This window comes from Ascaphus truei, chromosome 6, assembly GCF_040206685.1.
Source record: "Ascaphus truei isolate aAscTru1 chromosome 6, aAscTru1.hap1, whole genome shotgun sequence".
NCBI lineage: Eukaryota > Metazoa > Chordata > Amphibia > Anura > Ascaphidae > Ascaphus > Ascaphus truei.
In genome coordinates this window covers 115,247,506-115,391,684 of record NC_134488.1, presented here as the reverse complement: position 1 = coordinate 115,391,684, position 144,179 = coordinate 115,247,506, and the positions used below count along the sequence as shown (strand labels likewise).

General features: G+C 46.5%; 5 protein-coding genes across 7 annotated transcripts in view; all 5 read right to left on the bottom strand.

Annotated features, from left to right (window-relative positions):
• Positions 1–4,911, bottom strand: part of TMEM82 (transmembrane protein 82) — a 36,717-nt gene extending 31,806 nt beyond the window's left edge. Inside the window, exon 1 of the mRNA XM_075605919.1 lies at positions 4,827–4,911. Coding sequence (XP_075462034.1) covers positions 4,827–4,845 — 19 coding nt within the window. The 5' untranslated portion in view covers positions 4,846–4,911. The remainder of the gene's footprint in view (positions 1–4,826) is intronic.
• SLC25A34 (solute carrier family 25 member 34) overlaps positions 1–20,037 on the bottom strand; it is a 20,957-nt gene extending 920 nt beyond the window's left edge. The window contains exons 1-4 of the mRNA XM_075605920.1: positions 19,065–20,037; positions 11,774–11,839; positions 4,827–4,979; positions 301–435 (exon numbers count right to left, since the gene is read on the bottom strand). Coding sequence (XP_075462035.1) covers positions 301–435; positions 4,827–4,979; positions 11,774–11,839; positions 19,065–19,466 — 756 coding nt within the window. The 5' untranslated portion in view covers positions 19,467–20,037. The remainder of the gene's footprint in view (positions 1–300; positions 436–4,826; positions 4,980–11,773; positions 11,840–19,064) is intronic.
• A 32,315-nt stretch (positions 20,038–52,352) lies between these two features.
• On the bottom strand, positions 52,353–93,786 carry PLEKHM2 (pleckstrin homology and RUN domain containing M2). Of its 2 annotated transcripts, XM_075605916.1 has the most exons (20): positions 93,506–93,786; positions 82,764–82,872; positions 77,635–77,744; positions 77,392–77,491; positions 77,218–77,305; positions 76,371–76,557; positions 68,099–68,158; positions 66,348–66,756; positions 64,317–64,997; positions 63,963–64,032; positions 63,734–63,824; positions 63,482–63,546; positions 63,194–63,282; positions 62,500–62,632; positions 61,779–61,969; positions 61,572–61,637; positions 61,052–61,211; positions 60,348–60,527; positions 58,470–58,586; positions 52,353–56,752 (listed from the first exon to the last, which is right to left on the bottom strand). In XM_075605916.1, exons 1-20 carry the CDS (start codon positions 93,639–93,641, stop codon positions 56,618–56,620), a joined length of 3,177 nt encoding a protein of 1,058 aa, XP_075462031.1. In that variant the 5' UTR covers positions 93,642–93,786; the 3' UTR covers positions 52,353–56,617. The 2 variants fall into 2 exon arrangements, with proteins under 2 accessions (XP_075462031.1, XP_075462032.1); XM_075605917.1 differs by lacking the exon at positions 68,099–68,158.
• Positions 93,787–100,455: 6,669 nt separating this feature from the next.
• Positions 100,456–130,922, bottom strand: DDI2 (DDI proteasomal shuttling factor 2). 2 transcript variants are annotated; one of them, XM_075605914.1, is made up of 10 exons: positions 130,592–130,920; positions 118,565–118,694; positions 116,626–116,847; positions 115,390–115,516; positions 111,305–111,432; positions 110,866–110,994; positions 109,611–109,714; positions 107,493–107,682; positions 106,878–106,939; positions 105,541–105,679 (listed from the first exon to the last, which is right to left on the bottom strand). In XM_075605914.1, the coding sequence occupies exons 1-9, from the start codon at positions 130,727–130,729 to the stop codon at positions 106,923–106,925; spliced, it is 1,185 nt and encodes a 394-aa protein (XP_075462029.1). In that variant the 5' UTR covers positions 130,730–130,920; the 3' UTR covers positions 105,541–105,679; positions 106,878–106,922. The 2 variants fall into 2 exon arrangements, with proteins under 2 accessions (XP_075462028.1, XP_075462029.1); XM_075605913.1 differs by lacking the exon at positions 106,878–106,939 and having other exon boundaries at positions 100,456–105,679; positions 130,592–130,922.
• Positions 130,923–136,131: 5,209 nt separating this feature from the next.
• The window catches only part of DDOST (dolichyl-diphosphooligosaccharide--protein glycosyltransferase non-catalytic subunit), an 8,080-nt gene continuing 32 nt past the window's right edge, over positions 136,132–144,179 (bottom strand). Inside the window, exons 1-11 of the mRNA XM_075605912.1 lie at positions 144,012–144,179; positions 142,588–142,698; positions 141,665–141,751; positions 140,899–141,002; positions 140,657–140,751; positions 140,329–140,422; positions 139,935–140,083; positions 139,646–139,793; positions 137,775–137,895; positions 137,312–137,418; positions 136,132–136,739 (exon numbers count right to left, since the gene is read on the bottom strand). The exon at positions 144,012–144,179 is cut by the window's right edge and continues 32 nt beyond it. Coding sequence (XP_075462027.1) covers positions 136,590–136,739; positions 137,312–137,418; positions 137,775–137,895; positions 139,646–139,793; positions 139,935–140,083; positions 140,329–140,422; positions 140,657–140,751; positions 140,899–141,002; positions 141,665–141,751; positions 142,588–142,698; positions 144,012–144,168 — 1,323 coding nt within the window. The 5' untranslated portion in view covers positions 144,169–144,179 and the 3' untranslated portion in view covers positions 136,132–136,589. The remainder of the gene's footprint in view (positions 136,740–137,311; positions 137,419–137,774; positions 137,896–139,645; positions 139,794–139,934; positions 140,084–140,328; positions 140,423–140,656; positions 140,752–140,898; positions 141,003–141,664; positions 141,752–142,587; positions 142,699–144,011) is intronic.

Below are 144,179 nucleotides of genomic sequence, written 5' to 3'. Positions count from 1 at the left end.
GTCCCCATATTCTGTAGAAATTCAGCAGAACCAGAATACATTATTTTTAGTAGTGCAAAGACTGGACCCAGATCTTAAGAGGACATCAGTATCAGACTGGGGCATCAAGGGCCAGACTGGGGCATCAAGGATCAGACTGGGGCATCAAGGGCCTGTAGTGTGTAACAGTTCGAGCCTGCAAGTATGCAGCCATGTTAGACCCAATGCCGGAGCACCTGACCAATGAAACCGTGTTAACACAGCATGGTGATACCCCAGCACGTTCCCCAGCAGCCACCCCAGAATATAAGGGGCACTCACCCTGCCCATGCTATCCACAGGTTGGTTATACAACCGGGTGCTGACCACATCAAATGGCATCATCGCTATGGCAACACCAACACTGCTGATCATTCCTCCAGCCAGAGCCACCAACCAGCTGTCCTCAGCGAACCACTGGAGAAGCAAGAGACAGAGACGCCATCAGCACCGCATGAGACCCTGGCACCGCTGTGCGCGTCACTGGCTGCTATCTGTGACGGTTACAGTGTCCGGGCTGAAGGGGCAGCTTAGTGGTAATGTTACCCTCTTTGAAGCAGGCGAACCTGGTTTAAATCCCAGTGTCAGCTACGCTTGTCACCCTGGGTATGTCCTGTTACCTCCCTGTGACCCTGGGTATGTCCCGTTACCTCCCTGTGATCCTGGGTATGTCCCGTTACCTCCCTGTGACCCTGGGTATGTCCCGTTACCTCCCTGTGACCCTGGGTATGTCCCGTTACCTCCCTGTGACCCTGGGTATGTCTTGTTACCTCCCCGTGACCCTGGGTATGTCTTGTTACCTCCCCGTGACCCTGGGTATGTCTTGTTACCTCCCTGTGACCCTGGGTATGTCTTATTATCTCCCTGTGACCCTGGGTATGTCTTGTTACCTCCCTGTGACCCTGGGTATGTCCCGTTACCTCCCTGTGACCCTGGGTATGTCCCGTTACCTCCCTGTGACCCTGGGTATGTCCCGTTACCTCCCTGTGACCCTGGGTATGTTCCGTTACCTCCCTGTGACCCTGGGTATGTCCCGTTATCTCCCTGTGACCCTGGGTATGTCCAGTTACCTCCCTGTGACCCTGGGTATGTCCCGTTACCTCCCTGTGACACTGGGTATGTCCCGTTACCTCCCTGTGACCCTGGGTATGTCCCGTTACCTCCCTGTGACCCTGGGTATGTCCCGTTACCTCCCTGTGACCCTGGGTATGTCCTGTTACCTCCCTGTGACCCTGGGTATGTCCCGTTACCTCCCTGTGACCCTGGGTATGTCCCGTTACCTCCCTGTGACCCTGGGTATGTTCCGTTACCTCCCTGTGACCCTGAGTATGTCCCGTTACCTCCCTGTGACCCTGGGTATGTCCCGTTACCTCCCTGTGACCCTGGGTATGTCCTGTTACCTCCATGTGACCCTGAGTATGTCCCGTTACCTCCCTGTGACCCTGGGTATGTCCCGTTACCTCCCTGTGACCCTGGGTATGTCCCGTTACCTCCCTGTGACCCTGGGTATGTCCCGTTACCTCCCTGTGACCCTGGGTATGTCCCGTTACCTCCCTGTGACCCTGGGTATGTCCCGTTACCTCCCTGTGACCCTGGGTATGTCTTGTTACCTCCCTGTGACCCTGGGTATGTCCCGTTACCTCCCTGTGACCCTGGGTATGTCTTGTTACCTCCCTGTGACCCTGGATATGTCCCGTTACCTCCCTGTGACCCTGGGTATGTCCCGTTACCTCCCTGTGACCCTGAGTATGTCCCGTTACCTCCCTGTGACCCTGGGTATGTCCCGTTACCTCCCTGTGACCCTGGGTATGTCCCGTTACCTCCCTGTGACCCTGGGTATGTCCCGTTACCTCCCTGTGACCCTGGGTATGTCCCGTTACCTCCCTGTGACCCTGGGTATGTCTTGTTACCTCCCTGTGACCCTGGGTATGTCCCGTTACCTCCCTGTGATCCTGGGTATGTCCTGTCACCTCACTGTGACCCTGGGTATGTCCCGTTACCTCTCTGTGACCCTGGGTATGTCCCGTTACCTCCCTGTGACCCTTGAATATGTCCCGTTACCTCCCCGTGACCCTGGGTATGTCCCGTTACCTCCCCGTGACCCTGGGTATGTCCCGTTACCTCCCCGTGACCCTGGGTATGTCCTGTTACCTCCCCGTGACCCTGGGTATGTCTTGTTACCTCCCCGTGACCCTGGGTATGTCCCGTTACCTCCCTGTGACCCTGGGTATGTCCTGTTACCTCCCCGTGACCCTGGTTATGTCCCGTTACCTCCCTGTGACCCTGGGTATGTCCCGTTACCTCCCTGTGACCCTGGGTATGTCCCGTTACCTCCCTGTGACCCTGGGTATGTCCCGTTACCTCCCTGTGACCCTGGGTATGTCCCGTCACCTCCCTGTGACCCTGGGTATGTCCTGTTACCTCCCTGTGACCCTGGGTATGTCCCGTCACCTCCCTGTGACCCTGGGTATGTCCTGTTACCTCCCTGTGACCCTGGGTATGTCCCGTCACCTCCCTGTGACCCTGGGTATGTCCCGTCACCTCCCTGTGACCCTGGGTATGTCCCGTCACCTCCTGTGACCCTGGGTATGTCCCGTCACCTCCCTGTGACCCTGAGTATGTCCCGTTACCTCCCTGTGACCCTGGGTATGTCCCGTTACCTCCCTGTGACCCTGGGTATGTCCCGTCACCTCCCTGTGACCCTGGGTATGTCCCGTCACCTCCCTGTGACCCTGAGTATGTCCCGTTACCTCCCTGTGACCCTGGATATGTCCTGTTACCTCCCTGTGACCCTGGGTATGTCCCGTCACCTCCCTGTGACCCCAGCACCACAATTCCTTTAGCGCTTGGAGTCCTTGTGCCTGCGGAATCCTATGAACATTATCAGGGTTATGTATAAAAAGAAATAGAACTATTATTGTTATCATATGATGTGTAGTCAGTGCTCAGTGTGTGCGTTTCACTATTTGCGCCCTCGGAAGTGTGTATCCGTCGAGTTGTGTGTGTACAACATGTAAAATGTCCTAAAACCTCTGCCCCCTGATCACACGTATCCTGTGTTATGTTGTGTAATGGGTACCCGGCACGCTACATTAATAATAAGCCCATTGCACGTCACTACAGGTGTGTGGTTACCATCATCACACAATCCCATAAATCAGGAGGTGCTCAACGTCAGTCCTCAAGACCTCCCAACAGGTCAGGTGATCAGGATATCCCCGCTTCAGCACAGGTGACTCACAGTCCCTGCTTCAGCAAATGTGGCTCAATCTTCGACTGAGCCTCCGATTGAGCCACCTGGGCTATCCTGAAAACCTGACCTTTTGGGGGGGGGGGGGTCTTGAGGACTGGAGTTGAGCCCCCCTGCCATAATAGAAAGGAATAGATGGCCAGAGAGGGATGGGGAATGATGCTGATCATGTCACAAGAAATGATCAAACACTTCGGGGCTATGCGAGTTATTCACGGTCACATACATAGCGCTATGTATCGAGGCACAGGACAGTGCGTGTGTTCAGGCACTGCAGACATGTATTTATTTTACCATGGCGCCATCGAATGGAAGGAACCCGTTATTCCAATTTTCTACATCATGTTCAAGTTCAGAGACGCAGAATGGGATATATCCCATTATAATACGAGCACCAAGAAACTCCCCCTATTAACACAGTCCAGGCTGGGGCACAGGCGGGGGGGGGGGGGGGGAAGGGGGGCAATATTGAAGTACTTTGATGTACTGACGCAAAGTGCGACGAGGTGACAATGCCTCGTGGTGTGGTCTTCATACATGGAGCCCTTTGGGTGCTTCCCGAGTGGCGTCTGTCCCAGCCCTGCAGCTCTTCACTAGAGACTGTGCGAGACCTGCAGGACGGCCGCTCACATTGTCCCCTGCACAGGCTGCAGCTAAAGAGGTGTTAACCCCCCTGTGGGATCACACCGGGCCACTCAGGCACCTGCCCAATTCTATTATTAGTACTGATCTACGTCCAAAATCAGAAGTGAGCCCAACCCGGGGAGTCAACACAGCCGTTTCCCGGGGAGTCAACACAGCCGTACCCCGGGGAGTCAACACAGCCGTATCCCGGGGAGTCAACACAGCCGTATCCCGGGGAGTCAACACAGCCGTATCCCCGGGAGTCAACACAGCCGTATCCCGGGGAGTCAACACAGCCGTATCCCGGGGAGTCAACACAGCCGTACCCCGGGGAGTCAACACAGCCGTACCCCGGGGAGTCAACACAGCCGTATCCCGGGGAGTCAACACAGCCGTATCCCGGGGAGTCAACACAGCCGTTTCCCGGGGAGTCAACACAGCCGTTTCCCGGGGAGTCAACACAGCCGTTTCCCGGGGAGTCAACACAGCCGTATCCCGGGGAGTCAACACAGCCGTATCCCGGGGAGTCAACACAGCCGTACCCCAGGGCGCTACGCGGGTTTCTTGCTTTGTGCTCCTGAATGGTTACTAGTGAATATTACCATATGTTTTTTTTGAAGGGCTCTGGTCACTCAGGAGTTGGGTTACCACAAGAGGATATTAACTCCTCAGTTTCCAGTATCAGGGAACTTTATGGTAAATATTATAAGGGTGTTTAGAATATTTAATTATAGCAGAAATGCAGAATTCCTGGATAGGGTCAGTGTCGCTCCACCCTCCCAACCCCCAGGACCCGTCGCTCCACCCTCCCAACCCCCAGGACCCGTCGCTCCACCCTCCCAACCCCCAGGACCCCTGTGCACGAGACACCCCATTTTTTTTGCATGGGAGTAAAATTGGTGAACATGTTTTTAAGAAAGGTCCCCTCTCGTACCTTCTGCTTTTTGACCCATTCCTTGGCATTGGCGAATGTTGCCAGCTGGACGGCCGACCCCACCATAACCCGGGGCACAGCTCCATTCACCCCGCGCCAGAGTCCCAGGACACCCTGCTTCTTATAGATCGTCTCGAAGGCGCTGCTCACACTCTGGGGAAAGAAGAGGGAAGTTCTTGGATGCACACACACAGGATGTCCAGTGACCTCACATGAACCCTGAACACAGGGCCATATATTCACACCTCTCCTTCCATATTCAAACCTCCCCTTCCTGTATTACAGGGTGAATATCTTCGCTTGCCGATTAATGGGGCAATATATACCTCCCTTTCATCTCTCTGAACACAGTACGTGCTTCATTCCTATGTGAACGGGCCCAACACACACACCCCATATTACAGAAACCTGTATCAATTAGTGGGCCTTGAATACTTTTCCTATATTACCTCAAGCTGTATACCCTTCCTCCCTCCCTCAGGGGTATACTCCCAGCACGGGGCAGGTGCAGCTTCTACCATATCAAGGACAGGTTCAGTCACATAGGACAACACACTGTTACCATGTAACCCGCTCCCTCCACCCCACAGAGAAACGAAGCACAAATACCTGCTCCAACCTCTCCACGGAATACGTCTGCCCATTAGAGCCATGTGATCAAATTATTCTGTGAAGCCGGGCTCTTCAACTGGCGACCTGGGGTCAAATCCAGCCCACAAAGGGCTTTGGAATGGCCCTGGCACCATCTGCTTGTGCTAATGTCATTGAATGTTGGTCTGGTAGTGCAATATTTCACACTATAATTAAAGATATATATACACACACACATACACACACACACACACTCACACACCTATCAGGATAAAACGCACTGAAACCATACTGGAGGGGGGTAGTACATTGGGATGTGTATGTTACTATGTAAATGTTACCATGATTTGTTTCAAATGGAAAAAGTGAGACCAATGTTACCGTTTGGGAGAGCAGACTGGATGTCAATAAGAAGGCAGCTTGGAGGTCACTTAGAGTAAATTTTCTATAGGGGAGAGCGTAAGAAACGCTTCTATGGCCGCAATTATATTGGCAGCGCACGTGATGTGGTGGCTGCGTCACGTGAGCGGTTCAGCCGAGTATCCGGCCGCTCCTCCTGCTCTTACCGTGCACCCCAAAACTGGAACAACCTACCGGAGACTCTCACAGCCGCCACCAGGCTAAGTTCTTTCAAAGCTAAGGCTGTCTCACATTTTAATCTGGTCTGTAACTGGTTACATACGCTCATAATATATATTATCTTTAACTGTGCATGCAATGTCTTGTATATAATGTATACCCTGATCACTTAATGTAACTATGTATTTGTAACCATGTATTATTTGTCTTAACTCTGTGCCCAGGACATACTTGAAAACGAGAGGTAACTCTCAATGTATTACTTCCGGGTAACACATTTTATAAATAAATAAATGAGGGCGAACCGCTCACGTGAGGTCACGGCCACACCTCCCTGTCGCCTCCCGATGCCTCCAGGCTGCAGTGCAGGTTTCGCACGCGCAACGTGTGAGTGATGTCACGCGGCCACGCACTGACGCCGCAAGTATAAACGAGGCCTACGGCGTAACAAAGTCATTTAAAAGGTAATAAAAAATGCACACTTACAGTTGCAGTGGCTGTTCGTATGCACACTGTATACAGGTACTGCAACCTGGTGATTTAAAGGTAAGTCAGTGTGGGGCTCATCAGCAGAGCGAGTTTTCTCCTTCCGCAGGGGGTGTTCAGCGTCGGCGAATGTCCTCCATCCGTTATCGGTGAATGATGATGTCACCTCCTCAGCCCGGCTATCGGCCGTGTCTTCACTGCGCAGGTCTGCACAGTTCTGCCAGGTCTCTGCCGAGTCTGCCTGCTTCCACACGCTCAACGCGTTTCGTGGCTGCTTCTCCCACTTCCTCAGGAGTCTTGGATGCGGATGGGAACTCCCTTCCAAAGTCTCATTTAAATAATATATCCTTAAATCATGGTAACTATGCAGCAGGTGATCAGATTAGTCACTACTAATTGTGTGAATCAAATTGAACCATTTGTTGACATCTCTGCTACAGGGATGGGGTATATACAGTGGTGGGATTCAAAAATGTTAGCAACCAGTTCTCTCTCACACCTTACCACCCTTTCATAGTGAAAAATCATCATAAGCTTCTCCCCCTCATCATCAGATCTCCCCCAGAACCCCTCATCATCCTCACATCTCCTCCAATCCCCCTCAACATCCTCAGATCTCCCCCAGATCTCCCCCTCACCTGTCCGGGCGGCGTCTCCCAGCATGCTCCAGCATCGCATGTTCCCCCTGCAAATCTGGCATGACATTGGCATTGGCATGACAACGCGACGCCATTTGACGCCGCGCCTCCATATTGAGAAGGTGTGCAGGGAAAAGATGCCGGGAGATACTGATAGACGCCGCCCAGGACGGGTGAGAGAATAAGCACCGGTTCGGCGAACTGTTGTAATTTTAGTAACAGGTTCGCACAAACTGGTGCAAACCGGCAGAATTCCCCACTGGGTATATCCTGAATACATTATACAGGGAATAATGCTCAATTAGGGTTAATAAGATTGATTTTAGCTAGATCTGAACCTGACTGTTTCCCTAATGGAAAAATAATAAAAGTAATAATAAAAACAATTACATTTGTTCCCTGTCTGATGTATTCAGGATCTCCTGTATAGCAGAGATGTCAACAAAAGGTTACATTTGATTCACACAATTAGTAGTGACTAATCTGATCACCTGCTGCATAGTTACCATGATTAAAGGATTATTTATTTAAATTAGACTTTTTGATGGGAGTTCCCATCCGCATGCAAGACTCCTGAGGAAGTGGGAGGAGCAGCCACGAAACGCGTTCGGCGTGAGAAAGCACGCAGACCCGGCAGAGACTTGGCAGACCTGCGCAGTGAAGACACGGCCGTTAGCCGGGCTGACGCGGCGACATCATCCACCGACTCCGGATACCGGCCGGAGAACACTCCCCGCGGCAGGCGAATACTCACCCTGCAGAGGAACTGACTTACCACACCGACTTACCTTTAAATCAGGTGACAGTTACAGGTTACAGTACCTGAATACTGTGTGCATGTGAACAGCCAGTGCAATTGTAAGTGTGCCTTTTTGAATTACCTTTTAACTTTCACCTAATAAATTACTTTATAGAAGCATTTTTGCATATATATTTATATACAAACACACGTATTAAATTATAATACTTCATGAACTTTTAAGCTTTTATAAGCTCTTCTACTCGATTTGTTTTTGGATGTGGCACCATTGGAAAACTAGTTGGAACCCCCTGCTCTAGCACGTAGGACCACTGATAGAACTACGTAGGACCACTGATAGAACAACGTAGGACAAGTCCCCCATAATGAATAAGATTTGTCAAGTCTCACTGCACGCCTTGATGTCATCATGATGCCCCCATCAGGTCTGCAGCTCCTGGCTACAGGGACCGTGGTGTCATTGCAGATAGGGGAGAGAAGATTAATCATATCCCTGTCGCCTGAACTGCCTGCAACTCATTGCTTAGCCACGGAGGGGTTAAACTTGGGCAGTCATGTATAACCCTTCATGGATTAGAGGTATAGTCACAGCCAGGAGTGATCAGCAGTACAAGGATTAGGCCACTCAGAGCAGAGCAGTCAGATTCCACCCACCGGAGGACTTTGGAGTTTGGGATAAACAAAGCAGAAAATAGATTTGTCATGAACACCCCCCCCCCCCCGCCTCCTCTGCCTACATCCCCCTTGCACCTCTCTGATTCCTCACTGACAAAACACTGCGGAGCTGACAATCGTATCTCTAGTATCAGAGGCAAAGGTAGATAAGGAGACTAACCGAAGGTCACATGGGGCTGGCACGGACTTTTGTACATTGGTCGCCACTTCATAGAGCAACACCTTAACGATGAGATAATAACACCCCCTTCATATCATGCCCCCAAAATGTCCTTTTACCACTATGCTCCTGACAAGCCTCTGCTGGTCATATAATGCAGCAGTGCGCAAACTGGGGGGCGTGAGAATTTCTAGGGGGGGGCGCGGCGGTTACAGAGGCACCGCGCTCTTCCCCACCGCATTTAAATTAAATGCCGTGGGGTGGCGTGAGGTCTCCGTAACTCCCTTACCTGCTCTCTGCCGGGTGTTCGGCGATGTGTCGCCATGGCAACACAGCGGCAAATGACGTGGCAGGGTCACGTGACGTCACATGACCCGCGCCATCATTTGACGCCCAGTCCTCGGAGAGAGGGGGCGCGAACGCTGCGGCTGTCGGCATGGGGGCGCAGCTCAGGAAGTTTGCGTACCCCTGATATAATGCACGGGTGTGCCATTGGAAGCACAGAGTACCACCGCATTAAAGAAGCAATCCCAGCAATATCCAACATGTGTGCCTTTTAAAATAAATCAGTTCTGTAGTTGGCTATTAGATAATACTTACAACATTTTTTTTACATTCAACTCAATGCCATTTTTTATGAGTTTTAATATCCTGAGAATCCTTTGATTTCTATAGCAGGTTTTAACACTTCCCCAGCAGTGCAAGATCTTTGTAAGGCTGAGGCCATAGAGGGGTCCAGCCGGACTCCTCCGTGCTGACGCTGAGGCTCGCCTGCTTGGTCAGGAGCGATTCCATGGACTGGCAGGCGAGCCAGCGTGCGCGATCGGGAGGCGGGGCAATGACGTCGCTGGGCCAATAGCCCGCGAAGCGTCAACAGCACGGCGTCGACGTCATGATGCTGCTTCGTGCTGATTGGGTGTTTTCAGCCGACAGCGCGCTGAGAAACAGTTTTGGCTGTCGGCTGAAAATCCCTGCGCCTCAGCACGCCTGCGGACGCTCACGGAAGCCCCCTCTATAGACATCCTCATTGAGGATAACGGGGCTCAGCGCGGCTTCCCCCTCTATGGACCCAGCCTAACAGTTTCCTGTTAATTTGTTGCCAATATTCCCAGCAGTTGGAAATGCAAACTGTAACAATAGATAATGTTACCATAGTAATTTAAGAATACCTTGTAGCTGCTGAGTTACACTGACTGAAGGATTGATTGAACCTGAAAGGCAGCCATTTAATTAATTGACCCTGGGAAGCAGGATCTTTGCTGATCGATTACGGGAAAACGAATCAAACCGGGCAGCTTAGGTAATTCGTTTTCAATAACAACAGGTAATCAAAGGCTGCAAATATTAAAGGAATAAAAATATATATTTTTAAGTGCCGCTTGGATTGTCTCTCTGAGCCCCTTCATTGCTCAACACTATATCATAATCTTTAAATTAACCTAAATAGGGCATTCTGGAATTAGCCTCTTCATTGCTCAAGAGATGCAAGTCCTGCACTTATTAGGACTATTTTTGACTGGTTTAAAGGGACTGGCCGGCAGAGAACAGAAATCCCATTGGGATTAGCCAATGGAACAATGACAAACCAGCACTTCAAATAAAAACAAAAAACTATTTTCAGTGCACGGTGTCGTAAAAATAAAGTGCACTACATAATGATGGCGAGTGAAAAAGAATCCAAAGTGGGGGATACCGAGCAGAGCACCCCGCTTGTCGCCCACTGGGAGGCGAACTCTGCCCGGATACGGGAGCGCACCAGCGCCCGGAACATGGCCACGATGTTTGTTGGGACCTCCCTCTCCAGACACTGCTTCCTGGTCTTATAAACGGCGAGCTTAGCCAATGCCAGGAGCAGGTTGATGAGGAGGTCCCTAGGCTTATTGTCCCGGGACACTGGGCACCCAAAAATAAAAAGGTGAGGGGAAAAGTGCAGCCAGAACTGCAGGAGAAGGCCTCTCAAGGTGGGTAAGAGGGCCTCCCGCTCGCCACAAAAGGGGCAGGTGGGGGGGAAGTCCGTGAAGTGGACCAAGTACTCCCCCGTGCTCAGTGCACCGTGGAGGACTCTCCATCTCAGATCTCCGATGGGGCGGGGAACCAACCCTGTTCCCTCCAACTGTTCCCCAGTTCCCTCCACGTGGACCTCCCGCCCTCATTTGCTGGTAGTACCTGCCTCCAGATGGTATCGGGGCGGGCGACAAAGGCGAGATAGCGCACTGTGTGGAGCACGAGAGAGTATATCCCTTTCCTCGGCATGCCGCGGAAACGCGTTCTATTGTCACAGTATTTAGTAGCCATAGAGCGGGTCACTCAGGGGACAGAGGGGAGAGACACCGAGCCTGGAGCACAGGGGGCAACTGGTGCTAATTCTAGAGCAGGTTATACAGGAGGCAGAGAGGGGAGTCACAGAGCAGGACATACAGGGGGCAGAGAGGAGAGTCACAGAGCAGGACATACAGGGGGCAGAGAGGGGAGTCACAGAGCAGCGCAGAGAGGGGAGTCACTGAGCAGAGCAGAGAGGGGAGTCACAGAGCAGGACATACAGGGGGCAGAGAGGAGAGTCACAGAGCAGGACATACAGGGGGCAGAGAGGAGAGTCACAGAGCAGGACATACAGGGGGCAGAGAGGGGAGTCACAGAGCAGGACATACAGGGGGCAGAGAGGGGAGTCACAGAGCAGGGCAGAGAGGGGAGTCACAGAGCAGCGCAGAGAGGGGAGTCACAGAGCAGGACATACAGGGGGCAGAGAGGGGAGTCACAGAGCAGGACATACAGGGGGCAGAGAGGAGAGTCACAGAGCAGGACATACAGGGGGCAGAGAGGAGAGTCACAGAGCAGGACATACAGGGGGCAGAGAGGAGAGTCACAGAGCAGGACATACAGGGGGCAGAGAGGGGAGTCACAGAGCAGCGCAGAGAGGGGAGTCACAGAGCAGGGCAGAGAGGGGAGTCACAGAGCAGGACATACAGGGGGCAGAGAGGAGATCCACAGGAGCAGGAGAGGGGAGTTGCAGGGCATACAGGGGGCAGCGAGCACAAGGGCAGTCCTCTTACAGCCTCACCTGATGATTGTGCTGATGTCCAACTGCTATAGCTGCTACAGTCTGTGCCTGGAGATGTGTCTTTACCTGAACAAATGAAAGACAAAGTAAGTGAACATGCCCAGGTAACCCACATCTACTGCTGCTGCCGCCTACAGTACTCTCAGCCCCATCACTGCCAGGATGACTAGGAAAGACATCACATATAACCATTTCTTGACCCAAAGATCATTGCAGATAAAGTGGCATTGTCATTCATTGCAGCTTATAAACCATTAATTGCCAGATGTGCCAGCAACATGTTCTAAGGCTTCTGAACCTATTGCCAACTACAGGGCTAACCCTTTCATTGTGCGAGAGAGTAGCAGAGGAGGCTCTGCTACTGAGACAAGGTGATTGTGTATTGTTAGCCTAGGACCTGCTCTTCATAGATTCCCTTGGTGAGGACAATATTTGTAACTAAAGAAGATCCCCTCTTTTGAATGAAGAAATATTAAAAAGTGTGTCAGCCCTCCTGTACAAACCATCTCTACCCATGGGCAGAAACTCAGCTCCCATATTATAGCAGCAAATAAGTGAGCAGCCCCCGGGAAAGGCCCACCTCCAAATATAAAGAAAAGAAATCAACAGGATTTGGTTAATTCTGCATTACAAAAATAAAGTCCCTGTACACCTTACTGACACCGTGCAAACATTCAGCCAGGTGTGGGAGCCGCGGCGGGGTAATATGATGGTGGTTTGTGCGAGACCCTCTGACCCTAGAGCTATGGGGTCCTGGGAGCAGTTCCATCACTGGTGTGCGAGCTCAGGAGAGCTGTGGAGCGGTGTTTCTGCAACGAGTGCTGGGAAGGAGGAAAGAAAAGGAGCCACCAGCGCGAAGTGTATGAAGTCTGGGTGAGCGCTTTCCACATTTGATGCCTACGGCACCTTCCCATTTCTACACACTTCACTACCTGCACAGTTGGTAGCGCTTTCTATCCTAGCTACCATTCTGGATTTTCACCTCTCAAAGGCCACTCTTGTCCGAGTCTGTCCTATCAGACAGGGGCATTAACTTGTATCCACACCACCGGGACAATTTCTCTCTGGCAGAGACTTGTGCAATTTATTTTATATATTTTTGTGTATTTATTCATGCAATTTTATGCTCATTTCATATGTGGTTTTCAACATAAAGTGGCTGCTGGGCCTGATCCTAACTCATATAGCGCTTCCCTGTTTGTTTGTTTGGTGACAGGATAGGTAGGCCGGACTGCGCTGGGCATGTACTCCTGTCTGATAAGGCAAGTGTCAAAAGGGCTGATAACTGCAGTATCTGCACAATGGTGCTCAAGAATGGAGGGGGGAAACAAAAAATCACAAAGAAACCTAGCGGAGATATTTAACCTCCATAGTTGATGTATTGTTTGATGACATCATACAATCACATTAACCCCCTCCTGCCTTTCTCCTTCTAACTCTTTCCCCCCCCCCCTTTTTTTTCTTTTCTTATTTCTGTACCCACTCACCAGCTAAATATTGTATCGCATTACATGTATGTAAAACGTTTTTTGGGGGGTTTTTGCATCCAAAATAAACAAAGTTAAAAAAAAAAGGAAGGAAATATAAAAGCGTTAATAATATTGTACTGCCGGTTATATGCAGCATGTTAAATATAATAAGAGAATGAGAAATGGTTAATTATATCTGTATTGCAGGCTTTTAAGCAGCATTCGGTATAAGACAGTTAGGGATGTACGTCAGTAAATTATTATTTTGCTCCAGATAAGGTAACAATGCCAACAGTATTCCCACAGATAGAATAAGGTCCGGCATTTCTGTGCATCGGCGGAGCTTGTGAAAGTGTCATTTTTTTTTGTTTTTTTTAAATAATAAATCAGTTCTGTACTTTGAGAAAATACTTGTAGCATTTTTTTAAAACAACTCTGAATTACATTTTTAATGTATCATAATGTAACAATCATTTTGTTTCTATAGCAACCATTTACAAAGTCACATCCCCTTCCTCTTCTGCAACAGGCTCTGGCACACCCCCTTTTGAGCCCTGCTCTCTCTAGCAGTGCACCAATTGTATCTAGTGACTGCCTGGTCACATGATCTTCCCCACAGAACTTTATATCTTGGTTACCCTTCTCCAGCACTGACAGTGATTTAGTGAACCCCCGAGCTGAATCTTTGTGGAATGACAAGTAATTAGCTAAATTGCCAGTCAGTGTGGAGATTGTATTGAACTGCTGCTGCTGCTGTTAACTTGGGAGATTTGCAGAACACACTACAGTTCACTACTAGGAGGACACACTAACAATAAGGAGGTACTACTCACTAACAGGTCCATATGGTACAGGAGGGCCCCGCTTCTCGGCGATCCACCAAAACAGCGGTACCGAGAAGGGGGCCGCCATGTTCATGCATGGGCAGAAAGGGGACGGCAGAGTTCGCGCATGCGCAGAACGGGGGAGCGGCCGAGTTCACGCATGCGTAGAACGGGGACTGCCGAGTCTGCGCATGCGCAGAAGGGTAGGAAACGCCGAAAATCGCCGGTTCCGCTTTTTGGCGGCGCCCTGTAACGGAACCCGCTGTATGAACGGGGCCCTACTGTATGTGTCACTGGCAGTGTGTGTGATATGAAAGAAGTGATTTTACATAACTTGGACAAGGGTAAGTAAGACACATGTGCTTGTGTCAGCACAAGGACGCACATTCCAAATATCTGCTTACCAATGTGATAAACAGGACTTCAGAAAGAGGAAGAGAGAGAACGTGATTGCATACGTTCCGACTGCTCACTGGTGTGACTGGGGCATGTAAATGACCTTCTTCATCATCACTTGTCCTTCCAGTAGCCATCTGGAATTCCATTACGTGATGGCACCTGGTCATGAGTTAGACCTTCATGCAGTGAGGCCCTAGGGGGACTGATGTCTGAGGCCTATCCTGCCTCTCTGCCCCAGTATGTCCATCTGCCTATCTCTGATAATTAACTTCAGGGCAGCGGAGGATTACGATCCAGGTCAGATTTTCCTTACAGCTCACTGTATTAGGCTTCGTTTATGGTGAAGGAGCGCATGGAGTCGCAAGCGTCCGTCGCTCGAGCGATCCTTGCACTCTGATGGGGAGGCGTGGCTGTGACATCACCAGGCTAGTTCGCCCTCATTGGCTGAACCGCTCACTTGACGCGGCTGTCGCGCAAAAAACACAAAACTATTTGTCGTCTCAAAATCCTGCCGCGCCGTCACTCTACCTCGCTCGCGCTATGGCCGGCCCAATAGAGCTACTGTACTTTGTTTGAGCAACGCGCACGCACTATAATCTCCGCCTTAGGCCACGCCTATAGTGCCGTCGATAGCGACGTCACCCGTCGCCACAGGCGAAAGTTATATTTTGCCGGGCGGTAGCGGCGCGGATTTCCTGACATTTGATTGGTTCAAGGGCTGTCATATGAGGCGACAGCCCTTGAGAAATCAAATTTTGCCAGCTTCCAGTTTTTGCGACGGCGACGTCACTCCGTCGCGCTTATTATAAGCGCACGCAGCAGCAATGCATTTGTTTTCGGGCGACGTTGCGTCGCCGTCACTATAAGCGCAGCCTTATACTGCATTACTAACAGACCAGCAACTAGGAATACAAAACCAGGACTGGATCATTATCACACTGTGGACCTAGAGTCATTTGGCACATATCTTCCTTTGTACCCCCCCTTCACACACTTCTTTTTAACTATTAATCAAATTGCATATTAGAAGCAACTCAGAGTAACCTGGATGCCATAATCCTAATAAATAAGGAATGATTGTAATTTTTTATCAAGGGACAATGCAGGTATTTAAATGTTTTTCTCGTATAGCGCTGCCACTGTATACAGCGCTGTACATATATATATATTTTTACAGACAGTTCCCTGCCCCATAGAGCTTACAATCTATGTTTTTGGTGCCTGAGGCACAGGGAGATAAAGTGACTTGCCCAAGGTCACGACACCGGGATTTGAACCAGGCTCCCTGCTTCAAATTCAGTGTCACTGTTTTAAGACAACTTTCCTAGTTGACAGGTCAGTTTCATTTTGCCGGGTTACGACAGATCCAATGCAGAGCATTCTTCCCCTAATTATACAGGTAAATAAGAATTTTAACTCAGAGTGTCAGGACCTGCCAACGGTCATGCCTTGAAAGTGGCAGCAGGCTTACGACGCTTTGGCCAAAGGGTTGAACTAAATTACCCTTTTTCAAGAGAATATATACTGTGTATTTTTGTCACATTGGAAGTAGCTCTGGGCATCTTTGTTTGTTTTTTGTTGCTCATTGTTTTTAGAGTCAGGGTCAAATGAAGAAATGTGGTGGTAATGGGAACACCAGGCACGCATGTTTTATACAATGTATTCCTTCGCTTCCCTTTGCTCTAATCTTTTTATCCCGTCTGCAGGGTTCGTCACTTCCTCTTATTCTGCGGTCTCAGCTTTCACTTTAACCCATTTTCTTCCACCCTATAATTCTCCCCCCATCGCCCTCTACCTGACCTTCAACCAGTCTCTCTCTTGCCCCTATCTGGTCAAACAGCATTGTCTGCCTCTCTTACTCTGAAGGGATAATGCTCTCCTCACTATTTCTGCCCTTGAAACTGACCAGTCCGGCGCCTCTCTTAATTGTCATTGATGCCCTGTGATTTTCCTGGGACTTTTCAAATAGACGTTTTTTGTTTTTTTTAGAAAATAAAACAAACAACAAAAAAAAACACGCTTTATATTTAAAGAGTTCTTTGGTTTTAATTTGGATTTTTGTTTCACCAACAACTTAAATTCAATATCCAGTAACTCTCAAACTATCTTGCACCATAAAAAAAACCAAAAAACACACGATTTAAATGTACAGGCAGTCCTCGGTTATCCGACACAATGCGTTACTCAAAATGGCGTTGTAAAGCGAAACGTTGTAAAGCGAAACACATTTTCCCATAGGAACACTGTTTAAAAGAAAGGTTCCGTTCCTGAAGCCATTTTTAATGCTAAAATACACCAAATATTTTATGCAGGCAATAAGATATGCAGCACACACAAATTATATAGTGTATATACTGTATTATATATAATATAACATAATAAATAATATATTATATAGTATAATATAATATTATATAGTATAATATTATATATATACGCTCTTACGATGCTTTGCAACGTTGTTTATATGAATGTGTGTGTATATATATATATATATATATATATATATATATATATATATATATATATATATATATATACACACACACACATACACAACGTTGCAAAGCGTCGTAAGAGCGTTGGATAAGCCATTTTGGCGTTGTAAAAATGAACGTAGGTATGCATTGCATAGCGTTGGATAAGCCTTTCGTTGTAAAGCGAAGCGTTGGAAAACGAGGACTGCCTGGACAGTATGAAATCAATGTCCCACACCAAAAAGCACGTCACACACACACACACACACACACACACACACACACAACCATTCAGCTGGCTGAGAATGAACGTCACAGACCTATGGGGATAACGTCCTTTAGTTGTGCAGTCTACACAGCTGGGGGATGGGAAACAAGAAAGAGAGTCACAGAGTCACAGCACAAGGGCGTCTTCTCCAGTCCTACAGGGAGAGGGACAGCCACACGTAACTGTGGTCTGAGATTCACAAGGAAACGTGATGAGGATGGAGATATTAAGCTCACTGTACCAATGTAATATTAATGTCATTCTCACTGTATGTTTTATTGCTATGATCTTTCACACTACTTCTGCGCTGGGGAGTATGTATGTTGAGGTCTAATATAAAACATACAATGGCAATTATATTATTTTAGTTGTGTATAAAATGGTGCTGCGCTTTTACCGACTTCATACACTTCAATGTTGTCCGACTCACGGCAATAAGGATAAATACCTTTCTGGGCCCAAATTTCACATTTGAGATCCTGGGATGTCAAGTATTAGGAAAAGCACAATCCCCCAAAGTGTTCTTGGAGGGAACTCCCAGCAAGTCACGGGGGGGGGGCACAGGTTAAAGTGCTCTAAAAATGAGCGGTACTATGCACAATACCAAAACCATCTGAAACTTGTGAAGCCCTCGGGTAAGGCGCAGAATGCGTTTACACAATGTATATGTCTCATCAAAAGCAAAAAGGGCAGCAGCCTTACACAAACACACAAAAACCTCTTATTTCTAAAAAGAGAGTGGAACGATTGTAGAGCTGGGTTACACATAAGAAAGTCGGGGTACTCGGCGGCACTCCCTATTATCCTCACGCTTCAAACACTCCGTTGCGGGAGGTGGCAGTATATTAATGAAACGTCTCAATATGAGCAAAATAAAGCACAAATCAATTATTTTTAAAGAAGCCCATTTTACATAGTTTTTTTACCTCCACATTTAAACTTATTTAAAAAAGAAATGTGTAATTTAATTCAATAAAATCCAAGGCCTGGATCTCTTTGGCACGGAGTGGAATGGGTTGATCAGCAATGCCAATACTAAGCATACCCCTCCAGCACTGAGAGGTTTGAGTGGGCGATGATTGGGCGACAGCTGATGCCTCCCATTGAAGGTTTAATCCAGCTGTTTCCTGCCCAGCAGCTGGAAGAGCGCAGCACCTTGCGTGTGTGGAAGGAGAAATTGCAGCTCTGCATACAGGCTGCCTCTGTATTAGCTGCTGACACGGCAACCTCCACATCATAACCCTACGCTTTAGAGAACAGGTTTGTTCAGGGGCTCCAGATCCTTGGTTCCTGGCCCAGTGTGTGAAGGATTAGAGAGAGTGCTAGCAGGGGGAGTGTGGAGGAACCAAGGGAGCGCAGCGCTGTGTATACATGAAGGGTTGGGCAATGACGGGAGAGGGGGGTGTGGGGGTGTGTCAGACGGTAAGTCACATTCTGTTTTCCCTTTATGAATAAATAGAGAGTTGGCAGAGAAGTGTCAAGTGGGAGCCTGCGCTGCTGCTGCCTGTGCTGTGTTTGCACTTTTATATAGTCAGGAAACCTGCCCTGCCGCTGCCTGCGATATTATCTGCTTTGCATATAGAGCTTAACAAAGCAGTGTGCGTGGAGCCTATACCTGTATAATGTATATATATATATATATACACACACACACACCGCGAGTGCTCATTTGCACGTCATTACCCAGAATCCCTGGCTGCAGAGGAAGCATTGTATGCTGGGAGATAATGGGGGAAAGCCGGGTTACAGACCTGTCTGAGACATGTGAATGTGCTCACAAATGATATTTTAATTTGCTATAATATATATATATATATATATATATATATATATATATATAGTGGATATGCTCACCAGATACGCTGGGCTCCCCACCAAAGCCCCTATGGCTCCTGCGATGGCTCCAGCAGCGACGTTGCCTCCCGGTAGCTGCGTCAGCCCCATGTCCTCTGCGTGGGAGTACAGGTAAAACCTCACCCCGTTCATCAGCCCCTGGTACAGCAGCCCGGCCGTCAGCCCTTTCTGCAGCCCTCGCAGTCCGTCCGCCTGCCCCACAGCCACCATGGCCTGCAGGACCCCTCTGTAATGCCGCGTGTACGAGCCCCGGGACCTCAGCTCCCCCTGCAGCTGCAGCCGCGTCTTCACCACCTCCAGCGGGTTGGTGAACACACACGCCATGCAGCACGCCGACGCGCCCAGCACGAAATCCACCGGCGGGGAGATGTAGATGGCCGGAGGAGACGGTGGAGTCGTCATGACGATGGGATTTAAAATATATATATATATATATAAAATAAATTCTACTGGTTAAATGATGCTCTGAAATCTGGTTACCAGGCACACAAAAAGGTTACGGTGGGTGCAAAAATGCCGAAACCCGTCCGCTATATAATGTAGCGTAAGAACGTCAGTAAGCAACGCTTCCAGTTATTCTAATTGATAAGGAATCCCCAGCAGCGTAGATTCAGCAGGCGCATGAGAAGTGAAAGCCCCCTTGCTTGGGAGAACCTCAGATCTGCCTCTGGACGTTCGGACGCGGCGTCCGTGCAGTATAACAGAGAAAGAGGGGAAGTTCCCAATGACCGGGACATGAGGATAAAGTTTCTATCCAGCCTGCGTGTGGCTGTGCTGGGCAGACGGCAGAACCCAGCTTCTCTCCGCCCTTTCCCCCCCCCCCCGGGTGTCGGATCCTGTTTCTCTCTCCCCCAGCTGGATGTCAGTGTGATGCTGGCAGCCATACACTGCCTGGCTGCTCACACATCCCTTCTCTGCCTCTGTGGGCTAAACGTCCAAGGCTCTCATTAGCCATCTCCTCCTAGTCCCTTCCTAACCAATCTCTGCGCTGGTGAGAGCTCACACCTCCACAAGTCTCTCCAGGGGAGGGACTAGCAGGCAGCCCAGCCCAATTAAATAAAGGGAAAAGGTCACTTTCCATGCAGCTCCAGGCCAAAGGGAAGTTTTTAATTTATCCTGTGCTGTTGTTTCCCTGATCCTAACCATTGTTAAAAAAAATAATAATAATTTAAAAAAAAAACTTGCTTTTCCTTTTTGTTGTTTGTATTTTTTTCTAACCCCCTCAGGACCTCTGACGCTGGGAAGGTTAGGCGATTTAAAGCACAATAAATGAATAAGTTAAATATTCTCCGGGTTATTTTAGCATTATTCAAAAAGTACCAGAGGAACCCATATATTCCAAACAGATCCAGGCTCAAACTGCACACGTCCTCCGAGGTTGCAGTGAGGTTATTATTATTTGTTTATAATGCGTCCGTATATTCTGCAGCGCTGTACAATGGAGTCGGAGGGCGGAAAACTATAAGATAACCAACATGAACGTACATAGATAGGCAAGGAGGCCCTGCTGCACTGAGCTTGCATTCTAGAAGGAAGGGTAAGTGAAAGCAAAGGGTACAGGGGGTGATAAGGTTGGTGTGTTTCGAATTGTGTACAGCAGGGGTGCTCAACTCCAGTTTATAATCCACCAACAGGTCAGGTTTTCAGAATATCTCCGCTTCAGCACAGGTGGCTCAATCAGTCCCTGCTTCAGCATATGCGACTCAATCAGACGCTCAGTCTTTGACTGAGCCACCTTTTGCTGAAGTTAGGCGATTCTGAAAACCTGACCTGTTGGGGGTCTTGAGGACTGGAGTTAAGCCCTCCTGATGTAGAGCAGCTATAAGATCAGCAAACGGCTGACACCCTTTCGGGTGAGTGGGGTGGTATCATCTCCAATGGAGTCTGGAGTAAGGAATCAGCTGCACAGACTCCGGTGCTGTGAACTCCGGGACAATGACGTTGTGTCTGTCTTTTCCTGATGAGGTTAACCCTGTCCACGCTGGCTTAGTGGACAGGTAAAGAAAGAGCATTTTCTAGCATCCTTACCTACTGCATCGGTGTGTTAACACATGGGGGGGGCTCAACTGCAGACTTCAAGCACCCCCCCAACAGGCCAGGTTTTCAGGATATCCCTGCTTCAGCTGACTGAGCCACCTGTGCTCAAGCAGGGACTGATTAAGCCATCTGTGCTGAAGCAGGGATATCCTGAACACCTGATCTGTTGGGGAGGGAGAGAGGGGGGGGTGAGGACTGGTGTTGAGTTCCCTTGTGTTAACTAGTTATGGTTTTTGTTTTTCCTTTTGTTATTTTCATATAATTATACAGGTGGCAGATAATTAGGGAAGCCTGCATCCAGCAGTGGGTGGACAAGGGCTGAAGATGATGAATATAAACAATATATGGATTGTAACTTTTTCTGTGGGGCTCAGAGACCGGTCAGAAATCACGAGAACAGCGGGTTTTACAGGAGCTGCAGTTTCTTGTTGCCATGAAAAGTTGCTGGAAAGTTGTGCACTGCCCCCGTGTGACTACACTGAGAATTACGTGCGTGCGTGCGTGCGTGTGTGTGTGTGTGTGTGTCATGCAGTGTCACTAATACAAAACGCAGTGATTTCAGGAGACTAATCCCTCGATTTGTAAGCAGACCGTTTATGCTGAAAGAGCAATGTATTATTAGTAATTAAAAGAAGTAGCATTAAAGCAGCAATAACACATTCCGCCTTTATTTTCTTATTTGTATATGTAAAGCATGTAACAATGTATAATTCTATAATCTGGCCTAAGATGGCAATCGTTTGGTGCTCCTGTTATGAATCTGTTGAAATACTGATTGTGTGACTAACTAAATGGCCGCCTTCGGACTGCAGCAGTCAGTGAAATGCTGCTGCTGCTGCTGCTGCTGCTGCTGCAATGTAACATTATATTACTAAGTGTAAAGCATTATTGTTACAGCTTTCAGAGTAATAGTCAGTCTGCTGTTTGGAACAATGCAACAGATCTGATTGTGATACTTTGTTGCCAAAGTGCAGAGCCCAAATAGGTGTGTATGAGCCTGTTCAAGAGGAAGTGGGTGTGACTAAATGGTTGCTGTAGCAACCAAAGGATGATCAGTACATTAAAAAATCATTATAAATGGCATTACGAGTTTTTTTTTTTAAATTTAATGCAGACAGTATTCTCTAATACTACGGAACTGATTTATCTTAAAAAAAAATTTTTTTAAAACACACAGGATTTTTCACGTTTTGTTGCTTTAAAACGAAAGAGAAAGAGTCCCTGATGATGCACTCTTCTCTGCCAAAAATGAAAAGAAATACATTTTATTAAATCAAAAAAGAAAAAACTACATAAGTTAAAACCTCAAAAAGCGCCTGTGTGCTCATTATGTCAACCATTGAAAAAACGCAAGAGGAGAAATACGTATGCCCCAGTGGGGTGCTATATAAGGGTAGTAATGCTGGTAGTAAGCAAAACAGTATTGTGCTCCTCAGTTGCAATACAATTGGTCATATAGATGTGCCAGTTCTATAGGCAACAGGGAACACCTGTCCCCTATAGGTGTGATGCGAGGAAGCACCAGACTCGCTATTCCCTGTATGCCCTGGTGTGACAATACAAGGTAGTATGTTTTCTCCTATGTACAAGAGCCCCGCTGTGTTGACGAGGACTGTTATTATCTATTTAATGCTAGTTTGTCTATACTGTATGTAACATGACTGACACTCAGACCAAGTGGTACTAAGCTATATATCAGTGCTAAACCTGCTTGTGTTACGCAAGAATCCAGCGTAACACAAGCAGGTTTAGCACTGATATATGAAAAAAGGGGGCTTGGAGCACTGCAGTACAAAGTATCAGGCTGGCGGCAGCGTGCAACAAAAAGACTTTAATGCGACACCAGTTTGCAGCACCCAACTAGGGGTTAATTCCCTTACCAACCTTAGCACTGATATATAGCTGCCATGGAAGTATTTGCTGCAGTGTGTGAAATGCCTGTGATATAGTGCAGTACACACTTTTTTTCACAGAGTTATTTGGCGGCTCTGACTGATCACAGCCTGATAGCGATCTGAGCCGGTAAGTAGCAGCAGCTGATAGAACAAGGGGGATAACACGTTTCTCCTGCTGCACTGTACTGATAGACGCTCCTAGCGGTCGGAACTGTAAGTCAGTTGTGAATGGTCTTGTGCTCCAAAATCAGCTCACAGTCCACAGTCTCAACGCTAGTATGTGACTGTTTTTATTGGGAGTATATGCCCACAGGAGGAGTAGATGCTGAGACCACAAGGTCTGTAAGGACTCCTGCTGATCACTGTAATGTAGCGATCGGAACATGATGGTAGACAGGCGGCAGGGCAGGGGGTGAGAGGTCTCTTCCCGCTGCCTTCAGATAGAGCGGCGCCGCTCAGGAAAGATTTGGATGACGGATCGCCTGCGGCCAAAATGCACTCGCCCCTGGCGTGCGGGCGAATGCATTTGTCGAGCTCTGTATATATATATATTTAGATTTTTTTGTCAAACTTTAATGACTGTTTTGTTGGAAACCGAGCAATGAGAATAGGAAATGCACACAGCACAAAGTAGATTGTTACCATTAGTAGGGTGACCAGATGTCCCGGTTTAGCCGAGACAGTCCCAGTTTTTTAAAGTCTGTCGTGCTTGCCAGACATTCTTTAAAATGTCCCGCTTTTCCCTGACTGTCCTGCTTTTGAACATCAGAGCGAGTGGGGGGAGGGGGGCAGCAGAGAGCAGAGGATGCCGGCAGGGAGGAGAGGAGGAGAGCAGGGAGTGGAGGATGCCGGCAAGGAGGAGAGCAGCAGAGATCGGAGGAGAGCAGGGGAGGCAGCAGAGAGCGGAGGAGAGAGGGGGGGGGGCAGCAGAGAGAGGAGGATGCCGGCAGGGAGGAGAGCAGGGGGGGGCAGCAGAGATCGGAGGAGAGCAGGGGGGGGCAGAGATCGGAGGAGGGCAGGGGGGGCAGCAGAGTGGAGGATGCCGGCAGGGAGGAGAGCAGGGGGGGGCAGCAGAGATCGGAGGAGAGCAGGGGGGGGGCAGCAGAGATCGGAGGATGCCGGCAGGGAGGAGAGCAGGGGGGGGGCAGCAGAGAGCGGAGGATGTCGGCAGGGAGGAGAGCAGGAGGAGAGCAGGAGTAGAGCAGGGGGGCAGCAGAGATCGGAGGATGCCGGCAGGGAGGAGAGCAGGGGGGGGGGCAGCAGAGAGCGGAGGATGCCGGCAGGGAGAACAGGGGGGGGCAGCAGAGAGCGGAGGATGCCGGCAGGGAGAACAGGGGGGGGCAGCAGAGATCGGAGGATGCCGGCAGGGAGAACAGGGGGGGGCAGCAGAGAGCGGAGGATGCCGGCAGGGAGGAGAGAGGGGGGGGGGGCAGCAGAGAGCGGAGGATGCCGGCAGGGAGAACAGGGGGGGGCAGCAGAGATCGGAGGATGCCGGCAGGGAGAACAGGGGGGGGCAGCAGAGAGCGGAGGATGCCGGCAGGGAGGACAGCAGGGGGGCCTGCAGAGATCGGAGGAGAGCAGGGGGGCAGCAGAGAACGGAGGATGCCGGCAGGGAGGAGAGCAAGAGGAGAGAGGGGGGGGGCAGCAGAGATCGGAGGATGCCGGCAGGGAGGAGAGCAGGGGGCAGCAGAGATTGGAGGATGCCGGCAGGGAGGAGAGCAAGAGGAGAGCAGGGGGGCAGCAGAGATCGGTGGATGCCGGCAGGGAGGAGAGCAGGGGGGGGCAGCAGAGATCGGAGGAGAGCAGGGGGGGCAGAGATCGGAGGAGGGCAGGGGGAGCAGCAGAGTGGAGGATGCCGGCAGGGAGGAGAGCAGGGGGGGGCAGCAGAGATCGGAGGAGAGCAGGGGGGGGGCAGCAGAGATCGGAGGATGCCGGCAGGGAGGAGAGCAGGGGGGGGGCAGCAGAGAGAGGAGGATGCCGGCAGGGAGGAGAGCAGGGGGGGCAGAGATCGGAGGAGGGCAGGGGGGGCAGCAGAGTGGAGGATGCCGGCAGGGAGGAGAGCAGGGGGGGGCAGCAGAGATCGGAGGAGAGCAGGGGGGGGGCAGCAGAGATCGGAGGATGCTGGCAGGGAGGAGAGCAGGGGGGGGGGCAGCAGAGAGCGGAGGATGCCGGCAGGGAGGAGAGCAGGAGGAGAGCAGGGGGGCAGCAGAGATCGGAGGATGCCGGCAGGGAGAACAGGGAGGGGCAGCAGAGAGCGGAGGATGCCGGCAGGGAGGAGAACAGGGAGGGGCAGCAGAGAGCGGAGGATGCCGGCAGGGAGGAGAGCAAGAGGAGAGCAGGGGGGGGGGCAGAGATCGGAGGAGAGCAGGGGGGGGGCAGCAGAGAGTGGAGGATGCTGGCAGGGAGGAGAGCAAGAGGAGAGCAGGGGGGCAGCAGAGATCGGTGGATGCCGGCAGGGAGGAGAGCAGGGGGGCAGCAGAGATCGGAGGATGCCGGCAGGGAGGAGAGCAGGGGGAGGCAGCAGAGATCGGAGGAGAGCAGGGGGGGGGCAGAGATCGGAGGAGAGCAGGGGGGGGCAGCAGAGAGTGGAGGATGCCGGCAGGGAGGAGAGCAGGGGGGGGCAGCAGAGATCAGAGGGGCAGCAGAGATCGGAGGAGAGCAGGGGGGGGGCAGCAGAGAGCAGAGGATGCCGGCAGGGAGGAGAGCAAGAGGAGAGCAGGGGGGCAGCAGAGATCGGAGGATGCCGGCAGGGAGAGCAGGGGGGGGGGCAGCAGAGATCGGAGGATGCCGGCAGGGAGGAGAGCAGGGGGGCAGCAGAGAGCGGAGGATGCCGGCAGGGAGGAGAACAGGGGGGCAGCAGAGAGCGGAGGATGCCGGCAGGGAGGAGAGCAGGGGGGCAGCAGAGAGCGGAGGATGCCGGCAGGGAGGAGAACAGGGGGGGCAGCAGAGATCGGAGGATGCCAGCAGGGGGGGTAGCAGAGAGCGGAGGATGCCGGCAGGGAGGAGAGATGGGGGTGCAGCAGAGATCGGAGGATGCCGGCAGGGAGGAGAGCAGAGGCCGGGTCTGACTGCAGCTGCAGAGGATGGGGGCAGGGTTAGCTTCAGCAGAGCCCCAGTAGTAAGGTTACTGCCACACTGCTGCTGAGCGCACTTATCCCGGAACCAGGGTCACGTGTGGTGTATGAATGGCTCCAGTTAGCTTATCTCAGGCCTGCACAACTTGTAAAGCGAGAAGGGCCGAACTGCTCCAAGGAAAACAGATTTGGGCCGAACGGGTAAAATCACCATCGTCATCATCATTATATCTCCCCCAGCACTACTCATCATCATCATCCTCATATCTCCTCCAGCACCCCTCATCAATCTCTCCCAGCACCCCTCATCCTCCTCATATCTGCCCCAGCACCCCATCACCCTCATATCTCCCCCAGCACCCCTCATCATCCTCATATCTCCCCCAGCACCCCTCATCCTCATATCTCCCCCAGCACCCCTCATCATCCTCATATCTCCCCCAGCACCCCTCATCCTCATATCTCCCCCTGCACCCCTCATCAACTTTTGCGAGACTCACCCTCTATCTCACACCCCCATCTCTCCCCCTCACCCATACACAATACTCCCCCTCCACATAACACACAATACCCCCCTGCAGACCACACACATCCCACCCCCTGCACCTCCCCCCTGCACCTCACCTCACTCTCACCCCTGCACCTCACATCACCCTCCTGCACCTCACCTCACCCCACTACACCTCCCCCCTGCACCTCACCTCACTCCCCTGCATCTCACCTCCCCCCCTGCACCTCACCTCACCTCCCTCCCCCCTGCACCTCACTTCACTCCCCAGCACCTCACCTCCCCCCCCTGCACCTCACCTCACTCACTCCCCTGCACCTCACCTCACTCCCCTGCACCTCACCTCCCCCCCTGCACTTCAACCTCCCCCCTGCACCTCACCCCACTACACCTCCCCCCTACACCTCACCCCCCATCACTCTCCTCCCTGCACCTCACCCCACTACACCGCACCCCCTGGATCTCACCTCCCCCCTGCACCTCACCTCACATCACCCCACCACACCTCCCCCCCCCTGCACCTCACCTCCCCCCCCCTGCACCTCACCTCCCCCCACTGCACCTCACCTCCCCCCACTACACCTCCCCCCTGCACCTCACTCCCCTGCACCTCCCCTCCCTGCACCTCACCTCCCCCCCTGCACCTCCCCCCCCCTGCACCTCACCTCACTCACTCCCCTGCACCTCACCCCCCCCCCCTTGCACCTCACCTCCCCCCCAATGGCACCTCACGGCGGCAGAGCAGGCAGGACTCGCACACTCGTGCAGTCCTGAGAGCAGGTTCGAGGAGGAGGAGGAGGAGGAGGAGGGGGGAGCGGGCTCGCGGGCCGGAGAGCGGCTCCCGGGCAGGAGAGGAGGGGGGGGGGAAGCGGCTCGCGGCAAGGAGGGGGGGGGGGGAAGCGGCTCGCGGCCAGGAGGTGGGGGAGGGCGGCTCGCGGGCGGGAGAGGAGGGGGCAAGCGGGCTCGCGGAGGGGGGTAGAGGGCAGGCTCAGGAGGGAGGACGGGGAAAGCGGCCGCGGGCCGCACAATGAGTGGAGGCGGGCCGCACAATGAGTGGAGGCGGGCCGCACAATGAGTGGAGGCGGGCCGCACAATGAGTGGAGGCGGGCCGCACAATGAGTGGAGGCGGGCCGCACAATGAGTGGAGGCGGGCCGCACAATGTGTGGAGGTGGGCCGCACAATGAGTGGAGGCGGTCCGAGGCGTGTTGTGCAGGCCTGACTTAACTCGTGTCTTCCCTCTTCCAAAGCACAACAAGTCCTTTGTCTTTCTTAACTTTATTGAAGGAAAATCATAGGAAGAAAGGTACTTGCAGATGTAGTGTGAGTAGAGAGCGCTTCTCTATATGAAGTGCTAATATCAGGGTAAGACTGTGGTAAAAACAGAAAAGCCTTGCCAAGGGTGTTAGCAGGCAGGTACTGTACTCACTCAGTGTCCTGGGCGGAAAGGAAGTATATGGCTTTCTGGGAACAGGAAAGTCTGAGGGTGAGACTATCTGTGAATACAGACAGGGGAGTAAGGGAAACTCCACTAAACCAGGGGGATTAAGGGGGTTGCCAAGACAACCTGGTTATGAGCAAACTGGAAAGCCCAAATGCAACAAATGTATCGGTTCTACAGGCACTGTGTGTTTTCAGAGCAAATATACACGCAGTTGAAATAAGGAGCTGATAGGCAGAGTGGTGACGTCACCAACTTTCCAAGCATGAGTGGAGGCTGTCCTGCATCATTTTGCAAGCATGAGTGGGGGGCGTGTCATTGGCTGGATCGGGGCTATGTCTGTGTATGTGTGTGTAGCTGTGTGCATTGACTGGTGCTGATTGGTTGCTGAAGGGTCATGTGCGCTCAAATCAATTTGCTCTGTCTTCCCAAGCGCCGGCCAATGGGGTAGGGAGAGAGAGGTGGGAGAGAGAGAAAGGTTGGGATGGGGGGAGGAGAGAATGGAGGGAGGGGGGGAGAGAGAGAATGGAAGGGGGAGAGAGAGAATGGAGGGGGGAGAAAGAAGGAAGTGAGGGGGGAGAAAGAGAAGGGAGGGAGGAGAGAGAATGGAGGATGGGGTGGGAGAGAGAGAATGGAGGGAGGGGGGAGAGAATGGAGGGAGGGGGAGAGAGAATGGAGTGAGGGGGGAGAGAGAATGGGGGGGGGAGAAAGAAGGAAGTGAGGGGGGAGAGAGAATGGAGAAAGAATGGAGTGAGGGGGAGAGAGAGAATGGAGGGGGGAGAAAGAAGGAAGTGAGGGGGGAGAGAGAATGGAGGGAGGAGAGAAAGAATGGAGGGATGGGGGGAGATAGATAATGGAGGGATGGGGGGAGAGAGAATATAGGGATGGGGGGAGAGAGAATATAGGGATGGGGGGAGAGAGAATGGAGGGATGGGAGATAGAGGATGGGGGAGAGAGAATGGAGGGATGGGGAGAGAATGGAGGGATGGGGGGAGAGAGAATATAGGGATGGGGGAGAGAGAATATAGGGATGGGGGGGAGAGAGAATGGAGGGATGGGGGGGAGATAGAGAATGGAGGGATGGGGGAGAGAGAATGGAGGGATGGGGGAGAGAATGGAGGGATGGGGGGAGAGAGAATGGAGGGATGGGGGGGGAGATAGAGAATGGAGGGATGGGGGAGAGAGAATGGAGGGATGGGGGGGGAGATAGAGAATGGAGAGATGGGGGAGAGAGAATGAGGTGATGGGGAAGACAGAGAGAATGGGGGTGTTTGTGTGAGAAGGGGGACAGAGAGGGGCGGAGAGACATAAAGGAGAAGGGGCGCCGTTGGTGATGTAATTTATTTTCTAAATATTTTTTTAATGTGTCCCGGTTTTTACTTTTGTAAATCTGGTCACCCTAACAGCTAGGTAAGATCCTTGTAACAGGTGGGTGAGAGACACACGGTATATGTCTTCTTATATATCCCTGCGGGGGGGGGGGTGAAGGAATGCATATACCCAGGGAAGAGTTCAGAGGTATGTCAGTATCATTAAAGCAGAAGTCCGTGCTGATCACCAATTTTATTTTGCATGTTATTATTTTATTGTCTTCTGGCTCTTTCGCGGTTTCTATTTTAAAAATCCGATTTGTTCAGGAGATGTAATTATTTGAAACATTAAGTGTCCGGGAGATTAAAATGAAGCTTGCCGCCGAGCACAGTGCACTGTAAGGGTTACCATGGTAACCTCAGAAGCTAGAGATGAAAGCAGCTTTCCTGGATGCATTGCTTGTTTTGTTATAGAATTGAAGCAGTGGGTCTCCAGAGCTGGACACCATTCATTTTAGCTCTGGGGACCTCCTGCTCCCAGAGATACCTCTGTACGGGGGTGGGGGGAGAGCGTGGGGGGGGGGGGGGGGGGTATCTCTGCAGCCAGGGAACTTGTGTGCCTAATGAAACGACAGCGTCACGGGGGCCAATAGCCAGTGGTGACGTCATCCCTTGCAGCTTCATGTAGGCCCGGGGTGACCTGGACATTTAAACTTCACAGAGATACCGGCACCTCATACGGATGTAAGTATCACTGGAAGCAGGGGGTCCCCGAAGCTGAAACTAATGGGACACCCCCTGCTTCAAAGAGGAAGGAACAGAGGGCACAGCGGATTTTGCAAATTCAAACTCAACAAAATGAGTGCATTTCATTTTATTGTTGACTTTCAATATTATATTTGATATATATTTTTTTTTGCGCCCCCCTTGTCCTTTCTCTTTCACCCCCTGCTTCAAACCTATAAAAAAAAAAAAAGCAAGAAATGCCCCCCCCCCCCCCCCCCGGATTGCTGCTCTAATACAGGGGTGAGCAAACTTTTTATGCTGAGCCCCCCTTTTTATCCATGAAATTTCTCGGGCCCCCCTGCCTGATGTAATCAAAATCCCATGAAAAAAAACCCTTTATTAAACGGTATACAATGTAAATACAAATATGTCTAAGGCCGCGCATATAGTGCCCGCGACGTCACCCGTCGCCGCTAGCGAAAGTTGTATTTCGCTTTGCGGCGGCGGCGTGGGCGACCAGGCCATTGATTGGTTCAGGGGCTGTCATATGAGGCGACAGCCCCTTAAAAATCAAATATTGCCAGCTTCAAAAAATCGCGTCGCCACGTCACGCTTACTATAAGCGCACGCGGCGGCGCCAATGCATTTGTTTTCGGGCGACGTTGCGTCGCCGGCACTATAAGCGCAGCCTAAATACTTACATACTTCAACAGCTCGCTCTTGCAAAATTAGGCTGCGTCCACGCTGCCGCTGAGAGCGGTGACATCACCAACTCTCCAAGCATGAGCACAGGGTGTCCTGCATAATTTTGCAAGCACGAGCGGGGAAGTGTTTACACTTTTTTTTATTATTTCTGTACATTCATAGTATGATTGATATATTGGCAGCCTACCCTCTCACATGAAGAGGATCGCAGCTAGGCAGGTTGCCAGCGGAGGAGAGCAGGACCACAGCGCTATTGTAGGCAGACACCGGAGGGAGGGGCGTTTGACATCACAGCGCTGGGACGTGCTCCTCCGCGTACCTCCGAATCACGTGGCCCCACCTGCACTATTCTATTTGGCCGCCCGCGCGCGCACATCTTTTTCGCCTGCACAACCAGGTTTTGCTGCACACGCCCCGCCTAAATAATCTTGCGCCTGGGGCGTCCCCCCCTCAGTTTGTGCAACGCTGCATTCAATCACAACACCCACAACCAACACACTCAATCACAACACACACACACAACACACACCCAAATCACAACCAACACAGCACACACTCAATCACTACACACACACAGTCACAACCAACACTCACATAATCACCACCAACAGACACAACACTCAACCACAACACACACACACACAGACAACCAACAGGCACAGCACACACACACACACACACACACAACAGTCCATATATATACACACAAACACACACACACATACATACATATACACACACACATACACACAACACCCACTCAAATCACAACCAACACAGCACACACTCAATTCTACATATACACACTCATTTCTACATATACACACACATTTCTACATATACACACACATTTCTACATATACACACACACACACATACACATATACACATATACATACAAAACACACACACACATACATATACACACACACACACACACACACACACACACACACACACACACACACACACACACACACACACACACACACACACACACACACACACACACACACACACACACACACACACGGGGAGAGAGTAACTAAACCTGCTCAGGTCCCCCCATGTGCTGCTGAAAATGGGCGGGTAACAGACAGGAGGAGGAGGGCTTGTCTGTGTGCAGGGAAGGCCCCGCAGCAAGGCCCCGCCCCCTCTGCAAGACACAGCAGAGAACTGGAAGCAGCCTCTGCACGGAGCTTCTGGCCGCCCGCCCCCAGGTTTCCCCGCACGCAGCCTGCGCCCCCCCTACATAATCTTGCGCGCCCCCCAGTTTGCGCACCGCTGCTCTAATACACGCATATCTCTTAACACTAGATTTTTATTTCTATAAATCACATGACATGTTCAGGGATACACATTATACACATTAAACTCATATATTCCTGATTCCTGCTTCAAAGCAACAGAACGTGCTGGGCGCTATTTTTTTTTTTTATAATTTTGCCCTTTTTAACCCTGTATTTATTTTTTAAATCTGATGCTCCGAGCGTTTGAAATAATATGTGGGCTGCAATTAAGGGGAATGGAGGTCTCCACAGAGCAGGTGCGAAAACTGGGTGGAAGGCACAGGATTTTCAGAGGGGATGGGGGGGCGGCGTTTACAGAGGCCCCGCGCTCTTCCCAACAACATTTAAAATTTAATGCCGTGGGAGGCGTGAGGTCTCTGTAACCCCCTCTTTCCTGCTCTCAGCTGGCTCTTTCGGCGACGCATCGCCATGACAACGCAGCGTCTCATGACGTTGTGACATCATATGACGCCACCGATGCCAGAGCTGGTAAGCAGGGGGGGGGGGTTGCAAACAGAAACGTTTGCGCACCCCTGGTCTAAAGGTTACCATGATAACATTAGGTGTTAGAGATTAAGCAAATAATATGTAGCCGGGGCCCCTCTTTCCCTCCCCCCCCCTCTTTACCTCAGATATGGGAGCAGGGAAGGCTACTACGCCTGCAGGGTCATGCAGGGAGGCTGTGGCTGCATGCGGCAGTAGAGGGAGGGAGCTCCGGAGGCTCCACCCGTCGCCCATGCGCAAGATACTGCTTACGCATGCGCAGAGCGTACTGAGGTTGCGGCGGCCATTTGGGGAAAGCTGCGCACGTGCAATGGCCAGATAGAGCGGCAGACATCTTCTATATGCTGCGCAGGGGAACTACTTATCCCAGGCTCCCCTGGGGCGGCCGAGGACGTGACGCAGAGCAGCCAATAGGGCTCCCTGGATCCTCTGAGCAGAGATTTGCTACATTTGGTGCGCTTAGAAGGCGCGTTGGCAGTTGGAGCCAGGACTCAGAAGGAATAGGTAGTGTCCGGGTGCCAGTGGCTCCCGTATTAGGCTCAGATTGCCCCTTAGGACTTAGATAGGCCCCAACTCACATTTAGCTTGTGGCTGCTTCAGGGAAAGGCCCCACACAGGGACATTTCCCCAAGTAGTCTGATAGTGATCGACATCAGCGACAGGACGCCGTGAGGCGACTCACGGCCTGTGGGACCAGACCTCCTATGTTAATAGACTCTGAAAGGTGAGACCCTCCATCAGGAGTTCACCCCATGCCGAGGCGGACGACGACAACGACGTCCCTGGATCAGCGGATCCCTGTTTATAATCCGGCAGCACCCGGGTACTGGAGTTCCCGGGCAGGTACCACACTCGTGCACTGGTTCACGGGGTAGCGCTACTCCATACACCTTTGGATGGGCCTGACATTGGAGAAGGACATCAGGGTATTGGTGCCTAGCATCCAATGTACTTTGGGGACATTCCTCTAGTACTGTATGCCGTGTTATAAGTACAATTACTGTGGGGTACAGGCTGCCGTGATATATGTTCAGTAAAACCTATTATATACCCAAGTGTGTGATTTACTGTTAGTATTGGTTCCTGCGAGGGGTTCATCCCTGGGATCCCTCGCAGGTGGAGGTGCTGCACCAAAGCGACCACCCCTGACAGACAGACAGACACACACACGTAAATAAGTTTTGGTGCTTATACCATAAAGCAATAACAGAGCATACAATACCGGTTGCAACACGACATCAAGGGACAGGTTGAGAAAGGTCCCACTGGGGGACCGAAACGTCGTTTTTTCTGTGACAAAGATGAGATATTAGGGGGTCTGGCATAACAACATAACAGCATTTAGGATGAAGCCATTTTGTGTGAATATTTCAATCCGCCATCTTGTCTTGTCTCTGTGAGTCTTAATTTCTGTGTTACATTTCTGTATAAACAAATGTGTGAAACAGGAATGGAATGTTTTCGCTCTTATTGACTCTTCCTCATCCAATCAGCTTCAAATTGAAAGTGTAAACAGGCTAAAAGTTATGAGAACCCATGAGATAAGTTTAGATTCTTGCAGTAGAATTTATTCTCATAACATATTGCTAGGCGACAGAATAGGCACATCCCATTTAACCCCAGAATGGTTTCTAGCTGACAGGTAGTTATACAATATTGTTATGTATTACAAAATGACATCAACTTTAATATTGTTATGTATTACAAAATGAGGTAATGTTTAGTGACGTGCAAGCCCCCCCATAAAGGGGTGGAGCTTTAGGATTTAGGGTATAAATATATGGCATATCGTGTTATTATTTAGAGAGCTTTTGTTTTGAAGCTATCTCCGTTGTGCACTTGACTTGAATAAATTCACGTGTTATTCTGTTTCAAAATAACCTCACACTGTGTTTTTTATTTACGCTTTCCACAGATGGCGCATTCCGAAGTAGGGACTCAATATCATCGGAATCGAGCACCCGGATGAATCACTCCTCCATCACTCAAACCTGAGCTCACATATGAATCAAGGTAAGGCTACCTACATTTTTTAGACAAACAGCCTGATTAAATTGTTTTGAGTGGTGCGTGGAGCTGATTTTTGAACGGTGTCTTATCTGATGTGACGAGTAAGAATCCCTAGCAGTTTCACGTGAATTTATTATTCTCTGTTCCTGTATTCATTTTAAAGTGTAAGAGTTGTTAAGAGTTGTTAGGGGCTAAGGTAAGAGTCCCGTTAAAGGTTTTGGTGTTTTGGTGATGAAAGTGAGTGTTTTTGTGCTTAAAGGGATTGTTTTCAGACCGTCCTGGGTTGTGATAAATATTTTTGTTGTCTGAGCAGGACGGGTCCCTGATTGTACATTTGCTCTGTTTTGTCATTTACATACCAAGTGAGTTCATGGATATCTGGTTAGAAGGTCTTATCTGTATCCATGTTATAAAAGTATAAGGTTTATCAGGACTGGGTTGGACCCGCTGAAGTGATTCAAGTTTTTCTTTGGTATAGTTATGGTGAGAAAATGTGATTGGGGAACAGTCTCGTGACAGGTCCTTATCTGCATATTTACACTATTCAGAACAATAACATGCCAAAAGAGTTGTACGTAATCAGCTTGCGTTGATTATTGTAACGCTAAATTGTACAGGTCAATTAACAGTTGATTGCTGTAGCCGATGTATTGTACAGGTCAATTAAATTTGATTTCTGTAACCGAAGAAGTATTGTACAGGTCAATTAAATTTGATTTCTGTAACAGGGGAATAATGGGAAACCAAAAATTCTCAAAGGATTGTGTGTCTGCAGACGAAAATAATAAAGAATGAATACAGAGAACGAAAAGAGACAATATAAATATATTTTGTTGGCCAGTGAATGGCACTGTTTTTGTTTGTACTATTATCAACTAATTGCGCAGATGTTTAAATGAAAGAGGGGTCTTTTTCTGTGGGATTGATAGGCTCAGGGAGCGCCGTCTCGTGTGTTTTTGAATCCCACAGGGAAACATACCTTACGTTAATATGGGTCAAAAGAATTATGTTGAGGGACAGAAGGGTCCCGCTGTATTAATTTTTACCATTGCCAGGACAGAAGTTAATATAATAACAAGTGAAAAAGAAAGTGAATAGGAAAGAAATAGCAAGTGAATTTGCCGATAGATAATTAAGGCATATGTGGTGTTGAGGAAGTAGATATTGAGGGTTATTTTTATGACAGGTTTATATGCAGAAATTGGGATACAATTAGAGACTGTGTGTATATTGTTTGGAAGGGACAGAAAGTGTTTGGAAGGGACAGAAAGTGTTATAAGTGTAAAAAGGTAGGACATGTTGCCAGTAATTGCAGAGCAGCCCTAAGAGAGAGAGTAGAAGAAAAAGAATGGAATTGAAAAGATTTGTTCGTACTGGCCACACGAATAGGTCTTTTGAACCAGAAAATATTCTTTTTCCTTCTGTTCTAATGGCAACTAGAAAGAGAATAAAAGCAGGTTATTTATATGAGAAGCTGATTCGCTGTGTAGGAGAGAAGTTTGTGTCTATGTTCTTTGGGTGTCTGTATTGTGTGTGTTCTGTATTGTGTGTAACCAGTAAAAACACATGGAATATTTTGTGTTTAAAAATATGGGTAAAAGCTCATAAGCATTGTTTGAAGTATATATTGTATTGTATGTTTTCATGTATAGAACGCCATTAATAGGCTCAGCGCTTCACAGGAGTGGTGCATGTCGTAATCATATAGTTATCAAATGGTAAAGGTAAGAGGTCATAGAATAAGTGATCCAGACATAAAAGTAAAAGTTGAGCAAAGAGAAGTCACTGCTCTGAGGAGCTTACAATCTACTTGGTAGGTAGGGAGAGCATACAGAAACAGTAGGACTTGATTAGAAGCCAGGAGAGGAATTTCAGGAGGGGAAACGCAGAATCAGAGTTTAAAGAGTAGAGTGATTCTCACAGCAGCGTTTGGGATAGATAGTAGGGAAGACAGGTGAAAGTCAGGAAGCTGGGATAGCAGGGGATTACAGTAATCAAGAGGGGAGAGAATGAGGGTCTGAATCAGAGTTTTTAATAGTTGAGCAACAGAGGAACAGGTGTATCTTTGTGATATTGTGGAGGAAAAAGCGACAGTTATAGAAATGTTTTGAATGAAAGAGGAGAATATGAGAGAGGAGTTGGGAGTGACCCCTAAGCAGCGTGCTTGAGCTACTGGATGGAAGATTCAAGAGTAATGTGGAAGGAGATAATAGGGTCAGGTTTGGGAGGAAGTATGAGGAACTCTGTTTTTGCCATGTTAAATTTAAGGCGAAAGAGGGTCTTCCAGGATGAGATAACAGAGAGACATTCAGAAACGTAGGTTTGTATGGCAGGTGTAAGGTCAGGGATTGAAAAGTAAATGGTGGTGTTGTCAGCATAGAGGTGATATTTAAACCTAAGAGATGTTATTAGGTCACCTAGAGAGAGTGTGTACAGAGAAAAGAGAAGAGTGTAGTCCACAGAGGCAAATGCTTCAGAGAGGTGGAGTAATAGGAGCAGAGTGTAATGACCTCTGTCTTGGGCAGCATATAGGTCATGAGTTATTTTAGTGAGAATTGTCTCCGTGGAGGGAGCAGTGCAGAAGTCAGATTGTAGAGGGTTAAGGAGAGAATGAGTGTGAGAAAATGGAGCAAACAGGAGAATGCAAGACAAGTTCAGTAGTTAGAAAGAGAGGTAGGGTCAAGCTTGCTATTTTTGAGTCATGGTATAACTATTACATGTTTGAAGGAGAATGGAAATGTAGCAGATTAGAGGGAGAAGACTAGATCAACAGTGATGGTGACACTCTTTTGAGACAGTGGAAAAAGAGTCAAGGAAAGCAGGTAGAGAGTTGGAAGCAAAGTAGGATAGGAGGAAGAAGAGGGAATGTTCTGGTGTATGGATTCAACCTCTTTCTTAAAAATAGTCAGCAAAAGTCCTGGGGTGAGATGAAGGAAGAATTTGTGTGGGGTAGACTTATGAGTGTTGATTAATGGAAAGAAATAGGTTTGTGTAGCTTGAGAAAGGACAGAATTGCAACAGGATAGCATAAATTTGTAGTGAATTAAATCAGTGAAACTATGAAAGTTCATACAGAAGGCATTAAAGAGAACTGAGTGGAGGGAGATAGCATGAGCGTGTGGCGTTATTTGTGTGTTAAGAAGTTATATGAACCTCAGCTATATAAAAGCCCGTTGGTTAATTTTTGAAAGGTCATATTTTTTATTTTTTTGAGAGGCCATATTTTTATTTTTGAAAGGTCATATTTTTTATTTTTGAGAGGCGATATTTTTATTTTTGAGAGGCCATACATTTTTTCGGTTTTATTGCTGTGTAGAGAGCTCCATTTTTAACTTTGAGCTGAAGTTTCAATCCAGTAATTAATATTTAGAAGACGGAGAAACTGTTTTGTTATCTGTTTTGCACTTTCAAGGTCTTTTTTGGCGAAACGCCCGGGCTGGCAAATTGCCCAAGATAAACAAGCTCTGAAATTTTTCTCTGAGTGTCTTTAAAAAAAAAAATAATGCTGACCGTGTGCTCAGCACTGTGCAAAGAGATTATATAAAGCAAGACATTAGTGTGAAGCCTTATACAAAATCATTTGTCTATTAACTGAATATGTGATATATTTTATAACTTTTAACCATTTATTTTTCCATAGGTGTACAATTTTATTATAAGCAGTAGTTATTGTTAAAATATTTGTAGAATGTTTTGCCAAAGTGGTGCATTGGGAGTCACCTCTCATTTTTGGATATGTTCTAGGTATAAAGTTAAAGGACAGGTGATACATAGTTACAAATACAATTACATAAGTGAGCAGGGTATATATTATATGCAAGGCATTTCACATTTTAGCAGAATAGTTACAATGGAGTGTTTGGGGTGGAGGCCTGACTGGAATTGGCTAGGGGTATTTGTCTTAGTATAGTAATTGTTTAATTGGGAGTGAACACATTTTTGTCCATGACTTTGGATAGTAGTGTATTGCAATGTATGACTTTATATATATAGCGTAAAAAATTTTCTCAGCACTTCATAAAGAATACAGTAGAGGGAATTATGATAGAATAGTAAGTGCAGCAAAATCAGACAATAGGAAAGGAAATCCCTGCCCTTAAGAGCTTACAATCTAAGGTTTAAGGGAAATTTACAGAGATAGCAGGTGAGGGAATAAGTGCTGTAGATGGCAGTGCTTGGCCACAATGGGTGTGGTAGGAGTGACTGTGTGTGAAATAATAGCCATGAGTGCAGGCTATTGGGATGTTTAATTTGTGGGGCAAGTTTTAAGGTTAGTTAGTATTTTATGAAAAGGTTGATACCATTTGCATCGGAAGAGATGATAGTGAGGCATGAATGAGAGCAAGTGTGTATTGGGAGAAGAGATATTGGTCTGTAGTTTGAGACAGTGTTTTTGTCCCCACTTTTGAAGATTGGGACAGCTCTGGTAGTTTTCCAGGTCTTAGGGATATGGCCTGTAGACAGGATAGAGTTGATTATGGAAGCAATTGGTTTGACAATGACTGAGGCCCAAAGCCTTAGGAACTTAGATTGTAGTACAGTAAAGTCCACATTAGCTGCTAAGTTTTAAATATGAGGAGCATTAATAGGAGATACCTCTGTCTATATGCGGATGTTAAGACAGTAGTCAGTAGTTCAAAAGAACAAATTAAGGACCATCTATTGGTAATAAAACAATTAATAAGTATTGTATGCCACTAATATATTTTTTGAGTCTCTCTAGGCATAAGGTATGATAAAAGTGCACCTACACGAGACGAAGTTAAAGGTCAAGTAGTTCCTAAACAAGCATGCTCTTCATCCCAGATGAAAGGGCCCATACTAACCACCAATACAGCAATTAAAGTGGCAGAGTTCTTTCCCTGGACCCAAAGTACAGTAAAGCTCATTCCAGCTCCACCAAAGACCAAAGTCATCTAAAGCACAGCCGCATCAAGTTAACGTTTTGACGAGACATAAACTTTGACCGTTAACCAACGAGGAAAATAAGATACCAGGCAGAGAATATGGAATTACCCAGTATACCGAGGCTGCTAACAGGTAGTGCACACACTTTATGGCAACTTGATTGAAGAGAGACCCAGCAATGATTAATGAAACAATAAGCCTCCGGCATTGAAAACAGGGAGTTGGGTAATAGTAAGCCGGATAGAGGTACAGGGGGACACCTCCCTAAGGGGCGCCCCCAAGTAAATCACAGCCCGGCACTAACCGCCTCAATAATCTCCCTGAAATACCGCGTGGAGGTTAGGAGTACTCACGAAAAAGCCGTCCCTGTTGGTGCAGGGAATTCTGCAGCGGCTTCCTCCTCTGGTGTAGCTGGCGTCAGCGTGCTCCTCCGGAAATGATGACACAGGAAGAAGGGGGTAGGATGGTCCGTGGTTCACAGCAACTTCAGCAGCCAACGCATGGATGTCTAAAAAAACTTTATTGATCGCTAGCAGCAAACATCAGGCAACCACTCTAACATGTTTCGTCCAGGCTATGGACTTTTTCAAAGAGTGCTGATAGTGTATGGCAGCCAAATAGATATAGGGAGTGGTGAGTGTATGCCACCAATAGAAACAGGGAACATATTTAAACCTCACCTGTGGTAGATTAATCATTAAAGTGGATAACTATCCCCCAACAATCCCCATAGCAATGGCTGCACAACAAGGTATTTACAACATACACATGAAAAATCTTAAAAACAAAACAGAACATATAATGGATAAATTTAAAAACACAACTACTGATGTTTTAAGTTACCAGCATCATTATTATTACTGTATATAAAGCTATATCAATTAATGGAAGTATACAGATGTATAACAAAGGATTTCATATATCTAGTACTTATAAAATCTTTTCAGTACTTATAAAGCATTTTCAGTATCAAGATTCACTTTAAAGGGATATAAACATTTTATCAATTTATTCACATAATTCATATCCATGAATACAGTGGCAACCGCATGACAGACAGTAACTTAATATGTCACCTCCCAGATCACAATGTAATTGGGTGAACACTGTGAACCCACCCCAAAACTTAGCCATTACCCCATCAGGAAGTGTTTCAGTTCCCACTCCTGATTGATGCCGGCCGGATGGAGTGTGTTCAGAGTGTACACCCAATACATTTCCTGTTTATTTAATACCCCCTCTCTATGGCCTCCTCTAGCGTTACAAGGGATATGTTCAATTGCCATATAGGAAAAGTTGGCTATTCCCCCTTTAGGGCATCTGGAGAAGTGTCTGGGAACTGGATGAGATACATCATTTTTTTTAATAAGCCTGACATGCTCGGCAATGCGGGTCTTGACTGGCCGAATGGTTCGTCCCACATACAATTTTTTGCAACCACATCTCAAAAGATAAATGGTGTAGGATGTATTACAATTCAAAAATTCTTTAATAAAATATTTTTTTCCATTGATGTCAGTTTGGACAAATTTTGTACTATGAACATATTTACACATGGAACAATTTCCACATGCATAAAAACCTTTAGGAATACTACCAATTCTTTTAAGATCAGTTTTAGTTTGAAAGTGACTTGGCGAGAGGTGTGATGCTAGTGTCTTAGCCCTACGGTTTTACCACTCCGGGAAGAAGCCCACCGACGGGTGAAACGCGTTGAGTGTTTACTGGAGACAGCCTTCATGTGATTTTCTATTTTATTCTGAGTTACCGATGCAACACTGCCAACTTTGTTATCATGGACTGATGCCTCTTGCAACTATAGTAATCTTAGTGTTTCAGATTACATTACGACAGTTTAACACAGTTACAAGCTGCGGAGGAGATACTCCTATATCTCTGGAAAAAAAGGTGATAGTGCGCAGCTAATAACTAGTGAACAACAAATATCAAGTGAACAGTGCACCGTGATTAAACAAACAATATTGTGGACCTTAGATGTGGGTCTTGCACTAATTGTGGGTCTGCAGCCTTTCTTGGGGGTGGCTCGACACCCCAGACACTAGACAAAAAACAAAAGAACAAGGCGCACAACGCACATAGTGTATTAAAGTATAAAATGTGACTTTATGGTTAAAAATAAATAGTTCTGCGTACATCAAGTAGGGAATAAACAAGCAGTTGGTATATAGGTTTACCACACCAGGAGATGACACTGTGCGACACCCTCAGATGGATCTCAGCATACACTGGGTCAGCAGTCGTCTCATCAGTCTCTTCCAGCGTCCTCTGTTAGGGGATGGTAGGTGGATGAGTCCCTTGTAGAGAGAGCCCCACAGCATACAGCTCACAGGTAAGTAAAGACGCCGTAGGATTCAGCATCCATGGAACACTGCAGCATTTGCCGCCACTCCTCGTTGGGCGCTCAGCGATGACGTCACTAGTCGCACCTCCGCTTCCGCAATGCTTCTCATGGAACGCACAGCGTGCGTGTCAGTCCAGAGTTGTAAGGCAGCGGGGAGAGATATTTCGCCAGGCAAATGACTAATAAACAGTGTCCAAACAGTGTCCAGAATCACAAAGGATGGGGGGAGAACAGCATAGACACCTCTTATCCAACGCGTTTCGTAACACTAGGTTACTTCTTCAGGGAATGTATGCATAGTGAAGGGGCATGTACATATATATATACTACACTTCACCCAATCACAAATGCGGTGTCTAATTGCCACATCATTAATTACAGGTGCAGCATAATGCTCTTGATTTGTGATACTCTGTCTCACAGAACATATTAACAAACATTGTATAAAATTCATTTAATCTAAAACAGATTTAATTCAAGTACATAATCGGCGCATGAAAAGTAGAGCTTCTGGAAAAGAAAAGCCATAATTAGATACAAAGCAATAGCAATCTATAAAAAGGAATGGATGTCATTTTAAACATACAGAAATTACAGAGACTAATAAAGTGACCAGATATCAATGTCTTCATTTAACCCCTTAGGGCTCAATGAATTCATCTTATATATCCAGAAAGTCTCTTGTTGTGAGAGACTTTTAATCCTGTCACCTCCCCTTCTTTCTTTGGGGACCACTTTAACTCCCTTAAATTGCAAACTAGAGGGATCTTTATTGTGATAAAGTGCATAGTGACGGGAAAGACTATGTTTGTCATAACCTATTTTAATATTCCTGATGTGTTCCTGGATTCTAAGTTTCAGGCATCGTTTTGTGCGGCCAATATATTGCAGGCCGCAATCACAATTTATCATGTATACCACATGTGTGGAATTGCAATTAATAAAAGTATCAATCACGAAACTCTCACCGGTGACAAATGATTTGAATGTTTTTCTCTCTGGATGGAGAAATTTGCATATGGCACATTTCCCACACTGATAGTTACCTATAGGTTTATCTCCAAGCCAAGTTAGTGGCTTGGCGTGGGTATGACCCACATCACTGGGGGCTAATGTGTTTTTGAGATTTTTGGCCCTTCTGTATATAAACTTAGGAACTTTTGTAATATGGTCATTTAAAATCGGATCAGTGCATAAAATTGCCCAGTGCCGTTGTACAATTCGTTCAATTTTTTTATTCATTGAATTGTAAGTTGTAATAAAAGGCACTTCAATTAGGTTATCCTGGGAATGACTTACTTCTTTTTTAGCTTTTGGTTTTAACATAAGTTGCCTATCCATATTTCGGACTATATTTAGGTCTCTAGTCAGATTTGCATTTGAATATCCCCTCTCAAGGAACTTATCAAAAAGTATTTTTGATTGTGTCTCAAAATCATGGTCTCCACTACAGTTTCTTTTGATGCGAATAAATTGGCCCTTGGGAATGTTCGCAATCCACGATTTTTTGTGGTTGCTGCTTGCCATTAATAGATTATTGGCATCAATTTCTTTGAAAAAGACCTTGGTGGAAACATTCCCATTGTCCAATGCAGTCAATTGTAGATCTAAAAAATTGATACTAAGTGAATTTGACACAAGTGTAAAGATTAAGTTCCTATCGTTGGAATTCAAATATGTCAGGAAGGTACAAATGTCTCTAGGTGCTGCACTTGTATACTGGTACACTTCACAATTTACTTATTTTAAGTATTGTTCTGTCAATCATCCATTATAATGGTGTGGGGTCTTTTAAATCTCAGAGATAAGCGACAAGAACAGTTTGATCGCTTATTCTCAGAGAGACCTAAAGACCATTCAGAGGAGGAGGATGATAATTTGTCATTAGAAGGGCACTTTAAAATCCTAGAAAACCTTCTGCTGAAGGATAACAAGCTTTGGTTAGAAAAAACCACTTTGCAGAAATATATTGACTGTAAAAGAATACCCAGAGGGTTACGTGTTCAAAAACCACCTACGTTTGGGAAGGAGAATGAGCATTTCATGAAAGAGTGGAACCGTATATTAGATGAGTGTTCTATAGACCTGATGCGTTTAATTATTTTTGAACGCACAAAGTCCATTTCACTCATCGAAAAAGAAATACTCAAAGAGATAAAAACCTTAGAACCAATAGTGATTGACAAGGATTGTTCTAAAATTGAAGTAGAACTTCTTGCCAAATTAGAAAGCACAGGAGAAGAGATAGTCAAAACAAAACACGAGAAATTTCTAAGAGATAAAGCTGATTATGACAATGGGAGAGAAAGAGACTGGGCCAAAGAAGGTGAAAGAGGTAGAGTGATAGATAAAATCTATATCCCTAATCACGGTGCCAGGAAGGACCAACATACATCTGGTAATAGAGGCTCCGGTAGGAGAGGCCCCCCCAGACACCGTGGTTGGTCCAATCATAGGAAACAAGATCATCATCAAAATAGATCTAGAGATAGAAAAAATGATCATAAATATGCTAACCATAACACCTATGGCAGACAAAATAACACAGAAAAATATAGGGAACAGAATCCTATACCTCTTTCCCCCAGAGACAGATCAGAACCAAAGAAACATGATAAAGTAATGACTAATAAGCCTACTAATGAGTCCCCCTCAGGTTCTCGTTTTTTAGAATTACTGAAGAGCAGATTCTCCCCGCCGAAAGAGAAAAAGAAGGAGAAGAAACAGGAACAACTAATAAGTCCAGCGAAAAAAACCAAAGTAAAAAGATCATTACCAGACGAGGAACGAGAGCAGGATCCAAGGTCAAAGAGAAGGGACTCAAGTGTAGACCTGGGATCTCCCTAGACAAAGGCATTTTCAATTTATCTACAGTAATTCTGACAAAAGATCACAAAACTGTGCTGAATAGGGGTCTTAATTTCTCCAGGTCAAGTGGTCCTAACGGTTTCCAACTATACACTGACCTACACAAATTTGTGAGAAATATGACCCTGAAACGGCATTTTATTAAAAACAAAAGCGAAACTCCACAAGTGACAAATGTAATTGAGTGTACACCAACTCCAAATGATATAGAAAATGAAAGTCTGGTTTGTAAACACACCACCTTTAAGACAAGGTCAAAATTTTACCCTGCACAATCTAAAGGGCACCACATTGACACTTTTTTCAATATGGTGCATAATGATTTTTATAGATTGGTAAAAGATTTCAATATAGGGGATCTCAGACATAACTTGAATTCTAAAGAGAACTTAGCTTTGAAATGTTTAAAAAACAACAATGATCTGATAATCAGACAGGCTGATAAGGGAGGCGGAGTGGTCCTCCAAAATCGTATTGATTACGAAAAGGAGGCCCACCGCCTCCTTTATGATTTGTCCTTTTATAAAACATTGGATAAAGATCCTACAAATGATTACATCACCCTTTTAAAGGGGTTGTTGGATGAAGCCTATAATAATACTGCTATAACTAAAGCTGAATTTGATTTTTTGTACAGAGATTCCCCCAAAATCCCAATTTTTTATCATTTGCCCAAAGTTCATAAGAACAGAACTAACCCACCAGGTCTTCCCATTATTTCGGGAATAGATTCCCTTACTGCGAATCTTTCGCAATACGTAGACTTCTTCTTGCAAACATATGTAAGCCAATTGCCATCCTATTTGAAAGATACTTCTTCCGTTCTCCTGACTTTTCAGGATTTTGAATGGAAAAGTACTTACAAATGGATTACATGTGATGTGCAAGCATTATACACTCACATTCCACATGATAAAGGTCTACAAGCAATTCAATACTATTTAGAGTCAGATAACACATTGCATCATCTCAACATAGAATTTATTTTGAAATCAATTGAGTTTATACTGACCCATAATTATTTTCTGTTTTTATCTGAATTCTTTTTACAGGTTTGCGGAACTGCAATGGGAACAAGATTCGCCCCCAGCTTCGCATACTTGTATATGGGTCAGTGGGAGGATCAGAACATCTGGAATAACAACCCCTTCAGCAGACAAGTAATCGTCTGGCGTCGCTATATTGACGATATACTATGTGTATGGGAGGGGGATGATTCTTCCATTTGTACCTTCCTGACATATTTGAATTCCAACGATAGGAACTTAATCTTTACACTTGTGTCAAATCCACTTAGTATCAATTTTTTAGATCTACAATTGACTGCATTGGACAATGGGAATGTTTCCACCAAGGTCTTTTTCAAAGAAATTGATGCCAATAATCTATTAATGGCAAGCAGCAACCACAAAAAATCGTGGATTGCGAACATTCCCAAGGGCCAATTTATTCGCATCAAAAGAAACTGTAGTGGAGACCATGATTTTGAGACACAATCAAAAATACTTTTTGATAAGTTCCTTGAGAGGGGATATTCAAATGCAAATCTGACTAGAGACCTAAATATAGTCCGAAATAAGGATAGGCAACTTATGTTAAAACCAAAAGCTAAAAAAGAAGTAAGTCATTCCCAGGATAACCTAATTGAAGTGCCTTTTATTACAACTTACAATTCAATGAATAAAAAAATTGAACGAATTGTACAACGGCACTGGGCAATTTTATGCACTGATCCGATTTTAAATGACCATATTACAAAAGTTCCTAAGTTTATATACAGAAGGGCCAAAAATCTCAAAAACACATTAGCCCCCAGTGATGTGGGTCATACCCACGCCAAGCCACTAACTTGGCTTGGAGATAAACCTATAGGTAACTATCAGTGTGGGAAATGTTCCATATGCAAATTTCTCCATCCAGAGAGAAAAACATTCAAATCATTTGTCACCGGTGAGAGTTTCGTGATTGATACTTTTATTAATTGCAATTCCACACATGTGGTATACATGATAAATTGTGATTGCGGCCTGCAATATATTGGCCGCACAAAACGATGCCTGAAACTTAGAATCCAGGAACACATCAGGAATATTAAAATAGGTTATGACAAACATAGTCTTTCCCGTCACTATGCACTTTATCACAATAAAGATCCCTCTAGTTTGCAATTTAAGGGAGTTAAAGTGGTCCCCAAAGAAAGAAGGGGAGGTGACAGGATTAAAAGTCTCTCACAACAAGAGACTTTCTGGATATATAAGATGAATTCATTGAGCCCTAAGGGGTTAAATGAAGACATTGATATCTGGTCACTTTATTAGTCTCTGTAATTTCTGTGTGTTTAAAATGACATCCATTCCTTTTTATAGATTGCTATTGCTTTGTATCTAATTATGGCTTTTCTTTTCCAGAAGCTCTACTTTTCATGCGCCGATTATGTACTTGAATTAAATCTGTTTTAGATTAAATGAATTTTATACAATGTTTGTTAATATGTTCTGTGAGACAGAGTATCACAAATCAAGAGCATTATGCTGCACCTGTAATTAATGATGTGGCAATTAGACACCGCATTTGTGATTGGGTGAAGTGTAGTATATATATATGTACATGCCCCTTCACTATGCATACATTCCCTGAAGAAGTAACCTAGTGTTACGAAACGCGTTGGATAAGAGGTGTCTATGCTGTTCTCCCCCCATCCTTTGTGATTCTGGACACTGTTTGGACACTGTTTATTAGTCATTTGCCTGGCGAAATATCTCTCCCCGCTGCCTTACAACTCTGGATTGACACGCACGCTGTGCGTTCCATGAGAAGCATTGCGGAAGCGGAGGTGCGACTAGTGACGTCATCGCTGAGCGCCCAACGAGGAGTGGCGGCAAATGCTGCAGTGTTCCATGGATGCTGAATCCTAAGGCGTCTTTACTTACCTGTGAGCTGTATGCTGTGGGGCTCTCTCTACAAGGGACTCATCCACCTACCATCCCCTAACAGAGGACGCTGGAAGAGACTGATGAGACGACTGCTGACCCAGTGTATGCTGAGATCCATCTGAGGGTGTCGCACAGTGTCATCTCCTGGTGTGGTAAACCTATATACCAACTGCTTGTTTATTCCCTACTTGATGTACGCAGAACTATTTATTTTTAACCATAAAGTCACATTTTATACTTTAATACACTATGTGCGTTGTGCGCCTTGTTCTTTTGTTTTTTACTCCTATATCTCGTTTAATGAACATGTGCCTGCTGCAGTGAATCTGATACTTGTTGACATAATACAGTGACATCAATTTAGTTTATCATCAGTTGATTATCTACATTAAATAACAGGCCTGCAATTTATTAGGATTGAGCGAGAAGTATATAAAATAGGATTGCAGCTTTAATGTATTTCGGGGAGGTAACGTGTGTCGTAGATTGTGTGAGGAACGTGTCTGACATATCTACTATAGGAATGGAATGAGCTATGAGAGCAGAGCAATGTGTCCTTGACATCACGATGGGAGAGAGAGGTGTGTGTGATATCCATGTAAGGGTTACATTTAGTGTGCAGTATGGCAACGAAGGGGTTAACATTCTTGCTAAATGTATTTTTAAACTTCTGCCCTGCATTAAGGTCTGTGCCCTGAACAGTTAAGGAGAACGTATGGGCCTGGGGAGGAAGGTAAGGAGAACGTATGGGCCTGGGGAGGAAGGTAAGGAGAACGTATGGGCCTGGGGAGGAAGGTAAGGAGAACGTATGGGCCTGGGGAGGAAGGTAAGGAGAACGTATGGGCCTGGGGAGGAAGGTAAGGAGAACGTATGGGCCTGGGGAGGAAGGTAAGGAGAAAGTATGGGCCTGGGGAGGAAGGTAAGGAGAACGTATGAGCCTGGGGAGGAAGGTAAGGAGAACGTATGGGACTGGGGAGGAAGGTAATGAGAACGCATGGGACTGGGGAGGAAGGTAAGGAGAACGTATGGGCCTGGGGAGGAAGGTAAGGAGAACGTACAGTATGGGCCTGACGTGGAAGGTAAGGAGAACGTATGGGCCTGGGGAGGAAGGTAAGGAGAACGTATGGGCCTGGGGGGGAAGGTAAGGAGAACGTATGGGCCTGGGGAGGAAGGTAAGGAGAACGTATGGGCCTGGGGAGGAAGGTAAGGTGAACGTATGGGCCTGGGGAGGAAGGTAAGGAGAACGTATGGGCCTGGGGAGGAAGGTAAGGAGAACGTATGGGCCTGGGGAGGAAGGTAAGGAGAACATATGGGCCTGGGGAGGAAGGTAAGGAGAACGTGTGGGCCTGGGGAGGAAGGCAAGAAGGAAGCATGGGACTGGGGAGGAAGGTAAGGAGAACGTATGGGCCTGGGGAAGAAGGCAAGGAGAACATATGGGACTGGGGAGGAAGGTAAGGAGAACGTATGGGCCTGGGGAGGAAGGTAAGGAGAACGTATGGGCCTGGGGAGGAAGGTAAGGAGAACGTATGGGCCTGGGGAGGAAGGTAAGGAGAACGTATGGGCCTGGGGAGGAAGGTAAGGAGAACGTATGGGCCTGGGGAGGAAGGTAAGGAGAACGTATGGGCCTGGGGAGGAAGGTAAGGAGAACGTTTGGGCCTGGGGAGGAAGGCAAGAAGAATGCATGGGACTGGGGAGGAAGGTAAGGAGAACGTATGGGCCTGGGGAGGAAGGTAAGGAGAACGTATGGGCCTGGGGAGGAAGGTAAAAAGAACGCATGGGCCTGGGGAGGAAGGTAAGGAGAACGCATGGGACTGGGGAGGAAGGTAAGGAGAACGTATGGGACTGGGGAGGATGGGGAGAGCATAACGGACTGGGGGGGAGAGGACGACGTATAGGTGTGGGGGAGAACATATAGGCCGGGGGAGGACGTATGGGCTTGTTGGAGAGGGGGGGACACAATGTATGAGTTTAGGGGTGGGGGTCAAGGGAGTCAATACCAAGTATGCGTTTGGGAGACTGTGTTGTCCGCAGCAGAGTGGGGAAGCCAGCTGGGCAACTCGGGCGGCACAGCCACTGCGTGGGCATACCTGCAGCCTCGGAGGATGCATCTCCAGTGACCCCGCTGAAGACCCTCAGCGACCTGGCAGAGGAGCAGGCGGAGGGACTTACGCAGGCCCTTGGATCGAGCGCTACATGTTAGGGTCACAAGGCCCCACCCATGCATTCAACTGGTTCTGTTTATATTAAAATGATAGCTATGGTGGGAGTTTTACACAATTGAACGCTCTTTCTGGGAGATAACTGTATACAATCTCTCACGGTATAACTGCCATAGCTGAAGAACTCTGCGACGTTCGAAAACTTGTAACTTTAATTTGTCCAATAAAAAAGGTATAATACCTATTTCCCCTTCACATTAAAAGCCTGGTAATATAAGGGCCCAATACAGGTCTAATGCTTTTGTGGGATGTAAGAATGTGTTTTTGAATCACACAGGATAAATCTAACTAAAGTGTGTGTCATCTTATACCTCCTGACTCCTTCAGGGACATACTACTAAAAAGACTCGCTGATCATTTATAGGTTTTGTTTTACTCTGTTTTATTTTGTAGCTGTTTAACCATTTGTACTTTATATAACTTTTTTTTTAACAAGCTCTGTACACCTTTAATCATATAACATTTAAAATGGGTAATTTATTTGCGCTTTAATTGAGCACATTACCTTTAAAGGGATTGCCCTTATTTTAGACACATTTTGCTATGTTGGGTTTGTATTTCATTTGTATATTTTCCTGATCGAATGATGGGCTGAGGACTACTTAGGCGTAAGCCAGGATTCAGAAATAAGTATACGGGCTACAAGCTCACCGAGTCATTTTAGAGACGTTTATGGGAGCAAAAACATGCAATATGCTCCGTTTGTTTTTGTAAAGTAAATCAGTTCTGTAGTATTAGATACTTACTGCAGTGCAAGGTATTTGGTAACAAATTATCACAAACAGGAAAGTGTTGCAGTGCTCCCAGCAGGAGCTGCAAGCTGTAATAACAGACAATGTTACAGTACCTATGTAATACAATGTTATATTGTATTTGAGGCATTCCACCGACTGAAGGATTGATTGTTGGCCATTATATGAACCCAGAGAGGATATTCGCTGATCACTCACCGAACTAATCTATCAGGAGCTTAGGTCAGGGGGGGGGGGGGGCGCGGGCAGTTGCAGAGGCCCCGCGTTCTTCCCCAAGGCATTTAAATTAAATGCCGGGGGGGGAACGCATGAAGCCCCTGCAACTTCACTTACCGGGAGTCAGAGGCTTGGTGTGATGTGTTGCCATGGCGACGCTCATAAGGGAGGCACGAGCACGTTTGGGGAGGGGGGGGGGGGGGAGAGCAGCTCAAATAGTTTGCACACCCCTGGCCTTAGGTAATTGCTTAATTAAAGGTAATCAAATGGTGTGTATGTGTAATGCTGCTTAAGGGCTCGATCACACAGGCTGCTACACGGACGCGCGTTTGCGACCCATTCTGAGCAATGTGTGAACATCCCCAGCAGACAGAATGACGCAATTGGGGGCGTGACTTTAAAAAAAAAAAAAAGGTGTGTTTGGCTGGCGGAGTACACGTGACGCGGCGGCTGGTTGAAAGCTTGGGTTGCAGCCGCGACAACGCTGCACTTTGCCGCCGGTGGTCGTTTTCTGTTTGAAAACTCCCACAGAACGCAGGGAGAGTGGCACGCGCCGCGTCGCGTTCTGTCTGAGCGAGGCCTAAGACTTGAAAATGATTATATGTCAACATTTTGGAAGCATTTGTATTGTCTGCACCCTAAATATTTACATTAGTGTAACGTACACGTGATTGTCAGTGTACAAATAGCTGCCTCAGCAACTGGCAGGAACGGAGCGGGCGCAGAGTCCAAGAGTCACATCAAGGCACCCCACCAGTTACTGAGCCCCGGAGTAAGGGCCTAAATGATTGCTGGGCGTGATAGCGTAGTTGGGGTCTAAGCGTTAGTTTATAGTGACCCATTGGGAGGGGGACAAGTTAATTGTCTGCTATTAACCCCTCTCACACGACAAAAATAAACATGCATACAATTAAGCGTGTACATGACGGTTACTGAAAACCGGTGGGATTGGGTGTCAAGCCCATGTCCCCCACGGCTGCCATTTGTTACCACCTTTCCCTTTCAGAAGCAAGGTTAAAATCTGAGCTATTACAATCTTTACTCAGTTTGATTATTGACTTTAAAATATTTGTCGTTAAATCGCACATATGCTGAAGAGACCTGGAAAGGATTATGATCTGGACACACAGGTAGACCCGCAGCTGTGATCGGGGTGCGTTCTTGGCCCTTTGGTTTCCTGTTTGAGCTGGCTGTCAGGATCATAAGATCGGGGGACAGGAGAAGTTATTCTGCAACAGAACAACATTGAAGGTTGCACCCTGGATGTGAAGGCTAAAGTTTCCAGTCAGGTTTTGTTTTAGAAGAATGGCAGATCACCGCACAGCTGCTCCGGAGTCCCCCGATACTGATGTAGCAGGTTTCTTTGATCATTCCTGGTGGGATATAGTGTAATATTCTGCAGACCCAATCATTAAATCCTAGAGAAGCGCAGCGATATTCTATGTTCTAAAAAAAATATTGTTATCTGAGGGGGAACAATAGACCTTAATACATCTGTACACACCAAGAGCAGAAAAACACCAGCAGTCAGACTCATAATAATTTTGTTTATTCGTTATTTTTATTTACATTTAGCAATGTGTGTAAATATAGTGTTTATATACAAACATCAAGGAGAAGTAAATACGGGCTGTAGGGACACACTTATTGAGGGCCAGAGTGACACAGGGACACACAAGTTCAGCTCTCTTTGGTGTGCAAGGGCGTCACACTTTGCACGGTTACCTAAAAGGTGCAGCCCTATGTTCAAGTCTTTCCATAGGTACATTGTAAAATTGTGCAGCAGTTTTTAATTTAGTTTAAAAGGTGGTGTTAAATGAGGGCTTTCAATATAACACTCACTTTCGTGAGACCCCTATATAAATCCCTTGCACCTGCCCCCCCATTTGTTCATGTGAGGTACTGGAGTGTGATTCTCATTGGTAGAGCAGTTATTGAACAAACAGCACCACATAATAAAAGCCTTATCCAGATTGGGGGACTTGTGTTTCTCTTGCTGCCTTCAGACATGCTAATATTGTTAGGAACAAAGTAGCAACAATACTAACAAAGCAACTGTGTCAGTCCTTGATCTTCGCTAAGTGGTCCACCGCATGAGTGCAATGGAAAGGGTTCAGGCTTCATACCATATATACATCAATATAAGAGAGGGTTGCCTCTAAGTCTACTTCTCTTGTGATGAACAGGGTAAGGGCCCCATAGATGCACACATTCTAGTGGTATTATTTAAAAGTTACTTTTCACTTGCTCCCCAGCTATTGACTTTCCTAGCCATTGAAAACAGTTAAATAAATCTGGTACCTTGCGTCCGATAGACTTCCCGTGCTTAAATATACATGCAGGGACCATAGTGCAAAGTGGGGCTTGAAGTAAAAGAAAGCATGGTCGGGGTTTAAAAGGACATTTGCCATTATGGTGCATTGCAGCTCTGGCACGCAGATACCCAAGATGCACGGTTTCTACCTGCAACCATGCAATTAGAATGTAAAAATCTGGGTGGTTTAGATCAAAAATCGAGGTCAATGCTCCCAGCAGCACCACTCATGGACCTTACAATGCCCCTAAAGTCTCATGCACAGAAAAAGCTTCACTGAACATACATGGCTGAATCCATCTGGCCTACACAGCTGGAATGCTCTATTCATCCACAGCTCACTTTAATTGTTCCAGGCACATTTTTTTAATTTAAAATATAAGACAGACACCCTAGCTTATAGTAGGTAATATGGTTGATGGCACTTACATCAAATGCCAATGTGGTACTTCATCCATTAAATTTTTTTTGCAAGTAGGTTCTACATCAGCCACATTGAAGTGTAGTCACCAAGCCCCCACAACTTAAAATAGAAACACAAAGCTCACGCCACACTTTCCCATTCATTTCCAAGACACCTACCCCTACAAACAAACATTCACCATGTGCTGATACACATGGATGGTTCCTCTCTCTTGGAAACGTCATAGTGCATTGGTACAACGGATGTCATGAGCAGAAACTGCTTTGCCATCTGAAAGTTCTTCACTCTTGTGAAGTCCTCGCATAGAGGGAAGAAATTAACTAGGAGGGAAAAAAGCAGCTCCTCTAGCAAAGCAGCTAAACCATAAAGCATGGGAGGAAGCCATGCGCACCCCAAGAGTATTTACACCCAACAGTCAATCTAAATCAGTCTTTCCATTCATATGTTAAACAGAAAACCCACCACTATCTGGGAATATACAGTACATGAATTTAACCATTAAATATAATTATACCAACTTAATAAACCACAATATGCAGATTACGTATTTGTTTATATGGCAGGGCCCCATTGTTTTTTTTAATGCAATAACGCACTTTAATACATTTTCCCGACTTCTGGTTTGAGCTCCCAGAACCTCATGCAGGATTAACGTCTTTAGAAAGATTGCTGGTGCACGGCCGCAGACAAAGCTTCAGTTTATAAAGCCGTCATTACTAAAGTTACTTCCATATTAACGCCACATAAAAAGACATCACCTCCAGTCACTGTTTCAGAATTGTCCCCTCCCATAAGAATGTAGTCCCTTATTACGTGTATAGGACGGTGGGGAGAGAAAGAAGAGGGGGTTGGGGGGGGGGGACATCAGATACCCAGCAGGGACCACAGCTGTTTGGCACAACAGTAAAGTCACCTTCGCTAAAAAGCCACTTAATCTATTAAATCACTTCCTCTCCCTCCCATAATATGAACATTTAACTCAGTCCTATGAACAGCACCCCAAAATATAAGCAACAAATAACTAAGACAAACCACATTAAAATTAGAATTTTGAGAACAAATGGCAAGTACATGTCCAAATTTAAACGCCTTCATTCATAGGGATTGAAAAATCTAAACTTGCACCATGACTCGTGCTTTAAAGCTCCCCATCTGAAACATCCTGGATGTTTAGCCAGTACGACCGTTGAATGGTTACTTCCACCTTCAGAAAGCGCATGGTCGTGTGGAACGGCTGCCGACTCTCCCACAGTGACTCAGTAATGATGGCTTTATAGATCAAGACCGTTTATTATACACGGCTGCCGCGCAACAGCCATATTCTTCCGAATAGCACAAATCTCCCGTTGCTCTGCCCACGGCGACCGCCTGTTACATGGCTCACTGGTCAAGTGGACGAACGTATCAACTCTCCAGTTATGAATGTTGGACTTCCTATAAGTGAGCCATTGGGTGGCTCCATTTTTAACCAGGCACTGCATGAATGGTTAGATTGGTCAGTCAACACCTATAGCAATTGAACGTAAAAAATAATAAAATACACATCTTTGAATTCTATGTATGTGAAAGCAATGTTGTGTATATCAGTCTCCCAAAATTTCTTCAACACCGTTGGCACGTGTTCCAAGTTACATTTACCATGTTATTTGCTTACAGCCACCTGGAAAGGTACGTAATGCTGTTATTACAATGCTCTGGTGCAGATTAGGCTGAGCATTGGACTTTACTATGGGGGAGTAACAGAAGGTTCTGATGACTCCCCCTGTGCTTCCATTGAAAACGCAAACTAGTGTTCATTGAACCTTAAACCCTCTGGTAACAAAGGGGCTAACTGCTCCAGGATAAAGCATGTGTTAGAACTTAAAAAGCAGCATTTATATTACAACCCCCCCCCCCCCCCCTATACCCCAAACCCTTATTCTGAAATCCGCTGCTTTAGGCGCATATTGAATAAGCCCCTCACAGCTCCCCACACGCTTTGTGCCTTTGCTCATTTAGGCCCACGTTCACAAAACTGTGTCAAGCGTGAGCGCATCTTTACATGCATTCACATGAATGGGAGTAAAAGGCGTGATTAAGCGTGGCATCCTTTTGCCGATCTGGGCCCATGCAGAGTACCTGCCTCTGCTGATTATTACCGAGAAGAACTAAGGGATCTATTAACTAAAGTGCTATAGCCACTGCACATTGGCCTCAAGTGACCAGCTTGTTTTTGATTGATGTCTATTACACAGCTAAAATAACCCTTTATAGTTTGATGATTTCTCTTGGTTGGTGCTTGTAGGGTGTTAAAGTACATGACAGGCAGCAGGGGACAGCGGATATAATTACTAGAAGGCTACAATAATACTTTAATGAACTGCTGTTCTCCAAGCAGTAGAATCCTTAGAGCAGGGTTGGCCAACTGGTCCTCAAAGGCCACCAACCAGTCAGGTTTGAAGGATATCTCTGCTTCAGCACAGGTGGCTCAGTCTTCGCCCTTGAAGACGAGTTGGCCACTCCTGCACCAGAGAATTGAAAGTGATGGTCGTGCTCAACACGGCATTGCAGCATATTCCTTTGATGGGCCCAAGTTTTGAAATTGTGTCAACTCCCGACTTTGGGGTACACCAGACAGCTGGCACAGAGCTACCCTCTTCTGAATGGCAACAATGGTATCTCTAGGTAGGACATTCCCAAAGCCCTGTTACGCCACAGACCTTCCCATTACCGTATATAAAACACACGCACATATATATATAAATAGATATACAGTTCTACATGTCTGTTAGGACATATCCAATGCAGGGCAAGCGACAAGAATGCTGCAGTTAAAGCTCCCTCCCACCGTGATCACCTGACAAACCATTCCAAGCAGAATGGAGCATTGCCCCCCTAGCACTGGTAAAAGAGGCAACATTGGATGAACTTACTGCCCTAATAGAGCTGAACCTAAGCTCTCCCTTCTCACTGTCCCTCTGGAGCGACTGTTGGACCAGTCGTTACCCGAGATGTTCGGGCAGGGTTTAGCCTCTTAGCTTTGTGCTTCTGTTTCCCATACGGTTCTCTCGTGGCCTCAGGTCAGCACCAGGGGTCCCTGGAGGAGCGACCACGGCACAGGCTATCACTGCGCTGCCAGGCGCTGTGGATGAGGGACAGAGCATCTTCACACTTCTTTAGAGCCGTTTCCTGGATTGGCTTGTGTGGGAGGTCCACCTGAAATACAAGGCGGGGTCATTAACCAATCCCACTGTCCTGCGCTTTCAGCTAAGCCTTAGATTCTAAGGGCTGGGACCCGCTGCGCCCGGCGGCGCGGGCGGCCGCACGAGCGTTCCCCACCAGCAGGGGAATCCTCCCGAGCAGGTCCCTGTCCCCCTTGGCTGCACAGCTCACTACACGCTCTGACGCGTCAGCCGCCAGGGGATTCAAGAGAATTGTAATACCAAGCGGTGACGCGTCACGTGGTGTGGTTGTGAGCCAATGAGGAGGGGAGGCTTCGGGAGGAGGGGAGGCTTCGGGGAGCGGGGAGGAGAGTGTGGGGGGAAAGCAGCATGAGTGCCTGTGTGTGTGTGTGTGTGTGTGTGTGTGTGTATGTGTGTATGTGTATGTGTGTGCCTGAGTGTGTGAGTGCCTGTCTGTGTGTGAGCGGCTGAGGAGTTGAGGGGCTAAACAGTTGAGGGGCTGAACAGTTCAGCTATTATGGAGTGGTTGTATACAACATGTACATTCATTAAATAAATGCAACATCAAACAACTTAGACAGTGTCTATCAATACATGGTTGAGGGGCTGAACGGCTGAGGGGCGGTCCCACCCCCTCACGTCATGGCCGCGCCCCCCCCACGTCATGGCCGCCCCCCGCCACGCTCGCAAAAATGGTCCCTTTGGACCGGAAAAAGCCCCAAGTCTGTCTGCAGTGCGGGCGCGTGGTCTGAGGCAGCGGGCCTTAGCCTAAGAAATGCAACATGGGCTCATCTCAAACATGACACACAGATTGGGCATGGAATCTTCCTGAGCCAAAGTGAACCTGTGAACCTCCCATTGCTGGTGAACACAAACTCTTTAAAATGTTCCCATTGGTGACAAAACAGATATCTGCTGCACACCAGAAATAATATATATAATTGGTGATGCATGGGGATTTATATATTAGTTTCATGTCAAAGACACAGTATTATTTGTATTAATAGAAATCCTGACACTTAGTAGGTAATTAATGTTACCAGCCTCGATTTGATATGCCACAAAGGGGTGTCTCCCTTGTACGTTTCTGGCGGTCAGAACATCTCCTGTCCCAAGTTGCACCTTATTACATGATGGGCAGGTACCACCACCATAAATGGAGAACATTAGAGATGGACCCATCAAAAACTGGTCTCAACATTTTCACCGGCAGCCTATAGACATCCGTCCCCTGACAGCAGGTTTAATTTTGATATCCTATCATGACACTGTTGAACAAGATCTTGAAGAAACCATATTACTGGCGGAAACCCCACAGAAGAGAATGCATTAATACATCGGTTAGCCACTTCTCTACATGACATACAAGCTACACGGTGCAAAGTAATGAGCTGCAGGCATCTTTTTAATAAACTACATTTTAAAAGCTTCTCCAATTAATTGAGGTGGTGAGCTGACAGAATAAGATGTAGTAAAACGTTATTGGATGCCAAACACATATGATGCCCCTTAAAGCAGGTGGCTCAACCAGTGGCTCAGTCTTCGACTGGGCCACCTGTGCTGAAGCTGGGATATCCTTAAAACCCGACCTGTTGGGGGGAGGGGGAAGTCTTGAGGACTGGAGTTGAACGCCCCCTGCTTTAGATGGAGTGATCAGAGTGAGGAGACCCCCTCCTATGTCATACCATCAGGTTTTCTTGTGGATGGCTCATCCTCCAACATGGGTTCCCCAGTCTCACAGACACACTCACCTGGTACATCGCTTTCCAAGCGGCTCTCAGCACAGAAGCAAAGCGCTCCAGCTCCTGCGTGCAGCTAAAATACAACACCCAGGGGGGCAGGAACTGCTTGCGATCCGGAGTGAACTCCTATGAGGGAGAGACAAGGGTCACGGTCTCAAATCAAAATGGATTTGGCCTTTCCACGTAGTATGACTCAAATGATGGCGGGAACACATGCACATCGGAGTGTAAACACTGTTTTAATGCAGCAAATCAAAGTAACTTTTTTTTTAACATAGCATTGAAGTCTCCGGAGCTGAACCCCATTAATTTCAGCCCCAGGGACCACCTGCCTCCCAAAATACTTATGGGGTGCCGGTATCTCCAGGCTGTTTCAGGTTCTCGTCACGCGGGTTAATAGGAAGCCGCAGCGGAATGACACCACAGCTTCCTATTGGCCCGAGGGAGCTTTAAACGCCGTTCCGAAAGCCCCAGCTAGCCCAGACGGAGCTGCTACCGGCAACCGAACAGCAAGTCCCGGGCCCTGGAAAAGCCATCGGCGAGCCTAGCGGTCATACCCTCCTGCTCCACCAGGGGTATCACCTCTGCACCTTTTAGCGCTACAGCCCTCGATCCCTTTCCCTCATCGCTCCCCAGCATTGGAAAATGGAAAGTTCTGCCCCTCATTCGTCACGCACCTTCACTTTCCATTTCCAAAGGTCAGCTAAAGATGTCACCTCTAAAAATCCGTGCTAATACCAGACACACCTTACCGACTGCGCTAATAAACGCACTTCTATCCCTCCTGTGTTTGCAAGTCTCTCAATAAACCACTTCTACTGTAAGCACTTCCGGGCAGGGTCTCTCACCTCCCACCCCCTTTGCCTCTTGTCATGTACTTGTTGCCTTTATCTTTATTGTTGGTACTTCATTTTCACAGTAAGGGAAAGCGTGGGGTACACTATATAACCATTATACACACACACACACACAATACATATACAGTATGCCAAAACCCGCAAGCAAAAGCTTCCCTCCTAATGTCCCCTACACCAGGGAGTGGGACTCCCAGCGGCAAGCCTGGGCACTACGTAAAGCAGCACCTTCCAGGCTCCTCCGGTAGCAAAAGGATTATATTGATGGAAAGTTGCACGTTTTGGCAAGAATGCAAGGTTTCCTTCAAATGGATTTTTTTTTAAATAAATATGCGCGTGGCAGGCGGTGTGCCCCGGCACTGCGCGTGGCAGGCGGTGTGCCCCGGCACTGCGCGTGGCAGGCGGTGTGCCCCGGCACTGCGCGTGGCAGGCGGTGTGCCCCGGCACTGCGCGTGGCAGGCGGTGTGCCCCGGCACTGCGCGTGGCAGGCGGTGTGCCCCGGCACTGCGCGTGGCAGGCGGTGTGCCCCGGCACTGCGGGTGGCAGGCGGTGTGCCCCGGCACTGCGGGTGGCAGGCGGTGTGCCCCGGCACTGCGGGTGGCAGGCGGTGTGCCCCGGCACTGCGGGTGGCAGGCGGTGTGCCCCGGCACTGCGCGTGGCAGGCGGTGTGCCCCGGCACTGCGCGTGGCAGGCGGTGTGCCCCGGCACTGCGCGTGGCAGGCGGTGTGCCCCGGCACTGCGCGTGGCAGGCGGTGTGCCCCGGCACTGCGCGTGGCAGGCGGTGTGCCCCGGCACTGCGGGTGGCAGGCGGTGTGCCCCGGCACTGCGCGTGGCAGGCGGTGTGCCCCGGCACTGCGCGTGGCAGGCGGTGTGCCCCGGCACTGCGCGTGGCAGGCGGTGTGCCCCGGCACTGCGCGTGGCAGGCGGTGTACCCGGGCACTGCGCGTGGCAGGCGGTGTAAATGGCGAGTGCTACACGGGAATAATAAAAAAGAAATGAGTGAGCCGCAGGTCCCCCTCGCTCGGACGCTCACCAGGATGCAGTACTCCTTGCTGTGCTCGGTGCTCAGGGCAGAAACGTCAGGCAGCTCTGCAATCCCCAGGGCTCGGAAGAAGCTGGTCTGGCAGTCCTGGTGACAGGTGATGACCTTGTCCTGTGTCAGCACTAGGCAGCAGGGAAGGCAGGGGGAAGGGACACCCCCCTGTGGGATGACCTACGGGGCACAGGTACACATAGTAATGAGAAGACTTAACATGCAGTGCTTACCTTCAGCCTCCAGGTGAGCAGGAATCCTATTCATTCATTCGGTGCACACAGCAGAATGTTCCGTTGCAGGTGACGTCACAAGCACGAGTTACTGCATTTTGTCGCAGCAGTAAAATAAACCAGGGCGGCTTTCTTTGCTATCCCCATGCTGTAGTGTAAATCTGGGGTATGAATACGTGGCTATGTGGGTTCCGTTAATCCCTCCCACACGATCTTGTGCACATCACACACACGCAACTGGGCAATCTCATTGTTGCTCCTTTCTGTTTTCTGATTGCAAGTATATTGCAGATTAATGGTAGACCCTATACACATTCAATATTCTTCTATGGCGACCTTTGAATCAGGGGTTCATCCTATGTTATTTGTATTTTCTTCCGCCTCTGTGCTTCCCTTGCACAGTGCAGGGCACACCGTCAGCGCTGCACAAGGCTATTACACTTAGGGTGGCAGCGCGGTCTGAGGACTCACCCCCTTGGACACAGCCTGGCACAGGTGCTGCATCCAGTCCGCCATCTCCTCCTCGTTGTCAGCACTCAGCTCCAGGGAGGGCTGGTCTGTGAGGATCACTTGGAAAGTGTGGGGTCTGTCCGTGGTGTTTGCCCGCCGGCAGCCGCCACACTGCTCCCCGCTGCAGGGAACAGGACAGTAAGGTGTGTGTACCAAGGTCACTTGGATTTCACTGGTTTAACCAGCTGTTTACCAAATGCTACAACAGCCTGCAAGGAAGTTCTATGAACCAACACACTGCTTATGGGACTACTAAACTTCGAACCATTGCTTGGAGTGCACAAATGCCACATATGACCTTATGAAACCTTACAAGTATTTTCTTCATATGGAAACATTCAAGAGTCTTGCGCGGGTGCAATAAAAGGTCAAAATGCATCTACAATTCTGTATGACCAATTTTGTACTAGAAGTGTACACTTCGAAGCCTAGGTACACGACCGGCTGCTTATTCCCCGGCCTGTATGCCGAGGACGCTTACCCCATGTTTATAGACAGCATGGGGATGACATCCGTCCTGTCTGGGTACTGGTATAAGATTCCGTTACTGTAAAAACAAACACAGGGAGAGGTTTCAGTACATCAGTGACTGATGTAGGAACAAAAGCAAGAGAGGTGCTCATCTTTCTAAAAACCTTAAAGAGCAGCTAATAAGAGGTTAGTGTTGCTCCTCTTTAAATCTGCTTACCTAAGAACCACGAAGCAGCTCTTCCAGTTCTCTTTGCCCAGGTAGGAGGTGCTGGCCTTGTAATGCAGGATCGCCTCCTTGGAGATGGACTGGTCCTTGGATGTGTAGTGAGAGCTAGCCGGCCCGAGAGCTTCATCCAGAGGGTCTTCCCAGTGAACCAGCCCATAAAACCGCATGACCACCTCCGAGGCCTGTGAGAGCAGCAAGTAAAGAGCACTTACCTCCAAGACTGCTTTTAGGATACCCAAGACCCTGTGCAAACACTACCACACACATTGATGCTGCACTTTAACCCTTTCAGTGCAGGCCCCTCTAGCACAGAATGGATTCATTTGTAGTAAAGCCACAGTATTGATTACAAGTACCCTTTCCTCCTATATACATGTGAAAGCCACGGCAGCTGCCAACTCCTAAAAAATGGCAGGTTTCCACATTACCAGTAGAATACAAAATAAACACATCATCAGATGTTACTTATATATTGACATGTTTGTTGGTATTACTGCTCAAAGCATTTTTGTGATTTCATCCATGGCTTCTATTCAATATGCGGTGTAACTACTTTCCCATAAGATTTCAGCTTGTCGAAAAAGGGCTGAAATCTTCCAGAGCACGGGAAAGACCTCTTCACATGGTACTGAACAGGGGCTTGTGATGCATCACCCAAGGACTGCATTATATCAGCTGGATGTTTTGAAGTCCCTTCTGGTAAGGGCCTCACCTCTAGCTTGGACTCCTGAGACACAAACTTCGCCAGTGACAGTCTTTCCATGGTGGCATCGGTTAGGACACCTGGGTAGGGGGGCTCACGACATCCATTGATCATAGCCGACTTCAGTGCTGCTATGAAGATCCTGAAGAGTAGAGAAAGTTCAGAATGAATCGTCGTAGAGTAAAATGGTTTGCCAAGCTCCCAGTCAAAGATTCACTGTGTGCAAAAGTATAGAAATATGTGAACAAGCACTAAATGCTGAAACGCTTACTTGATTTTATAATAAATTTAACTCCAGCCGACATACATTCTATATATGGCATATTTGCTTGGCCCCTTGCAGACGCAATTACCAGAACGCCCTCCTACTGTCTCTGTACGTTCTCCCTACCTACCAATTAGACTGTAAGCTCCTCGGGGCAGGGACTCCTCTTCCTTAATGTTACGTTTATGTCTAAAGCACTTATTCCCATGATCTGTTATTTATATTATCTGTTATGTATTTGATTACCACATGTATTAATACTGTGAAGCGCTATGTACATTAATGGCGCTATATAAATAAAGACATACAATATTTTAGATCCAGGATATAGTGTACCCCCCATACCCTATGGAGTAGTACCTATAAGCACATCTACTCCAAATATATCATGGACGGGAAGCAGACCGTCCCCCAACTGTATGAAGCTCTGCGACTTACTCTGTTAGAGCCACATCCGCTGTATCCACCAGGAACTGACGCCGTCTGTTGGTGCATACCAGGGTCACCGTCTGTTGGTCAAGGCCGACCTAAGAGAAACAAGCAAAGAAGACAGACACCTGAGAGAGAGAGAGCACAGGAGAGCTCTGCATGAGAGAGAGAGAGAGACCTGGAAGAGTCCCACATCAGAAAGACATCCAGTAAAGAGGGAATGACAAGAAAGAAAAGCCGATCTCACAAATCAGATGGATACGTTGAGAGAGAGAGAGACAGACAGGTTTCACTCACGGAGATGTAATCGAGTTCGTTGTAGGAGACCGCATCCTCTACCATGTAAGGCTTATCAGCAGCACCTGTGGGGAAGGGGATAACTGAGCCAGAGAACATGACGTGAAAAGGAGACAAAAAAGTGGGGAAGGAACAGAAAATGAGAAGTGGGAACAGAGAAAGAATTGTTACAGAAACAAGGAAGCTGAGGAAAAGACAAAGAGGGTGTGGGACTGGAATGAGGGGGATGGGAAATAGCTGTGACCCAGTCACCTTTTCTCAACAGGTAGATGTAACAATCTGTCAGTAGCACGTAAACCAGTTGTAGATCACCCTCCATGTGCCCGGTGCTCATCCTGATCATCTGAGAAACAGGTAAGGAGGACAGGGACAGCTCACATTACATGGCAAGATCAGGGCAGCCCATCCAGGAGGCTTGGACACACTGCAGGCAGCAACGGTGTGCGCGTGGATGAGAAGTAGGAACACACGTCCACCTCACCTTAAAGAGCTGCTCCTCATTTTCTCGGAATACATGAATCATCAATAGCAAAAGCAGATTATTATCCACCCTGCAGGGAAGACAAGACAACAGAACTGTATGCTCTAAAAAGCTTTTCATAAAAGATGCAGTAGTCTTTAGGTCTCCTAGTACAGTCATTTAGTGTACTAAGGCATTTAACAATTCCCAGCACAGCTCTAGAGGTTACTGTGAATAGGCTTCACGCGACTCCTCCAGAACACGGGGCCAATAAGTATTGCTTTGCAAAACTAACAGAGAAAGGCATTCAGGAGGCCATGTTCTCCAGCAGTAACGTAATGGAGTGATGTCCTTCAGGGCCTCAGTGGTATATACCTGAACTCGCAGGGGTGAAAGGCTTCAGAGGGGCTACCCTGACCCTCCTCAACTCCTGAGTCGTCTGCAATGCTCAGTGCTGGGCTCTCCTTCCCACAAGGGGGTGTTGCTGATGGGGCTTCTTCTGAGTGGGCCGCTAGAGATCCATTAGTCTCTGCCTTTCCTCCTCCCTTTTCCTCTTGTCCAGCATCCTCAGTGCCACCAGAAACATGTGCCTGTTGGCCCTGGCCTGGAGAGTCATGGTAGCAACCACCTGTTGCACCAATGTGTGGACTCTCTGGAGTAAAGCGGTAGAAGTCCATGGGGTCCTGCAATTCCTGACCAACATCTTGGCTCTGGAGGCCACCGGGGTTGACTCCCGGAGAGCAGGTCCGAAAGGACTGATCTGTGGGCTCAGGGTGACCGTTCCAGCCGTGAGGATCCAATTGGCCGTTCAGCTTCTCCATGACATCGCTCAATGACTGCCCCACACGCTCCATGGATGTGTCCTGCATTTTGGGCAGGCGGAGTGTGTCCTCAGGGAGGTCACATGGTTTCTCCTTAGCAGCTCCATTGCAAGCAGCTGATATCTTCTCCTGCTCTGCTTCAACTTTGTCTGGCTCCGAGGTGCCCACGGGACGCTGGCTTCCCTCTTCTGAGCGACCCCTCCGACGCTTTCCACCTCGCTTCTTCTTCCCCAACCTGGGAGGAGGAGACATTATTCCAACTACTGAAGTGTTTGCATACGCAATACATTCATTGCCAGTGACTGACGAAAACCCTTTGGGATCTAGGGAACCCAGTAGCCCAGAGTGGAGAAATCAAAAGGAGAACTTGAAGAGCTTATCCAGGTAACTCTGGGAGGAATGTGGAAGCTAAGGGCCCTGGGGTCTCATCAGCCTTAAGTGGTGTGAAAAGGCAAGAGCCTAGGCGTACTACAAGGGACTGAGGGGGTTGTGGTTAAAAAAGTGCCATCCTACTTAGGCTAAGGCCCCGCTCCCAGAGTCAGCGCACCTGCGCTGCTGACAGGCGGTGCGCTGAGATACACAGACCGCGATCTGCGGTCTGTAGGGAGCGGGAGCCGGAGCGGGAGGTGGGCGGGAGGTGGGAGGTTTGATCGGGAGGTGGGCGGTTTGACAGGGAGGGGGGGCGTGGCTTGAGCGGAGGGACCCGCTACTCTCCCCCCCCTCCCTCCACGGACTCGGGCTGGAGCTGGAAAGTAAGTTTAAACACACACACGCAGGCACACACACACACACACACACACACACACACACACACACACAGACAGACAGACACAGACAGACAGAGGCAGGCACTCACGCACTCGGGCACACACATACACACACAGATAGGCATGCACGCACTCAGACACACACACAGAGAAAGGCACTCACCTGCTGTCCCTCCACACTCCTCCCCGCTCCCCGAAGCCTCTCCTCCTCCCGAAGCCTCCCCTCCCCATTGGCTCACAGCCACACACGTCACGCGTCAAAGCTAGAAAACACCATTCTCTGGTGTCTCCAGCGGCTGACGCGCTACAGCGTGTAATCAGCTGTGCAGCCAGTGGGGACCGGGACCGGCTCGCGAGGATTCCCCTGCTGGTGGGGAACTCGCGACCCGCCGCCCGCGCCAACGAGCGCAGCGGGACCGAGGCCTTAGGATCAAAGTGAACTAATAGAATAGGCTGAACCAGGTAATGGAGGTAATGGGGGCTGATTCATTCCAGTGATAAGGGAATCAGATTGATGGACACCCTGCTCCATGTGGCGCTCCCTAAACTTAGGGAGAAGGAGCGGCTCTGTAAACAAGACTGAGTTTGAATCAGGGGAACCTGGTTCAATTCATGGTCAGCTCCTTGTGATCTTGGGCAAGTCACGATATCCCTGTGCCTCAGGCACCAAAAAGCATAGATTGTAAGCTCTACAGGGCAGGGACTGTCTGTAAAAATCCTACGTGTGCTATACTGTAATTGGGGAGAGAAAAGCACTATATGAAATAAAGTTATTATTCTATCATGTGGATGCAATATCACCCTCCCCCCTCACTGACCTGATGACTTCAAGCTCCAAGCTGCTCTCAGAGTACACGGCGTAGTTCGATGTGGTTTCGTCCCTCTGGCCTGCACTGTGCACTGGGGTGCTGTCCGAGGCAGAGAGACTGTCCCCTGCATCCTGAGCGCTAAGGTCAGTGCTGTCGGAGGTGAGTTCTGCTGTCCTTGGTGCCAGGTTATATGACGCGGTGGTGTCTATGGATGTTAGATCCTGCTCTGAGTCTTGCGTAATAGGGTCACTTGTGTCCGGTGTATCCTCGGCTGTCCCAGGCTCTGTGGTGATATCAGATGACAGCTCCTGAGTGAACGGATTGTACCGGTGCGGGGGGCTCTTCCCCCGTGTATTGGGGCCATTGTGCAAAGCTGTTGCCAGGCAGGGGAAGTTAATCCCGTCAGGGAAGTCCCCCTCTGTAACAGGGGAGGGTGAGAGGGGAGATCGTCAGTTAACTTAAGCTATAAGACCTAATAGTGTGTACAGGTCTGTTCATGTGTACACACAATCCCATTTATGAACAACTCTTGGTGGTCCAATAAAAAGTCTAACAACTCTACTTTACAAGAAGTTAAGCAACCGCTCCGGTTGTAAAGGGGATAAGGCTTCAGTCCCACTTGGGACAAGCTGGAATTTGAGTGTAAAGCATGGAACTTTGTATCGCTCTACTTCTATATAAGTTACCAAGAGAGACGCAGAACTAAACTCAATTAACTCCCCATTAATGGAGACAAAACAAGGGGAAAGGGGCAGCAGTGGAATGGCTATTACAGAGCTGCAACTTGTTCAGTGGGATTAGCAATAAACTGCAGCCCATATTACGCGCAAAGAGCAAACATGGGATTTAATGGGCACACTTTGGCCATGGGGAATGGCAGAGCCTTGCATGCCGATCAGTACACAGATCATAAAGGCAGGACACAGCACAGACCCTGTATACATACAGATCAGTCTGTTAGTTAAACAGGATAAAACTTGGAACTGGTTAGAGCATTAGTGACAACACATACATGCTTTACATACCAAAAGTTACAAAGACATTACAAGTGTTACCTCCAATTAAATGCACACTCCCAAAAGAGAACTCCTGAGTGCCACACAACTTGCGGATAACACCCCAAACACACTCCTCTGTGTCTAACCCCATTTGCTGCTGGAAAAAGGACTGCAAAGCAATGTGTTGCAGACACCCCTGGGTACAAAGGGATTAAGGGATGACTTCACCCCAGTCAAACCGCAGTTCACGATATGGTCATCTTCTGGGATTGGAAGTCAGGCAGACATATATAGCCCTGAATAAGGGGGGCTGGCAGAAACTTGCAGGAGAGTAGGGGCTTTAGGTGAGCAATGGGAATAGGGAAAGCTCGATGGCCCTACGGAATATGGAATGCCCTTCTTAAATGCCAAAATCGGCTTCACTGCTACGAACCAACAGCTTCTCCTTCCCCCCACCCCTCCCCCTCACAAACTGCTGAAGCTTTCTGCAATGCAATGCCTAGTCATGCAGTAAAAGAGAAGGAGGGAGAAGAGAAAGCAGGTGTGTCAAAACTGGGGGAGAGAAGTGAGAAAAGTAAGGACCTCAGAGAGAATGCAAGACAATACACGGAGAGAAGAGAACAAAGCTAAGAAGGAGGGGGAATACACGAAGTGGAGAAAGCGGGAGGATACGGGGAAAATAGGGCAGAGGCGAAGGAAACTACAGTTATGGTGGAGAAGAGAGGGGGAAAAGGCCAAGAGAGAAGGATGGATGGTTCCCACCTTCCCAGTCTGTGCTGGGCACGGACGGCACTGCAGGATAAACATCTCCAAAATCATAATCTACAGAGACCAGGGACAAAAGAGCAGGGTTAGAGACCTAAGAGTCTACGGGAGGGCAGGTGGACAGAAGATTAGAGTAAGGGAAGATAATGTTTGGTAATGACAAAAATCGATCTTGTATAGGCTTTCAACCCTTTCTAAAATCACTCGAAACCCTTCCATGAAGAGGAAGAATCCAGACACTCCAATTGTCTTCGGTGGGGAAAAAAAAAAAAACTTTTTATTGAAGCGGGATTGACGTCTTGGTCATACTGGAATAAACCATTATTTCTTCCCTGAAGACCATTGGAGAGCCTGGATTCTTCTTCCGTTACTACATACAAGTTCCCTTCCTGGCTACTTGACCCTGTTTGCACCCTTGGCAGGACAATTCTAAAAAATGCTCTTATACCCTGAAAACCTTTTCATGGACCGAGTGGTTTTTACCACCATAGGCAGCTCATCATCACTATTTAATTTCAACTTTTTTCTAACACGCTACTCAGCGAGAAACTCCGTACTAGAGCATGTGTAGGAACTTAGGGAAGACACCCATCCCAGACCTACAACCAGGACCTACCAAAAAGAAAACACATAGGGGGAACAACGAGGAAGACCAACAAAGGGCGGGAAACATGAATGGGAGCAGGGAAGCGGTCTGCCTGGGTATAATGGTCTGTTGAACCATATTAGGACAATGACCCATGTATTTGTACACTACTAAATCTCTACTTTGTGACCCTGTGTAAGTCTTCCTGTACCTCAAGCACCAATTTTACACTGATGTCTTTGGGGATCGAGACCAAATTGTACATTTCTATGTATAGATTGTTGCACAATGCTCCCAAAGAATACAGGTACACATTTCTTACCATTATTTATCTCCGAGCCCCTCCATGACAGAATACACGATGGGGTTTTATGCTCCTCCGCCTGCTTGGTAGGAGAGCCTTTGCCAAAGCTGATAAAAAGGCTCTGCCCACCCCAGACCACCAGTCCTACGTTTAATCATGCTGCATACTTTCCACAAAACTATGAATATTACTTGTGCTGTGATGTAATAAAGAACGCTTTGGGACAGGAAAAGTCTGTGTACTGTCATGGAGGGACTCAAAGATGAATAACGGTAAGAAACGTATACCTTTATCATCCCTCATGATAGTACACAACGATGGAGATGTACTAAAGCAATCCCAATTAAGGGTGGGAAGTCTGGAATGATGGCTTGTAAAACCTTCCAAATCTAGCCTTCTCCACAGCCAACATCCAACTGCGAAGACCATGTAGCAGCTTTGTATAGGTCTTCTGCGGAGTGCTCTGTTGGCCCATGAAGTAGCTATGGCTCTAGTAGAATGATCCTTAATTATTAATGAAAAATCCAGATGTCATGGCTTATAAGCCTTCGGGATGCATAGTCAGATCCATCTAGCGATGGAGCCTCTTCTGTTTTCTGAAAACAAATAATTGATCAGATGTTCTATAATGTGTCTTAACATGAAAGACTCACTACATCTAAGCAACGCAAATACTCTTCTTGCATACCTTTGGTATTTGACCAAAATTAAGGAGTGGCCGAGTTAAAAAAAAAAAAAAAAGACAGATTAAACAATGACACGAGTTAGAATCAGGGGAACCTGGTTCAATTCCCGGTATCAGCTCCAAAATCAGATTGTAAGCTCATATGGGCAGGGACTGTGTCTAACAATTCCTATGTCCTGCGTACCGCACAATATACGGTAAAGGTGAAGAGCTTCGAGTCCCATTGGGAGAAAAGCAATATATGAAATAAAGTTAAGGAGCAATTATGTCCCGATATACATGAAAGGCCGAGACTACTTTTGGAAGGAATAGAGATACATGTCGCATAATCTTAGGATAAAAAAAGAAAAGAAAAAAAACTGTCCTGCGCTCAGGAGTGTGTTTGATGTACTGTGTGGCTCTTCACGTAGGTCGGGGAGAGCTTGTAATAGTAAATCAGGAAAACCAGTGTGTCCAGGAGACCATGATAAATCTACAGATATCCTAAACGGACATCTGAACTGGCATGGGTGTAAAAGGAGGTTCCGCCGGAGAGACAGGATAAGGGATAGGTAAGGAATGCCGTCTTACCCCCCCCCCCCCCATTTTAACCATTTGTCAACATCCAAGTTCCGCCGTCTGCGATTGTGCAGAATACAGTTCCGTCGGAAGGACTGAATGTAGGGCCGTGAAGGCAAGGAAAAGCCGTCTTGCGTCACAGAGTGAGCCCTGTGTCAGCCTCTATCTTCCATAGTCCTAGGATGTATTGAACTACACATCCGCCTCTTCCTCCCCCCCTGGGGTGCCGCCGAAGATAACGATCGTAGTAGAAGTTGCTCCGAGGCACTCACACGAGATCCAAATGGTCCGCAACAAGTAGAAAAAAATGGGGTACCCAAAATCGTGGAAAACGTATAAAGGTTTTATTAGAACATAGACAATCGGTGAACAAACTAGTTCTCCCACGCAAAGTATGCGCTTTCTCAAGGAGTGTTGGACTACAGGAAATGAGCACTCTTATAGGTGCTGGGTAATTATAAAGACTGCAACAGACCTGGCTGATTGTAGGAACATTGTTAACACATATATAATATAAAACAAATTAAAAGAACACATTCATGGGACCAGTAAATAAAATTATAAGTATGTAAAGAAAGATTATAAAATGGAAGTGATAAACTTGAAATGTATATAATATGTATATATATATAATACATTTTATCACACTTTGTTCTTTTCGAATCTGATGCTCCCATATTATATCATGATTTAGTTCATGATATCTCATATACCATTAGGTGTTTGGACAGCTATATTCAGTTGTGTGAAATTTAATTAGTTTGACTTTAAATTATACTATCCATGTTAAGTTTCAGCATTGGATTTATTGGTTATGATATACATTTCAAGTTTATCACTTCCATTTTATAGTCTCTTTACATACATAGAATTGTATTTACTGGTCCCGTGTATGTGTTCTTTTAATTTGTTTTATATTATACATGTGTTCACAATGTTCCTGCAATCAGCCAAGTCTGTTGCAGTCTTTATAATTACCCAGCACCTATAAGGCCTGGGACATAGTAAGCGCTTAGGTGCTGCTGCTGCTCGCTCTCGCTTGCTGCCGCTCGCTCTACCAGGAGCTTTTTGCTGTCCTGACAGAGGAGACAGCAAGCGCTTGGGAGGCGGGTATCACTGTGTGTGTGTGTCACTTGGTAGCTGTCAGTGTGTGTGTGTGTGTGTGTGTGTGTGTGTGTGTGTGTGTGTCACTTTGAAGTGGTCTGTGTGTTTGTGTGTCACTGGGGAACCTGTGTGTGTGTATATGTGTGTGTGGTGTGTATATTATATAATATTTTAAAAATTAAAAAAAAAAGACATGTGAGAATAATTTATTAACATTGTGCAACTTTGATAAATATATGCGCACACGCACACACACAGGAGACATGGATCGGGGCAGAAGGGGGACAGACTGTCAGGGGGCGGGCGCATCACTGGCCGGGGGCGGGCCAGTGACGTCACGGAGCTGGTTCGCCCTCATTGGGCGAACCGCTCACGTGACCGGCCTGTCTCGCCGGCAAGCGGGGGAATTTTTAATTCCCCTAAGACCTGCGCTTCCGCGCGCTTGCGGAAGCGCAGGTGAGCCCCTACTAAAGCCGCTCTAATTGCGGCTGTAGGGGCTCAGTGCTGAGCGGAGCGCGCGTCAGCACGCTTCCGCCAGCAAGCGCCAAACATGGCCAAGGCCTAAGAGTGCTCATTTCCTGTAGTCCAACACTCCTTGAGAAAGCGCATACTTTGCGTGGGAGAACTAGTTTGTTCACCGCTTGTCTTTGTTCTAATAAAACCTTTATACATTTTCCACGATTTTGGGTAACCCATTCTTTCTACTTGCTGCGGACCATTTGGATCTCGTGTGAGTGCTTCGGAGCAACTTCTACTACTATCCCCAATTTTTTAATTCCCCAATTCTTCTGGCTGAACTCATAGCTGCAAGGAATACTGCTTTAAGAGTAAGCCATTTATCTGAAAGTTGAAGCAACTGTACAAAGAGCAGAACAAAATTGTAAAACAATATATAAATTCCAAGCCGGAAGTAGATGAAGTCGAGACCTAAGCACTGCATTAAAAAAATAGGATACGTCCCTTTCGTTGGCTAAAATAGTGTCAAACACTCCTTGGACTAAGAATTATGGCTACGGTGCTTATATCCACTCTACCAACATTCCAGTATTGCCGGATCGAAGCATTGTTTAATGTACCACCTGGAAAATATATTCCATACCCTATGGTATATTGTGGACATGGATTGCTGTCTGGCCTCAGGGCAGTCTGGATGACTGTCCGACATACGCCTGCTCTTTAAATACTGCCTCTCAATCTCCATGCAGTCAAGGCAATGAATGCTGGATTTGGATGCCTTTTATTGGGCCGTGTACAAGAAGATCCGGTAGTAGCGATAGTCTCCAGGGAGTCTCTATGGACATATTTACTGGGTCTACAAACCATGGCCTACTTAGCCAGAATGAGGCTATGACTATAGCCTTTTACTTCCCCTCTCCAGATTTGTCAGAACTCTCTGAACCATGGGAAGGAGGAAATATGTATATTAGCAGAAAGTTGCATTGCATCAGTGATTCTGTAGAAGTCCCCTATTGGTTGATATTCCAGGAACAAAAAAATTGGAGTTTATTTTTTCCTGTTGTCATAAGTATTGCTGGAAGCCCCCTCCCTGAAAGTAACTTTAACACCTCTGGATTCAGAGACACCTCTCCTGTGTGGATCCTGTGACGAAACGTCTACAGAGATATTTAATTTTCCTGTGATATGTGGTGCACTTTTGTTGGGGACTAAAAGTAGTTGCAAAGATTGTCTGGGGCAGAAAATTCAATGCTTGCGCACTTTGTGCCTGACTGTTTGTTCAGATAAGCCACTGCAGTGGTGTCTGAAATGAGTTGTTCCTTGGAGAAGGAGAGAAGTGGATTATAGCCTTGAAGATTCTGCTGATCTCCAGAACATGTATTAGGAGAGAGCTTTCTATGATGAACCATTTCCTTTAAGAATTTCTCTTTGAGGGCACCCCAAACTCTGAGGCTGGCATAGATAGTGGGTGTGCCAGGCCTCAATCCCTAGGTATCTGCCATTTCCAAGATTCGTAAGGCTCTCCGACCATCTCAAACTCGAGTGCAGGAAGACAGGTGGATTTTCTGCAAATTATGTATGTATGTATGTATGTATGTCTTTATTTGTATAGCGCCATAAAATGTACATAGCGCTTCACAGTAGTAATACATGTCATAAATAACAAATATAAATAACAGATCATGGGAATAAGTGCTTCAGACATACTGTAAAAGTAACATTAAGGAAGGAGTCCCTGCTCCGAGGAGCTTATAATCTATAGTGAATCTGTCTCAGACTTGCAGAATACTGGTCTGAAGTGGCCAATATGAAATTGGACCCATGGCACTGCCTCTATGGCTTAGGTGAAGAGGCCCAGTACCCTGGCTTGCCAACGCAGGATAACAGACATAGCTCTTTCACGTCCTGGAATATCTTGAGGGCTCTCTCGTGAGGCAAAACTACTTTGCCTATTTGGGTATTCAACTGCATCCCCAGGAACATTGAAGGGAACAGTGAGCTCTTCATGTTTATGAGCCATCCGACTCATGTAATTTCTCGCAGAAGGATCTTGACATGAGATCTGGCCTCTGGAAAGGAATGAGCTTAAGAAGTCGTTTAGACCAACAAAAAAAAAAATCAAGATGTCCATCTTCCTGAGTGGAGGGATAATGACCACTAGAACCTTGGTGAATGTTTTTGGGGCTGTGACTGAAAGGAAGTGCAACACTTAGGTAATGCGTTTCCATAACACAAAAGCTCATATCTATAAAGGGATATCTTTTTAGGTACATGTAGATAGGAGTCCTTCAGATCTATTGATGCTGGGACATTCCTGGGTTGAAGTGTGTTGATAATGGACTTTAGGGATTCCATCTTGAAGGGACCAAACCTTAAACTGGTTGACAAACTTTAGGTCTAGAAGGGGACGGAATTTCCCTGAGGCATTGGAGACCATAAATAGATTGGATAAAATGCCTTTCCCTACTTCGTCGTCTACATCTTGTGAATAGCTTCTTGTAGAGCTAGTATCTTGTACTGTTACGGGAGCCGAGACCGGAAAGCGGTTTGTGCAAGGAACATTGTTGAATTCTAACACACCGCGTTTGATGATCTAACACCCGTTCGTCTGTTGTGATGTAGGCCCACCGATCCTTCAAAAGGGATTCTTCCCCCTACTGGATAAGATTCAAGTGATGGGACCTTCTGGCCTTCAGGAAGTGATCAGCCATTGCTGGACTTGTTCCTTCCCAAAGTGCAGGAAGACTGAAAGGGCTGAAAATTATGCTTGGGATATGATTTTCTAGGCCTGTAAGCTCTGGATTCTTGAAAATAACTTATATTTGGGGGGAAAAAAACACCTGCCGTTGGTCTCCTATATTGAGGAAGAAGACCTCCTCTCCTGCCCGAGTCCCTAGCAACTATAGCGTCTAGTGCCTCACCAATAAATGTGTCACCTACGAAGGGAGGGGAAAAGTTTCTTTAAGAAAAAGTATCAGCGGCTAAATTCGTATCCAGAGAGCTCTTCTAGCAAAAACTGTGAGAGCCGAGGTCCTGGCTGTTAGATGGCACCAACTGAAGCATCGCAAATGAAAAATCAACTGCTTGATAGGTGCACAATTCTTAAGGATTCTCTGTTTTCCCACCGACAAGTTGCTCCTGGTTGGTATCTTCATGGAGAAGGGATGAATAATGTCCAAACACGTTGCGATTTAAACCCTCATCTGGATGGAGTCACACTTTTAATAATAATCGGACTACTTGGGGGAACAGGAAAAACGCTTGTTTTTTTGATGGCCAAAAGATACCCTATCCAGTGTTAACAGTCTGCCTGACATCCTCAACGTCCATAGCTTTTCTCACCATCTTTAAAAGCTTATCCAGAATTTCCACATTTAACTATTCTGGGATGTCTGTGGCCTTTATCTTCTTCAGACGAAGATGGTTGACAGTCAGTAAGCGATAACTTGCATATCAGAGTCTGCAGAACGGGATCTTGGTCTGTTTAGGAGGCAATGCCCTCAGCTTGCAGTCTGACAGCCTCACAGGTCTCCAAGACTGAAGTTTTTAGCCACGAGAAAAGAAAAAAAACTCCTTCATCTGAGCTGGAGTTCTCATCTGAGAGACTTAATTATACTAAGAGCTTGCCCCACCTGCATTATTAGGCAATTTGACTTCATACAAGGCATATATACAGTGATTAGATTTGGCTGTAACCTTCTTAGGTTTTCAAGTAGCCACCTGTATAGGAGTCTGTGACTCCATTATAAGCTCAGGAGAAGCATCAGTAGCTGACATAAGAGCTCAGGAAGCCGCAGCAACAAGCTATCAACCGGTGAATAAAAATCAACGAAGAGGACCCTTTTGTACCTTATATGCTCCCCGAGGAGACATTACCTCTGGGACCATTTGAGATAAAACAAGCAGTCAGTGCTCATTTCTGGTCATGGCAACCCAGACTTTCGGTTAGCACAACGCGGTCTATGGCTTAACCGAAAACTGGCGCATACCAGAGGCATACCAGGTCTCCTTCCCATATTCAGTGATCCAGCCGGTTCATCAGAGCAGGCAGGGGCTACATTAGAGGCTCCAGCCTGTTTGCGCTGTGTCAGAGCCAGCAGTGACCTGGCTTCAGGAGGTAGCTCAGACCTCGATCGGCGGATCCAGACGGTTTTGCCGGCATCAGAGTCAGCAGGGACCCGGCATCAGAGGCTGCATCAGACCTCGATCAGGGAACCGAGCCGGTTTGCGCGGACAGGACCGACAGGGACCTGGCTCCAGTACGATTCTTTCAGACCTCAGAGAGGATTTGCATATGGGTGGGATCAGCACACAGGGAGAGTCCCCCTGGAACTCCAATCCTTGCTTCTTATTGGAGTTACTGAGAGAACATCCACACACGCAAGTAGCAAAAACATGACTGAGGATCTGAGCTGTGAGGAGCCTTTTTAGCCTCTTTGGCAAATGCAGTCCTCCCACGCAGGAAGGAAGGGCATAATCCCCATTGTGTACTGTCATGGGGAACGAGAGATTATACATACACATTTTGCAGTATCACAAGGAGCCCACCTGTTTCTTAACACCCCTCCCCACGTACCCTCGCTGGACGGGGCAATAGCACTATCGTCCCATTCCAGATTGGTGGAGTTTATGGAGTTGAAAGAGTTGAGCGACAGGCTGTCAGAGCCGAGCATGGAGCTGGGAAGGCGGTCCTCAAAATCCAGCAAGTACTGGGGCTTGTAGTAATCAGGCATGTAAGGGGCCAGGTCCAGGTACGGCACATCCTGCAGAGAGAAAGACGTCACTGAAAGGAAAGGGGGTGCGTGGAACAGCAGAGGTGGAACAGGCAAAGATAAAGTACAGTGCAAGGGGGTAATTCTCTATACAGACGTTTGGACTGTTCATGCTTTGGGTGCCCAGGGACGTAACCACTTCTGCATGGGTCTGACATCCCAGGGGCCCCATGACGTAGTGGCCGTCATACCCTTTTTTGTGCTCGTTTTCCATTGGAGATGGGGAGGTCAAAGCGCACCTTTAACCCCCTCTGGCAGTGAAGCGGTTAATGTGGCACAATCACACACAGGTCGGTACCTCTGCTTAGATTTCTACCTCAAACGCCAAGTCCCTTTAGTGCTACAACAGGTGTTTTCTCCTTTATGTCTCTTCACACCACCCACATATTGAAGTCAACTGCACAGCGAGACAAGCCAACGTGTCCAAAGTGGGAAGTCTTTGTTTAAGAATAAATGACAGCTCCCTTTGGACCTTGGCCAATTCACAACATTCCTCTGTGCATCAGGTACCAATTTATTTTTAGAATGTAAGCTCTTCAGAGCAGGGACTACTTTTTCTACGCACGACATTATGTTCCCGGTTAGAGCTATCACAAGGTAAACGAGATTTGTAGTTCCTCTCCCATTAAACAAACAGACACAAACACGCACCAGCTCCAATTCAAATCTAATAAACTCCAGGCCAGACACCAGTGTGAGGAAGAGGGTGAGGTGGTCGTGGCTGCACACCAGGGCATTCCTGTAACACAAGGAGAGGACAGGAGATTAAACAGGAGGAAGGAGAGAGTAGCAGCTGACAGGGGCGGCCGGGTACTCCTCACTCACTTGTAGTAATATTTTTGCAGCAGGCTCTGGTTCTCCTGGAACAGCCTCAGATAACTCTCCAAAGAGTTTTCATTCAATGCCAGGTATAGCCAGGCACGACCTGTGAAATACAGAGAACATAAAGAGCTCAGGGACTTACTCTCAGTGGCAAAAGGCTCCTTTCGGAGACTAGACTTTCTCCGACATGCAGACACCAGCACTCATGCATAGTGGAGACTCGCACTCAAACAGTTCATTACTCACTGCGTCCCAGGAGAGTTGCCACATGCTGCTGCCCCTCGATTTGTTTCACGGCCTCCCTGCGCGTGAAATGCACAACTAGCACCCAGTAGCCCGACGAGATGTCCTGCAATCTGGGACAGAAAGGGGAGGTGAGGCATACAGGTGTAGGACAGACTTGACAAAGATCAACGTGCCCCTTATAAGAGCGAACAAACACGCACAATTAAAGACAGGGGTCCTCATTGCTAGGTTTGTGAAGCATGTGCAGAAGTATAGTGGTTATAGGAAAACACACAGCTTCCCTTAGCTGCAGAACACACATGGCATGGGCTTTACATTGTTAGAGGAATAATGTAAGAGATGTGCTCATCTTGCAATAATGATAAATATGAACAAACTGCACAGCCCACAACAAATGACCTTATTGAAGACTGTAACTACAAAGCATGACACTCACTCCTGTGAGGTTTCCCAATACAAAACTCAGAGGTTGTTCATCATTGCTCATGTTTACTTTTGTTTGGTGCACTTTAAACAGGCATTGTATTATAAATGGTCAAACTGTCATTAATGTTCTCTAACGCAGGGATGCACAAACGTCTGTTGCTGCGCCCCCCTGCATCCACTCCCCCGGAGCGCGTGCCCCCCAGTTCGCGCACCGCTGCTCTAACGCACTGCTTGCACTTTGCAGTGTATTATTTTTATAGCACAAAGTTGTCAATAACCTGGCTGCACAATCTGCTCCCAGAATAGGCAGAGAAGGATGGGGAGCCGTGTTGGTCCTTCCATGTAGTAACAAAGTTGGGAGAGGGAGTAGGGGGTAGGGGGTAGGATACCATTTATTGCGCCAACAAGTAGTTGAAATGTTACAAGCTTTCCAACCTCTCAGGGTCCTTCATCAGGTGTAGCAGGAATACAGAAACAATATATGCAAGGGCTGTTCTATTCAGCATGCGGCCGCGCGTTCCTATGCGAACACGCATGCACGTGCTTTTCATGTATATAGAGTGTATGTGTGTGTGTATGTGTATGTGTGTGTATGTGTGTGTGTGTGTGCGCATGTGCGCGTGTGCATGTGTGTGCGTGCATGTGTACATATATGTGCGTGTGTACATATATGTGCGTGTGTACATATATGTGTGTGTGTACATATATGTGTGTGTGTACATGTGTGTGTGTGTATGTACGTGTGTGTGTGTGTATGTACGTGTGTGTGTACATGGGTTGTGTGAGTGAAAGTCCTAGATAGATATTTTTTTTTTTAAAGAAAAAAAAGTTTAATATTTTTTTTGACACGCACGCGCACACGCACACGCACACGCACGCACGCACGCACGCACGCACACACGCACACACACGCACACGCACACAAAAACACACGCACACACACACGTCAGCTCCCCTCTCCCTGTCGTGCGCGGCCCTTCTATAGAAAGGCTGACTGACGTCAGCCAACTGAAATTCCGCGCGCACGCACGGCATAGCACACACCCGGCACTATAGAACGTGCCCAAGAGGGATATCTGCTTACAATGGATGTTGTGGAGAGAAAGTGGGAAATAAGATAAGGTAGAAACAGATAGCCTGGTGAGAAAATTAACAGTAAATACATAAAAGGCGGTTCTCTATTGAAATGCAAAAGCAGCCCAGGCAGTAAGGAGACTTGTCACATTCACTATCTTGTCCCATTCTCCTCACGTCTCCTGACTTGTCAAGGCCGCTTTTGCATTTTATGTTCATTCTCACACCAGGCTACATGTTTCTACCTTTCTTATTTCCCATTAACATCCATTGTAAAACAGATATCCCTCTTACATACATTGTATAAAATAATGTTTCTGTATATCTGCCACACCCAATGAGGAACCCCAAGAGGTTGGAAAGCTTGTAACATTTAAACTAATTGTTTCTGCAAAAAAAAATAAAAGGTATACAGTACCCACTTACTCTCTCCCCTCTGTTACTACCAGAAAAGGGAAACATCAGCAAATTCATTCAAAGTGGCACACAAAAAGGGGAAGAAAAATATGTTCCAATTATTGTGAAAAGTTTACAGTCCTGTTGTGATAAGGTGAACAAATGGTGGCTTATTTGCTCAATTATTCATTGATCGGGAATATTTTGCTTTGTATTAAATAGGAAGTCGCTAATGGATGCAATTAAAAGACTGCGTCATATGTTTAAAGGGTCCAACGTATACGTCATGGACACGTTAAAAAATAAATAAATAAAATGTACAAGGATAAGCATTTACATTCTTGTATTTATTTATTTTTTAACAGACGCAATCCATGCTGTATTTTTTCTTCATTTTTAAATATAGAATTGAAGCGGGGGATCTGCAGAGCTGAACCCCCTTAAGTTGAGCTCCGGAGACGCCCTGCTTTCGGAGATACCTCTGCAGTGGGTGGCAATAACGACTCCAGGGTTCATATTATGGCGAATGTCCAATGCTCTGGCGTCCTGCGGGCCAATAGGAAGCCGTGATGTCACAAAGAGTAGCTCTCTCTTGGCCTATGACGCGGGAGCTTTAAACTGCAGAGTGATACCGGCGCCCCATTCAGAGGTAACCCTCTCTGGAAGCAGGGGGTCCCCAGAGCTGAAATTAACGGGATTAGGTTCCAGAGACCCCCTGCGTCAATCCCATTTTTAAAAATTAAAAGTTAAAACACACGTGCTCTGACTGCTTCTTTAACATTTCCATAGCAAACAAACTTTTTAGAGTTTTTGCAAACTTGTATCTAACGCCCTTTCGTGAGAACACCATTTGTCACCCCTTAAAACGAGAGGTTTTTAGCCCATTTTTTTGTATAGCAGTTCTAAAGCCATCATTAGTCAGAGAAAAAAAAACATAAGCAGCGTAAAAGCATGAATTCAGCAGGCCTGGAGAAAAGGGAAAACATTCATTTTTCAAGACAAGTCTTACTTTGTTATACAATTGTCATAATAAAGAAACAAGAGAACGAAAAAATGGAACAGAACAGGGGGAGGGGGGGGGAATTCAGCTAAATAAGCTTAAATAATCAAAGTGCAATAAGTCTATTGACATCTTGGTTACGGCTTAGTTAATCATATACAGACGTTGGAAGGGGGAGCAAAAAGGACCTGGGATAGAAGGGGAAGTGAGTACTTTTGCTTAAATACATAGCAAATACAAGGAACTCCTCCTGTGAGCATGTTTCAGACAGGCCAGCAACACTGTCTTTCACCATCTCTTAGCATACAATGCTTCCACTGCCGCCAGGGATTCTGGGTAATGACACCGAATGAGCAGTGTGCTACATTTAGCTTATCCATTTTAACATGGTGTATACATGGTAAATATAGGTGAATATAATCATTGGTCTCTTTGATGATATTGTTTTAGGGTATAATTGTTATTTGAAGTTTGAGTGACATTCGAAGAAAACCAATTACATTGCCAAGTTATTCCAATTAAGCTTTTTTTCTTTACCCCCTTTGTAAGACTTCCAATTTAAGTGGCTACTATACAATGGCTCAGTTTGTCTTCCCAAGCATCAACATAAGGCTGCGGTCCCAGTAACTGCCACAGCGCGGTATGCGCTGTGCGTGTAAGCACCGCCCCTCAATGGGGCTGGGCCCAGTAGTCACCTTCACGCTGAAGGTGCAGCCGCGCCGAACTGCAAGGTTTTTTCAACTCAATGAAATTGAGTTCAAACCTTGCGACGGAGGCGTGGCCACGCCCCCACCGGCGGTTCACCCAATGAGGGTGAGGCTCCATCGCGGGCTGAGGCTCCCTCCTGAATGAAACCGAGCCAGGAAAAAAAAAAAAAAAACAAGCCATGACACACAGCTCAACAGGCCGCCTCCCTACGAGCTCCTTCCCTGCTTACCTCCTCATTGGCTCACACGCGCACCACGTGACGCGTCAACGCTCCAGAACACCATCTTCTGGTAGCACTGGCCGGCTGACACGTCACAGCACGTAGTGAGCCACGGAGGGAGGAGGCAGCGGGGACCAACAGATTGCAGGTAAGGGGCTGGTGGCGCACGCAGCCGCGCGCGCCACCGGACGCAGCGGGACCAAAGCCTTATGGGGAAGAGTAGATGCCCAAAGTCTGATCTCTGTTTCAGTCATGTATATGGAGGAGGACCATTTCATCTGGTAGTTCTGATTGGCCAGCGAAGCAAGAGGTAACTCACTAGTCCTAAGGACACAGTGAGAAAAAAAAATACCAGACTAACAAAAATATAACATAAACCGGTATCAAGTGCAACAGTAAAATAAAATAATGTGCACAACAATATGAGAGTTAATGTAAAAAAGATCCAAATGGGGGGATACCGAGCAGAGCCCTCCCACCCCCCGCCTGACGCCCACTGTGAGACAAACTCTGAACCGTCCCAGTGGACTCTGCGTAGGTGTACTCTGCCCGGATACGGGAGCGCACCAGCGCCCGGAACATGGCCACGATGTTTGTTGGGACCTCCCTCTCCAGACACTGCTTCCTGGTCTTATAAACGGCGAGCTTAGCCAATGCCAGGAGCAGGCTGATGAGGAGGTCCCTAGGCTTATTGTCCCGGGACACTGGGCACCCAAAAATAAAAAGGTGAGGGGAAAAGTGCAGCCAGAACCGCATGAGAAGGCCCCGCAAGGTGGATAAGAGGGGCTGCAGTCTGCGCAGCTAAAATATGTACACGGACTCGCGCTCGCCACAGAAGGGGCAGGTGGGGTGGGGGGGGAGTCCGTGAAGTGGTCCAAGTACTCTCCCGTGCTCAGTGCACCGTGTAGGACTCCAACTCAAATCCCCGGTGGGACGGGGGACCAACTCTGAATAGAGTTCCCTCCACCAAGTCTCTGGAGGAGGGAGGGGGAAAAAAATAGTGTCCTAAAGCAGGGTTCTCAACTCCAGTCCTCAAGACCCAACACGTCAGGTTTTCAGAATATCCCTGCTTCAGCATAGGTGGCTCAATCACTCCCTGCTTCAGCACAGGTGGTGCAGTCTTTGACTGAGCCACTGATTGAGCCACCTGAAGCAGGGATACCCTCAATAACCGACCTGTAGGGGAAGGGGAGGGGTTGAGGACTGGAGTCGAGGAACCCCTACCCTCGAGGAATAAAAACCGTAAAACCGTTGTGACAAATGGAAATTAACGTCACAGCGGTCTCCGCAGCGCATGTTACTCACCCATAGAGCAGAGCATGGTCCAGATGCTCACACAACCGCTGCAGCACCCGGTCATGGTTTCGAATGGCAGGAGTCTCATCTTCACAAGCCGCAAAGTAACTCTGCAGCTGAATAAGGGGGAAGAGAGACAGCACACCAAGTCAGCGTCTATTATCCAGTGTCGGGGGACTCCGAGATGCAGTATCGCTCTGCCCTTCCGCACTGCACGGGGTTAATATACCAACATTATCGTAATAGAGCCCTAATAAAATGATACATTGATATTGAACGGTTTTATCACCACAATACTACGGATAGTCAACCGAGGGATTCATTTAAGTTTTAGGGACAGTTGGCGCCATGCAGTTTAGAAGAAGTTGGATCTTGTCCATGCAGAAGTGATCCCACCACCCTTTGTTCAGTCTCTAGTGATACTGATAGCAGCACCCTCCGTCGCTTAGGAAGCTGTGGGCCCCATTCTCTCTCATCACTCCCCTTCCTCATCCCTGGTGCTCGGTAATGGTGACACGTTTTATAGATTTTAAAATATAAAATGTATTGAAAAACAACTCCAAATGGTTTATTGTTTTAAGAATAGAACAACCATCGTCTTTATGCCGAAGGGATAATGAGCGAGAGAAATATCTTTGTCCCAATATATTTCTTAATATCTTTGCAAGAAAATTTTGGTAACTGCCCATACACCGACTACACAGAGACGCCCACCCCTGATCCTGTGCGCCACAGCAAGACGGAGACCCTGCACATACTACGTAGGACTACAGGAGAGATGCGGTTTTAATTTTGCGTGTGTCGGCCATTCAATAAACAGGGTATAAACTACTCACTCAGAGAAGGGACTTGCAATATAAAGTACCAAGTAAAAAAACAATGAAACCTCTCTTACAGTCTGTTCACACCAAAAAAAAAAGGGGAACATCTCCCCCACCACATGATATGTTATCAAAACCCAGCAATCATGTGAGAACTTTGTCTCCTGAAAGGAAGGAGCAGAACTGCTCAGTTAACGCACTGTGTGGAGTGTTACTGTTGATATTTGCTAGCTGGGTACAGAGCTGCAGATTCTGAGACAGGACATGTCTCAGCTCCCAAATCTGCCCCCTGTGTCGCATAAAACCAGCATGCCTTTTATCTGTGCAAGAACTGCATGCAAACTCATTTAAAGTGGACAAAAGAAAATGTGAAGTATTTTTTGTTTAATCACATTCTGGGTGGACTGGATTCTTTAAAACATCTTAAGAGAGCACTTAGGGAGCACTGGATCTGAGAACACAGACGGTTTTACCTGTTGCGTTATTAATGCCTCGACAGCCGGGTGGCTAGAAAGACAATATTGAGGAACAATAGTGGTGCGGCCTCTCGTTCACACTTAAATGAAGAATCAGGCCTATAATATCCTCCAAAAGCAAAATGCACAAGCCAAGGTAACACTGAAGGACCGCACCTTCAAATACACACACTGACAATGAATTCAATAAGGATTTGGGGTATTGCTGATGGAAGACAAGGTGGCCATCATTTTAACTCTTGAGCAGCCAGAGAATGAGATGACAAATAAAGACACAGGGAGGGGGGGGGGGGGGGGGGGGCTTGGCTGCTTTGGTTTATGACAGAACCCTAAAGTACTTCCCATTGAGACTTCTTGTTGCCAACAGGTCTGGCAGAGGAGGGATTAACCCTTTAGCGGTCCGAAGGTGCTTTGGCTCACCTTGTCTGCCCATTATCCTAGTCACTGCAAAAACTTCAGCCCCCATCTGATCCAGGACTCTCATTTAGCATAGCCTCATGTCCACCCCCAGCGTGTTTGAATTCCCTTACTGTATTATACCCCAACATGTTTTCATTCATATTACAAACAGCAGTAAAGTTTCATGCAGTACAACCCACTCCCCCCCACCCCCCACACACAGATAATCACACTGCCTCTTACCACAACCTCAAGCATCACATACCAAGAAGCTAGGCTGCTAACTTTACAATGTGCAACAAGAATCTCCATCTCGCAGGAACTTATGCTTCCGTTTCGCTCTCCCTTTAGGCCCAGGCTCGTTCACAGAAGGCCAGCCTTGCGTTATGAACCAAACTACATTAACCCTTGTGCGGCCACAAAAAAGGTATACTTTAATTATTGAAAAGATTGGTGTGCCACCGGTATATTTTATTGCTATGGTCTTGCACACGCATACGGCGTGTAGTACCATGCAGATTACGGCATGTTGGATTGCAGCTTTATAAATACACTCCAATAAAAATGATGCCTCTCCGACCAAGGTCTTATCTAGGAGGTCTCCAAGGTTATGTGGGGAGGTAGAAGGTTCAGATAGGAGTAAGGTGTGCACTTCATTTCCTCTTTCAAGTCCAACATGGCTACGCGGTGTAGTGCTGGGTGCTTCTCAGATACTTACTACTGATGCTGCAGTTGGATCAAGAGAAAACAATGGCACACCAATCTTTCCAATAAAAAGCCGACTGATGCATCTGTCGATATTTCGTTGTTTGAGTCGCACCTTCATCAGGACTTCCAGCATATACAGTGCATCAGGGTGGTACTAGTAGTGGTAGTGGTAGTGGTGGTAGTAGTAGTAGTAGTAGTGGTAAACGTGTTAAATGTCAAGGGTGTGAAATGGCAAAAAGAAAAAGCTTTGCTAAAGATGTTTTTAGGCAGTGACAGGTGACCAGTCTCCGTATTACTCGCGTGACAGCTGAAACCAAGAAATAAACTCCTGTTTGTGGGGAGGAGGCAGATCCCTCATTCGCTGATGTTGGTGTCCACGTGGCACCAGCATTTAAGAGGTTAAGTAACAAAGTGTGGCAGGTCCGAGCCGGTGAAGAAGCCGCTGGCTGCTTCTAATGGACTTGGATAGGAGCAAACATTTTGTTGATCTCTTATGGAATCACATGCTCAGTGATGCTACCGAAGGACGCATTCAAGCAATGACCAACCACTTCTGCAATCCCATAAATAAACGTAGGACTCAGCAAACTGTCTTCTATCTTCCCCTTACTTGCCAGAACACACGTATGCTACACATAGGTGTTTGCATATATGCTGGGGAAATTAAACAAAACGCACTCCACCACACACCATTTCCTACAATAACTGAAGATATTGTATTAAGATTTGTAAAAATCAGAAGGCTGTGACAGACCGCCACTTTGTTATGGGCGCTTTTCCAACTACGAATGAATGGAAAGGCTGTGCTAGAGACATTTTTCACAAGGCCCATTTAACCCGAGAGAGCCCAGCGCAAGAGTGGCCAACCCCAGTCCTTAAGGGCCACCAACAGGTCAGGTTTTCAGGAAAGCCCTGCTATAGCATGTGGCTCAGTGCTGTCAGAGCCACCTGTGCTGAAGCAGGGATATCCTGAAGGCCAACCACAGGTCAGGTTCTTAAGGACTGGAGTTGGCCACCCCTGGCCCAGAGCAATGTTGCTGACCCCTTTAGCACCAAAAGGGTAAAACGTGGCCACAGCAATCTGCTTTTATATCCACATTTCCCTTTAAATAATAAATGACCATTGCAGTTAATCCTCATAAATCACACAGCAGCTTTTATGACATTAGAAATTATCAAACCAGTCCATGGACACAAGGTTAATACAAAGGATTACATCACATGGTAAATTAAAACATCTTCCATTACCAACAAGTATACGGGGCAGACACGGTTACGGGAAAGTGGACGTTGGGAATATTAACCCTTTTGCTGCAAGAGCAGCCTACAGTGCAAGAGACATGCAATGTGCTGCAGGCCCTTGGGCTAGTGACATACAAGGCAGCTCGCACAGATCTGACACCCAGTTGCCACACACCATGTGGCTGCTGCTTTGTCCACAGACAGTGACCAGTTGAACAGCGAGTGACGAGCACTAGTGTGCCCTCAGAAAGGTGACAACCGAACGTCTCTTTACAGAAAGCCAGAAGGCCACTAAACAGAAGACTTCACAGCTGTTAAACAGTGATACGTACTTCAAGGTATATCCCAAGGCTCGTGGCAGAATAACAATAAATATATACATACACATCTACCAATAAGCCTTGGGATATATGTCTCTCATAATATAGGTACAAGTTTATATCTCGAGCATTGGCATTATGTGATTTATAGGATTTATATACGAGGAGCGGCTCAGTGAGGAAAAACACAGACTTCGTTAACAAGAGTTTGAATCAGGGAACCGTGGTACAAATCCCGGTGTCAGCTCCTTGTGACCTTGGGCACGTCACTTTATCTCCCTGTGCCTCAGGCACCAAAAGCATAGATTGTAAGCTCACCTGGGCAGGGACTGTGTCTGTAACGTTCCTATGTGCTGCGTACCGTAATAGTGACGCGCTTCGAGACCCATTGGGGGAGAAGTGCTATATGAAAACGGTTTTATATTCTATGAAGATCATGTCATACTCATTTTAAAATATGAATTTTAACTTTGGATTCAGAAAAAGGCACATACTGTACAGCCTTTTTGCGGTATGAGAATACAGCACCTTCATCAGATTGGGCTGCCCCCACCAACGCAATAAGGCACTCTAAAGGTTGGAGATGCACAATTCAAAGAGGCAATCCATGCCGGTTTTACCCATTTTTTTTATAGGATTGAAGCAGGGGGGGTCTCCGGAGCTGAACCCCATTTCAGCTTCGGGGACCCCCTGGTTCCAGAAATACTTAAAATTTGTAGTAGGTGCCGGTAACTGCTACAGGGTTCACTTTAAGGCCGATTTTCCCAGCTCCCACGCACTACGGGCCAATAGGAAGACGTGCATCACCCAGTGCGGGTTCCTATTGGCCTATGTGATGCGGGAGCGGTAAACGGCAGAGAGATACCGGCACCCCCCTACGGAGGCAAATATCTCTGGAAGCAGGGGGGCCAAAGCGGAAATTAATGGGTTCAGCTCCGGAGACCCCCTGCTCCAATCCTGTATAAATAAAAACTACATGATTGCTCCTTTAAGAGCCTAATTGTAATATACATCTACAACAGTAGCTCCGCAAAGGGGGGGAACGTGTGTTAAAGTTATATTAAGAGCATTTATATGTCTTAATAAAGGTGTTTTTATGCAAAATATCACATCCTGGTAACACTTACATGGCACAAATGCAGTAAAAGGAAAGGGTTAAGAAATGCTAATGCATTAATTGGATATGACTCCTGCCAGAAAATGTGTCAGGCTATAAAAAGCAAAATTGAACAGTCTCTGGCCTTTCAAGTTTAGCTGCTCAGACATGCAGACGTACAGTCCTGCCCAGTCGTACCCAGACAATGTGCAATTTCAGGTCTAGGGACATTCACCACATCGCAGCAACCCAGAACCAGTGAAAATCCCTCTGCTCCAGTAACAATGGCAAGGAAATCATTGCCACTGTATGGTTCCTGTGAAGTACACTTATTTTGTTTTTATACTTTAAAACTAAATAGTTTAGCAAAACCTTTACACCTGAAACATATCACTATCAACTATCCTTTGAATCCTCCTTGGGCCATCACCCAGACTCGCATGAAAACATGCACTGAAATAAAAAAGGATCAGTGTTTTCTATTGCAAAACGCACTTTAGTGCGACACAAACCTAATGTAACCGCAAGGATAACGGCCCATGTTTTCTAAGCAGTCTCCCAGCATACGACCTTCAATGCTCTGTAAGGTGTCTTGCGGCAGACAACTGCTTAATAAATATGACCTATCATTTATATCACAGCCATCCTAACGGCTGATACCTAACGGCTCAAACTTTATTGGACAAATCAGACACTTCATAGTATTTCAGCCCTTTTCTTGCTAACCTGGCTGCAGATATGCATACAACTTTGCAGTTTTCTGCAATGCAAAAATATCAAAGGCGTTAAACCATAAACAATCAATCAAATTAAGCAGTAAATTGACTAGGTCTCTGATTAGTATCTGGGTGCCTTCCAATCTCTGCCTAATAAAGAATAAAATTCCTACGTCACATGACGAGTCTTTTCTGTGTTGGATGATACAATAATGTCGGAATATCAGGCTCAGCCAGTTCTGACAAACTTGCACATGGCAGATTCTATTAACAGGCAAATGCAATGAGAACTGAGCCTGGGAAAAACATCTCATGTGGGAGCAATGCTAATGTTTCTAATGTAGGTAGCCCTAACAAACGTACAGACGTTAGAGGCACAAAGATTCACTGGTGTGCAAATTATAGTCTAGGTGGGCCTGAGACACTAGATGAAGTGACTTGCCCAAGTTCACACTGGGATTTTAACAAGGCTCGCCACCTACAAGGGCAGTGTTCTTCCCACAAAACATCTCCTTCAGTACATAATCCCACATTTTTCTGCAAAGGTGATGGGCCTATTCTAGAGAAGACATGTTTTACTAACAAGAGTACCACTACTTCTCCGTTTTAGCCCTCTTAGAGTCCCCCTTTAATTGAAAAGAAAAAAAGGGAACAGAGATTAGAACAACGCCCATTGGAACTCCCCCTACCTATTCTTACAGCATAAATATGTCAGAATTCGATTTTAGAAATAGTTGCACCAAAGTGTAATGTCTACAATCCTGCAATGTACCAACACTTTTCCAAACCATTTTTCCCACTGCCTGTACCCAGTAACATGGAACAAATAAAAGCAGGGTGACCCATTTCCTCTAATATTCTGAAACCAGTCACTACTAAGGGCGTTACAGGTCCTATACACACACACACACAATGACCACCTGCCCAGTACCAATCGTATTAAAAAAAAAACGCTCATTGAAATGTAATCATTTCCTTTTTTTTTTTTTTTTAAGAAAGCAAGAAACCCCCCCCAACCATTTAAAGCCAGATAGGAAAGCAACACATTGTGACACAATGTAACCAGATTAGATAAATTTACACAGCAACAAATACAGGAAATGTTTCATTGTATTCTCTTAATAAAACAAAGGGTTTTGCTTTCAGTAGGACCACATTAGTTTTTGCTCTCCAGCTTGGCTGTTTTGGTTTGACAGAATCCTAAAGTACTTTGTTGAGGCATCTTGTTGCAAACAGGTCTGTCCTAGGATGGATTAACCCTTTCACTGGAGGTGCATATAAACGCAACGCAGAAAGAGCTAAAGATTGCAGTCCCACAGGGGACCAAAACGGTAGTCCATATAATAAAACAAAGTGACTGCTTTGAGAGATCTATATAGATATATTTCTTGAGACAATGTTGAGATATATATATATCTATATATATATATATATATATATATCTATATAGAGATATATATAAAAATAATGATATTTTTCTCCAAGACCTGGTGTGCCCGCTTCTATACAATATACATATATTCAGCGCACGGCTTAAGAGAAAAACGAAAAGTTTCCCATATGACGAAATAAATTTATTTTATTTTTTTCACGGCCAAGTCGAGCGTGCTGACTTTATATACCTCAACTATCCACACAAACCGGGCACATGAGAGGTAATGTAGAACGGGCCCTAAACCTCAGATCCAAATGTCAATTATAAAAAAATGTAAGTTATAGGACTGCACCTGAAGTATAAAATCAGCATGTAGCAGTACAATGTTTGTGAGATGGAGGGTCCCAGCCCAGCAGGATTACATCAAGATTTATCGATTTATGTTAGGAGGGGGTCACTCGGAGGGGGTCACTCGGAGGGGGTCACTCGGAGGGGGTCACTCGGAGGGGGTCACTCGGAGGGGGTCACTCGGAGGGGGTCACTCGGAGGGGGTCACTCGGAGGGGGGGGTGAGAGAGGGGGGGGGTGAGAGAGGGGGGGGGTGAGAGAGGGGGGGGGGTGAGAGAGGGGGGGGGTTGTCATCTACACAAAGGGGAGAGGGGGGGTTGTCATCTACACAAGGGGGAGAGGGGGGGTTGTCATCTACACAAGGGGGAGAGGGGGGGTTGTCATCTACACAAGGGGGAGAGGGGGGGTTGTCATCTACACAAGGGGGAGAGGGGGGGTTGTCATCTACACAAGGGGGAGAGGGGGGGTTGTCATCTACACAAGGGGGAGAGGGGGGGTTGTCATCTACACAAGGGGGAGAGGGGGGGTTGTCATCTACACAAGGGGGAGAGGGGGGGGTTGTCATCTACACAAGGGGGAGAGGGGGGGTTGTCATCTACACAAGGGGGAGAGGGGGGGTTGTCATCTACACAAGGGGGAGAGGGGGGGTTGTCATCTACACAAGGGGGAGAGGGGGGGTTGTCATCTACACAAGGGGGAGAGGGGGGGTTGTCATCTACACAAGGGGGAGAGGGGGGGTTGTCATCTACACAAGGGGGAGAGGGGGGGTTGTCATCTACACAAGGGGGAGAGGGGGGGGTTGTCATCTACACAAGGGGGAGAGGGGGGGTTGTCATCTACACAAGGGGGGAGAGGGGGGGTTGTCATCTACACAAGGGGGAGAGGGGGGGTTGTCATCTACACAAGGGGGAGAGGGGGGGTTGTCATCTACACAAGGGGGAGAGGGGGGGTTGTCATCTACACAAGGGGGAGAGGGGGGGTTGTCATCTACACAAGGGGGAGAGGGGGGGTTGTCATCTACACAAGGGGGAGAGGGGGGGTTGTCATCTACACAAGGGGGGAGAGGGGGGGTTGTACATCTACACAAGGGGGAGAGGGGGGTTGTCATCTACACAAGGGGGGGAGGGAGGGGGGGGTTGTCATCTACACAAGGGGGAGAGGGGGGGTTGTCATCTACACAAGGGGGAGAGGGGGGGTTGTCATCTACACAAGGGGGAGAGGGGGGGTTGTCATCTACACAAGGGGGAGAGGGGGGGGGTTGTCATCTACACAAGGGGGAGAGGGGGGGTTGTCATCTACACAAGGGGGAGAGGGGGGGTTGTCATCTACACAAGGGGGAGAGGGGGGGTTGTCATCTACACAAGGGGGAGAGAGGGGGGGTTGTCATCTACACAAGGGGAGAGGGGGGGTTGTCATCTACACAAGGGGGGAGAGGGGGGGTTGTCATCTACACAAGGGGGAGAGGGGGGGTTGTCATCTACACAAGGGGGAGCAGGGGGGGGTTGTCATCTACACAAGGGGGAGAGGGGGGGTTGTCATCTACACAAGGGGGAGAGGGGGGGTTGTCATCTACACAAGGGGGAGAGGGGGGGGTTGTCATCTACACAAGGGGGAGAGGGGGGTCAGTTGTCATCTACACAAGGGGGGAGAGGGGGGGTTGTCATCTACACAAGGGGGAGAGGGGGGGTTGTGTCATCTACACAAGGGGGAGAGGGGGGGGTTGTCATCTACACAAGGGGGAGAGGGGGGGTTGTCATCTACACAGCGGGGGAGAGGGGGGTTGTGGGGGGAGTTGTCATCTACACAAGGGGGAGAGGGGGGAGTTGTCATCTACACAAGGGGGAGAGGGGGGAGTTGTCATCTACACAAGGGGGAGAGGGGGGGTTGTCATCTACACAAGGGGGAGAGGGGGGGGTTGTCATCTACACAAGGGGGAGAGGGGGGGGTTGTCATCTACACAAGGGGGAGAGGGGGGGTTGTCATCTACACAAGGGGGAGAGGGGGGGTTGTCATCTACACAAGGGGGAGAGGGGGGGGTTGTCATCTACACAAGGGGGAGAGGGGGGGGTTGTCATCTACACAAGGGGGAGAGGGGGGGGGTTGTCATCTACACAAGGGGGAGAGGGGGGGTTGTTCATCTACACAAGGGGGAGAGGGGGGGTTGTCATCTACACAAGGGGGAGAGGGGGGGTGTTTCATCTACACAAGGGGGAGAGGGGGGGTTGTCATCTACACAAGGGGGAGAGGGGGGTTGTCATCTACACAAGGGGGAGAGGGGGGGTTGTCATCTACACAAGGGGGAGAGGGGGGGTTGTCATCTACACAAGGGGAGAGGGGGGTTGTCATCTACACAGGGGGAGAGGGGGGTTTGTCATCTACACAGGGGGAAGAGGGGGGGTTGTCATCTACACAGGGGGGGGGTTGTCATCTACACAGGGGGGAAGAGGGGGGTTTGTCATCTACACAGGGGGGAGAGGGGGGTTTGTCATCTACACAGGGGGAAGAGGGGGGGTTGTCATCTACACAGGGGGGAAGAGGGGGGGTTGTCATCTACACAGGGGGGAAGAGGGGCGGTTGTCATCTACACAGGGGGAAGAGGGGGGGTTGTCATCTACACAGGGGGGAGAGGGGGGTTGTCATCTACACAGGGGGAGAGGGGGGTTGTCATCTACACAGGGGGAGAGGGGGTTGTCATCTACACAGGGGGGAGAGGGGGGGTTGTCATCTACACAGGGGGAGAGGGGGGTTGTCATCTACACAGGGGGGAGAGGGGGGTTGTCATCTACACAGGGGGGAGAGGGGGGTTGTCATCTACACAGGGGGGAGAGGGGGGGTTGTCATCTACACAGGGGGGAGAGGGGGGTTGTCATCTACACAGGGGGGAGAGGGGGGTTGTCATCTACACAGGGGGGAGAGGGGGGTTGTCATCTACACAGGGGGGAGAGGGGGGTTGTCATCTACACAGGGGGGAGAGGGGGGTTGTCATCTACACAGGGGGGGAGAGGGGGGTTGTCATCTACACATGGGGGGAGAGGGGGGGTTGTCATCTACACAGGGGGGGAGAGGGGGGTTGTCATCTACACAGGGGGGTTGTCATCTACACAGGGGGGAGAGGGGGGTTGTCATCTACACAGGGGGAGAGGGGGGGGTTGTCATCTACACAGGGGGAGGGGGTCACGGGCCTGCACCCTCCAGCTGCCTCTCTTCACTCCATGCCCCTGCCCACTAGGCCTCCCTCAGGCTCCTTTACCTTTTCACGGAGAGGGAGATGTTCTCCAGTATACGGTCCTTCACCTCCTGGGGCTCCATGAGTCCCGCCCTCGGCCAGCCGCGCTCTCTCCGCTTAACCGTCCACAACTCATAGCAGGTCACCGAGGCCCGCCGCATCCCGCCTGCCGGCCCCACTCACTCCTCCTCCTCCACCCGAGCTCCGGGTGCATGCAGGGCGGCACCGCGGAGAGCTCTCCCCTCCCGCCCCGGGTAACACAACCCGTGACCCGGCTACACCAGGAACTGATGTCAACAGCGCGCGGCGTGCGGGCGGGGCCGCTGGCAGGGGGCGGGGTCACGGTAGGGATAAGACAGCCAATTAGAAGGCGTGCTCCGAGCTAGTGGTGGAATTCTGCTAACCAATAGGGCGTCAGCACCAATGAGGGCGTGCTCTGACAGGGCGGAGTTATGCTAAAATTAAAACGGGACACAAAGAGGGATGTTGTGGAGTGGGCGTGGTATATACACTGAAGTAAACCAATTGCTTGCACTCTATCCTGTCTGACAATGGTATTTGGGACCAAGACTACATTTTTAAAGCTTACAGTGACTGAGATCCAGATCAGAACCAACGCTAACACCAACCTAACTCCTGTTACGCCCACTTAACATTCGGAATGCACATTGATACCCTGACATCCAAAATCTATGCCAAACTGTACTTTATAAGAACAAATCCTCCCTAAGCCTGCTGGTCAGAAAGCGCATCGCACAGCAGATGCTAATGCCAATTATTGCCTATGGGGACTTAGTATATGGCTCGGCTTCTCAAACCCACCTTGACAAACTTGACACCCTCTACAATTCAATATGCCGTTTTGTTCTCCAATGCAACTTCAACACACATCACTGCGAAATGCTCAAAGAACTAGATTGGTCATCACTTGAGTCTAGGCGCAAAGTTCATCCTGCCTTCAAATTCTTTCTGGGCAAGCTACCCAGCTACCTTAACAAGCTCCTCACCCCTACCACATGCAGCACTAATCCGAGAGCTGACTCAAAGACTGTTCATGGTCCCAAGGTTCAACAAAGTATCCGGCCGTTCCTCCTCTTACCGTGCACCCCAAAACTGGAACAATCTACCGGAGACTCTCACATCCACCACCAGTCTAAGTTCTTTCAACACTAAAGCTGTCTCATTTTAATCTGGTCTGTAACTGTTACATACGCCTATAATATATTATCTTTAACTGTACATGCAATGTCTTGTATATAAGAACTAGATTGGTCATTACTTGAGTCTAGGCGCAACGTCCACCTTTCCTGTCTTGCCATTAAATACTTTCTGGGCAAGCTACCCACCTATCTAAACAAGCTCCTCACCCCTAACACATGAGATCTGACTCCAAAAGACTGTTCATGGTCCCAAGGCTCAACGAAGTATCCAGCCGCTTCGCCTCTTAGGCTAAGGCCCCGCTGCCTCAGACCACGCGCCCGCACTGCAGAAAGGTGGCGCATGGAGAGGCACTTGGGGCTTTTTCCGGTCCAAAGGGACCATTTTTGCGAGCGGGGGGGGGGGGGCAAAATGGGTGGGGGGGCACAGTCATGACGTAGGGGGGCGCGGCCATGATGTGAGGGGGCGGGACCGCCCCTCAGCCGTTCAGCCCCTCAACCATGTAGCCGCTCACACACACAGACAGGCACTCACGCACTCAGGCACACACATGCACACACATACACACACACAGACAGACAGGCACTCACGCTGCTTTCCCCCCACACTCTCCTCCCCGCTCCCCGAAGCCTCCCCTCCTCATTGGCTCACAGCCACACCACGTGACGCGTCGCCGCTTGGGATTACAATTCTCTTGAATCCCCTGGCGGCTGACGCGTCACAGCGTGTAGTGAGCTGTGCAGTGAGGGCGGACTGGGACCGGCTCGGGAGGATTCCCCTGCTGGTGAGGAACGCTCGTGCGGCCGCCCGCGCCGCCGGGCGCAGCGGGTCCCAGCCCTTAGCCCTGCCGGAGCTACAAGGAGCTTGTGATTTCGGCGAGTGCCGCGTCACGTGGCATGCAAGGGAACCAATCATGGATTGGATCCCAGCAGCCAATCCGATTTCCCCCCCCTGCTCCTATCCCCCCATTCCATTCACCCTCCCATTCCGATTTCCCCCCTCTGATTCCCCCCCTGCTCCGATCCCCCCCCCGTTCCATTCATCCCCCTGCTCCAATTTCCCCCCTCTGCTCTGATCCCCCTCCGATTCACCACCCCGTGTGTATTTGTGTGTGTTTGAGGGTGCCTGTGAGGGTGTGAGGGTGCCTGTGAGTGTGTGAGAGTGCCTGTGTGCGTGATAGTCTGAGGGTGCCATGGGGCTGAGGTGCCGAGGGGGGGCTGAGGTGCAGAGGGGCGGCTGCAGTGCTGCGCTGGGGGCGGTCCCGCCCCTTCACGGCATAGCCGCATGCCCCCCACCCGTTTTGGCTACGCCCCCCCCCACACGCCAGAAAAAAATTCACTGCAGATTTCAGATCGCGGTGCAGTGAATTGCACGCGCCGCCGGCAAGCAAGGCGGCCGTGCGGGCGCTTGCAGCGGGGCCTTAGCCCTAGCGTGCACCCCAAAACTGGAACAATCTACCTGAGACTCTCACATCCACCACCAGTTTAAGTTCTTTCAAAACTAAGTCTGTCTCACATTTTAATCTGGTCTGTAACTGTTTCATACGCTCATAATATATATTATCTGTAACTGTGCACGCAATGTCTTGTATATAATGTATACCCTGCTCATTATGTAACTGTATTTGTAACCATGTATTATTTGTCTTAACTCTGTGCCCAGGACATACTTGAAAACGAGAGGCAAATCTCAATGTATTACTTCCTGGTAAAATATTTTATAAATAAAAATACATTTAATATACAGTTTGTTCATAAATTATTCACCCCATTATGATTTATTATGGCTTATATGATGAATAAATTGGGGACACCCTGTGTATTTATTCCTTATATGACTTACATGTGTGTATCTGTATCTATTTTGTAGTATTAATTATAGAAAGGCTCTGCCACTCTGATTTTACAGCATAAATACATATTTTAAAACATTTTCCTGTGTTACGTAGAACGTGGACAAATACAAAATGATAGCTGTGTGTTGTGTTTGTGGGACTGCCCCATTCCAGATTCAGACTTCAGAAACCCTTCACATTGTGAGCATGCAAGGACTGGTGCTCAATCCATTTCATTTCTTTAACACAAAACCACACAGCACATGTGCAGCCAACACATGGAAAGAGCAAAGGTGACGACTGGGAAGCAACCAACACATTCTGAGTTTTAGCAGATAATATTATCCTCTTTCTGGGCATCAGACAACAATAGGGTTTTCTATCAATTGTCTGCCAGCATTTCCCCCTCACAAAAATATACCGTAAATATAATTGGTGAGGGCTAAATGCTGGCAGACGATTGGCGAGTTACACGTTCACTGCTCATCCAGTGGGTGTTCCATGTTTAAAGTACTGTGGCATGTAAGGTGGGGTGGGGGGAATGGCATTCCTACTGCAGCCTACATATCCTACAGTAAGTGCCACTAACCCACAATGCCCGCCTGTCTCTGTACCTTCTACCTACCAATTAGATTGTAAGCTCTTCGGAGCAGGGACTCCTTTCCCTAAATGTTACTTTTATGTCTGAAGCACTTATTCCCATGATCTGTTATTTATATGAGGATTGTTGTGTATTACTACTGTGAAGCACTATGTACATTAATGGCAAATACATATATAGCTAGAGGTTTTCATGGTGAACTGTTGTGAGGGGGAAATACTTTGTTGGTTGTGATACCTTTTGATGGACCAGCATGTCAACGAGACAAGATTTTCTTGCATAAGCTTTCACGATTGCAGAGGTTGCGTCGTCAGATATACGGTTACTGGCATTCTTCCATAAGTTATGAGAAACGCTGCTATGGAGCAGTTACAAGACTTGCCCTGTTGTAGAGCAGCTCTGATCTCATGGAGCTGTGTTACATCCGTATATACCAAAAGAACTAGCACTTTATATATAAGAATAGAAGCTCTTCTGAAAGCTTATCTCAGCTAAAATGTCACATTGTAATGATGTAACATGATTTATGAGCAAGCCAAAATAACCAAGTGTTTTATGTAAGACAAATAAGAGAGACTGCACATGCCAATAGCAAACGTATTATATTCAAATGACCATGTATTTATATTTATAGTTATCTATAGATCAGATTTGATCAGCAGATATCACTATAGATACATAGTCCCCGTTACAAATATTTATACTGTGTATAATACAGAATTAATCTGCTCCACCCATCACATCACAATAAGGAACTGTCCCCAGCAACACATGACAGGAGATCTGGGTTTCTAAATATCCAATCTATATTGTTGCAACATTGTCCGTTTGAAAGATACAAGAAACTCCAACTGTCAGTCTGAGACCAGACATAGGGAGTGCCAGCCCAGGTGAGAGGGGCATAAGAGACAGCCTGACATGAAATAGGAGGCTTATAGGCAACTGCTAGCTAATTAGAGGGATACAGAAACATCTCCTAGACAAATATCAGTATTTGGATCAGTATACTGCAAGTAAGTCTATAGGATAAAGTATCTGACGTCTAAATTTAGCATAGGTTGAACTTGGACGGATGTCCTTTTTTTTTTTCAACCTCATCTACTAAGTAACAAAGAGAAGAGTGTTTAAGAGTCCACAGTAACAGTTCCAGATATTTGCTGGCCTGCTCAAGTGATCAGATAACAGACAGCAGGGAGGCTTTTTCCTGCAACATAAGTATCCTTGACCAATTACACAGGTACCTCACACATATTTAACCCTCAACATGCCTGCAACTTGTCAAGTGAGAAGCGTTCCCACACTGTGCTGGCAATATTGACCTACAGTATGCTGCATTCACATCAGACACTGGAACTAATTAAATGGACAATTATGCAGTGTCCTCGTGTATTGCAACTGTATATACTAAACTGTATGTTCAAAACTAAAGCTGTCTCACATTTTAATCTGGTCTGTAACGGTTACATACGCCTATAATAAATATCTCTAACTGCATGCAAGTCTTGTATATAATGTATACCATGTTCACTTATGTAACTATGTATTTGTAATCATAACTATGCCAAGGACATACTTGAAAACTAGGGGTAACTCAATGTATTACTTCCTGGTAAAACATTTTTATAAATAAATACGTTATGGGATATTGTTTTCAGAACAAGTGAGGTTTCCCAGGGGGCATAAAGCACCAGTAAATATAAACACCTCATCTGGTTTAATACAAGGGGTGACATGATGTATTAAGGGTGTGGGGAAGGACTCAGGCCCCATCCTAGCACATAGGCATAACAGATAAGGCTAGGTCCCCGGTGCCTGCTGCAGCAACAAGAACTGCCCCTCAATGGGGCTGGCCCCACTAGCTACCTTGGCGCGCTATTTGCCGCCGCGTTGCTCGACCAGATTTTCTAAATACAAAATAAAAAAAAGTGTGTTTAGAACTGGCGACGGAGAGATAGCCGCGCCTCCTGGCATTTCAGCCAATGAGGGCAAACCAGCTGGGGGTCCCACCCCCCTCAAAAGCTCATCTTTCCCCCTGCAGCTCCAGCACAGACCGCAGATGGCGGCTTGAGAAGGTGCACGCGCCGCCAAGCACGCCAACCCCAGCGCGCGCGAAGTGACTGGGGCCATAACCTGAAGTTTAACCTTTTTTTTGTGCCAGAGGAACCGTCAAGCAAAGTACTTTGGCAGCAAAAGGGTTAAACCTCAGATTCACAAATGTATCAGGCCGTTGGTTCACAATGGCCCAATGTGAAACTGCACTTTTCAGTAGTTACATAATGACTTCTGAGAAGCGAAAACAAAAATTATTTTTTTATTGCTTTGGTTGTAGAAGTTCTCCCTTTCTCCATAAAAACCAAACGCCCACATTTTAAGGCAAAATTTGCTGCATCGGAAACGACTTAAAAATTGGGGAGGCGGGAGAATTTGAATGTTGCACATTAACCCTTTGCCCTCTAAGTAGTATCTGGAACAAGGCACGTGATGAAACAGATTGACGTTCTAGGACAAACAAGATGTGAAAGTAACGTGTTCAACTAGAGTAAGGGTGGCCAACTCCAGTCATCAAGGTCAGGCTTCCAGAATATCCCCGCTTCTGCACAGGTGGCTCTGTCAATGACTGTGCTCAAGCGGGGATATCCTTAGGCTAAGGCCCCGCTCCCTCCGTCAGCGCTCCCGCACTGCAGACAGGCGGGGCGCTGACAGACACAGACCGCGATATGCGGTCTGTAGGGAGCGGGAGCCGGGCGGGAGTGGGAAGTTTGAGCGGGAGGGGGGGCGTGGCTTGAGCGGAGGGACTCGCTACTCTCCCCCCCTCCCTCCACGGGCTGGCACTCATGCACACACGCAGACACACACACACACACACACACAGACAGAAGCAGGCACTCACGCACTCAGACACACACATACACAAACACAGACAGGCACTCAGACACACACACACACACACACACACACACACACACACACACACACACAGAGACAGGCACTCACGCTGCTTTCCCCCCACACTCCTCCCCGCTCCCCGAAGCCTCCCCTCCTCATTGGCTCACAGCCACACCACGTGATGCGTCAACGCTAGGGATCACCATTCTCTTGTATCCCGTAGCGGCTGACGCGTCACAGCGTGTAGTGAGCTGTGCAGCCAGGGGGGACCGGGACCGGCTCGGGAGGATTCCCCTGCTGGTGGGGAACTCGCGTGTGTCCGCCCACGCCGCCGGGCGCAGCAGGTCCCAGGCCTTAGAATCTGACTTGTTGGTGTTCCTTGAGGACTGGCTTTGACCATCCTTGAACAAGTTGTTGCAAAAAAGCAACAGCTAATGTCAAAGGTTACTTGTTTTTTAATTAAAAAAAACAAAACAAAACAAAAAAAAACAGCACAGCACTTTTAGATTTATTTTATTGATCTTTTAAATACACTCATGTAACATCCACTATTTGAGCCACAGTCCTCTGGCAACAAATGAAACACCAACTTTACAGTTAAATGTTCTATGCAGAGACTATTTACAGGCCCACCCACGAGAGAAAAGGCACAAAATACAGCCAGCGTCCAGGGCCCCTCCAAACCTCTCAAGTTTGTAAAGCCGACAGCATCAACTGTCCAAGGATTATATTGCAAGGCTTCTGTACCTAGCAGTTTTGACACCTCATGCACAGCAAGATCTATTTGCAAAAGCAGAACATCCCTCTATGGTGTAGAAAGAACATTGTGGGTACTCACAGACACTATGCATTAAAATGAAGGCATAGCAAAACTGGTACAAGATTTAAAGTGTCATTCTGCTCTTAAACACTGCCCTGAGAATTTAGCTCTTGGGTACTGCAGGAGCCTGGCTGCCATGAATTAATCCGACTCCAGAGGTAAAAACAGGGTGCGACTATTTAATAGTAACTGAATACTGCTGACACGTCTAAAACAATGTAACTACATGTGACATTAATCTTCTGCAAACAGGTGATTACCTTAAATGTAAAAAGGTTTAACCCTTGTTTAGTGTTGTGAAAATACAAAAAAAGTTAGATTAATTGTCACGTGACGGTCATGAAAGTAGCCATTAAAATTAGAAAGTGGGAGAAAAAAAAAAGTATTTTTAAAACATGGGATATTAGAAATGGGATCTGAAGCCACATTAGAGCTCGCCGGGTCATTTCAGTAGATTTGATTTCTGGTAAACTATTAGGAAAACGTTAGAGAATATATGTAGTGCAGAATATATAATTTAAGTACCCGTAGATAGCATTATTCAAGCCTGTGGTTTTCTGCTCATGCCCGGTTTATTAGAATTACAACTTTGTATGTGGTGATGCTTTTTAGGGGAACAACTTTATAAACAATGATTTTGTCTCTAGAGAACCAGAGCGCTTTCAAAAGCATGTTTGTTTCTTCAAGTGTAGTGGGCACAGAATCCTTTAATCTATAACAAACCCAGATGCTGGTCCTCTAAAAGGCATCACAGCATACAACAAACCTACATTTATCCAGGACCAGTATGGCTACTAGACCTTCCGGTTTAATATTGGAACCAGAATCTATTTAATGTTCAGAAGAAAAAAAATTAAGTCAAACATGAACATACAAGCACTTACAAATGAATCACGCCTTTCAGTATATGATATACATCTTTAAATATTGGCTTGAGGTTTAGAAAGACAGGAACCCTGAGACAATATAAAGGTAACAACGTCAGCTCAGATGGTGTTAATAAAGTGGGTCCTTATTCAGTATGGTTTTCCATCTATACAATTAGGCAAGAAAGACACAGCTAATGAATCCTTTACAGATTCAACACACACTGTACTCATGCAGTAGACCAATTGCAATTTGTGTGTAAAAATTCAGAGGCAGAGACCTACAATACCTTGCAATGGCAAAGGCAGTTTCTACCAGGTAGCAAACGGATCATAACAGCATTAAAATGGTGTATAAAATACTGGACAATTCCTTTATTGAATACCTTTTCACAATGTATGGTCTCTAAATGCCAAACTTTAGTAACACTCAACCCAGTTTTTTCTTTATTTTACCCAAAATGACAAAAAAAAAAAAAAAAAAAAGATTTTTTTTTTTTTAAAACCTTTACAGAACGGGTATCTTACAAACTGGCTTTTTCAGAAAAAAATAATGTTCATACAGACACATCTGACAAGTTCTTAAAGTCTGCTTTAATTTATAGTGCTTAAAAGGTGCAGCTCCTCACATACCAGCAAAATGATCTAACAGCAGTAATGGCTTGATGGGCTAAATCTTGTTCATTGATGCTTTAAAAAAAAAAAAAAAAAAAAAAAGTAGACATATTTTCAAATAATTTGATAGCCGTCTTGGAAATATTTGTAAACAACGTAGATTAAGACTAAGTTGATTTCCTTATTTTCACATTAAAAAGACCCCCTCGCCCGTTTAAACTGACTGCACGGCAAGGAAGGGAAGGAAATAAATCCGATCAGATCATTTGGGAGGGAAATCCTGCTAAAAATGAAAGCTCGATTTAAAAATAGTTGCCTGAAAAAAAGGCATCCGGTAACAAGATTTAACGTATACATACATTTGCTATTAATTCACTTTTCTCTTTAAAAGCACAATTAGGACCAATTAGCAGGACAATATGTAAACATGCATACACGTTTCATTTTAGTTGAAAAAAATATGGTGTCAAGTTGCAGATTTTTTTTTCCCCCTATGAAGTAAAAAGTCCCTCAAAAAATGTGATTATTTTTATTCCAAGAGGAGCATGGCATTATTTTGCCATGTCTGCCTCTGATGCGGGAGAGTTTTGTGTTAGAAAGACTGCTTGAACAGAACCGCTTTGGAGGCAGAGCTGTCAATCACCGCTCTGCTGTCCGAAGTCACGCCCCACAATGCCTTGCATATCGATTCGCAAAGCCTTTTTTGGGTGTGACTAAAGTGAGGAATTGACGGCTCGGCCGACAAAGCTTTTACCGTGTGAGAGAATCCCATGTGCACGCACTTACAACGGAGGCAGAGTTGTCAGTCACTCGGTTCCCCGTCAGGCCTCCCAATGCTTTGCAAAGTGCAACGCAAGGTATTATTGGGGGGAGCGGGCAGAGCTGTGACTAACCTTCTCCCTCTGATGGGGTGCGGGGACCTATTGCAGTGGTAGCCTCAGGGGAACAAATACACATAAGGCTATTTTAAATGAGTGCCAGGCATCCAAGATGACAGTAGGTGTAAACACAACCTCTGTGATTCCTTTAGCATGCTGTGTGAGGCATTGCAAGACATTGTACTACTAAAGGGACCAACTATATTTAAGGAACATTTTTTTACAATTCTTTAAAAAATAAACATAAAAAGGAAGCGACAAAACAGGGGACAGCGCATTCACTATGGCTCTAGAATAAAACATTGGCTACACAATAAAGTGTAATACAACCCATGAAGCGCAGCCTTGACTTCAATCTGTAATTTTTTTTTTAACTTTCATTGCTTCAGGAAGGCAATATCACAGGACAACTGGCATATATGCACATTACCCTCATTTGCAAAGATCGTTTTTACTCTACTTTTCTGTCACAGAAGGACATTCAAAGCCGACAATGCATAGGCACAAACTACTCAGACAAAATTCAAAACTCTGTTTCATCAATTTGGATTCGATGACACACGATTAAAAGTACTTCTTATTCAATCCGATCTGTTGGTGGTTGTGTGTCCACTTTTATATAAAGGCAAAGCATTGGCATTAAAAAGGTGTTCCAAAAGCCTGGAGGGAAGCAGAGAAGCTCACCAAACCAGACCCAAAAAAACCCAAAAAGAAACAGGAAACAGGCTGAACACTTCATGCTTCTATGGTTTCTCCTTACTGGTAAATGAAATATCAGTTATGTGGGGACTATGATGCTCTTCGCTAGTAAAGTTAGGAGGGCCAACTCTGCATTGCCATCAGCTTTTTCCAGTGCATTAACAGCTTCTTGCAAGGTGAAGCCTGCACTTACAATCCGTTCTACAGCCGGCTCAGGGAAAAGAGGCGGCGGGAGGGAAGGAGTTGAACCTGCTGCAGACACATGTAGTCCACCCAGAAGCATTCCAGGCTCAGCATTTGTTTTCGGAACTCTGTCATCCGAGCCTGGGGCTTGTGCTGGAGTCTCTTTTCCAATGCGGATTTCACCCTGTGTTACGGGGAGACTGGACAATATGTTCAGGTTTTCGGAGCAGTTTTCAGACCTGTTGGATACGAGGCTATTGTATGTGTGGGGTGGTACAAAAGCAACAGAAGAGTCAGTGCAGCTCTCCATGCTTCTTCTGCAAAGATCAGTTGTGTCAGAGAGATCTAAACCCATGACCGATTCCGTGCAGCTGTCTGTATATGCTACGTTTTCAGACCTTGCTTCATCTTTGCCAGAGTTTCCAATGCCATCCGTTCTTGTTTTGCTCAATAGGGGCTCTGGTAACATTCCCTCATCACTGACAAAATGGTCTGTTACACATACATCTTCAGCATTTTGGTTGAGTGTAAGGTCGTTTAGAAACCCATTTTGGTGAGGCTTCTCAAAATGGTCCTCATCTTGGTCTTCAAGAACCGTTTCAATTGAATGATGAATAGGGTTTTCATCCTGTGCTGTTCTACATGATCCAGGACCACTCATAACCAGAAGTTGATGAAGCTCCTTCAAGGCAGTGGCCAAAGAAAAGCACTCTTCACCCACATCATGCACGGAGGTATTTGGTGGGTCAGGGCAATTATCCAAAGAAGTACTGTCAGCTGCTTCGTATATAGCTCTGGACATGTTGTCATCTTCAAATTGCATCATGATACCAGAGGGAATTTGCTGTTGTACAGCAGCATGGCGAGAAGCCGCTTCATTTCCCTGCAGCTCAGGAAAAACAGTGCTTTCACACGTTTCAGTACCACTCGTGTAGCACGTGCTATCAACTGCACTCTGAGGGGTGGCAGTGTCTACTTCCATTGGGGCTTCTGTAATGTTGATCGAGAGAGCTCCCTCACCCTGTCCTTCCCCTGTACTCTCTGCTAATGCAGCAGTGGGAGAATTCAACAAACCAGAAGTTGTCAGGTTAACATCAGAATGCAACTCCCAATCAATATCTTCAACATGATCTTGCAAGTGGAAAGGAGATTGTGGTTGTTCAGCTTCAATTGTCTCATTTATGGGTTCTATCTGCTGCTGAATGTCTGAGGAAAGGTCTGAACCTGGCCTGTCCGCACGCTCTGTATTTGATGCCGGGAGATCCAAGACCTGTACTGCCTCTGTTGTCTGATCAGCACCTATTACACAAGCAGTCCCTGCATCTGCTGCACTCATGCAAGGATTGAGGCTTTCAGCGACTGAATCTTGCACAGCAATTGGAGGTGCCAAAACAGGAGGATGCCCAGTCTGCATATCATCCTCCAGGACAGAGCCCCGACTCTTATCTCCCGAGGTTGTGACATTGGATAAGTTTAATAGCTCTGTACTTTCAGGCTTTACTCTTTCAGCCACAGTGGGCAGGCGCGAGCAGACAGGAGTGGGAGCAGAGGTTGAGCGAGCTGGGGGATTTGAAGCTGGTCCTGAAGAGTGGGCAGGGCCAGGAAGGCCATCAGTCAGTGGTGCTAGTGATGGAGCCTTCAGTGAGGTAGTTTCCTTATCTAGAAACAGAGCAGAGGAAACAAAGTGAAAACCTATGACTGGTTGAAGAACCGGAAAGATGCCCACATCGTTTTACAATAGATCTGTAGCGTTGCAATAACCATAGCAGTTGGGAGACCTGTTTGGATTATGATTCACACACAGACTGTACAATGTTTAAATCACTTTTGCTGCTATGGGGTAGGGCACCAATGCATAGCTGGGCCTGAACCACTTGCCAATTAAGGCCAAAGTGTCTTTGATTAAACTGGAGAAATTTAAACTGTGCTTTCTAGTGTTTCTCATCATTAGGAATTAATTACATGGAATCCCGCATCATCATGGATTACCTGATGACTAATATTTGCAGGTATTAAGATTAAAGAGAAGAAACTATTTGGAGTGGATGACACTTCCCTCCTAGAAAAACAAAGCAGCACAGCAGCTCGCACAAAGACCCCGGGGCACATTTGATACTTTAAGCGCACAACAGTCAAAGACGGATGAGGATGTCTGTTATGGTCTTTGTGGATTGCAGAAGCTTTGTTACAACATGGCATCTATGAACAACTATTTACCTTTCATGGCTTGCAATCGTCTTTTTGGGACCATTTTGTGGCTTTTTTAGTCCATGCATTGTTAATTTTTTTATTTTAATGTTTATACACAAGCGCACAACTTGCTTGATTTGTGATCTACACTGCTCATCCAGGAATTAAGCGGTACCCATGTGGAATAGGGAAAGATCTTTTTTTTGTGCCCACTAACTTTTTTTCACATTTGTCTCTAGGTTGTTCGTTTTAATGAACTGCTCTGGTTATTTTTAGGTGTGCCTTGTTTCATAGAGGTGGTTTCTGTGGTGGAAATTGGGTGTATAATAGTTTCTTTAGAGTGCCTCCGTTTATACGAGTCATGCAGTGCCACTTCCTTTTATTTCTTGCATATCTATTTTCGCTGGTAACATTTCAATACTGCAGACGTTCCCATACATTGGATAAATACTGTAATTTAATGTTTTAAGCAATTCCATAAAATGATTGCCAGTGAAAATACTAAAAAAAAATAATTTAGAATTACAAATGACTATCCTGAGGCATTTGTTGTAGTAAGATTCTATGGCCCTAAAAACTTGATTAAATACGTTCCATAACTAAGTGGGCCTATACATTAACTGCTGCCCTCCCCAAAACACATACTGTTCCAGTAGCTAATAAATACCTGTTGTGTTGCCCTCTCCTACTGCAGATTACACACACACATGCATCAAGGCTGCTGCTGGTCTGTATGGATTAGGAAATATAAAAAACAAAACAAAAAAAAAACACAACAGCAAACTGATATTAGGTGAACACAGCAAGCAACATGCAGAGTTAGCTCTCTTGGGCATGGACGAGTGCCATGTCAATTCATGAGATCCACCACAAGAGACTGAACATTTTTTTAAACAATTGTGGAATGTTTTGCCTTATATTATTTCCACTAGGTAGTTATGTACATTGGTAGAAGTACATAAATAAGCTATAAAAATACTAAGGTTTGGCATGGGTTTTATAAAGTAGCTTTCTGTAAACTAGCTTTTAAGAAAACCTCATGAAAGTGAACATGACATTAAATAAAGCACAGTTGTTTTTAAACTTTCACCACCTTTAAGGTTTAAATTCGTATCGTTAAAAAAAAAAAGTGGAGCTTAATAAATCAAATTTTGTCAAATCTAAAAAGAATATCTGTAAATCTTATGATATCAAGAGACTTGAATTCCAGACATTAGTTATATTAAAACAAAAATACATGCATGGAGGGGGCCCCAAGAACCTCTCCTCCTAGCACAATTACCCGCTTCATCGGCTGATTTCTGTAGCACTTCTGCCAGTTCACGGTCTGAAACCTCCTCCTGCTGCATGTCCTCCCGACCTGGGCCATATGCCAGTCTCGCACACTCTGGGAGCTCCCCCTCTGGCAGGAAGGTGGTGCGAGTACCCGTAGTGCCAATCACCAACACATTCTTTTCCAAGTCAATGGAGCACTGTCGAGGAGATGGCAATTTAACGATTAGGGCAGGAGTGGTCAACTGCAGTCCTCAAGGGTCACCAACGGGTCAGGTTTTCAGGATATCCCTGCTCCAGCACCAGGTGGCTCAATCAGAATGACAGCCACCAGCGCTTAAGCAGGGATAGCCTTACAACCTGACCGGTTGGTGGCCATTGAGGACTGGAGTTGGCCACTCCTGGATTAGGAAATATTTATGGCACATCCATGAGAATTGAATTCAGACAGACAGGCTTTTTCAACTGACATGTGAAACAAATACAGATCCAAGTGGACAAGTTTGTGATAACATTTACACGTGTGCTGCAGCTAGAAAATTAGGCACAAAGGATATGTTGCAGATCAGTAATTTAGTATAACATATGGAGATGAAGTTAATGAAGGACACATTTACAATCAATCAACACCTGAAAAATTAACCTTCTAATTATCTTGTAGGAGCATATTAGCCTACATCTTCACAGTGACTGACAACTGTACTGCTCAGCGGGGGAACAAAACGTCAATAACACCAGGATATATCCAAGCAAAGGCATTCTGGCGGTAACTGCCATTGACCAATTGCGGTTACCGCCAGGATGCGAGTCCAGAGCTGATGCAGTCTATGCCTGCCTCTGCTCTGTACAGGGTGAGGAGTGAGGGCTTTGAATGCAGGGCAGGATGTCACAGAAAGTGCAGATGTGAAGGGACAGAGTTGGACTGGCAATAGGTAAGCTCGGGCTGGGTACAAATGGGCCTTGAACGGCCTCTGATTTATCCATGATAAAGTGGAGAAACAGACTGCGCTGCATCTCACAATCTGTAAATTGATTCTTTATGACCATTTCTGAAGCATGTCACCAAGTCCATGTACTGTTTATATGGACTTCGTGGGCTGCTGTATTGATTCCTGATGGAGTTCAACTCCGTTTCCACAGCTTGAGCCGTGCGGTTTGGTACTTCTGGGATCTTTATTAACACAAACCATGGAGAAAAAGGATGCTACCAGGTGCAGCAACTGATGCATCCCAATAAAATGTCAAGTGTAACTTTCCTAATGTCTCCTTGGCTATATATGGCCATGTAGAGAAAAATCCCAGAAAAGTACTTTGATAGATGGACCAAGATGTGTTTGAAATAAATAACGGCAGTTTATTCTGGCGTTGTTAGTCAACATTGTCAGCCTTATCTTTTTTTTTTGTTAGTTGGCTTATAACAAAGCGGTGAAATCACGGAAACGGACGATAATCCATTTCAGATAGGACTGCCAGGCATGGTGACTGGTTAACCCTACTTCACAGGTATTGAGCTCAGTGTCACTTATGCACTCACACACTCATGGGCCATTATTCATTATGCTGTGAGGAGGCTTCCCTGTGATGGGGACATCAGACCCATTCAAATAAACGGGACAAAAATCTTCTCCAGCACAGGGAAGCCACTTCACAGCATATTGGGCCATGGGGCTTCTAACTGCAAGATGTCACACGTTCCTGAGCACTGTACTGCATTGATATCCCTCCGTGTGATACACCCACAGAATTTTTGAAATGTCACAAACACAACCTGCATCGCACTTTAATAAATCCCAGCGTTAGAGCTTAGCAAGCAATGATTGAACTAGCACTACCAATTGACATTACATAGCTTCTTGTCTATTGCTTTGCTATCTTTAGCCTTAAGGTGTCATGCAAATGTTCGACAGCAGAAGACTGCAAATCATAACCCCAAGTATATTAATGGTGGATGGGTACTGCACTCCCATGCAAAATGAGATAAAAGCGTTTGAGGGTTTCCAAGGAGCAGTTAGATTTGTCTCTGGTATAATAGGACTGTTTCACTACAACGGGTTAAGTTTTGCTTTGCCTGGCATGAATCTGCTCTTGTATTTGATGGCGGGGTGTTTCAGAAGAGGCTTTTAAATACCTGATGTCTCTTTAACATGTCTAGACCGAGCAACATGTCCATGGGCTGTTCTTCCAGGATAGAAAACGAGCATGGCAGGAAGTCCCCTTCAATTTGTACCTGAGCTGGAACACGAGATCAAGTTATACACAATATTATCGATTGAGCAGGTGGCAAACAACGTCTTAAAAATATCAGAACAAGCAACAGGAACTAAATGAACGAGGTGCAACTAAAATGCTGTCTTGTTGCAAAGGTGAGCAAGTGGCTTTAAAGTTAAACTATGCAGCTTGAAATGGAGAGTAACATATACAAAGTCATACATTATAGCAGGGGTTCTCAACACCAGTCCTAAAGATCCCCAACAGGTCAGGTTTTAAGGATATCCCTGCTACAGCACTGGCAGTCCAATCAGTCCCTGCTTCAGCACCGGTGGCTCAGTCTTTTGACTGAGCCTTTAATTGAGCCTTCTGTGCTGAAGCTGGGATATCCTTAAAACCTGACCTGTAGTGACTGGCGTTGAGAATCATTGCATTAGAGTAATAAGGTGCGCAACATATTACAAGATACCAATACAATAGGCATGGAAGTGTTTGTTCACAAGAGCTCACCCAACAGCTTACAATATTACGTTAAACTGGAAGTGAAATTCAGTACAAACCCCACAGTGGTGCCTGTCCAAAGCCCAAAATAGTTTTGTTGGTACTAGATTTACAATTGTAAAAACAATAGCAGCAGATGAATATCTGAAAATACTATTTTTATTTTACACACAACACTATGAAAATAATACTAGTCTCAAGATTGACCGAGCATGTTGAACATGGAATAGTGTCTGTATTCTAACAAATAAAATCTAGTCTATTATCAAATCTAGCAACCATTTCTATTTGGATGCAGACATGGAAACTTTTATTGATGTATTGTGACCCCCTAATCGGCTTCAGGAACTCCACAACATGGTGTATTACTTTTAACTCACTAGTTATCTATAAAGTAGTGATTAATTTGTTTCTGCATTAGCATGCAGGGGCAAAAATTATCTGGAAAATGTGCAGAGGCTGCTAAAGAGACAACAGTAACCTGTGCATTTAAGGCAACCTTTGCTCCGGCTTTTGCCCTATATGTACAGAAGATTGTAATCTTTGCTTAATCACATAGGTGCACAACACACACACAAGCCAGAAATCTAAATACAATTGTGACTTCTCTTCTACTTCTTAAAATATCAGTGAAGCTCTTTGGTGCAAGTGGTGTTATCTTGCACATGACTTACCCAGATGCACCCTGCCAATGATTTTCTGTGTGCCCACTCCTTTGGCGATGCCAGCCCACCGCCGGTCCACCAGTCTCATGATGTGACACCTTTCTGCACAGGCCTGACTCATGATTGTCATCTGGGCACCTGCAGTCAGTGTCAAAGAAATATAAAGTCCTGAAGAAAAACCATCGCCAAAGGGGCTCAGATGCCCAAAACATTGTGTCGTCTGTATTATCTGATAAGTACATCATGTTTAATCAGAATATATGTTATTTTGCGATGAGTCATACTGAACTATATATTGACCATTTGTGTAGTTGAATGATTCCTACGCAGACCCAGCAAGCACCCCCACCAACCGTTTCCAAAAAAAATGGGCAGGTACTCGCACCTTTTTACTTTGAGTCCTCAAAAACGGCAAGAAAAACTTCTCATGTCTGAGAGGGGTCCTCACCTGAATCAACGAAGGCTTTCACCGGGTATCCATTCACTTTACAGTTGATGTACAGCATCACCACCAGACCAAAGCTCTCTGGAGCTTCTTCCATGGCAAATGTCATGTTCTCCTCGATATTATGCTGCCTGTGACAGATACAACAGATTCTGATAGTAAGCATGCAGAACTTAATAGCAATTATGCCCCGAGATTATAGAGGTAATAACATATTAATGTAAAGAATACCTTTTGTATTAGCTCAATGGAAAGAAAACCAATACAGTGATATTTCTAAAACGGAGCTTCACGTGTAAGAAATCATTTCTTGCTGGGGTGAGGTAGGGAGATCAGCGATTTCAAAAGCCCTAAAATCACTGATCTAGTGTCCTCTGGTGCCACCCTGTGGCTGGATGGCAGAGCAGATGTTATGGAAATACATAGCACAGTAAATATTGCAGCCTTAGGCTGAGGTCCCGTTGCACGCGTCCGCACGGCTGGCTTGCTTGCCGGCGGCGCGTGCAACTCGCTGTACCGCGATCTGCGGTCTACAGGCTGCTTTTCTTGGAGCGGGGGGGCGTGGCCAAACGGGTCGGGGGGGGCGCGGCCATGACGGGAGGGGGCGCGGCCATGACGGAGGGGGGCGGGGTCCAAAACAAAGCAGGGCTCACAGCACTGCAGCAGCTCCACACACTAGCACACAATAGCTGGCTTGCCATTCGTTGAAGGGAGCCAGTCTATGATTGGCCCCTTCGCGTACCATGTGACGCGTTGCAGCAAGAGAACACCATTCTCTCGTGTCTCCTGCTGGCTACCGCGTCACAGCATGTAGCAAGTTAGAAGTGAGGAGGGACTGGGACCCGATCGTGAGTTCAAACAGGAATGGTAAGTTGAGCTCACGTCGCCGCCCGCGCACACGGGCGCAGCGGGTCCCAGCCCTTAGGCTAAGACCCCGCTCCCTCAGTCAGCGCGCCCGCACTGCAGACAGGCGGGGCGCTGACAGACACAGACCGCGATATGCGGTCTGTAGGGAGCGGGAGCCGGGCGGGAGTGGTGTGGCTTGAGCGGAGGGACCCGCTACTCCCCCCCCCTGGGCTCGGGCTGCAGGAGGGAGCTGCTGCGGGCTGCTGTAAGGTAAGCAGCTCCCTCCCCCTTCTGCCACACAAAAAACACACACACACACACAAGTAGGAAGCTGCCTGACGACAGCTCCCGCCCCCGATTGGCTCATCACCGCACCACGTGACGCATCACCGCTCGGGATCACTATTTTCTTGAATCCCCTGGCAGCTGACGCGTCACAGCGCGTAGTGAGCCGTCAGCGAGGGGGGACTGAGACCGGCTCGGGAGGATTCCCCTGCTGGTGGGGAACGCTCCCACGGCCGTCCGCGCCGCCGGGCGCAGCGGGTCCCAGCCCTTAGGCTGAGTCCATGGTGACTCAGCCCGTGCGGAGATGCGCTAAGGCTAAGCGGGTGCTTTGCCTGGCCTTGGTTAGCGCGCCGTCCGGGGGCGTGTCTGGGGGGCGGCCCAGTGACGTCACGGAGCTGGTTCGCCTCATTGGGGGAACCACTCACATAACCGGCCCTGTGCTCCGTGAGCGCGCAAATTTAAACTTTTACTAAGACCTACGCTTTCGCAAGCGTGCGGAAGCGTGCGCGAGCCCCTGCTAAAGCCGCTCTCATTGCGGCTGCAGGGGCTCACTGGTAAGCACCAGCGCTCCTCACCACGGATCAGCGCCTAAGCACTGACCATGCCCGAGGCCTTAAGAGGTTACGTGAATATCTTTCTGAATCTGGCATCATGACTAAACGCAGTACAATACCAAAAGCCTCTGGGTTGTGATCAGGTACGATTAGAGATTTACAAGCACGGTAAACAAAAGTGGAGCTAAAACTCAGCAATGTGGGTGTAAAGCAAAATGAAAGAGTAAAATATCAATCTGTTCTCCAATATATGCCGACAGAACTCCTTCGGCACAGGATATATTCCAATGGTGGAATTGCATGTTGTGAAACCTTTAAAAATAGACCAACCTGACAGCGCTTCATAGATGTACAAAAGCAGACCTTACAAGTTGTGTCTTCATGTACATGTTAGTGGTGGACATCACCTGATGAAAGGTCCATATTGGACCTGAAACATCGTTCCTCCTCTGTTCTTGGCTGTTACAATAAATGAAGAATTGCATTGTGAACTTGTGAGTAGAGCACTACTTTGTACCTCAGTCCTAGAGGAGACCTGCATTGAGGAAATTGTTTGTCTATGTTGTGTTGGCTGCACAAGCAGGATTCTCCTCTCCTGAAACTGTTTCCCCCGCACTTTGGAACTGTACTTCGTGGTGGACAGGACACAATTTTGTTAATGCCTTCTGTGCTGTATGTATGTGTGTGTGTGTGTATTTATATAGCGCCATCAATGTACATAGCGCTTCACAGAAATGCACGTGACAATCATATAAATTACAAATAACAGGTCATGGGAATAAGTGCTTCAGACATAAAAGTAACATTTCAGAAGAGGAGTCTCTGCTCCAAAGAGCTTACAATCTAATTGGTAGGTAGGAAGAACGTACGGAGACAGTAGGAGGGAGTTCTGGTAAGTGCGTCTGCAAGGGGCTAAGCTTTATATATCAGGTGTATAGTATCAGCCACAGTGCTACTCATATGCTTCGTTAAGCAGGTGTGTTTTAAGGTGGGTCTTAAAGATGGATAGAGATGCTGGTAGTCGGGTATTGAGGCGAAGGGCATTCCAGAGGTATGGGGCAGTTAGTGAGAAAGGTTTAAGGCGGGACACGGCTTTGGATACAAAGGGGGTAGAGAGAAGACATCATTGAGTGGAACGCAAGAGTCGGGATGGTGCATAGCGAGAAATTAGGGCTGAGATGTAAGGAGGAGCAGAAGAGTATAAAGCTTTAAAAGTGAGGAGAAATGTATGCGATGTGGGATTTGATAGGAAGCCAGAAGAGAGATTTCAGCAGGGAAGACACCGAGACAGATTTAGGAAAGAGTAGAGTGATTCTGGCAGCAGCATTAAGGATAGATTGTAGGGGAGACAGGTGAGAGGCAGGAAGGCCGGACAGCAGGAGGTTACAGTAATTGAGACGGGAGAGAATGAGGGCCTGAGTCAGAGTTTTAGCAGTCGAGCAACAGAGGAAAGGGCATATCTTTGTAATATTGTAGAGGAAAAAGCGACAGGTTTTAGATATGTTTTGAATGTGAGAGGAGAATGGGAGAGAGGAGTCTAGTATGACCCCTAGGCAGCGTGCTTGCGCTACTGGGTGTATGACAGAACTTCCAACAGTAATGTGGAAGGAGGGCCATCCAGGATGATATTGCAGAGACACATTCAGAAACTTTAGTCTGTACTGCAGGTGTAGGGTCAGGGGTTGAGAAGTAAATGTGTGTAGTCAGCATAGAGGTGATATTTGAACCCAAGAGATGTGATTAGGTCACCTAGAGAAAGTGTGTACAGAGAAAAGAGGTCCCAGGATAAACTCTGGGGTAGCCCAACAGAGAGATCGATAGGGGAGGAGGAGGTGTTAGCAGAAGAGACACTGAAAGTACGATGGGAGAGGCAAGAGGAGATACAGGATAGAGCTTTGTTACGAATACCAAGAGAATGGAGAATGAAAGAAGAGGGTGGTCCACAATATTAAATGCTGCAGAGAGGTCAAGTAATATGAGCAGAGTGTAATGACCTCTGTCTTTGGCAGCATGGAGGTTAATAGTTATTTTGTGAGGGCTGTTTCAGTGGAGTGAGCAGTGCGGAAGCCAGAATGTAGAGGGTCTAAGAGATAATAAGTGTTGAGAAAATGGAGCAAGTGAGAGAATGCAAGACGTTCAAGGAGTTTAGAGGCAAACGGCAGGAGAGAGACAGGCCAATAGTTAGAAAGACAGGTAGGGTCAAGCTTGCTGTTTGAGTAATAGTATGACTGTTGCATGTTTGAAGGAGGAGGGAAAGGTTCCAGAGTAGAGGGAAGAGTTAAAATGACTATAAACTATTAATGACACCTCCATCACAGAAGGGGATGACATGAGATTTTGGTGGTTATGACAGAACCCAATGAACATGACTTTCACCATAACGCAATGATATTTGCAAGTTACCGTATATCTTCTTCTATTTTGGCCTGGGCATCCAAGTCAAAGGGGTCAGCCGAAAAGAGTCTATTCCTTTCCTGCTCCCGTCGAGCTCTTTCCTGCTGCTGCTCCAATAGCACCTTGGTAAACTTCTCTGTACAATAAAGAAAGAGAAACAATGCAATTCACAAAAACGTTCTTGTCTGTGCTTAATGGTGTCTTTGTTCTTCAAAATCCAGGGGGAGCACGGAGAGGAATTCAACCAAGAGAAAGGCAGAAAAAATATGTAAGTGTAGGTGTCTTGAAATGATGGAGTACAAGAAAACTTGGCTTTTATGTGATGCCTACTCACAGTGTGGTAGGTTTATATAGGCAAATCCAAAACCATGGCAGTGTAGTTCCTATATGAGGAAATCAGGTAGTTGGTACCTCAATATAAATGAGAGAGGGAGCATTGTGCAGAAGATTATAATAAACAAAAAAAGGGTGTATGAAAAGAATAAGAATCGCACTTTATGTGTACGATTATAAAAAAGCATTCAACACAACAGTGTTAAGTGCAAGATGTCGTGAGCTCTCTCACCGCCACATGGGATGCCGCGGAACGCCAACACTACGCGTTTCGCTACCAGTTAGCTTTGTCAGGAGTGGCGATTCTTATTCCCTCTCTCTTTATATTGGAGGTACCAACTACCTTATTCCCTCATATAATAACTACACTGCCATGGTTTTGGATGTGCCTATATAAAAACTTAGCACACTGAGTAGGCATCACAAAAGAGCCAAGTTATTCTTGTACTCCATAACTTCAAACACCTACACTTAGATATTTTTCTGTCTTTCTCTTGGTTGAATTCCTGCCGTGCTCTCCCTGGATTTTGAAGAACTCTTGCATCTCTTTGGGACCAGCGAAGACCGTCCCTACCAGAGGGTCAGAGCAGGGGGTCACGACTTTATATTTTTATCTTTTACTCAAGGCACTATTATCGTTCACTGGTTCACTTTGTTATATATAAAGTCACAAATCTATATTTGTCACTCAATTCACGTTATATTTATCACATAGCTTTTGTGGGAGCGCCTAATTTTTCACCCTATTTGCATACTTAATGGTGCCTGTACAACATAGCATGAAAATGAATAAACATTTAGCTCTGCTTTTGTACTGTAAACTACAAAAAAGATTTGCTTGAGATAATTAGAAGGATTTGGGAAGTCAAGTACTCCAATAAAAGATTTAGCTTTGTCAGCTGCATTACTTACCCAAGTCCCCACTGAGCAATGCCTCGGCCAGCGGAGGATTGCGCTCCTTCAGCAGCGACAGCTCATGGGGATAAGCCAGCAGCATATCTCGCAGCAAAGCTGGGTTATCCATCCCCTGAGGAAAGGAGGTTAAGTCCGGTGGGAGGACACTCGGCTGTGGTGCCTGGGGCTGACTGGATGTCCCAGGGACAGCGATGCTACTGAAATCTATCCTTGGCAAACCTAGGATAGTGAAGGAAAACACAAGATATACATATTTTTTTTAATAACTATCTTTAACATTTTTGGGGGTACAAAAAGATAAAAAGGACACGGAGGCAAGCATATACATAATGGGGATACAGACAAAAAGTAAAAAAGGGAAGGGGGGTTAGGTGCAATGCAGAAGCATATCTATAACATTCTATATTGAAAACTAGTTGCCCTGCGAGGTCACAGAACTCCCAATACCAGTAGAGGCTGGTACAGCTCAACCCCGTTATAACGCGATGCAAGCGTGGCTCCCAATTTTCGTATTTATGAATACTTTACAACATGATTATTGGTGTCTTAAATACTTTATTGTACAATGCATACAATTGTACATTATTTATAACGCGATCCGCTTATAACGCGATGTAATTCTTTGGACCCCAAGCACAGCGTTATAAGGGGGTTGATCTGTAGTAATAATACACGTCTCCTCCGGATAGGTGGTCTGGCAACCTCCAAATCTATATGGGTCTCCACACTGTGGTAGCACTTGCATATTTTTAAAGTGTAAGTGATTGTGTAAGGGAGCCTCAGGGGTCCCTCCTTGCCAACCAAGGGCCCCAGCCTCTATCAAACTTGGCTACTGCCGTTGAGAAGGGTTGTTTATTTCTCCATCAGGAGGTTCCGCCACTCTTTTTCCCACTTCAAATATTGTCGGACATCTAGTTACCGTAAGTATACATTATACGTATATTTCTGATGCAAAAGCAACGTGTTGCAGCCTCCAAGACTTCAATAAAGTAACATTTTAGTAATTTCTTTGTTTGAGTGTAAACCCACTTCAATTAACAGGGTATTTATTACATTTGTAGTTTAAGAGTGACGTTTCCTTTTCAGGTAGTCCTACATTTCCATGTCTGAATATACAAAATAAAAATAACAAAAATTCTCTTACTATTTTTTTACATTTTCTTTTAAATGATGGGATTGTTTAGTGACATCTGCACAGATTCCAGCATTTAATCTGAATTATACCATGCTTAACGTCTGTAATATACATGTTTAGCATGAAACAATTTTGTTCTAAACCGTGTCCTCAGAAAAAACTTCTTAAAGATGCAGTTAAAAAAAAAAACAAAAAAAAAAAATCGGTTCTGTACTACAAAAAAAATGCTACAAGTATTTTCTCAAACTGTGAATTACATTTTTAACATATTATAACGTAACAAGCATGTTTTATTTCTATAGCAACCCCTTACAAAGTCACATCACCGTCCTCTTCTGTAATAGGCACTGGCACACCCCTTTTTGAGCCCTGCCCTCTCTAGCAGTGCACGAGCTCGGCACGATGACGTCACGTCGCCAGGACTATAAGCATGGCATAATGCACTGCAATACAGTCTGCCAGCAATAACAAAGGATTCAGCTATAGTAGTTAAATGCCACATTGCCAGCATACAAAATGCAGAGAACACTAGCACAGTGTTTTTCAACCAGGGTTCATAGGTTCCCTGGGCATCCCCCTATAGGGTTCCCTGCAATTTTCTGGTCATTTGAAAATGTTATCATTGGGGGTTCCTCAGAATTTCACTTGCGGTTCCTTAACAACAAAAAAAAGTTGGAAACCACTTGAGCAGGCTAGTACTGTGAAATTAAGTTCTATACACACCTACCTACGAACCAACTAATTTATGTAGTGCTGCACATAAGTCTCATCCAATGACGCCTTCCCCACAGGAGTTGTTACCTGGAAATGGTGCAGCGGATTGTGGCTCTGAGATTTCTTTCTGTCGCAAAATAACCACATCCCCATCTTTTAAACCATACGATGACAATGAGCGGTGGTTATCTGTTAGGGGCCTCTCTGCATAGACGATCTGTAACAAAGACAATCAGTTAAAAAAATATTAAAGTAGTCCACTTTGCTTCAACAGTTTAGAGCTGAGCCTGTATCTCACCACCAGTACAGGATATGCTTTTAAAGAGACTTGAAGCTGTAAATGTGACAGTTAGCTGAAAGTAGTTGGGAGGAGAGGGGTTAGAATTGTTTAAGCAGAATAATAAGCATTTTTTTAAATGTAAAAAATTCTGCTCAAATAATATTACAAAATCCAGCGATTAAAATGGCATGTTTTAGAAATCTACTTCATCTCTCCTATAAGCACACTGCTAGCAGAAATCAAACTGGGAAGCAAAGGTGAATCCACTAAGGGTTCCAAGTCCCACAGCAGTATTACAGGTCTCCTCTCATTCACAGGAAGGTCAGCATTAGGCTGCGGTCCCAGTCTGCACTGTAGCACGCTCGCCCGGCGGGGTGGCGGCGCGTGCACTGCGCTTCACTGCGATCTATGGAGAGAGGCGGAGATTGTGACAGGGGAGGGGGAGCGTGGCTGGGGTTTTGCAGGGGCGTGGCCATGACCTCACGTGGCTGGTTCGCCCTCATTGGCTGAACCGCCAGGGGGGGGGGGGGAAACATGGCCACGCCTCCTTCGCAAGTTGCAAATACACTTTTGTTGTATTTGGAAAAACCCGACGTAGAGGGCGGCTGCCAAATGCGCGCCAAGGTACCTAGTGGGCCCAGCCCCGTTGAGGGACGGTATTTGTTCATACAGCTCACGCCGAGCCACGCGCTGTAGAACGCACTGGGACCACAGCCTAACAGCACTTCTGAGCCTTATTAGCGTGAAACATTATTTGTTTTTATTGACCAGTCTGTCTTACGACGCACAGTACTGGAGTTTCAATTTATTGCAAGTACTGAATCACGTAAATTCCACTAGATTAAGGTTTCCCTAGTAATTTTATATACATTATAGTATAGTATTAAATACATTATAATCATGTATAGATTATGATTGAGGACGAACGCTAAACAGCACAAGCACAGCAACAATTGTATGTCGAGTAACGTAAATAGAGAAAGAATACTGCAGCAAATCAATACTTTGACAAAATACTGATTGAGAAGTTCAGAATATAAATAAAAGACTGAATCATGGCACTGTAGTTTGATGGTACTCTTAATTTGCATGCATCTTATGCTGGTTTATTTTTCTTTGGGAACCACTGGTCTATAGCAGGGGTGGCCAACTCCAGTCCTCAAGGGCTACTAACAGGTCAGGTTTTCATGATATCCCTCTTTCAGCACAGGTGGCTCAGTGGAAGACTGAGCCACCTGTGCTGAAGCAGGGTTATCCTCAAGACCTGACCTGTTAGTAGCTCTTGCAGACAGGGTTAGGTCACCACTGGTCTAGAGCAATCCAACCAACCATTTTTACATGGTGCACTTCTTGCTAGAAAATATTTGTTCTGAACCCTTAATAAATCTTATTGGTTACTCGTACTATTGCAAACAAAAAAACTGTTCAGCGGATCCCAAAGCATATACAGTAGTGTTCTGAGATAGTGGGGGGGAACACACACTTAATGCCACAAACTGCACCTCAGTGTGCGCTGAAAGTATGGGTGGTAAAGCTGTAAATCACTGTGGGAATGTCAAGTCCCGCCCCACAATGCATTGCTGCAGTGAATGCAAAGCATTGTGGTGAAGCGTCTTTGGAAGGTCCTGTTGTAATTAACCGCTATGCCGCGCAAGCCAAGGTGCAGTGAGAACACTATACTGCCTGGATCCGCCATTACATCTTTGTGAGGTGTCGGAGGTGTACACCAAAAAGTATGGGGTTCTCGCAGTTCCTGTTGGGAATCACTGCTCTAGACCAGGGGTGTACAAACGTTTTACGTTGCGACTGCTCCTGCCCTCTTACCTGCTTTCCGGCATCTCATCTCTGCGATGTCATGGCAATGAGTCATCGCTATCAGAAGATGGAGGAAAAGACGGAGAGAAGGTAAGAGGCAGTTACAGAGGCCCTGCGCTCTCCCCGGCAAATCAATTGAAATGTTGTGGGAAAGAGCGCTGGGCCTTTGTAAGCGCAGGGCTCGGTTTGGCACCCCTCTCTTAGAAAATGTCATGGACCCCCCCCAGTTTGGGTTGGGTCCAAACTACAAACATGAACCTCATTCTGAGAGTACACCTATAGCCTTGCCCTCTCCCAACCCTGCTCACAATTTTCAATTTGTCCCAGTAACGGATTACACAAGCGCTTCTCAAATTAAATCTAAGCAGCCAATGTGGACCTGACTTACTGCAATCCAAGTTCCTAAGACTTGGTGCCCCAGCCATTGTCAAACCAATTGCTTCCAGTCAACTCTATCCTGTCTGCAGGCCATATCCCTAAGACCTGGAAAACTGCCAGAGTTGTCCCAATCTTCAAAAGTGGGGACAAAAACAATGTCTCAAAACTACAGGCCAATCTCTCTTCTCCCAATACTATCCAAAGTCATGGAAAAATGTTTCACTCCCAATTAAGCGATTACTATACCAAGACAAATTTCCCTAGCCAATGTTAATCTGGCTTTCGCCCAAAACACTCCATGGTAACTACCCTGCTAAAAGTTTGCAATGAAATCCAGGGTGGAGTGGAACGGGGACAACTCACTGGTGCAATATTCCTAGATTTTGCAAAGGCTTTTGATACTGTTGATCATGCTATCCTGCTTAACAAACTCCAGAGCTCTGGAAAAGGGAAGCATGCTTTAAACTGGTTTCAGTCCTACCTATCATCAGGTAGATCCCAACATGTGTCCATCTCAGGCTCTAACTCCAACCCCCATAGCGGTGTCCCACTATGCTCTGTTCTGGAGCCCCTACTCTTCTCAGTGTTCATAAAATGATCTTTCTACAGCTTGTAAAGTAGCTTCAATACACATGTATGCAGATGACAATCTTATATGCACACAGCAATAGCCTCTCCGACCTTGAACACAAACTTCAGTCTGACTTTGAGACTCGAAAACTGGATTTCCCAAAACAAAACTGTTTTTAAACACTGACAAGACTAACAATGGTATTTGGGACCAAGACTACATTTTTAAAGCTTCCAGTGACGGATCTCCAGATCAGAACCAACGCTAAAACCACCCAAACTAAAGCTACTAGTTTTAAATACCTGGGCATATGGTTTGACTCCCACTTAACATTCGGGATGCACATTGATATCCTGACATCCAAAACCTATGCCAAACTAGGTGAACTTTATAGGAACAAACCCTCCCTAAGTCTGCTGGTCAGAAAGCATATAGCACAGCAGATGCTAATGGCAATTATCGATTATGGAGACATAGTATACGGCTCGGCACCCAAACCCACCTTAGCAAACTTGACACCTCTACAATTCAATATGCCGTTTTGTTCTCCAATGCAACTACAACACACATCACTGCGAAATGCTCAAAGAACTAGATTGGTCATTACTTGAGTCTAGGCGCAAAGTTCATCCTGCCTTCAAATTCTTTATGGGCAAGCTACCCAGCTACCTGAACAAGCTCCTCACCCCTACCACATGCAGCACTTATCTGAGAGCTGACTCAAAGACTGTTCATGGTCCCAAGGTTCAAGAAAGTATCCGGCCGTTCCTCCTCTTACCGTGCACCCCAAAACTGGAACAATCTACCGGAGACTCTCACATCCACCACCAGTCTAAGTTCTTTCAACACTAAAGCTGTCTCATTTTAATCTGGTCTGTAACTGTTACATACGCCTACAATATATATTATCTTTAACTGTGCATGCAATGTCTTGTATATAATGTATAACCCTGTTCACTTATAATACATGGTTACAAGTTCATGTTACATTTGTCATCATAACTCTATGCCCAGGACATACTTGAAAATGACAAGTAACTCAATGTATTACTTCCTGGTAAAATATTTTATACATAAATAAAAGTTTGCACACCCCTGCTCTAGACTACAATGCCACCCACTGGTTTAGGGGTTTGGAGTATATGCAGGGCAACCGGTAAGGACCTGTACACCGAAATGGACACACAAAAGCCCTGAAGTCAACTGCGTGTGTGTGTGTGCATGCCAAGGATACCGCACCCAGGGTAGGTTTCTGTGACATTGCATGATCAGTCTTGTATTAGACTAAACATTATTTTTTTTTGTACCACCATAAACATGCAACATTTAAATTATGTAACAATCAGAATCAAGCAGTCACACCCTTCAGATATACTGCAAGGGCTACATTATAGGGGATGAATACATAAATTTAAGGGAGTAGTTAAACTTTGTAACTTTGCTTGATTAGGGCAACCACATTTTTGCATTCTGTTTACACGTCATTTATGTTTGTGAACCCTGCTACATTTCATCACCTGTCACGCCCACAACTTAAACTTACCGTGTGAAAAATAAATACAATCCAACCATTTTATGGGAATACAAAGGCACCCAACAGTCTTATTTAAAAAAAAAAAAAAAAAATTTAAATAAGAGAGACAGTTGACGTTTGTATACTGCAGGTAACCCAAACATCCTATTCCTGTTGCTGGGGTCGGAGAAGCTAGATGCCCGAGGCATGATTTCAAAATAACATTTTCTACAAAAAATATGCACTTGCCTTCACTTGATTATCCCACAATCTCAAAGTAGTACACAGCTGGTATGGCCTTATCAGACGACAATGACAAAAGATTGGACTCTCAGAGCTGAGCCATCAGCTTCATACTACAAATTATATCATCTGTGTATAAATATTATGCTAGTCAAATAAATGCCTGCAAGTAGTAATTTTATACTGGACATAGAAGCAATATATTTAAAAGAATAATATAATAAGAGTATACTACCTCTGTAATTATGTACATTTACATCAGGGTATACACCTATTAATATTTTGTTACTTTATCACAATTCTTATTTTGTCTCTTAGCGTTTTGACACATTACTGTGATACTGAGAGAGAATGGCAAGAAATTACATACCTTGCAGACACTGTATAGATTTTGACATTTGTCAAGCCATTATTTAAATAATAGGACATTAACTGGTTAATACTGAGATAGTTGGAAGATGACTATTATACCAATAGTTGTGTCTATACTATCCTATATACTAGTATCTCTGCACCACTCTTAAGAGATCACTGTATATATTTAATTTATGTAATAACATTTTATTATTTTATTTTAGATGCTGATCAATTAGTCAGTCAATAGACTTGCCTCTGAGATATTACATCTCAGGGATATTTTGAATCCCTATTTCAAACAATATATACACTGGCACGAATGCAACTTTTGGGGTCTCTTTCTGATCCTTCTTGGATTAACCTTGTTAATAATAACTTGCGATGTACCCTGAAATCCGTAAAAAAAAAATTTTTTTTTTTTTTTTAAATACAAAACACATGCATCTTAATATTAGAAGCCAATTGACTTCACCACCAATTAAGGCCAGGTGAAGGGCTTGTATGCCTGAAACTTTGTCGTTTAATACTTTGTGTGCCATGGAGTCTGCCTCCTTTGTTGGATCTTAAAAATGATTAAATAAAGTAACTTATGATTAGATGGGCTGTAGACCTCATTACGTTAATGGATTCACTTTATGCCGACTTGGGTGGTGGTCAGCAGATTTGTATGCACTCAGCTATCAACCATACCAAGGCGATGAGTGCAGTTATCCATATTTTTGAGCACACAATTTGTGGATGAATATAACATCCCAGTCAGCTGTCCCAATCCTGGTAAATGTATAAAACATAATTGACCACAGAGTGGCCCTTTTTTCCCCGGAAGGCTTGTAGTGACTGGAGATGGGACTTGGGCCTACATGTTACACATCTTTACTTATTGCAGAAGCATTTTGATCAGGTTCTAGGACAGTTGACCACTGCAGATGACCATGGGGAATCTGGGAGATTGCAGATAACTGCAATCTAGGAACTTGCCCCTTACAAAACCTAAACCGTATGCGAAACGGCTGGCGGAAAATTGTCCCATTCCCTTTTTACCATATGTATTGCTGGTTTACAATTTATCGCAGTTGGTTGCACCTTTAAGCACCAAATACATATTTGTGTATTTGGAAGCCTAAACCATGTGTCTCTACCATAAAAAATACTAATCGACTCAAAAAGGTGCAAGTAAAGTATTACACAGGTTGAACTGCGGCAAAAGCAAATACATCAGCCAATGTGGAGTGGAAAGCAGTGATTCCGAATAACACAACATATGTTACAGAGGCTAATCCCACGATTATCTGCATCTAGTCAGACAGCCTCTAAACATTACACTAACAGAAATCCAGTTACATACCGTCTAAATCTGGAGCCATGCAATCTGCCTGGCTGCATATGTTCCCTCCTGGTTTGTCTGTTTACTAGAAAAGTGCTGACAGATCCTTTCATAACTCCACCTCCACCATATGGGATACAAATCACCCAGACCGCAACATGCATTTAACACCAATGAGATTTGCTGCGCTTTGGTAATTCAACACAGAGTTGCACATGTATTTGATATTCTCTGATTAATACATTTGGTGTTCCGTGTACCTGTCCGGTTTTCATCACATCTCATCCAGTCCTGTTCCAAAGACCAGTTAGCAAGAGCAGGTGGGGGAGGGAGGTCAGAAACATGTTTGGCCGCTATTGGTGCAACTAATTAGGTGTTGGTTTACCTCCATAAAACCTTAAACTTAGACAACTAGATGATCAAACTGCAAGTACCAAGGCGACCAGCCCCCATGTAACGTTTCCGGCATGACCAAGGTGACTTCAGGAAGTGTCCAATATGAAGAACTTTCAAACCTATTAAACATTGAAGCAAAGCTTGCAGACACACTCACCAGAACGCCCTCCTACTGTCTCTGTATGTTCTTCCAACCAACCAATTAGACTGTAAGCTCTTTGGAGCAGGGACTCCTTTTCTTACATGTTACTTTTATGTCTGAAGCTCTTCTCCCCTTTGTGTGTTATGTGTTTTGTTATTTAAATGATTGTCATGTGTATTACTGCGGTGAAGCGCTCTATATCTCTACATCTCTATATCTCATGCATACAAAGCTTTGCGGATCTTATTTCATAAGCATTTTCACAATACTGAGCTATGAAACTGAAACGGATTGGTGGTCTTTCTACAAACCAAACAGAAAAAGGAAAACTATACATTTGTAAATAAAAAGTCGCAGTAATACTTCTTCAAACAATGATTTTCCTTAACCTCGAGTGGCAGACAGGCCAGCACCGGAATGCCAGGAAAGTGGTAGACGCCTGTATTATGAGGCATGTATTTCAACTGATTCATTTCCTGTGCTCTCACAAAGGAGGGTGCTTTCACTATTGCCACCTGTCTCATACTGTACTTCTCTGTAAGGGCAGAGAACAAACCCACAAGGGGAACTTTTGTAAACGCACAATGCAAACTTAACAGGGACCACCCTAAACCTGTTTGCCCTCCCCACCCCAACTGTTTAAATTGTTAAATGCTTTGGTGCCACTTTTCTTGATCACGTCTCTACCAGGCCTGGATGTTGCTATCATACCCTGGCCCTGAGTGATTAAGGTTCCACACCGAAGAAATAACATTGCATTTGTTATATAATATTTTGTTAATTTAATAGTCAATAAAAAGTCCAAATGTATATCGCATTCCTTTAAATTCTCCAAAAACATTGATTTATATTTAAGGGGTGAACCCTCAATATAAACCCAAGATGCATCCATAAAGATTTTGGTACACAAAAAAAAATATAACAGCAAACATTACATGCATGTAATTATTTATATTACATTACTATTATACAGGGGCCTAATAATATTACTATAACATTATATTTATCATAAGGTATTATGTATTTTAATCAATCTGGTGCATCAAGGGTTAAAAAAAAGGTACAACTTGGGTTTAAAAACAAAATATATTGGGTTGCGGACAGGTCCATACTTGTCATGGATGGGTGCTGGGCTTCAAACCAAACTTAATTGGGGGAGGGCAGTCATGGATAGCCCACTAAAAGTAACATGTGGAGTTTAGGGGGGTCGTTGACATTGAGCAGATGCTGTTCTGGTGGTTTCAAAGAAAGCTAATGTGTGTGAGTGTGTACGTTCCAGAGGTCACCCACCGGTTATGCCCCCACTGAAGGACTTTATTAAAAATGAGTCATGTGATGTCATCTGCTCTGCACAAGCGTTACAAATATGTAATTGTGTCACTGAGGGGCACGTTCTCACAAGGGACAGATTAATTTGTCGCTTAAATTTAGAATCAAGGCGGTCATGTTCGGTCTCTTTGCGTCCGCCATGAGCGCCTGAATCTATTGATGTGACTCACAAGTGTAAGTATTAAATAATGAAAGTTATGAATACATTTAGATATTGAAAGGTTTAATTAAACATCATTTGGTAGAAGGTTTTTTGTACTCTGTTGTAAAACTGTCAATCTCACATCTGATTTACAACAGGGGCTGGATTTATGTTGTTCCAATGAGAAAAAAATACTAAGAGCTAATGCGTGAATCTCATCTCCTACACCAGTGACCTCTATGAGGGAAAACATATGATATATGGTGATGTTATTTTATTTTGAGAAACTGTTCTGCATTTATTTGTAACTGTATATTCTTGTAATACTTTTTCCTATATCCAAGCATTATTTTTAAATATATACGAAAACATTTAATAAGTGATGCTTTGGGCTCTGAATGAACTGTCGCACGCTCTGGAGAGAGTATTTACGTTTTCGGACATATTTTGCTACAACGGATGTGTGTTAGTGCATAGTTTTTTCTATAATCAACAGGAACCTGGTGCCCTTACCATTATTAATATTACATCTATGATTTGTATTTCCCGGGTGGTGGAAGTGTATAGATATGATTTCAATTGAGTAAGGGGAGTTGGCTAAAGTAGCCATGTGTATTAACCCTGGTTGCATATCTAAGGCCTCGGCCATGTTTACTGCTTGCTGGCAGAAGCGCGCTGAGGCGCACTCCCGCTCAGCACTGAGCACCTACAGCCGCAATTAGAGCGGCTTTAGTAGGGGCTCGCCTACGCTTCCGCAAGCGCGCGGAAGCGTAGGTCTTAGGGAATTTTAAAATTCCCCCGCTTGCCGGCGCAACAGGCCGGTCACGTGAGTGGTTCGCCCAATGAGGGCGAACCAGCTTCGTGACGCCACTGGCCCGCCCCCTGACGGCGCTCCGGGCAAGCAACCGCAAGGCCAGGGAAAGCACCCGCTGTTCCTGAGCCTCAGCACGCTAGCGGTAAGCGGGTCCGAGGCCTTAGGCTGCGTCCAGGGTCAGCGCACCGTGCTGAGGCGCGCTCATGCTCGGCACTGAGCCCCTGCAGACGCAATGAGAGCGGCTTTAGCAGGGGCTCGCTTACGGAAGCGCAAGTCTTACCAAAATTTTAAATTCAAGCGCTCAAGGGAGCGCAGGGCCGGTCACGTGAGCGGTTCGCCCAATGAGGGCGAACCAGCTCCGTGACGTCACTGGCCCGCCCCCCGACCAAGGCCAGGGAAAGCACCCGCTTTCCCTCAGCCTCCGCACGGCTGCAGTCCTATGGACGCAGCCTAAGTCACGTGCTCACTTGTGTGCTGTTCGTGACAGGTGGTATATTGGGATGGATTTAGGGGAGATGTTGACTCACTTGAGGGACCTTGATGAAGGTGAAGAGTGGGGCAGCTTGCGAGTTGTGTATTAACCATTGTCCTGTAGAGGAGATTTTGTCTATTTGAGGGACCTCTGCGGAAGTGAAAAGTGGGGGCGCTTGCGAGTGTATTAACCCTTGTCCTGTATGCAGATCACATACGGCACCCCTGTGAGCACGTGACAATATTTATAAACTGTTTTACCAGTAAGTAATACATTGAGAGTTAACTCTCGTTTTCAAGCATGTCAGATGACAGATACATGGTTCCAAATGATATGGTGTCAATTACAGCATGAGGGACTAATGATATGTGGGATAGCATTTTATTATATGGGGCAAATGATACCATTATATAATACGAGACTAATGATGCCTTACATGTTGATTCTTCAGAAACCATTTAGATTAAAACGGCACAAATAAGTATGCCTACTAATGTACCAGGACTTAACTCATTTACACAACACTTGCAGCAATTTCCAGTGTGGTGTGTATCCATATGCCTATGTCCTGCACCGATCCAACCCAGCTGTACCCATTTCTGCACTCCTATCTATTGTGTGTATATATGTGACTGCTGATCTTTGCATGTACATGTTATTACAATGCCTCCTCAGGAAGCTCCTAGATGGCCACAATCAAAGTGCCTCCTTTTGTATGTAGCAGACGCTGCAGGGTTTCTCCTCCCCCACCCCCCTTTGAGCTCAATGACTGCTCTCACCACCACCCCCCCCCCACTTTCTTCTATCACCACCACCCCCCACTCTCTTCTCTCACCACCACCCCCCCACTCTTCTCTCACCACCACCACCCCCACTCTTCTCTCACCACCCCCACTCTTTTCTCACCACCACCACCCCCACTCTTTTCTCACCACCACCACCCCCACTCTTTTCTCACCACCACCACCCCCACTCTTTTCTCACCACCACCACCCCCACTCTTTTCTCACCACCACCACCCCCACTCTTTTCTCACCACCACCACCCCCACTCTTTTCTCACCACCACCACCCCCACTCTTTTCTCACCACCACCACCCCCACTCTTTTCTCACCACCACCACCCCCACTCTTTTCTCACCACCACCACCCCCACTCTTTTCTCACCACCACCACCACCCCCACTCTTTTCTCACCACCACCACCACCCCCACTCTTTTCTCACCACCACCACCACCACCCCCACTCTTTTATCACCACCACCACCACCACCCCCACTCTTTTATCACCACCACCACCACCCCCACTCTTTTCTCACCACCACCACCACCCCCACTCTTTTCTCACCACCACCACCCCCACTCTTTTCTCACCACCACCACCCCCACTCTTTTCTCACCACCACCACCCCCACTCTTTTCTCACCACCACCACCCCCACTCTTTTCTCACCACCACCACCCCCACTCTTTTCTCACCACCACCACCCCCACTCTTTTCTCACCACCACCACCCCCACTCTTTTCTCACCACCACCACCCCCACTCTTTTCTCACCACCACCACCCCCACTCTTCTCACCACCACCACCCCCACTCTTTTCTCACCACCACCACCCCCACTCTTTTCTCACCACCACCACTCTTTTCTCACCACCACCACCCCCACTCTTTTCTCACCACCACCACCCCCACTCTTCTCTCACCACCACCACCCCCACTTTTTTCTCACCACCACACCCCCCCCACTCTTTTCTCACCACCACCACCCCCACTTTTTTCTCACCACCACACCCCCCCCCCACTCTTTTCTCACCACCACCCCCCCCCCCACTCTTTTCTCACCACCACCCCCCCCCCCACTCTTTTCTCACCACCACACCCCCCCCCACTCTTTTCTCACCACCACACACCCCCACTCTTCTCTCACCACCACCCCCCCCTCTCTTCAACACCCCCCTCTCCTCTCTGCACCAACCCCCTCTCTTCTCTCACCACCAACCCCCTCTCTTCTCTCACCACCAACCCCCTCTTCTCTCACCAACAACCCCCTCTTCTCTCACCAACAACCCCCTCTTCTCTCACCAACAACCCCCTCTCTTCTCTCACCAACAACCCCCTCTCTTCTCTCACCAACAACCCCCTCTCCTCTCTGCACCAACCCCCTCTCTTCTCTCACCACCAACCCCCTCTTCTCTCACCAACAACCCCCTCTCTTCTCTCACCAACAACCCCCTCTCTTCTCTCACCAACCAGCCCCTCTCTTCTCTCACCAACAACCCCCTCTCTTCTCTCACCAACAACCCCCTCTCTTCTCTCACCAACAACCCCTTCTATCTCACCAGGCTGTCGGAGGCCGGGATCCCGCTCTCCAGCTCGCACAGGGCACGGAAGTTCTCCAGCTCGAAGTCGGCGTCCACCTCCAGGGAGAAGGTTACCTCGGAGAGGTCCCTACGCACGCAATACACGGTGAGCAGCATGGCGAGGGAGCACGCGACGCGGTGGGATTCCGCTGCCGTTAACTGTTGTGGTGTTTGTTTGTTCGCCGGCGGAGGACACACAGACCGGAAGCGGCAACTGCGGCGCGCGAGCGCGCACACACACCTGTGGGGAGGGAGGGCGGACGAGGCACGCGCTCCGACGCGCCTGCTGCCACCGCCCCGCTCGCGCCCTGCGCATGCGCGACGTCCGGGTGGTGGGAAGGCAGGGCAGGTCACCTGACAGCCTGGAAACGGCTTTGTCACGTGGTGTGTCAGGGAAAAGTCCTATTTGGTCCCGCCCCTTTCTTTTACTCAACCCTATCAGTGCCGGAGCCACACGTGCTCATATTTCAGTGGCAATATTGTGCCGACAATATACACAGTACTGCACAGAGTGCATATCAGAACGCAATTACACTGGAACGTTGGTCTATTTGCTTCATGTTTGATCTATGCTGTGTTTTAAAATAGTCAACATCACACTTTTGCTCTTTTCTTTAATCTCATTGAAGAGACCCTAAAGTCTTTCTAGTATTCTTATGGGGGTCAAATCCCTGTACTCCGTTGTTTTGATTGTAACAAAGTCTTTCTATAAAAAAAAGTTTACAGAACTGCACATTGTTTTAAATTAGGGCTTTAACAATGGTATTTTTTCTGACAATCTGCTCCCAAAATGTCAGCATGTTTGCGCATAATGATCCACCTAAATATTATTGGGGACACAGGAATTGATCTGTGATCTCATGCCTTTGCAAGGGCCCCCTTTCTGAGTGACGAGCAGTTTTGTACAGTGGACACAAAATGGCCAAAGGTACAGGGCTCGCTCTGGCAGTGAAGAGAAATTTATAACGTTATCAGATGATGTTCTGACTTTGTACTCTTGACCCCATAACTGTACATAGAATTGTGCAGGCACAGTAAGTCCCTGTAGAGCTTACAATGTAATTGTTGGTGCCAGAGGGATAAAGTGACATACCAAAGGTCGCACGGAGGTGACACTTGGATTTGAATCAGGCTTCTCTGCTGCAAACGCAGTAGCAGTGGTTTCAGTCAGTGCCTTTACTTACTGGGACACTCCTTCAGCCCTTTTGTTTTTGATTTTCACACAAAAAGCGTTGCTTACTTAGGCCGCGCGTATAGTATTGGCTATGGCGACGGCGTGGAGCCGCAAAGCAACTACATCTAGTCCGTCGCGGGGGCCATAGTAGCGACCGCGACGCACAGCGACCAAAATCACTCGTCAAAAGAATTTGAGATTTCCAGCGACTGCAGCATGACGTCAGCGGCACATGAGTGGTTCAGCCAATGAGGGTGAACAGCTCATGGCCACGCCTCCGCCATAGCCAGTAATATACACGTGGCCTTATAGTGCAACTGTATGAGGAAGTATAGTAAGTGATCGCAGGGCCGGCCTTAGGGCAAGGCAAGCAAGGTGGTTAACTTGGACCCCGCGCCTTCGGGGGGGGTAAGTGCTACCTCCTCCTATCGGCGCCGGGATCCAAATTCTCCACCCGACAGAAGAGAGCTGGAGCAGGGAGCTGTGGAGTCCCCGAACCGGCACATGACCACACCGCTGCTCACCCCAAGGTAGGGAGAGGGGAGGGTGCGTGTGTTAATAGATAGGTGGGGGAAGGTAAGAGGTAGCAGTGGGGCGAGGTGGGTGAGTATGCGCATCAGGGTTATGGAAAGCGGCCTTCCTTCTGCAGCGCCACATTGTCATGGCAACGCTACATCACGATGCGGCAGGAGGGGCCCCGCTGCCTGCATGCTGCCTTGGGCCCCGCCAAAGGTAAGGCCGACCTTGTGAGGGTGTATCACCACCAATTTGTATATGGATGCATTATTATCAGATCTGCTTTACATTGTTATTGAGCAATTGGTGAGCTATCGTGTTGTGTAGATACCTTTATCTTTTAACTGTGGCACCAACATATTCCACCGCGCAGTACAATGTGGGAGGGAAGACAATAACATTGTCTATCAAGAGTACATATATGTTAAGACAAACATGAGACAATAAGGAGATCCCTGCCCCAGGAGCTTACAATCTAAAAGGAAGACACAAGGAATAGTGTGTGTTTCTCAGCAAGGGTTTGGCTATCAACATGAGGAATTTAAGTGCAGGTAGTCCTCGTTATCCACCGTTTCACTTTATAACAAATGGCATATCCAACGCTTTAAAATGCAACCCTAAGAGCCGTTATCCGACGCCTAAATGCGTTATCCATCGCTCACCGTCACTGATTAACATGGGACTCACTTTACAACGGTTTCACTATCCAACGCTACTTCCAGAACGGATTCTGTTGGATAACCGAGGACTGCCTGTATGCGGATCTATGATTAAAAGTTAAAAAAAGAAGTCAGGAGGAGAGCGTTGAGTATGTCTCCTTGAAAAGGTGTGTTTTTAGGGAACTTTAACATGTACAGTACGGTGTGGGAGTCTGACCCTGTGTGGTACAGAATGCCAGAGTTGGGGTGCAACACGGGAAAAGTCTTGGAGGTGGGAGCGGGCGGAAGTAATAAGGGAGCTGGATAGACGTACATCACAAACAAAGCATAGAATGCGTGTGGTACAGTACTTGAAAGTTGGTCACATACTGTATGTAGAGATAAGCAGTGTTATGCATACATAGTGGATGAGGTTGAAAAGAGACATACGTCCATCAAGTTCAACCTGTGCTAAATTTAGAAGGTCAATACTTTATCCTATATTTGTACTTAAAAGAATATTCATCCAGAGGAAGGCAAACAAAAAACCCCAGTGACACATCATCTAATAATATCTCATAAGGGGAAAAATACATGCCTTCCTGACTCCAAGAATTGGCAATAAGATTATTCCCTGGATCAACATCCTTCCCATGTATACTTATTTGGTATATCCCTGTAGACTTTTCCTTTCTAAAAAGATGTCCAACCTTTTTTTGAAGAGATCTATTGTATCTGCCATCACAGTCTCCATGGGTAATGAATTCCACATTGTAACTGCCCCTACTGTAAAGAACCCTTTCCTTTGTTACTGGTGAAATCTCCTTTCCTCCAACTTTAAGGGATGACTCTGAGTCCTTTGTACTGCCCTTGGGATGAATAGTTCTTTTGAAAGCTCCTTGTACTGTCCCCAAATAGATGTGTATATAGTTATCATATCCGCTCTTAGACGCCTCTTTCTAATGTAAATAAATCTAATTTAGCTAGCCTCTCCTCATAGATCAGATTATCCATCCCCTTTATTAATTTGGTGGCTCTTCTCTGCACTCTCTTTAGTTCCATGTCATTTCTAAGGACTGGTGCCCAAAATTGTACTCCATATCTTTGTAGGTGAGCACAAGTGTCTTGAATTTGACTCTGCACAGTGCGTGTAGCCAATTGTATTGTGGGGCAGCAAAAGAAGAGGGGTTGGTGAGATAAATGATATTTGCAGCATTTCAAATGTACTGGAGAGGGGGCAGATCACCTAGAAGCAGATTGCAATAGTCCAGTCAGGATATAATGAGTGCCTGAATAAGAACTGTGGTGGATTGTGCCGTGAGGGACAGATTAGCAATATTGCAGAAATAATATATTAGAAATAATTGCAGTATAGAATGTGTGGGATGGAGAGGGAGTCAAGAATGACACCTAGGCATCTAGTTTGTGGTGTCGGAGTCCTAGTGGTCACCTATTACAGTTGAGCAATCTGGTACAGGTGTAACTTAGATTGAGGGAAAATTATAAGTTTCGTTTTTGACATGTTAAATTTAAGATCAGGACCTCCATGAGCCAGCAGAAAGACAAGTGACCTGATAGAAATATTTCCAATTTCTGAAGAGAAACAAAAAAAGCGCCACGTTGTAAGGCAGAGGGGTGAATGTACACGTGAGGATAGATGGTAGCGCCGGTAGGGAAGGCGCCCACTCCTGGCTCCATGGTTCAAACATTGTCATTGAAGGTGGAAGAGGGGTAAGTCCAACCTCATGTGGTTACTCTCCCGATCGTCACAGACAGGCGCACGCGACACGGTGAATGAGGATCAACTCGGGTAACGAATGCACCCGGTCCTCCGCATTGAACTCCGAGGTGTTTTTTGTTGCTAAATGGGTGTCACAGAAATATGCTTGAAGGGTCAAGCAAACAAACCTGTGCCAAGGCTCCGGCCCCTGTGTTAACTGCTGCACGCGTGCCTGGCCGCACATGCACGGGTGAAAGCCGGGATCTGCGGTTGAGCTGCAGAAGAGCAGATAATCGCGACAGGAGGCATGGCAGGGGCGTGGCCACATCACGCAGCTGGTTCGCTCTCATTGGCTGAACCGCCGCGACGTGGCCAAAAATCTTGTCTTTTGGCTAAGGCGGTCGCGCATCGCGGCCAGTGTACCCACACACGCCGACAGGGAACCTGCCCCATAGAAGGCTGTACCTGGTGTGCGGCGCGCGCTGCTGTGGCCACTGGGGACCTAGCCTAAGAGGCGGTTGAAGATATGAGTTGGGGTAGCAATAGTTAGAGTGGAGGGTATAGGATGGAGAGTGCAGGTTGTAGAGTGGGAATGAGGACATTAGATGGGAGACTTCCTCCTCAGCAACTGGTTGCAAGCCACAGAGCTGCGCTTGGCGAGCCGGTTGGTGCAGATGGGGCTTGTCAAAGTGCAATGTTTTCACTGGGCATAAATTTTCTTTAAAAGGGACTGGTAAAGTGTTGAGCTATAAGGGCACTAGTAGGAACTGGCGTGGGTGGGCAAAGAAGAGTTGCAAGTGGAAACCAGATGCAGTTTCTGGCAACTAAAGCTGTCTCACATTTTAATCTGGTCTGTAACTGTTACATACGCCTATAATATATATTATCTCTAACTGTGCATGCAATGTCTAGTATATAATGTTTACCCTGTTCACTTATGCAACTGTATTTGTAACCATGTATTATTTGTCATCTTATCTCTATGCCCAGGACATACTTGAAAACGAGCGTTAACTCTCAATGTATTACTTCCTGGTAAAACATTTGATAAATAATTAGTTAATCTGCACCCAACTTCAATTCTTGATAAACTTTAATAGCTCGGGGGCAGTCTGACCATTTCACTTGGTTTATTTTTTAAATGGATTGAGCAGCATTAAGTGGCCAGTGAAAGATTCACATACAAAATAACCTTTACATTGCAGCATATTTATGCTCAGAAACAGGAATACTACAAATCCATGAAAGTTTAATTACTCATCAAATAATACCTGTTGCGTAGTTTGTAACCACTGGCTCAAAACTTAAGTTTGATTGTTTTTCAAATTTGTAAAGAAATTACAATTATGATAAAACACACCGGAAATATATATGTACAAATACTCATATTAATGTGTGGCAGCCCTATGGTCCACAATAGAAACCTATTACGATAAAACCTTATAGTTCAAAGACGAAGTAAAACGCTAGATGTGGGGGAAGAAAACACGAGTTTTACTTTATTACAAATGGTCAAAAAAAAAAAGGGAAATCTTCCAGTGCCTGTCACATTTAAACAAAAAACAAAAAATACACCCGTTACATATAAGATCATTATCATCAGACCATCATGGCTGGAGAGGATATAGTTGTTTTTGGTTTCTTTCATTTACATGCCTTCCCCTTTAAAGATGGGCCCCTTCTGTGCTGGAGCATACTGCAATGTTTGACATACCCTCCAGCAGAGTAGTTATAAAAAAAAATTAAAAAAAATGAATTTTTACTTTACCAAACCTTCCAATAAAAAAAATAAATGGCAGCCTTCTACCCCAACCAGTGACAGATTCCACCCCCCTCTCCCATCCTGTTGATTGCTCCCTGTGTGGCCCCTGCTGCTGCGGATCTGCCCGAGCAGGCTGCGCTGTGCGCCGCATGGAGTTCATAGCTCCCTCAGTCAGACTTCTCCTTTTCCTTCATGTGCAGGAAAACTATGCTGAATATAAAGAGTCCGGCCATCATGGAGAAGGCGCTGGCATAGTATGGGAAGGCCGAGGGGATGAAACGCTCGTACTGTGTGTGCTGGAGAGGTCGCACAGACACCTGTAAGCAGAAAACAGGACACACACGAAGGGGATTTTAAACAGAGGTTTAGGATGGTGCAGATGCAAACTGGATTAAGTGTTGCTTTTACACACAACATTGAGTGCTGGCATTTTCAGGACATCAACATGGTCATCAGTAACAAGATTACTGGCCAACAAACGAAGGGCGTGTAGTTATACATGTGCCTTTCAATTTAGAATGAAAAGAAACTGCATTTATTAATTGGTTCACCAATAATAATAATAATAATAATAATAATAATAATTTGACAGGGTTAGTGTCACCTTCATAAAAGAAAACTAATGCACTGCATTCTCAGTGAGTGAGGAAGAGGCAGGGAATGAGTTTATATTACACTAGCATCATATAATACAATTCGGTGAAAGCATTAACCCCTGTAGTGACAGAGAGCCTGATCTTGCAGGACTGCAAATTCCCTTGCAGCAAAAGATAGAAGAGGGACGATAATTTGGGTGATGCGGGAAAGAGTTCCAAACTGCCAATCCTTCTCATGGAGAGAAACAGAACTGGGACAGGACACGTTTCACAGATATAAGCAATGGGTTCACCTGGGTGGTAGAGTAGAGGTGTGTATATCCCAGTCTGTTGTAATCCACCTTAAATTGGAACACGCCATAAACATCCGGTAGTTTAAACTGTACACTGTACTTTCCACCTAAAAAGGGAAATTGAAATAAGTATATTAGCTGTAAAATAATGGTGTTTAAAAAAACCACATCAGAAATATAATATAAAGGGTTACATGCAAGTATAAAAGTCACGCGGAAAATAAACTAAAGCAACGTAGACAAGGAAAATATGTTTAAAGAGCAAAAACAGACAATGATTAAAGAAAAGAAAAAAAAAAAAAACTGTCAAATATTAAAGAATCCAGTCCAGTCAGATTATAAAATTCAAATTCACTTCAGATCTGGATATAATTGGTCTTAAAATCAGATAGACTGAAGTGTGGTGAAGCCGGTATAAAGCCTTCACCGGACAACCAGAAGAAATAGCGGAGCATGAACTGACCATTCTTCTTCAGGAAGGTCCGAACAAATGGATCAATGCGAACAAACTCCAGCTGAATGTCATCCCCATCAAAGGGAACCCACTTGCCGTTAGTAAGCTTCTCAATCACAATGCTGTACTCCTGTAAAAAAAAAAAAAAAAAACACACAAGAGCAATAAAATAAGCCCCCCCCCTGCATGAGAAAGCTGCAGCCCAACACAAGGGATAAAAAACATGAGCTCACATTCTTCACTTTTATAAAGCCAAGAGCTGCTTTAGCTCTACCTTTGTGACGTAAACTACATAGCAGCCACCCCCCCCCCAAGTATTTATACAGTAGGAGATCACAAAAATGTATTTTAAAATCGGAACAGATGTCAGTACTTCTTTACATTCTATTGATGCCAGTTTTTATGCATTAGAGAGATCTGAGATCTTCAGCTGCGAAAAGAGGTACAAAGATTATAGAAAATAATACAGGCATACCTCGCTTTAAGGACACTCACTTTAAGTACACTCGCGAGTAAGTACATATCGCCCAATAGGCAAACTGCAGCTCGCGCATGCACTGTCAGCACGTCCTGAACAGCAATACCGGCTCCCTACCTGTACCAAAGCTGTGCGCAAGCGGGGAGACTATAGAGCCTGTTACAAAGGCGTTATGGTACAAAACAAAGGGGAGATGGAGCGCAGAGAAAGAAAATGCCAAGGTAAGATAGGGTCAATTTATTTGAACAACAATGCACAGTATTACTTACAATTGGTTTAAAACAGCATACATGTAGAAGTTCCCACAGAGGTCTGTATATGCGTCTGTTTGGCACCCCCTGTCCCGACTGCAACACACTGCTACCGAGTCTCACAGGGTCCCTGACCCGGAACCGGAAGTGTAACAACCCAAAGGTGGTAGGCGGGCTCTCGAGCTATGGCAATAGCAACAGCCACTCTTGAGATGACAGGGGGATATCAGCAATACTGGAATTGGGAAAAATCTACCGTGCTAGAAATGCACTCCTACCCAGGAGTGCAACATAAAAGTATTGAGCAACCCTCAGCGCGTTTCACGCAGTACAGCGCTTCGTCAGTGAAACGCGTTGAGGGTTGCTCAATACTTTTATGTTGCACTCCTGGGTAGGAGTGCATTTCTAGCACGGTAGATTTTTCCCAATTCCAGTATTGCTGATATCCCCCTGTCATCTCACGAGTGGCTGTTGCTATTGCCATAGCCTTTGCCATAGCTCGAGAGCCCGCCTACCACCTTTGGGTTGTTACACTTCCGGTTCCGGGTCAGGGACCCTGTGAGACTCGGTAGCAGTGTGTTGCAGTCGGGACAGGGGGTGCCAAACAGACGCATATACAGACCTCTGTGGGAACTTCTACATGTATGCTGTTTTAAACCAATTGTAAGTAATACTGTGCATTGTTGTTCAAATAAATTGACCCTATCTTACCTTGGCATTTTCTTTCTCTGCGCTCCATCTCCCCTTTGTTTTGTACTTGGACTGTTTGTGGCCGGCTGATCACCGGAGGGAGAAGGAGCAGCGGGAAGAAAGGCATCTCAGAGGAATCCCCTTGAAGGTTTCAGACGAGCGCGGTCTCCATTTTCTGGAACAAAGGCGTTATGCCCTTATATGACGATTGCAGTACAGTACATGCATCGATAAGTGGGAAAAAGGCTGTGCTTCACTTTAAGTACATTTTCGCTTTACATACATGCTCCGGTCCCGTTCCGTACGTTAATGCGGGGTATGCCTGTATATATATATTGGATTCACAGTTAGACATTCAAATTGAAGGGAAGCTTTCATAAATGTGTGTAGATACCCGAATATAGGATTCTGGCAGGTTGGTTTCCCTGCTGCACCTTTCTCTCTTAGATTATCGATCTTACCACAAGGTCGGTGATGGTGTAAGCGCTGGGTGGTGAAGTTTCGCCAACACGGTGGTGTGAGACCAGGCCAACTCTTAGAACTCCCTCCTCCTTAAACACCCAACGGGAAAGAGCCTTTGCCAGCTCATAGTTCCCAGTCTTGGAGAACCTATAGAATAAGTAAGAAGAACCTGAGGACAGAACATCAAGTAGAGCAGCCAAGGCAAGACATGACACTTGTCATTTGTTTATGATGGGGAAGCAGAGAAGACTCTCACAAGAAAGGGTGGAGAAGGAAAGGCTGTGTTACCTGGTAGAGCCGGGAGCTGCTTTCTGCACGGCAGAATTAAAGAAGGCATCACTAAAAAAGTCTAGGGATCCACTGAACACGACACGGGCGTTATTTCTGGCTTGCAGCCCTGCAATCAGAAGGGTGTTCTTTCCCACAGCATGCGGGTACTATGGGATACAAAAACGCCCTTAAAATCACAAGAAGTATAACAAAATATAGGTGAGCTGCATTATGCCATAAAGTGCAGTGAGCAAGAACCTGGTCAAAGTATTTCACAAAGTATTTCACTGTAATAATGCACATGGACGACTAGATTAGACTCAGTAGGCAAAGCATATAAACATGCCAAGGTTTGTTAGCCATTGATAGTTGGCGATTACCCCAGCTAAGCATTTAGATGGAGGAGACATACCTGTGTAACAGGTTTATCAGGAAAAAATGAGTAGGAGGTGGAGGAACCAGTGAGAATGTCCAGTACCAGCGGGTTATCGGGATCAGCCACCATACTGCAAGGAAAAAGTAAGTCATATTAAGAACGCAGCACAGGACAGACCCAATCACAATGCAAACCTAGGGTCCAGTAAGCTTGTCAGATTCTGTCACATGGGTATCAACACTCTTCCTTGGTAAAGAACGGGGATCAAGTTCATCCCACGTAAAACCAACCACAAAGGCACGTGTATACAGCATCTAAACCAAAACTAATGAAATGCCCAACTTAGCAAGCAAAATGCACTTACCCAACTCCCCTGAACAGAATAGGGTTCAAAGCGGTTTTTCCCACAATGGTTGGGGCCTTCAGAAGGTTTTCTGGATCAGCTACAACAAGTGTGTGCTTTGGGCAAAAACACAAGATGGAGAATGTAAAATATTGCTGCATTAGAAACCTTGCAAAAGCAAGGTAAGAAACTTGCCATTTTGTTAGTAACCCAAACAGGCCCCACCCACATCATTCACAATACTGGTTTTCTTGGTCACACACCTGGCCTGGGTCAGAGATGTCATAGTTATGATGGTCAATAACAGCGGTTTTCTCCTCATCAAACTCTATTCCACATTCGCTGCCCAATTCACGCAGTGGGTCTCCTAAAAAGTTACAAAAAAGGATGATTAACAAATTGTTTAAGTAACTCAAAGTTTCTACTATAGAAATGCAAGATATTATGGGCTTAATGCTATAAAGTGTGAGAGCGACAATTAGGCAAGCCCCACACAAAGTCAATGCTATCGAACTATAAAGAACAAGGACCCCTGTTATGTTGTGGTTGGCGTTTGTTTGAAAAAAAAAAAAAAAAAAATTATATATATATATAGTAGCAGAAATGTCAAACAAAATAGAATTTATTTTCCAGTGGTGGATAGTGGCTTCTTAACCTTTGCTGCAAGATTGTATGCGTCGCCCCATTACCCAGTAATATGTTCCCCCTGTGCAGCGGCTTTAAAAACTTAGCTTGCCTATTCTCTCCTAATGAGAATGTGTGCTTCTGAACACATTTCAGCTACCGTTCAGTGGTTGGTTCTTTCGACTTCCCCCAGTATGTTACATTTGATCTCGAGTAAGTTAACTGAAGCAGTTCCTCATGTACTGCTCAGGAAAGAGGACACATCTCTTATAAAGAGGGGTATCCTTGAACAATGAAGCCTATTTTTAGTAATAGTGTGGGCTTCTGAATATGACTCACAGTTCTGCATGGATACATTATAATGAATGACCATGTTCTGAGCCACCGTGAGAACACCAGACTTACCAATATCAGAACCAGCTGCCACTAGGACACTTCCACCTCCATCGATGAAAGCGCTGATAGTCTCAACATTGATGTTTCCACCAAAATCTGAAAGAGAAACATTACAGATAAAAGTGATCTTATGATTTCAGTAAAAATGTCCTGGTTATTCACATACATAATGAATCAAAGGAACTCTTCCATTAATAAGAAAAGGTTACGGCACACATTTGTGGGATGTTGGGTCAAGTCTCATTGCTAGCTCCTTGCTACTTTTAATCCCCTATAGAATCAGTCCTTTTATCCCCTGTACCCAATATTTCAAACTTACCTGGCCTTATAGATTGTAAGCTCCTGGAAGCAGGGTCTCTTCTAACACATTGCAAGCCTATCCTACCACAATTTTAATCTTGTGTGTAAATGTTACATACACCCATAATCCTATCTCCAACTCTCCATGAAATGACTGTGAATTGAATGTATAACCTTTGTTCATTTAATGTAACCATGTACTGTTATAACTCTGTGCCCAGGACATACATGAAAACGAGAGGTAACAATGTATTACTTCCAGGTAAAACATTTTTGATAAATAAGTCACTTTGTCTATCTTATCCGCTGTAACTACAAACAAGATAATAAACTAACACTTTGCACAGGTATTCATTATTTCTATATTTTTTAGTGCTTTATATTCTGAAAGTGTAGAATAAAAAAAAAGTAACAGCATAAATCAAACTTTTAGCAAGATAAAGATAAGGAAGGTGTTGATAAGGCAGGCCTCAGTAATTGATAAGCAGTCAACATTAATATCTAATGGTCACAATTGTTCATATTCATTTATTAAGAACATGCAAGTAACGAAAAAGCATTTTGTGGCTGCAAAGATACAATTCCAGGTTATACAAATGTTGATCTAATATTGTTGAATGACACAAACATACCTTCTACTGAAGGGGAAAAGATAATCAGATTGTCATACAAAAACTCTCCATATTTGATGAGGGACAAGCTTGGGTCGTCAGCAGTCCTGATGGAAAGGTCAAAACCTCTGTCTGCAAAAGAAAGCATAATATTGTAAAATCAGGAGATTAGTGACCAACACACACTATCAACAGAAACTTACATCAAAAGTAAACCCCAAAATATCTTCATGAACCTTTGCTTCACTCTGTCCTGTGGTGCAGGTGATACTAGCGATTAAATCTTTTTTTTTTTTTTTTATTAATTTGTTTTAACATCGAAAAAGGGCTATAAATTCTAGATTTTTGTGGGAGAAAGCAGGACTTGGAATGATTATGATGCAGTGTGTGAGTACACACACTAATTTTGACTTTTCTATTAAAAAAAAAAAACACCAAAACCATGGTGTTGTGGTTAGCCTTACAAACTAAATTGTAATGCTTAGAAGCCCGTTGGAAAAAGAAAAGTGGCTCACACCTACTTTCTCAAGTGATACAAGTCAAACATAGTTGTATCTGCCCTTGACATCCCACATTTTTGCAGGCGGCTTTCTTGCAGGGTACAGTAACGAAGAAAGAATACAGAGAATAGGAGGTGCACAGAGAAATACTGAGGGCTGGAACTGGCAGCAGTATAAAAAGACATGGTAAAAAACACCAATGCGTTTCGCAAAGGCGCTTTATCAAAGATTAGAAGACTCCATCCTGTAGTCCTGATCTATGCAGTGTTCCTGCACATGGAAACTCCGCCCCCAGGATCAACCAACTAGTGTCCAGGTGAAGACAAAAATACATGAAGTCTATATCACATAGGAGTGTCAGTACAGGTGCCGTACTGACAACAGCAATCATTTACCATACTTCTAATTGGTATATACTCCAACATGATCAAAAATATATATTTTTAAAGCAGGTTACCGAAGACAATGTAGTTACAAACCCTGTTATTAATACTGATTTCTAGGAATAAATAACTCTCAAAGTTCTGGATGTGTTAGCATAAATTAACAAATGAATAAACACAAACACACACACAATTCCCATGTGCTCGCAAGGTACAATATAAAATCAGATCCAACGAGGTGCAGCCATGTCTGCCTCAGAACAGGCGGTATAACAGGGCCGGATAACACTCAGTATGTGTACTTAAATAACAAGTAGAAGTTCCTCTGAAACAACACTCAGCTGTCAGTGACTGTGCCTCCGCTCACGGGGCTGCCACTGATGCTGTTGGAGTGTGAGTGGCAGCTGCCAGGCCACACCGTGTCCCTCCCGTTACCGGCTGCCTCCCTCGTTACCGGCTGCCTCCCTCCCGTTACCGGCTGCCTCCCTCCCGTTACCGGCTGGCTGCCTCCCGTTAACGGCTGGCTGCCTCCCTCCCGTTACCGGCTGCCTCCCCCCCTCACCGGCCAGGCTGCGGAAGAAGAGTGAGTGCGTGTCCCGCAGGTTGCTGTTCTCCAGCAGGACCAGGGTGCGGCCGGTGGCGGAGACACCGGGGCTCAGCAGCAGGTACAGGGCGCCCAGCAGCGCGGCGAGCGGGAAGCGGCAGAGAGCGGCCATCATCCCTCTGTCAC

Excerpts from the sequence above, each read along its gene's own strand:
- PLEKHM2 (XM_075605916.1), bottom strand. The coding sequence starts at position 93,641 with ATGCGGCGGGCCTCGGTGACCTGCTATGAGTTGTGGACGGTTAAGCGG. Across the intron at positions 66,757-68,098 it reads GCCCAGCACAGACTGGGAAG|AGGGGGACTTCCCTGACGGG; the intron begins GTGGGAACCATC and ends CCCCTGTTACAG. Across the intron at positions 58,587-60,347 it reads GCAAGGAGTACTGCATCCTG|GAGTTCACTCCGGATCGCAA; the intron begins GTGAGCGTCCGA and ends TCTCCCTCATAG.
- DDI2 (XM_075605913.1), bottom strand. The coding sequence starts at position 130,729 with ATGCTGCTCACCGTGTATTGCGTGCGTAGGGACCTCTCCGAGGTAACC. Across the intron at positions 111,433-115,389 it reads AAAATAGAAGAAGATATACG|GCAGCATAATATCGAGGAGA; the intron begins GTAACTTGCAAA and ends TATCTGTCACAG. Across the intron at positions 105,680-107,492 it reads GAAATCAGCCGATGAAGCGG|ATAAGGAAACTACCTCACTG; the intron begins GTAATTGTGCTA and ends CTCTGTTTCTAG.